Below are 144,179 nucleotides of genomic sequence, written 5' to 3' on the forward strand. Positions count from 1 at the left end.
TGTAGCAAAGGGAATTGTCCAAAGTATTGATCCATCCTCATAGGTTAATGGATCACGACTAGGACCTAATTGGTGTGAGGTACATATTCAAGTGGCAATGGAGTGAGATTAATAATTGATAAGAAGATATGGAATGTTTGAAACCATTGGAGACGCCATTGGAGCACATGTTGCTTAGTCGTTATCCTTGGTACAATTATACTTTGTTGATTTCATCTTTCTTTGGCAAAACTTTCTTTCTATTTTAATAAGGTATTTTTACTTTCTTTGTGTAGGTTGAATGTGATGAAAGTGATTAGAGTTCAATAGACCATGGAGATTAGTTATTTTTTTGTTATAATGAATGGCAAATAATGGTAATTGTTACATTTATGGACTTTTGGAGTAATTCTTTTTTCTAACAAATCAATCATGGATACATTATTGCATGTTTAATAGCAATTGACTTTAACTGGATTATGTACCAACTCATACTTTATGGTTGGTTTTTGATTATGTATATGTAACGTCCTATTTTTCGAGTACGTTATAAATTGGAACAATTCTGGGATAATAATTTTTTTCTTTCAAACTTAAAGCTAAATCATATCATATCTCATATCTATTCCAAAATTTTCATACTTTTTCTCGAAAGAGAATCATCATACACATCTATTACGGAAGCTAGAATCGAACCTGATATCTTAACATTGATCATAAATCAATTCTTACTTCTTTATTAACCATAAATAAGGATATACATCATCACTCCTCAAAATATTTAGAATTCAAAGTAGCAGAACTTAAATACATGAGCTACATAACATACATTCCATTTATCATGCACTCTGCTAAGTGCCATTTCCTGCCTCATTTATCCTCGTTTCTACTACAATCTCCATCTGAAACGTTTGAATATTTCGGGGGCAAAGCCCAAGTTAGATGATGAATCATCTAAGTAAGGGAACAATAAACATATTTCGTGCATGAATTCAAAATGCAAAATGTCATTTCCATATCATTTCGGTTTGAGTCGACCGCATCCAACTGTTACTCCCTATTTTTATAGCCTCTTTACCAGTTCGAGGTGTATAGGTGCACCCTTGGCAGAGCAGCGGTGCCAGTCCATAATTTCAAACCCTTATGCGATGCATGATCAATAATATCATCGTGAACATATGCATATTTCATCATCAATACATGTAAATGCAATCTATATGATATATTCACATTAATGCATGACAATATGATAAAATCATTTACTTAAAATCTGGTTTTGGGTTGAATCACTTACAAACCAAGTATTTCCCATAAACTAAATCCAGTTGGAAAATATGGCTTACCTCATCAAGTTTATCGGGCTACCTCGATATTCGCGTATTATCTCAAAATTCGTGCATCATCTCGATTTGCGTGCCAACCTCAAAATTCGCACAAGTCACTTCAACTTTAAGTCTCAAAGTATCCTAATCACCATATTTATTTAAATAAGTATTAAAACCTATTTTTCATAATTTCTTGCATTTTCTTTATTTTTTTTTCTCTATTTTCTCATATTTTTCCTTAATAAATCCAAACTAAATATTTCTCAAATATTTCACTATGACAATTCATAAAATAATATTCCTAGATTTCTAAAATTTTTTAGAGAATTTTACTTACCTTAACTTAGCCTCCCAGTCTTTCTCGGTATGCGTGTCATATCCTCGAAACGCATACCCAAACCATTTTCTCGCCCAAAATTTTTGAAATATTCATAAATCTCTTTTACCTATTTTCCTAGAATTTTTTAGGATTTTTCTTCACCTTTTTCTTTCTATTTCTTTCATTTTCTTTCCTTTCTTTTCTTTTATTTCTTTTTCTTTTCTTTTATGTTTTTCTTTCTTCATCTTCAATCTTTGCTCGTAATTCCTTCTTCTTCGCAAATCAGCGCCTACAATCCGCTCATGCGCCTTGCGCACTAGTCGTCCCACGCCACCCATCGCCTGGCTATTCTCTACCGGCTGCCCCAACAGCTACTTTCGATTGCCTAGCTCCGCCATGACCTGCTGCTCGTGGCTCCTGCTCCGCTGGTTATGTTCATCGGCCATGGTAGCCGCAATTGTGGGGCTAACTTTGGCTGCCTTCAGCCTCGCCTTGCCGGCCTCCTCTGTGCCACTCACCTCGCGGGCCATCGCACGACAACCACCAGCCACCGTAACCAGACTTCCCGCTGCTGCTCTGCTCGTTGCGCGTCGACCATGGCCGCTTGGAGCTTGCGGCTATGGCCGCTTGCTACTGCAACGGGCACCGGCCCATTCGCTAACCGCTCCAAGCTCTCTCTCTCTCTTGCGCACGATCTCTCTCTTTCCCTCGGTTACTCTCTGCATCAGCTTTCTCTTTTCTACTTTTGGCCACTACTTCCATTTCTCTTTCGCTTCCATTTGCTCACAACCTTCCCCTTTTATAGCCATCTCCTACCCTCTTGCCCATCCCTATTAGCATGAAGAACCCTCTTGGCGTGAGAATTAGTTCATAACTTTTGTAGAGGTATGGTTTCGGGTTGCAGAGAATGGGCAATCACACACACACAACCTATATATATATATATATCATATATTACATTAATATTTATAAGAATTACGCATTAACCCCAATTTTCTCATAATATCACTTGAGAAATTTCCTAATAGCAATTACATCATTAAACACCAAATTAAGTTGCGTTATAATACCGAAAAAGAAAAATTAATAACTTCAAAGTTACTCAATAATGATGATTTCGCCATAGTATCCTCACTGGGCTATCGTTTCATCCCAAAACCACTGAAGGGTTGCTTATTATGAAAAACTGGAGCCCTCTCAGGCTTCCGTTAACTTCCCGAAAATCCCCTACGACAATTCAGTTTTGCAGCCTAAATGACAGCTGCATTTTAGCTGTATCGAAAATCGTTCTCGATCAAATTTCTTTCGATACTATAAATCCTATCTCGGGATGTTCATCAATGTTGTATCATTTTTCTTGGGCATCTCAGCTCCAGGGCATTCCCTACAGTCGATTCGGTACTGATAACTATTATCAAACTAATTTTCAGTATTCTAAACTTGCTTAAATTACGTGGTAACCTCACAAAAATATGGGTTCTTACATTCTCCCCTTCTTACAAAAATTTTGTCCTCGAAATTTGCCATATGTTCTAAATCTCGAAATTCCATCCTCGAAATTAGCACATGACTGATCAAATAGCTAGGGAAGAACATACCTTAATACCTTATTTCAAATAATCCTGTTGTAACTCTTCACAGGAAATCACATATCCTAAGAAAAATTTATACCGATTATAATTCTCTCTTAACCACAAGATCTTTGGCACATATATCCTATTCGAAACTTAAGAATTCCACCACGCATCTTAAGTTAAAACCCTTGGGTTGGCCATGCTCACCAATTCCTAAACAAATACACTTGGCATGCCTTCTGTATCTCGTTCACCAGATCCAGCTAAATAACTAGGCTAGCGCTAAAATAGATGATCCATTCGGCACTATACTCATAGTTAGTAGGCTAACAACCCTCCAATATCTAGCACTCATAGTTATCCACTAGGTCCTGCGACGGCACCTCACTACCACGCCCGGGATACGAAGTAGTGCAGTTGTAGTCTTCTAAGAACTCCATCCACCATCGCTACCTCTCGTTCAGCTCCTTCCGCGAGAACCTATACCTCGGGCTCATCGTAGTTCGTGAGCACATCAAAATATCCCACTGTTTTGGTAGTGTCTCAATAACCTTGAGAGCACATACCACATTTTCCAGCTCCAAGTCATATATCGAGTAGTTCACTTTTTTCCTTGGCGTGATCCACACGCAATCATTCAGTCATGTTGCACTAACATGCAACCCGATCCTTTGAGCTATCACATACCCTTATTACATCCAGCAGATCATTCTCATTTGACTCCATTCACGAGTCCTATCATGGGAACAACTATTTCAGAGAGTTCCTTCACAAACCCCTAACAACAGTTTGCCAACCTCAAAAACTATCAGTCATTTCATAGACAGTTAGGGATCCTATCACAGTGCTCCGGTCCCTTGGAACTTGGATTCTAGTCAAAACATAACAGTCATAGTGTTACCTAAACTTTGGCATCTGACCGTCTCCTTGGCAGTTCACTAAGCAAATCAAACCCTAGGTCCCAAACCCATATCGCGAGATAGCCTACAAGCTTCTCCAGCATATTAACCACAAGCTCATTACTAGCCTTCTGCCTTGGTCCCTAGGCTCAAATCCGTTGTTAATAGGCCACCCATGGTGTTATCATCATTTTAGAGCCTCATTATCCCGTCTCTGAGAGTTGTAATTGACCCAACTCCTGCCATTTCTGATACTTTTCTAAATACCAGCCTAAATCTCCAAATCTCACGGATCCTCGATCCTTTTCGGAGTTACACTTACTCAGGTTACCAACCTTTATTCGAACCAATCTCTATTCAAAACATTTGGCTTGTCTCCCGAAACCTATTGGGATTTCTGACTTTTCGGAACTTTCGATCCTCATGGTACTTATGACAATCAATCTTGATTTCACGTTCACTGATATGGAGCCTTATGCTCTTATCATTTCTTTCTTGATTTTCTTATGACCTAGCAAGCCAATCTCATTCACAACATCTATCGTGATGTTCCCTAACATTATCCTTAATGTTCCTTATGCGTCTCCCTATCCAAAGAGTACACCAATAAATCCTCGATAAACACAATCGCCAACGCAACTTTTGATGCAGTTGGTGCATTGGTCAAATCATCAAATCATGACTCCATTGTCGTATCGCACATTGATCATAGAAATATCCCAGCCTCTTGTAGCTATTTTATAATTCATCAAATTCTAGGTAAAGATATCGACTCTTAATTATTACCTTTTACGTCCTCAATCAAGTCACTTATAGCTAAGCATCTAATAACCTCAAGCTATTATTGGCAATTTCATTATTAAGAAATAATCTCGATAAATCTTCCAAGAATACCTCATAGTATTTTCTATTTTTTTACAACTTTTCACTGATCGCAAGTGCCTATACCATAGATCAACATGCTCCATATAATCATAACTTGCTGACATCACTCAGCTATACATCTCTCAATTTGCCTACCAAGGCTACCTAGACTAACAGTCTAGCCATACGAGAGTTTCATTCTCCAAAATAAAAAATCTCGGGTTTCTAATCAATATAGGTTTGTAGCTTTTTCCTACTGCGACCCGTTATCCTAGCACATCTGCCATTATTTGATTCTCTCAATCACCTTATAGGTAGCGCCTAAACGGCTCACGAGCATGCATCTTCCATATCCATTTCATACATCGGGTAGCTTTTTCTTTGCAACCCAAGTCTTTCTTTAAGACAATTGCAAACATGACCATCTCATGATCCCATTGCCATACTAGATACCAAGCTATTCTACTCCTCGAGCCTCGAATTATTCGTCATGTCACCTTTTCCAAAGATGACCGCGAACTTCGATGCAATTCTTTAAATAGGACACTCAGTCCATATTCAATCCATTTCATTTCGGGTTGAATCCCTAGGCTTCCGGCCTCGATCAATCATAGTTAGTGGCACACCTCGCATCCTAGACCACTGGGACTTAGACTCATATAAGGTACTTACCCTACTGGGCTGTTCTAGATCTTCAGCATCTGATCGTCTCCCAGGTTGTCCACTATGATGCTTTGGTCAACGGGTCTCCCGTACCTTACCACAAGCCATCCATCAGCCCTTTGCACGTGGGTTTCTAGATCCAGATCTGTCACTACGAACACCAAACCAGTAGTACTATCACGCTGCTAGGGTTCCTTATCCCGTCTTTGCGAGTTATATTGGTTATACCACCGCCAACTCATCATTTGACGTAACTCATACGTCATCACTTGGCCATCTTCGGTCCCTCGTTTGATCGAATTCGTTGGATCCTTGATCTACTCATCTTATTTTTGAGCACTAAATGATCCTCGAAAATACTTATCATTTGATCCTAACTCTTTAACTAGGCCATGTCACATCAAACTAATCATCCATGATTCGATCATCCTTGCTAACCACAGTTATCCTATCTTTCATCGTAGAGATTTCAACTAATGACCTCAAATCAACAGTCTCTGAATCTCTTGGATCCATAATCATGGTTACCGAGTCAACCTTACACCCGAATCATATCATCAGATCCTAGCTCCAATAGCTAGATCATTCTGCTTGCTAGCTTTCATTAGACTTCTGTTATTCACTGAGAATAGTAATTGTATACTAGAATAGTGTTTGTACGTAAATAGTATACCAAGTAAGTTTTCAGGAAAGAGAGGTGGGTCACAAATGGACACACTTAAATACCAAGTCTTTCCTTAGCCAGAACTTTCCTAGACATGCACTTTTACTATACAACACTTAAATTAATAACCTTTAAGTCTTCAACCGATAATCCCCAAATCTCCAAATAGGGATTTCATCTTACAAACCATTAGCCTCTTTCCCCTAAGCCTCCACTTGGGGTTCCTACTAACTGGTTCTATCAATATCGGATCCTCTTAAGTCTCCAATTTGCTATTCCCTAATTTCCAAATAGGGTTTAACTCTGATATCAACTATATCCGAGTCACTTTGGGCTTTCAATAAACTTAAGCTCTGATACCAACTGTATCAGAGCCATTTAAGGCTTCTAAATAAACTTAAGCTCTGATACCAACTGTAATGCCCCATTTTTTGAGCGCGTTATAAATTGAAACAATTCTGGGATAATAATTTTTTCCTTTCAAACTTAAAGCTAAACCATACCATACCTCATATCTATCCTAAAATTTTCGTACTTTTTCTCGAAAGAGAATTATCATCTATATAATAAAATACAACAGTCTTTGAAAATATCTACATTTTAATGGCTTAGATTAATTTTTCTCAGATCAATGGCTCAGATCAATTTTCTTTTGTTTTTTCCAGCCCAGTCCCCCCCTCTCTCTCCCTCTCTCTCTCCCTGTCCCTCTCTCCGGCTTGTCACTTCCCCTCTGCTTCTCTCTTTCTATCCCACTCTCCCTCTTTCTCTTTCTCTTTCTCCTTCTCCCACCCACCCGCCTCTCTCACTCACTGCCTCACTCTCTCTCTCTCCCTCACTCTCCCTCCCACCCACCTCGCGGGCAGCTCTCCATCGCGGCCGGCTGCCTGAAGCTCTCCATCGCCGTCTCCTCGCTGCCCCGCCGCCTCCAGCTCCATCGCCTTCGCGTGTACGCCTCCAGCTCCATCGTTGTGTGCGTGTGTATGTATTTACATTCTGCTGTGTGTGTATTTAGATTATGCCGTGTGTATATATCTATATGTATATTATGTCTATGAGTAAGCCGTGGCGAAAGCTTCTTTAACAGAGCTTTATGAAATTTTGTGTAAAGGTTTGATTTTAACAGAGCTTCTTTAACAAATGTTGTGTGTATATATCTATATGTATATTATGTCCATTGGCTCAGATCAATGGAAGAGCGAGCCGTGGCGGAAGCTCTGTTAAGAAAAACAGTCAAAGAAATCCCTAAGTTAAGAAAAACTCACAATTCATTCTCGATTACATTGGAGGAATCTTCCGTGCTTGCATATGTATATATATGTATATGTATGTATATAATAATCTATATATTATAAAGATTAAAGAAGCAAGGCAGCACTCTACCGTGCTTGCATATATATATATGTAAGATGTATGTATATTATAATAAGAAGCACAGTGTGCTTCTTCTTCCTCCAATTTCAGAAGTGTGCTGTAGTAAATTTATATATTTGAGAAGTGCGCTGTAGGGCTCTCTCTCCAGTTTCTCTGTGTGTGTATTTACATTTTGTTTGCGCTGTAGTCAATTTGTGTACATTCTGTTGTGTGTGCGTGTGTATTTTGTGTGTATGTATTTAGTGTGTGTGCGTGTAACTGTTATATAAAATGTGTAACTATTATAAAATGTGTATACGCGCTGTAGCAAAATGCTGTAACTGCTTTATAGATGTGTATATTATACACATTATAATTTTAACAAAAGAAATTTTATATGTGCTGTAGCAAAATTTTTTGGATATGTATACGCGCTGTGTGTGTATTTAATGCAAAATTTTATACCCATTTTGTGTGTATACATGCTGTAGCAACATTACTTGCATTAGATATTTATTTGTGTGTATGTATACACGGTGTATATTTTTAGTCATTCAACTGCAGCCATTATAAAAAAAAAGCCCTCATTGAGGGCAATTAAATCTTACTGGAAACAAAGATTAATTTGTAGTCACTGGAAATAAAGCATAACGGTCCATTATTAAGCATAGGGAATTATGTTTCATGTATATGTGTGTATTTTGTAGTCATTTTGTGTGTTATAGTTATTTTATATGTATTTTGTATATTTTATATGTATGTTGTGCTTTACTCTAAAGACATTTTGTATGTGTTTTTATATTTTTTAATATAATTATACAGATATTCAAACAAAATGATTTTTGAAAATATCTAAGAAATATTTTGATCTCACGACTGAAATAAATTTTAAATATTAATTAATAATTGAGATCAAATACCAACATACCTCGCACCCTCTCCCCTCCCCCCCTCTCATCCCATCCTCTCTTTTTTCTCTTGCAAACTCACCCCCCTCCCCCTTTTTTTCTAGCAAACTCACCCACCCATTCCCTCACTCACCCTCTCTCTTTCTCTCAGAGAGACCCACCCACGCACACATACGCATACATATATATATACACACATATGCACATACTTATATATATACACACAGATGCGCATATATACATAGAGAAAAAATAAATGAGAACTAGGAGGAAAAAGAAAAAAATAAAATTAAATCTGAAATATAGAAAAAAAAAGGTTTCAACCTTAGCATGAAAGAGAAGCGAGAGAAAAAAGATGATGGGAAGTAAAAAAATAAAATAAAGAAAGAAAATAAAAAATAAAAAATATGAATAAAAAATAAGAAAAAAATAAAGGAAAATGACATTGTTGATGGGCGAGTGGCGCAAGAGAGACAGTCAAAGAGGTAATGTGGGTGTGAGCGTTTGTTGGATTTCTCCTCATTGATTGATGTAAAAATAATTATTTTTGAATTATTTAAATCTTTGGTTGGCATTGTTTTGAAATTGTTGATGGGTGAGTTTTGCGGGTCGGTCTTTTTTTGTTGTTTTTTTTTTTTTGTAAAATTTTTTTTAGATAAAATATTTTAAGTTAAAAACATTAATCGATATTTAAAATTTAAAATAAAATTAAAAACATTACACTTATAATATTTTTAGATAAAATATTTAAAGTTAGAAACATTAATAGAAAGTTAAAAAAAAAAAAGAGATAAAATTACTTAATCAATATTTAAGAATATAAATAGACACTTATAATTTGTGTTTATTTACGTATGCATGTTAATAAGATAAAATTATAATTATAATTTGTGTCTATTGACCATTCTAAAATAAAGAGTATCATAGATTATAAATTTTTTTTTAATTTTTCTAGAAAAGTATCATTCTAAATATTATAATTTTAAAAGCATTTAATACTTAATTTTTAAGTATTTTAAATATTAACAGCGTAAGTTTTAAATAAAAAAACACCAACAATATAAGTTTTAATTTATAAGAATTTGATATTTAGAATTTGACATGAATGATCTAAAAGAAATAAAAATATCTTTTTTAAATAATTGATAATCAAATGTTGTTTTTAATATAAAATTTTATTCAAAGTAAGAAGTTTAATTCAAAATTTAATATTTTATTTTCAAGTATTGAATCTTTGATATTTAAAGAAATATAAAATTGGTTAATCTATTCTGTTGAGTTACTCACAAAGAATTTTTTTATTAATTTTTTTTTAATTTTTTAAAATAAAAATAATACAAAAATCAAATATTTCCTAATTACGGATGGTCGAAGAACACAAGGTTTGGGAACACAAGGGTTCTCGACCACTCACGGTTAGGAACCCAAGGTTCTCCAACCTCGAACTGGGGTCCCCCCGTTGATGGCTGCAATCATGGCGATCGGAGACGGTTGATATGTATTATTTGATATTTAATTTTTAATTTAATTTATTCAAATTGTAGAACATTGATATACTTTATTATACAGATTTAGTATTTTTTTTATGATAAAACATTAACAAGTATACAATAACTTAATTTTTATTTTTTGTTTAATGTTTATAATTTTTTTTTATTTGCTCTTATATTTTAATTTTTAATATTAGTGAACATTATAAATCTTATATATTTAACTTTTGTAGAGCGTTTAATACAAATAAAATTATTACAATATAAAACGTATAAATTATAATTATATTTTAATCTTAATATTATTTATACCGTGTTTTTAGACACGGGTATACACTAGTACACATCTATTGCGGAAGCTAGAATTGAACTTGATATCTTAACATTGATCATAAATCAATTCTTACATCTTCATTAACCATAAATAAGGATATACATCATCACTCCTCAAAAAGTTCAGAATTCAAAGTAGCAGAACTTAAATACATGGGCTACATAACATACATTCCATTTATCATGCACTCTTCTAAGTGCAATTTCCTGCCTCATTCATCCTTGTTTATGCTACATTCTCCATCTGGAACGTTTGAATATTCCAGAGGTAAAGCCCAAGTTAGATGATGAATCATCTAAGTAAGGGAACAATAAATATATTTCGTGCATGAATGCAAAATGCAAAATGTCCTTTCCATATCATTTCAGTTTGAATCGACCGCACCCAACTGTTGCTCCCCATTTTTACAGCCTCCTTACCAGGCCGAGATGTATGGGTGCACCCTTGGTAGAGGAACGGTGCCAGTCTATAATCCCAAACCCTTATGCGATGCATAATCAATAATATCATCGTGAACATATGCCCATTTCATCATCAATACATGTAAATGCAATCTACATGATATATTCACATCAATGCATGACAACATGATAAAATCATTTATGTAAAATTGGGTTTTGGGTTGAACCACTTACAAATCAAATATTTTCCATAAACTAAATCTAGTTGGGAAGTATCACTTACCTTCTCAAGTTTATCGGGCTACCTCGATATTCGCGTATTACCTCAAAATTTGTGCATCGCCTTGATTTACGTGTCAACCTCAAAATTCGCACAAGTTACTTCAACTTTATGCCTTAAAGCATCCTAATCACTATATTTATTTAAACAAGTATCAAAACCTATTTTTTCATAATTTCTTGCATTTTCTTTATTTTTCTCTCTATTTCCTCATATTTTTTGTTAATAAATCCAAACTAAATATTTCTCAAATATTTTTTTAAATATTTTACTATGACAATTCAGAAAATAATATTCTTGAATTTCTAAAATTTTCTAGAGAATTTTACTTACCTTAACTTAGCTTTTCAGGCTTTCTCGGTATGCAAGTTATATCCTTGAAACGCGTGCCCAAACAATTTTGTCTCCCAAAATCTCTGAAATATCAATAAATCTCCTTTACCCATTTTCCTAGAATTCTTTAGGATTTTTCTTCACCTCTTTCTTTCTATTTTCTTTCATTTCCTTTCCTTTCCTTTCTTTTCTTTTCTTTCTTTTTTATTTTCTTTTTCTTTTCTATTTTTCTTTCTTCATCTTCAACCTCTGCTCTTCCTTCTTCTTCCCAAATCAGCGCCTACAACCATCTCATGCACCTTGCGCATAAGCCGCCACACGCCGCCCATCGCCGTAGCTGTTTGTCACTGGTCGCCTCCAACGGCCACCTCTGACTATCAAGTTTCACCGCGACCTGTTGCTCGTGGTTCCCGCTTCGCTACCTCTATTAGTTGGCCATTGCAATCGCGATTGTGTGGCCAACCTCAGCTGTCTTCAGCCTCGCCTTGCTGGCCATTGCACGACCACCGCCAGCCACCGCAACCGGCCTTCCCGTTGCTGCCCTGCTCGCTGCGCGTCGGCCATGGCCACTTGCTACTGCAACGGGCACTAGCCCATTCGCCAACCACTCCAAGCTCTCTCTATCTCTAGCGATCTTTCTCTTTTCCTCGGCTACTCTCTACATCAGCTTTTGACTGCACTCTCACCCTGCAATTAAAACACAAAACAAAACACAATAAAAATTTTATATTTTTTTCTTTATTTAAGTGAGAGGTTTATACTCGTCAGTGTACGAGTGCAGTTGTAGTCCAAATTTATATTTATATTTTCTGAATGAGTCCAGGTTGTCCACTGAGAGATTTATTTATGGCAAAATAAAAAGAATGTCACACACAAGCACACACGCATTTGGACAAATTGGCAACAAGGTTTTTTATGGTTTTTTAAACAACAGATACTAGGAAATAAATTAAGGCAGTAATTGAAATAAATACTTAAAGTGAGAATATAAAATTGGATAGTACTTGAGTTAAGACAATTTCAGTGCCAACCCGTTGATTCCCAAATTTTAATAGATAAGGTTAGTAACATTAATTTAATTTCAGATATGAGGGTTTGTTATTAAATGCAATTAGAGATTATGATAGTTCTAGTTTAAGCAATCCCCATACATGATATGTGAGATTCTAATTTAAGCAACTACCATAAATCCAATTACAATTAATATACAAGACAACTAAATTAATCATCCGGGTTTGGGTATGATAGCGTTTCCAGTTCTAGTAACTCTCATGCGTGACATGAAAGCTCTAAGTTAGACTTACGCTCCAATCCAAACTTAGTGATTTCTCAATAATTAAGATACACTCATACTGAAATTTAAATTAATGTTACTCATTTAAAACGCAGCTTTCTTCGGAAATCATTGGCGTTGGACACTGTCCTTGCCTTAACCCAAGATTAGATTTAGCTACTCATTTCCATTTAAAAGTTAATTGATATGAATTTAAACGACGTAATTTAAATAACAGAATTTAAATGACAAGAATTAAAATAGCATAAACTAACCGGCCATTTAGGCGGTGGATAATTAAATGACAAGAATTAAAATTGTAGAAATTTAAAGGCACAAATTAACCGGCCATTTAGGTGGTGAATAATAAAGTAATAATAAATGACATAAGAATTTAAAAGAAGAAAGGAAGGAAGTAAGATCACAAGAGAGAATACTAAAGAAAAGGGGAAAGAACAAGAATAATTCTCAAAGAGAGAATTATAAGGAAACAACTAAACTTTTATTCAAGAATAATAATCACACTTACAAATGAAATCAAGTGAGCTATTTATAGGCTACAAGATGCAATACAAACCACACAATTTCAATTATTCAATTAGACATAATTATATCTAATGGGCACTCACACACTTAAAGTTAAATGTATTTTAGCTATAATACACACCTAATATTAAATGGATTTTAGCTAAAATACATACCTAATAAAGCACTCATAAAGTTAAATGGATTTTAGCTACAATATCTACCTGATAGTTAAATGGATTTTAGCTAAAAAACACACCTAATAAAGCTCTCACATAAAAAATAAAAATATATTTCTATAAATTGATTTTTTTAATCTTCATTAGGATTAAAAATAATCCTTGGTCTTTCTCCAAATAATATCTTCCATGGGTTGCTCAAATTGGGCCTTAATTCTTCATGGGCTTGAATTCTTCATGGACTTTAATTTTTCATGGGCTTGATTTTTTCATGGGTTTGATTTCTTCATGGGCTTGATTTTTTCATGGACTTGAATTCTTCATGGACTTGATTTCTTCATGGACTTGAATTTTTCATGGACTTTAAGTCTTCATGGGCTTGAATTCTTCATGCCTAAAAAAAAATTTAATGTTATTAATAAATTATATATTATATATATGTATTACACATGGCACATATATATATATATTAGATTATATTATATATATATATTACATGCATGCATATAATGATGTATATGTATTATATATAATTTTATATATTATTATTATTATTTACTTTAGAACTTCATTTCATTCATCTTTCAATTTAAAGTTGCATATAACCATAAAATATATATTAATATCTAATTTAAGCCATTTTTAAGATCAAAAGAAGGGTATAATTATAACAAAATTTTTACAAAATTAACCACTAATCATACCCCCAACTTAAACATTGCTAGTCCCTTAGCAATCAGATTATACACCTGCCAAACTTTATTCACAATAACTGTATGAATGTAAAAATTTCAAATTTGAAACCGAAATGCATAAAATTGAATAAATAATTTAGCATTCTAAATCATATTTTTAGTTAAAGGTTATACAATCTCAGGAATGGAAATTAGGATAACCAACACACAGACTTATTCCCTCGAAGTTTTGACTTCAAATCTTACTATAGATTTTCTCTCCAATAAAAAGGATTCCTCAGGTGTACACACAAGGGGATGCACCGTTATAAGAGTAAATGCAGAACAAGTTCAAAACTCGGTGCCATCCCAAATACAAGGAACGTATTTTCATGAAAGAACAAGGAAATTGACATAGCTTCATGATTGGAATAATGCTTTAGATGAGTAACTTCTGAATTTAAACATGATTCCCTACTCCAAACTCGAATTCTGAGATCACATGATTTATAGCATCAAAATGGACCAGACTGGGTTGTAATGGGGCTATAAGGTTAATACGGGTTGTCAAAGAAAAGATAGAGTGTGTAAAGGGTGTGTTGGGATTTTTTTTTTTAGCATTTATTTTGAGACAGTTATGCTGAATAGCTAAGAGAATTTGCCCCTTTTTTTTCACTTTTTTTTTCTTTTTTTTTTCTTTTTTCTTTTTTTTCTTTTTTTTCTCTTTAAATATGAAAATAGAAAGACAGATTAATTCCCAAAATCACACCAGGTTGGATAAAATTCATATGGTTATGGGTTAAACGAGGGTAACGAAAGAAATTGTACTATAAATGACTCAAATGGGATAGCAAGTGAGGTTAATGTAAAAAAAAAAAAAAAAAAAAGGTAGTAGGCCCAAAATGAAAGAAATTGATCCCTCTATCATGCTTCTACAAAACGATGTTACTCAGTCATCTAATTCAGAGTTTGAAACCAGTCAAACTTATCCGCTATCATACTAGACATTCAAAGTAAATTGATGTTTTGAAACCATTGAAAAGATAAGATAAACAATAAAGCATATTTAGAGTAAGTGTTATTTCACTCAGAATTAACGGTTATTAGGCTCAAACACTCACTTGGGTAATAGTCTCCACTTCTGTTGAGAGATCATACAGTGTACTAATCAGCTAATTACTGTTACCTTTGACTTTATGATCGATAACCAATTTCTAAATTTTGAATCCTTGATGAATGCAAATTACTTATTCTAATGCATATATGTTTTCAAATAAGAAATCAATACATTCATGTTTCATATTGCAAACTTAACAGGCTATCAGTGCACAACTTCAAAACTTTAGGAATAGCGTTATTTAAAACACAATTTTTTTTTTAATAAGAGCAGAAAAAGATAATCAATTCACACAAGACTATAAACTAGTAATAGCAAACTCACAGTTAAATATGAACTAGATAATTCATAACTAGACCTTACAACCCCCAACTTGAATTGAAGTAATAAATTAGGGTTGTTAGGAATACCTGTAACTCCACAAGTCCATTTTGCTGTGAACTGCTAAAACTTAAACAACAAATGAGCATACCATATAGATATATATTTATATTTTCACACCAAAATAAAAATTTCATGCAAGTCATAAGATAAGCAAAATGCGTCTCAAGAGTACAAAAAGTACTCCTTACTCAGCCATCTTATCGAAGACTTTGCTAACAACATTCCACAGTTTTTTTTTTTTTTTTAAGAACACAACCAAGAAAAATCTTGCAAGTTGTACAATAACTAGATGCGTCTCAAGAGTACAAAAAGTACTCCTTACTCAGCCATCTTAATAAAGAGCATTTCTCACAGTGATAAATCTAAATTAATCGGACCCCTTTGGCGCTTGTTACTAATTGCCTTAGACCAGTTTATCCGAGGCTCATGAGGATCGTACTGTGGAACATAAGCGTGTAATTTCTCTAGCAGCTTATCAATGGTGGATGCAGAAATGAGAATCTTTCTTGCTGAACGAGAAATGAACTGTTGGTCCACAGCCTGATCAAGAAAAGAGAGTAACACATCGAAAAAATGGTTAACATTTAAAAGTCCAATGGGTTTGGTATGGAGATTACTCTTGGCCCAGGAGATTATACAAAAGATTTCTTCAAGTGTTCCAAAACCTCCTAGTAAAGCAGTGAAGGCATCTAACTGATAAATCTTACAAGCCATGCGCTCAGACATAAAAGTCGTTTCTATAAGTTGACCGCGTGTAATCCCGGAAATATGTGGTTCAGCTAAAGGGATTGGCATTACACCTACCACAGATGAATTTCCAAGATGTACAGCTTGTGAAACATAACCATTCAATCCACGACTTCCCCCTCCATATACCAAATTAATATTTTTCTCTCCTAGTTTTTTACCAAGTTCGCTCGCTGCAAGTGCGTAACAAATATCGCTCTCAAGTTGAGAGCCACAAAGCATGCATATGGTATTGATTCGACGAACTAACTGGCCTTCCATGTTTGTTCCTTTTGTATGTCTTGAAAAGAAGTTTGGCGATCAAAAGTAGCTATATAACAATTTAACAAGAAATAAATACAAACAAAAATCATGCGTATGTATAAGTAGTTGTGATTGTGGCTCACATCTTCCTCTGGTTTTACGTCCAGAAACGGCTTAAACACTTTCTATGAAGTGGGGATAAGCTTCCCATCCAATTTTCTTATAGATTGGCAAACAGGGTCATTTTTAGTCAGATTCCCAAGACTATAGCGTTGGTGGTCACTTTTGAACTGGGTCCATAAAGTAAGAAGTTCTCTTTGCACTATTCCACATGGATGCGTCTCAAGAGTCAATCGGATATCATCCAAAGACTCCTTACTCAGTCCATCCTTTATGAAACTAATTTTATCTTCTCGATTTATGGACGTAAACCCCACAGATTTGCATCGTGTGTTACAGGTCCATCGAGCACATTTGTAACAACCATTCACTCTTTTCGCTCTTCTTTTCTTCACAAAACTACTCTTCTCTAAGCTTGGAAAATGCTTAAAACTAGGTAAACTTTCACCAGCTAATCGAACTTTTTCTTCGATCAGCCAACAAATATCTTCAGGGATGTTATTACGCATCAACAGCCTAAGTCTTTCACACCTAGCCGCATAAATTTTTTTCAAATCATTCTGCGGGAGAGATGGATAGTACTTGTGAATTTTTGAGAGATAAAGATCCATTTTTTTTTTTTAAAAAAAATTATACTAAGAAGAAAGTAAAGAACTATAAACTTTACAAAAGGGATGAGAGTACCTGATCGGAGAATAACACAAAGGAGAGAAGATTGAGCTCAAGAGGGGTGACTTGCCTCATACAGATATGGAGTCTCTTATAGAGCAATGGTCATCACTATTCTACACTCGAGTCGAGGCATGCCATAATTGCACCATCAGGCTTGGCGTCTCTTTTTTTTCAACACTTGGTGCCTCATTTTTCAACATTTGGCAGTGTGCCTTATCCTTTATAGGGCAGTGTGATTGCACTGCCCAAGAAAAGATGGCTACCACCAGCGTCAATTCTGTCTCTCTCAATTCAAATTTTTTATTATTATTATTATTTTTATTTTATTATTATTATTATTATTTATTGTTTATTTTTTTAATTTTTTTATTCTTATTCTTATTATTATTAGTTTTTTTTTTTTTGATTTTTTTGTTTTTAATAAATGTTTTGTTTTAGGAGCCCAATAAAATCATACATACCACACAAGACAATATTATTGAGTCTAACAAAATTATTTGCACAATGGATACAATGGATCAATTTCAAACACCAATAAATTAAGTACACCTTACCCCCCAACTTAAATTGCGCATTGTCCTCAATCGGCAATAAAAGGATAGAAGATAGGCATACCTGGTGGTCTTCAATGCATGAACTCGTATGCAAAAAATTTTATTTAGACTACACACAGAGAAACACTATTTGAATCAAAGTTAATTAAGTAATGCAGAAAATGAACAACTTATATATATACTTCTTTATTATTATTATTATTTTATTTATTTTTATTTATTTATTTATTTATTTTTTCAGATCTATAAACATCCATTTAACCTAAATGGAAATGTGGTCTTTTAACGTTAGATTCCCAGACGACATGAAACTTCCTTTATTCATCAGATGATGGTGGATCATCCAAATCCACAACTCCTTCATTCTCCTCAACACTACCCTGGTATGGTTTCAACCTATGACCATTGACTGTTAGAAGCTGTCCTGACTCCGGATTTTCTATCTCAAATGCCCCATATCCTGAGATGGACTTGATTACAAAAGGGCCGACCCATCGAGACTTCAATTTTTCTGGGAATAGATGCAATCGAGAATCATACAAGAGTACTCGTTGCCCTACCTGAAAGCTTTTTCGAATGGTGTGCCGATCATGTAACTCTTTCATGCGAACCTTGGCCAATCGTGCATTTTCAAATGCTTCATTCCGAATTTCCTCAAGTTCATTCAATTGGAGCTTCCTGGATAAGCCTGCTTCAGTTAGACTCTTATTGATCTTATGAATTGCCCAATATGCTTTATGCTCAATTTCCACCGGTAGATGACAAGATTTACCGTATACTAGCCTATAGGGAGACATTCCCAAAATTGTTTTGTAAGCTGTCCTGTATGCCCAAAGAGCGTTTACTAGTCTTAAGGACCAATCCTTACGATTAGCAGCAACAGTCTTTTCCAATATGCGCTTAATCTCCCTATTGGCTAGCTCGGCTTGACCATTGGTTTGGGGATGGTATGGTGTTGCAACCTTATGCAGTACACCATATTTCTTCATTAATCCTGCCACAACTTTATTACAAAAATGGGAACCCCCATCACTGATGATTGCTCGTGGCATCCCAAATCGACTGAATATGTTTTCTTTCAAAAATTTCACTACCGTCCTATGGTCATTTGTTCTGGCCGGGATTGCTTCTACCCATTTGGACACATAGTCAACAGCAAGTAAGATGTATTCATAACCAAATGAATTGACAAATGGGCCCATAAAATCCATACCCCAACAGTCAAAAACTTCTAACACTTGGATCGGATGTAATGACATCATGTTTCTCCTTGACAGACTTCCTAACCTTTGACATCGATCGCAATTTGAACAGAACTTGTACACATCCTTGAACAGTGTCGGCCAATAAAATCCACTCTGAAAAATTTTTGCAACTGTTTTCTTTACAGAAAAATGGCCTCCACATGCAAGAGTATGACAGAAATTAATGACACTTTGTTGCTCATGATCGGGTATGCATCTACGGATGATTTGGTCAGGACAATACTTGAAGAGGTAGGGCTCATCCCAAAAGAAGGTTCTGACTTTTCTGAAGAATTTATGTCTATCTTGCTTACTCCAATGGTCTGGGATCAGACCAGTTGCCAGGTAGTTCGCAATGTCGGCATACCAAGGGACAACAGATGATGCACGGATAACATTCACTTCAAACAGTTGCTCATCAGGAAAATTATCATAAATTGGTTCATCAAATTGTGTGAGATCTTGACTTGGAATCCTTGACAAATGGTCAACCACCACATTTTCTACTCCCTTCTTGTCTCTGATTTCAATGTTGAATTCTTGCAAGAGTAAGATCCATCGGAGGAGACGGGGTTTTTCATCTTGCTTTGTGAACAAATACTTCAGAGCAGCGTGATCAGTAAAAATGATTACTAGTGACCCTACGAGGTAAGAACGGAACTTGTCTAGGGCAAAGACAACTGCTAGTAACTCTTTCTCTGTAGTGGTGTATTTCTTTTGTGCCTCATTAAGAGTTTTGATAGCATAGTATATCACATGAGGTTTCTTATCTTTCCTTTGCCCTAACATATCTCCTACTGCGTAATCACTAGCATCGCACATAAGTTCAAACGGGAGGGACCAATCAGGGGACTGAATGATAGGTGCTGAAATGAGTGTATCTTTCAATTTATCAAAAGCATTTTGACAGGCAGGACTCCATTCAAACAGAACATCTTGAGACAACAAATGGCATAAGGGTCTTGTTATGGTGCTAAAGGAAGCAATGAATCTCCTATAAAACCCTGCATGTCCCAAAAAACTTCTGATGTCTTTCACATTCCTAGGGGTGGGGAGTTTTTGAATTGTTTCAATTTTTGACCTGTCTACCTCCATCCCCCTAGATGAAACGATGTGCCCTAAGACTATGCCCTGTTTCACCATGAAGTGACATTTTTCCCAATTGAGTATCAAATTTGTTTCCTCACATCTTGCTAAAACCTTTTTCAGATTCTCCAAACAGGCCTCAAAGTTATTTCCATAAATAGAAAAGTCATCCATAAATACTTCAACAATCTGCTCAACCATTTCACTGAAAATGCTCATCATACATCTTTGAAAGGTGGCTGGAGCATTGCATAACCCAAATGGCATGCGCCTGTATGAAAATGTCCCAAATGGACATGTGAAAGTTGTCTTCTCTTGATCTTCTAGTGCAATTTCTATCTGATTGTACCCTGAGTACCCATCTAAGAAACAATAGTAGGCTTGGCCTGCTATTCTCTCCAGAACTTGATCCAAGAAAGGCAAAGGAAAATGATCTTTCCTTGTCACAGAATTGAGCTTTCTATAATCAATGCACATACGCCATCCTGTCTGGATGCGCGTGGGAATCAGTTCATTGTTCTCATTTTTTACAACAGTGACTCCAGACTTTTTGGGTACTACCTGTGTTGGACTTACCCACTTAGAATCAGAGATTGGGTAAATTATTCCAGCATCCAATAGCTTAAGCACTTCTTTTCTGACAACTTCTTTCATGTTGGGATTTAATCTCCTTTGCATTTGCCAAACTGGTTTTGCTCCTTCTTCCAAGAATATCTTATGAGTACAGATCAAAGGGCTAATACTTTGCAAATCTGAAATGGTCTATCCTAATGACTTCCTGTGTGCTTTTAGAACTTCTATCAGTTGTTGCTCTTGTTGAGGTGTCAAACTTGAAGAGATCACCACTGGGAATGCTTCCCCTTCTCCTAGAAAAACATACTTTAAATCACTGGGCAATGGCTTTCTCTCAGGCGTGGACTGATGGCTATCAAGAGCCATGAGCTTACTGTCCAAGTTCCTTAATGGCTCTAAACCAGGCATCCATGTAGGCTTCTCACTTTCTTTACCTATGACTTCCACTTCTTTTATTTCTTTAAGATCTTGATTTCCTTCTTTGGGTCTTCTCATGAACTCTTCAAAATAGTCATTGGTCAGTGTTTGGATCAAGTCTACCTCCTCCACTTCACTCTCAGTGTCCTGATGTTTGACTACCCTGAAGATATTCATTTCTACAGTCATGTTCCCAAAAGATAGCTTTAACACACCATTCTTACAGTTGATGATGGCATTTGATGTGGCAAGGAATGGTCGACCTAAGATGACTGGCATAGGAGGTTGAGGCCCCTGATGCGGCTGGGTGTCCAAAACGATGAAGTCCACTGGAAAGTAGAACTTATCGATTTATACCAGAACATCCTCCACAATTCCTCGTGGAACTTTGACTGATCGATCAGCCAGCTGAAGGGTCACTCTAGTGGGTTTAAGCTCACCTAATCCCAACTGTTGATACACACTGTATGGCAACAAATTGACACTAGCTCCTAAATCCAAGAGTGCCCGATCAACCTTTTGACTTCCTATGATGCATGTAATGGTTGGACAGCCTGGTTGGACAGCCTGGGTCTTTGTATTTGGGAGGAGTTTTCAATTGGAGAATGGCGCTGACTTGTTCAGTCAAGAATGCCTTTTCATGCACATTTGTTTTTCTTTTGACAGTGCACAGATCTTTCAAAAATTTTGCATATGAAGGTGTTTGTTTGATTGCATCCAACAGCGGGATGTTGATTCTCACTTACTTAAACACTTCATATATATCTGCATTTTGTTGCTCTTTTTTCAAATGATTCAACCTTTGTGGAAAAGGTGGTTTGGGCCTGTATTGAATTTCTTTCTCATCTTCTTTTTGTTTTTCATTTTTCTCATTTTTTTCATTTTTCTCCACGGTAGATTCATGATCTTTTGGTTCTTTTTCTTCATCAACATGTTGGTTTATCCTAGGATCAGTTGGTTTCTCAATTATTCTTCCACTTCTTAGGGCAGTCACTGCTTGCACTTGTTCATGAGTGTTGGTTTCACTATTTGAAGCTTCTACCTGGTTGGTTTGCCTAATTGGGTTAGGATTAGTTTGGGATGGAAACCTTCCGGGTTCTCTCACACTCAATGTTTGTGTTATCTTGGTCAACTGGCTCCTAATGTCTTTTATGGCTCTGTTTGTTTGGTCTTGATTTTTGACAAGCTGAGCAACCAGATTGTTGATACCTGTTTGACTTTGGATGAACTGGTGCAAGGTATCTTCCAAAGATCTTCTATGAGAAGGTTGATAAGTATTGGATGAAGAACCTTGATTTTGTTGGAAGGTGTGTTGTTGTGTAGGGAAGGGAGGTTGAGAATGATTTCCAGATTCATTTCTCCAAGAAAAATTGGGGTGATTTCTATTATTGGGATGGTATGAATTGTAGTTCTAATTATTCCCATAATAGGCTCCACTCTGATTTTGATTTTGTCTCCCCTCAAAGTTGTGTGAATGATTGTTATTAGTCTGCCCATACAATACCTCCTTGAAAGCAGGTAGGGTAGGACATTCTTCAGTTGAATGATTTGTTGCATCACACACAGCACACTTTACTTCCACTTGATTAATAGATTGCACCTTTTTGGGTTGCATGTTTTCAACTTTCTTTGTTAAAGCAGTTAGTCTTGCATTTAAATCGTCACTCTCACTCAGTTGGTGTCTCCCTCTAGGTTGTGGATTTTCTCTTGAATCAAGAGCAGATGTTGGACCAACTTCCCAGTTCCTTGTTTTCTCAGCCAATGTGTCAAAGAAGTGGAAAGTTTCTTCTGGAGTCTTCTCATAGAATTCTCCATTGCACATTGTAGAAACTAGCATTTTCAATTGGGGAGTGAGTGAATCATGAAAGAAACTGACCACTCTCCATTGCTCAAAGGCATGGTGCGGACAAGTGTGAAGAAGGTCTTTAAACCTTTCCCACGCTTGAGCAAAATTCTCATTTGATTTACAGACAAAGTTCATAATTTGTCTTTGAAGAGTAGCAGTTCTGTTGGCAGGGAAGTATTTTTTTCAGAAAGTTGTTTGCATTTCTCTCCAAGTTCCTATAGATCTAGGTGGGAGAGTGTTTAACCATATTTTTGCCTTATCTTTCAGTGAGAATGGAAAGAGTTTTAATCTTATGACATCCTCATTTGCTGTATGGTCCATGCAAGTGCTACATACTTCATCAAATTCTTTCATATGAGTATATGGATTTTCAGAATCCATGCCATGAAAAGTTGGCAACAATTGGATTGTGCCAGGTTTGAAGTTAAACCTATGATGGTTGATGGGAAGAATAATGCATGAGGGGGTTGTCTGCCTAGGAGGATGAAGATACTCCCTAAGGGGTCTGATCATACCCTGATCAATGGGATCAGGGTCACCGTGGTCACTACCATGTGCAGACATGTTGTGTGTAAGTGGCATGTTCTCATTGTGTTGAGACATGAGTGATTGATATTCTATAGTTTTACCTGACCTAAGTATCATACACTATGCACAAATAAAGTAAAAAGAAACAGAGTTACCGAATTTATCAGGAGATGCCTCTTCTTATATATTTTTTTCTTTTTGTTTTTGCCTCAATCTCCCCGGCAACGGCGCCAAAATTTGACTGCACTCTCACCCTGCAATTAAAACATAAAACAAAACACAATAAAAATTTTATATTTTTTTTCTTTATTTAAGTGAGAGGTTTATACTCGTCAGTGTACGAGTGCAGTTGTAGTCCAAATTTATATTTATATTTTCTGAATAAGTCCAGGTCGTCCACTGAGAGATTTATTTATAGCAAAATAAAAAGAATCACACACACAAGCATACACGCATTTGGACAAATTGGCAACAAGGTTTTTTTATGATTTTTTAAACAATAGATACTAGGAAATAAATTAAGGCAGTAATTGAAATAAATACTTAAAGTGAGAATATAAAATTGGATAGTACTTGAGTTAAGACAATTTCAGTGCCAACCCGTTGATTCCCAAATTTTAACAGATAAGGTTAGTAACATTAATTTAATTTCAGATATGAGGGTTTGTTATTAAATGCAATTAAAGATTATGATAGTTCTAGTTTAAGAAATCCCCATACATGATATGTGAGATTCTAATTTAAGCAACTACCATAAATCCAATTACAATTAATATACAAGACAACTAAATTAATCATCCGGGTTTGGGTATGATAGCGTTTCCAGTTCTAGTAACTCTCATGCGTGACATGAAAGCTCTAAGTTAGGCTTACGCTCCAATCCAAACTTAGTGATTTCTCAATAATTAAGATACACTCATACTGAAATTTAAATTAATGTTACTCATTTAAAGCGCAGCTTTCTTCAGGAATCATTGGCGTTGGACATTGTCCTTGCCTTAACCCAAGATTATGACAAGAATTAAAATAGCATAAACTAACCGGCCATTTAGGCGGTGGATAATTAAATGACAAGAATTAAAATTGGAAAAATTTAAAGGCACAAATTAACTGGTCATTTAGGCGGTGAATAATAAAGTAATAATAAATGACATAAGAATTTAAAAGAAGAAAGGAAGGAAGTAAGATCACAAGAGAGAATACTAAAGAAAAGGGGAAAGAACAAGAACAATTCTCAAAGAGAGAATTATAAGGAAACAACTAAATTTTTATTCAAGAATAATAATCACACTTACAAATGCAATCAAGTGAGCTATTTATAGGCTACAAGATGCAATACAAACCACACAATTTCAATTATTCAATTAGACATAATTATATCTAATGGGCACTCACACACTTAAAGTTAAATGGATTTTAGCTATAATACACACCTAATATTAAATAGATTTTAGCTAAAATACATACCTAATAAAGCACTCATAAAGTTAAATGGATTTTAGCTATAATATCCACCTAATAGTTAAATGGATTTTAGCTAAAAAACACACCTGATAAAGCTCTCACATAAAAAATAAAAATAGATTTCTATAAATTGGTTTTTTTAATCTTCATTAGGATTAAAAATAATCCTTGGGCTTTCTCCAAATAATATCTTCCATGGGTTGCTCAAATTGGGCCTTAATTCTTCATGGGCTTGAATTCTTCATGTACTTTAATTTTTCATGGGCTTGATTTCTTCATGGGTTTGATTTCTTCATGGGCTTGATTTCTTCATGGACTTGATTTCTTCATGGACTTGAATTTTTCATAGACTTGAATTCTTCATGGACTTTAAGTTTTCATGGGCTTGAATTCTTCATGCCTAAAAAAATAATTTAATGTTATTAATAAATTATATATTATATATATGTATTACACATGACACACATATATATATATTAGATTATATATTATATATATATATTATATGCATGCATATAATGATGTATATGTATTATATATAATTTTATATATTATTATTATTATTTACTTTAGAACTTCATTTCATTCATCTTTCAATTTAAAGTTGCATATAACCATAAAATATATATTAATATCTAATTTAAGCCATTTTTAAGATCAAAAGAAGGGTATAATTATAACAAAATTTTTACAAAATTAACCACTAATCAGCTTTCTCTTTTCCATTTTCGGCCACTGCTTCCATTTCTCTTTCACTTCCATTTGCTCACAACCTTCCCCTTTTATAGCCATCTCCAACCTTCTTGCCCATCCTTCTTAGTGTGAAGAACCCTCTTGGCTTGAGAATCAGTCCATAACTCTTGTAGAGGTATAGCTTCGGGTTACAGAGCATGGGCGATGTAACACCCCGCCTTTCAGGGCATTAAATTATGCTAGGATTTTTTTTTCTTTTTATCAAACATAAACCGGTAATAAATCCTCAACATGACTTTTATTTAATAACACTCCCAAATATAGTAAGGGAATGATACACTTTAAGCATAGCAGAAGCAAGATCAGAACCTGTAAAGAACTTCGAAAACATAGCATATGTGGGTACATACATATCGTTCACCTAACATAACATTACAGACGAAATTAAAATCTAAACAATACATCTGAATAAAATAGATAGTTCTAGTCCCACATGGGACCCACAAAATTTCCACCACGATCGTGCCTCAATCACTTCCTTGCCCTTCTGGCTACTTGGCTCGCCTGGAACGTGGAATATTCCAGGGACATAATCCAATATCAGAAGATGAAATCTTCTAAGTGAGGGTTAGATAAATATGAATGAATGATGCATGATGCATGGACAATTATAAACATATACCCACAATGTAACTTCCCAGGCCCGCTAGCCCGACACGGAACCTTAGGCAGAATCCCGAACCTCTTGTAGGATAAGCTTAACGTTGTTCCATTAATTGCCCTAGGGGAATTTCGGCTACACTCTTAGGGTAACATCCCAACCCCATGCACGAGTTTCAATATGACAAAATATCGTGTCGTGCATATATCACGTTTTCCCATGCAACAATATATGAACGAAAATGATCATAACATGTGAAAATATTATGCATAGCAAGGAAATCATATCATATATGAGTTATAGGGATAAAACCACTCACTTTTCACAGTTATCGGGACACCTCAAAAAATGTGTAAACTGTCTCGATTTGCGTGCCAATCTTGAACTTCGCACCAAATGTTTCACCTCACTTCCCAAAGCACCCTAGGCAAGATATTTATTTAATTAATCAATAAAACCTATTTTTCCTCAATTTCCTTGCCTTTTTCTTTATTTTTCCTCAATTTTTCCTCACTAATATTCCAAAATAAATACCTATACCTATTTTTCTCCAAATATTTTTACATAAGAAATTATAAAATATTTTTCCAAGTTATTTAAAAAAAATTTCACAGAAAACCAAGCTCGCACGCGCCCACACGCGCTGGCGCGTGCTAGGGCGAGTGAGACTGGCGCGTGGGGCCCACGCGCTGGTCATCTTCTCTGGCCATGGCCATGCCGGAAAAATGAAAAACTTATACCAAAAGAAAGCCCATGAAGAATCAATCCTAGGGGTACCTGAATGGGCTCCAAAGGAGGTCCGAAAGCCGGCCAACGGAGGCCACGAACTCTCGGCCAGGCGGTCCGCCTAGGGTTCTGACGAAGCTTCAATTTGCCTTCGATTTTGCTCCGTTGCTCCCCAAATGTTCCAGATATGATCTTCAAGCTATGGGCAACAAAAGCCCCTTATCCTTGCCTCTCAATTCGTCCAAAATAGCCCTCGATTTGAAGCTTCTTTTCTTGAAAATTTCGACCATATTCGAGCTCTATTTATAGGCGATTTCGAAGCTTCAAATGGCCTTTGATGCCTTGCCTATTGCCTTAGGAGTCTCCACCGCCCCTAGATCGACCCAAAAGCACTGATATTCGCCTACAAAAGTGAGTTACAGGCATCCTATCTTCGGCCAGCTTTCTTGGCTGATTTTCTCGAAATTTCGACCACTTCGATGGTCGTTGTTGGCTCATGATGACTCTAACGAGATCCCCGACCATCCATCATGCTAGCCCATTGCCTAAAACGGCCGGCCAGAGCTTATGCGCCATTGTCAGAAACCATGGCTATGGAGTTTCCAAAATTACAGATTCGCTCCCCTCAAATTCGATTTTTCCATTTTGGCCCCCTTTCCTCACAACCCCTACACTTTCCTCAATTTCCATTGATCCCCTTAAGTTCCAATCTTTCAATTTCATCTGTGCCACTTTTGCAAAAAATGACATTTTGACCCCCCTGGGGAAACTTTGGAAAATTGCACTTAGGCCCGTTTCTTCGTTTTGGCTTTAAACCTACTTGTTTCTTCCAAAAACCTCTAAAGGGTTGTTCTACTCGACAAACCGAAGCTTCCCACAGCTTCTGTTACCATTTTGGAAGTCTCCTACGAGAATTCGATTTTGCAATTTAAATGACGGCTGTATTTTTGCTGTATCGAAAATCGTTCCTGATTGCATTTCTTTTGGTCCTAAAAATCATGCCCTGAGATGATCATTAGAGGCGTTCATTTTTCCTTAGACATTTAGGCTCTAGGGTGCTCCCTTCGGCTGATTCAGTAAATTTTTCAGGCTTTTCAGATACCTAATTTCTTCGAATTTCTATTTTTCCTTTAAAATAATAACCCAAAGTTCTTGGGTATTACAGGCGATCACATGCACACACAACACACAACCTATACATATATATATATATATATTTATATATACTATATATATCATATATTACATTAATATATATAAAAATTATGCATTAACCCTAATTTTCTCATAATATCACTTGAGAAATTCCCTAATAGCAATTACATCATTAAACACCAAATTAAGTTGCATTATAATACTGAAAATGTAAAATTAATAACTTCAAAGTTACTCGATAATGACGATTTTTCCCTAGTATCCTCATTGGACTATCGTTTCATCTCGAAACCACTAAAAGGTTACTTATTATGAAAAATCGAGCCCCCTTAGGCTTCCGTTGACTTCCTCAAAATTCCCTACGACAATTCAGTTTTGCAGCCTAAATGACAGTTGCATTTTAGCCGTACCGAAAATTGTTCTCGATCCGATTTCTTTCGATATTATAAATCCTATCTCGGGATGTTCATCAATGTTGTATCATTTTCTTTTGGCATCTCGGCTCCAGGGCATTCCTTGCAGTCAATTCGATATTGATAACTATTATCAAGCCAATTTTCGGTATTCTAAACTTAAATTACGTGGCAACCTCACGAAAATTTGGGTTCTTACAATATATATTAGGATTAACTTTATTGTTTTAATGTAAATTTATTTTGGACGATGTTTGAACTCATGTAGTGTCTTGGGTTTGTAGTTCGAGTAACTAGAAAATGTGGAGAATCTTGTGATTATGGATTGTTTGATTTGTCATTAAGATGTGTGGGATACAATTACAAAATTACATGTTTTATCATATTTTCAAAATGCATTTTGATTCATGAAGTGTATTAGTTTTGTATATTTATATGTGAAGTGATTTTATTATGTTGTTTGGATTACTAAATTAGCTAAAGAAATTTGTGACTATGTTGGTTGATATCAAGTAAATTTGTTCACCACCTTTACCCCTCTTAGAAAAAATAAAAGTTGAAACTTTGGGGCATTTTTAAATGTCTTAAAATTATGTGATTTTTAGTCCTTAAATTATATTTTCTTCTGAGGCATTTTTAAATGTCATTACATGCTTAAATGACAGTTGTTTTGGGATATCTCAGTGGATTTACACGCACACTTTTGTTAGTGCCCTAATAGCTGAAATGCTCTAATAAACTACATATTGGGGTATTTTTAAATGCCTCTTAATTGCAAAATTATTGTAGATTATGGACTAGTACATGGGCTACTACCTTTGATTTTTATGAGATATTAATGATAAAGGATGATGAGTCACATGCCATATTGTATGAGATGTAAATAGTATACATGTAGGTAGGTGTTGGCTGAACATCTACTAAATGTAATGCTTGTAACAGATCACTTAGTTGAGAGAATTAGTGATCTGTTAGTAGTTATTCATTATGTATTTGGTCCTTAGACGGAAGGCAACATAACTGTGTTATGCACTAGTGTTGGAGATTTTTTGTTGAGCAGAACCATCCAATGTGAAAGGCGGGAATGCTCTCTGTGTGGTTTATGTGCAAAGGTGTATGAAGGCATGTGATCGCTAATGGGATCCATTGAGCTCCAGCATGAAGTGAACATTTTATATGATCTCAATTGGTTGTGGTTGTAAAACCCCTAGCTAGGGAGCGTATGATCGGAAAAGAGTTTTCGATGTCGCAAGGAGTTTCGTTGTGTCATCTCGATCACACCATACTAGATCTTGGCATAGTCACCAAGTCATGTGAGTTTAATCAATCCATGACTCTCACTCGGTTGGAATGTTAGTTAGTGAAATGATTATAGTGTACAGTAATCAAAAATCGTAATAGGTTTACTTGAAGTATTGACTTCATTGCCATTAAGATCGTTTTGACATTATGCGAGAGGTCACTCAAGACCCCTCAAAGTGCTATGAGGAAATTGAGAGTTTCTCATAGTAGATTACAGTGTTTGATCGGCATCAAAGAGTTTAACATGTCTTGATTGCTATAAGGTGGTGAACCTAAAAGGTCACACACAAATTAGGTAATACATTGGATTAGTGATTCTTAGTTGTCATGTGTTCTCAATCATTATTAAGAGTTAATAATGATGATGGATGTCTTGTTAAGAGTTAATAAATAGATTAACAATATGTTAAGAGTTAATAGAGGGAGATTGTTAAGAGTTAACAGGAGGTCTTGATTCCATTAAGAGTTAATAGAAGGGCTATTAAGAGTTAATAACGGGGCCTTGATGCATTTTGTGGAAACTTGAAATGAAAGGCGTGAAACAGTTGATAGGTTTTCTTGAATGGTCAACTGTTTAGCTGAAATGGTAGAGCGGTTGTCTTGAATGGACAACAATCTAAGAGCGAGATTTGATTTCATGAGCCATTCTTTTGTCATTTCAACGACAGAGTATTTAATGCTTTATCAGGATTTTAATAATCATCCTCAAACGCATTAATGAAAGAGAAAGAAAAGAGAGATAAAAGTAGCTTCCTCTTCACATTCACCATTCTCTCTTCTGTGTCTTTCTAAGAAGTAGAAGCTTTCGACTCCTCTCTATTCTTCTTTTTCTTGCTCCACCGTTGCTTCTCTTCTCCTTGCTTTCTTCATCTTCTTGTTGGTCCATCAATTATGAGATGATCGCTTACATCTAAGGAAAACGAAGCACAACTTGGCATCACCTTTGATCACACTTGTTTAGCACGTGGGTGTGGAGAAGGGTTCTATTGCGACCTAGGTGTGGAATGCCTTGGTCCCTTACAGTTGTAGAGGTTGATGTGGTCGACCAAAGTGCAAGTACTGGAGAAGATGAGGCTTGAAGGAGAGTTGGTTCATGGAAGCTCGCAAGAGACCAGAAGGGTTCGAGTCTTGGTGCATCAATAAAGCAACTGGAGGCATCCTAACGCGAGTGAGGTAATAGTTACTTTCATGTTTTGTTTTGATGTTTTTGTATTGCATATGGCTGCCTGTACCAAGACTTGCAAGTGTGTTTCTTTCCTTTCCGCTACTTTTATCTTAAGTTTTTGAAAAAGTTTTGAAAACCACCTTAACCCCTTATATGATACACTAAGCGTTGGTGCATTCTAATAGCTTCAGTCTTTAAAACATTTATAAGTACATGTGTTTTAAAACATTGGGAAATATTACTAGTTAAAGGTGTGGTGAAAATACATTATTTTTAGACAAAATGCATTTATTGCACAGTGTTTTCAAGTCAATAACATTCCTATTAGTTGATAATAAACAAATGGGGTCTTATAATATTTTATTAACTTAATAAAATTATTTCAATACTAAAAATAAGGTACAAAAATGCATTTTGTTTGATAATAAGACACATTTATTACACATTAATCATTACTCTAGAAGAACTTGTTAACATTACCCATAATTTAATTATGACCAAATATATAATTTTGAACTTTGAACTACCAAATCACAAGATAAAACCCAACCAACTTAATTAAAATCAAGGGTAAATTTTATAGAACACCAAGAGGTTTACCTAAGTTACACTAATTACCTCCCATCTCCCATTGTTAATGAATGTATGTTATTTTTTTTTTAGATTCTCAAAATGTGTCCTTCCTATTATTATTGTAAAAAATAAAAAAACTAACAAAATTAAACAAAACATATGGTTGGTGATGGCATCATCAATGACCATCACGAGCACATTTTTCATTCAAACTAAGACATGTGTGGGGTTTTGAACCCAAATTCTTCTGGGTTTTTAAGTTCGAATGAGTTCTTTGAACCTAGGAAAGAGAGAGAGAGAGGGAGAGAGAGAGAGAGAGTTACTAATTTGGAACTTAGATTCCAATTAGAACCCAACTAGTGATAGAAAAGATAAAGATATTGGCAATTAGTGATGATGAAAGGAGGTCAATGATAGTTATTGAGTTCATATATTAATAATGTTTTGATAATGATGATGATGATAAAATATTAATGCAAAACTTTAATTATGTTAATGTATCAAATATTCAAGTGAGCCTTTATGTAGTATTCAAGTGAATTCATAACTACTCGAGTAGGAGATTACTAAGTATTCAAGTAAATGAAATTAGGAAGGTTGTTTTAACCATCTTTCACTCAAGTGAACTCATGTTAGGTATCAAGTAGAATGGATATGGGCTAACTCAAATAGAGTATTCAAACAAGCTTGATAAGTCTTAATCGAGTATCATCTTGTTAATCTTAAATGGCTCTGTAAAATATCTAATCGAGCATTCAAAGTACTTTTTGAGTATTTGAACGAAAAATCGAGTGAATCATATCACCAATCAAGTGGGAAAAAATGTGCTAAAATATCAAGCCTAGATGTTTATATCTCAAATCGATTTAAACTCTATCCAATTGAGTGATAGATTAGTTGTAGGATATCAAGCCCTTGAATTAAGACAAAAATCGAGTAAGCTAGGTTCTAGTCAAATACTTAGAATAAAACAAATAGTAGGTTTCTACATCTTTTTATCAAATCAATTGATAGGAATAATATACTCGAGTGATAGTGTGAAAAATTGAATACCAAAAATTGCTCAATTGAGTGTTCTTTCTAAAGCATATTTGAAAATTGATTAAAAGGTATTCGGTGTTTGAGTAGTGTTATACAACCAATCAAGTATGTAGAATAACATAGTTGAGTGAATTAGTGTGGACAAAGAATGGGTCTTTATAGTCTAAAACACAATTGATTGAGTATTCAACCAATCGAGTGGAGCTTATGCAAAATCAATTGGCTATTATAACAACTCGAGTATGTGCTAAAATCAATCGATTATTCTTATTTTTCACTCGAGTATTTGTGTAATAAATTTGAAAAATGTAGTCATTACACATAGATCATAAAAAATAGTTTTGACTATTTGATCTTTAATTATTTATTTTATGTGGTCTGAAGGTTGTCTCTTTATGTAGAAAGAAAAATATGCTTATATGTTATGCGAAATGTTTTCTTCTTCGACATATGCATATTTTGTTGATAGAAATGAAGTGCTAAGGCACAACCAAGAGGGGGGGGGGGAGGTGAATTGGTTATTTTAAAAATAATGACCTTCAAAAGTATGCTTATATGTTATGCGAAATGTTTTCTTCTTTAACATATGCATATTTTGTTGATAGAAATGAAGTGCTAAGGCACACACCAAGAGGGGGGTGAATTGGTTATTTTAAAAATAATGACTTTCAAAACTTTAAACAATAGAAAAGGGAAGATAAATAATGCAAGCACACAAGACCACAAAGATTTATAGTAGTTCGGCTTACCCAAGCCTAGTCCACAACCTTAAACCAAGTAGGTCCTCTAGTTCAAAGACTAGGAAGGTACAACCTCCTATCAAATAGATAGGCCCTCAAGCTTTACAAGCTTGGAAACAAATGAACACAATAATAAAGAGAGTTCTAAGAGTTTAACCTCTTAGTTACAGTTCTCTCAATGAAAGATATGACTTGAAAGAAATTAAATAATAAATAGATTACAAGCCTTTACAATGAATGAGTGAGATAAAAGAATGTAAGCTCAATAAATTCTCTTGAAAATTTTCTAGCTTGGTAGTTGAATCATCTAAGAGCTTTAAATGTTTTTTTGGATGAGAATTTATAGTTGTGGGAGCTAGCATCCAAAAATTTGACCATTAGGGGTTGTTAGATGCTCATTTAATGCACTTCAGAAGTAGTCATTAGGTTTCCTACGAAAACAACTGTAACATCCCATATCGAGCCATAGGAAGGACTGGAACAACTTACCCTGATGGGCCTACGCAAACTTCCCAGGGGGTCACCCATCCTTGAACTTCCCAGCTCACTCACGCTTAACCCGAGAGTGCTTTGCCTACATTCAACCCAAGAGATATCCAGCTGGTGTTGTTTCTTTTCTTACTTATTCTCGATATATACTACCCTTCTTTGGGCTCTCAGGGTATTACATTCTCCCACCCTTGACACATGACGTTCTCATCATGCAACCTTACAACTGGTCCCAGCTTTCCCCCATCTAGTACCCCCAGCCTTAGGCTAGTACACAGTCCCCAGTCTAGTACCCCTAGCCTTTGGCTAGTACATGGTCCCAATACACGGCCCGAGTCAGCTCTGATACCACTTATAACATCCCGCATCTAGTGATAGGAAGAACCGAAATAATTTATGCTGATGGGCCTACGCAAGCTTCCCAGGGGGTCACTCATCCTTGAGCTTCCTTAATCCGGGAGTTTTTTGCCTACATTCAATCCCAAAGATATCTAGCTGGTATTGTTTCCTTCTTTACTTATCCTCGATATATACTACCCTTTTTTGGGCTCTCGGGGTACTACAACAACGGTCGACAGATGCAAGGCATTGGTCGATAAATTAGTACAAATTTAAATATTGATCGACAGTTCATTTGCAACTGTCAACAGGTCCTTGTGTAAGTATTTTTTCGGTCGACAGATGCATAAGTATCGATTGACAAATGGATAAAAAATTATAAGGTCGGTTGACAGATGATGAGTAGTTTGTCGACAGATAAAGGTCATTCTTAAGAGCGAGCATACTGCTAGTTGACAGATGAAGGTCATTCCTTAAACAAGCATTATATCGGTCGACATCCCAAGGGAAATTGGTCGACAGCCAGAAGGTTTGTATACTAGAACATTTAGCAGGACATTACCAACTGTCGACAACTTAGCCAAAATTTTAAAATCGGTCGATAGGTCACTTTGACTAGTCGATAGATGATCTTATTTCCTTTGAAAAAATTGCCTTATTTTGATTCCATTTTACTAATGGTTCATACGATCTTTTTGATTATAAGTTTTCATAACTATATGTATAAAGATTGATTTGATCATGATGGCTAGTTCTACAAGAATGTTTGTTTATCTAAATGACAAATTATTTTCAATAAGAGATATAAAAACTAATAAGTTGTTTTTCATCATCAAAACTCTTTTTTGAATTTTAAACATAAAACCGATGACTTGATTTGAACATCATTGTTCCCCTTTTTTGATGATGACAAAACCTAGTGTTTAGATTTTGAAAATGATTTTTCATCCATAATATTCCCCCTTTTTTGTCATAAGTTAAAAAGCTTTAAGTGTAGGATAAGAATAGAGAAATATAGGAAAAACAGACTATTTTTCTTTGCAAGGGACATGAGATAAAAGAATTATAACATACGGTTACATCATTAAGCCAAGTCTCCTCCTTAAGCCATACCGAGAGTGTATCCCATGAAAGTTTCTTTATCCTCAAGGATAAGGCAAAAACAAAACTACTCATCTATTTAAATGGCCATATAAAAATGCATATATATAAATCTGATACCAAGCTAAGAACATCCACATATATAAATCTTACAAAAACATAAATATATCGCAAGAAAGTATGTATCTCAAGTTAAAACAAGCTCATACATATAACTCATGAAGAGCATAAACATCATCCAATACATAAACCATTGTTTAAAAACAGAACTGCCAACATTAAACCAAAATGTGTCATATATGAGAGGAAAATCTAGATGTCCTCAGAAGAGGATGAGGATGATGATGAATTGGATGCAGAAGGATGAGATGATGATGGAGCGACTGGTAATTGAGAGGAGATAAAGTCAAGGAGTTCATCATGACGATGATGAAGCTCTCTCAGCTCATGTCGAACTTCCTCCCTAAAGCTTGAGAACTCAAACTTGAGTTCAGCTAATCCATGAAGAAGATCTTCAGGAGTCGTGGAGGATGAAGTAGGGATGGAAGATAGTCCAACTAAAGCGCCGATTTTTCTTTTCTTACTTGATTTGCCTCTCACCCATGTACCTCCTTCTTGGGCAACAAACCCTATCCTCATGGTTGTATTGTTGTTGATGTGTTGTGCGGGATTTAGATAAACTTTCTTCGCACCTTCCAAACCTCCAACTTCTTTTTTTAAAAGTGCACTTAGGGCCATTCCATAAGGTAGTGATCGTTTATTTCCCCTAAATGACTCGATCATGTGATTCACAATGAGGAGAGATAAGTTGGGTCTTCTTCTAGCCATTATGCATTGCATCAACCAAAGATCTAGTCTAGTAACTTCAGAAAAAATTTCACTTCTAGGAATCAACATTTGACAACAAATGAGATGTAATATCCTAGTATTTAGACTTATTCGTGTGGTGTCATTTATGTGAGTGGTGATAGAATCATCTTCATACACCTCTCTACAAGATTGAGTAAATTTTTGTGTCCACGCAGTATAGTCTTCTCCCCCTTGAGGTATGCCAAATCTGTTTTGGACTAAAGCTAGGTTTACTTCAAAGTGGGTTTTGCCTATATTGGTCCTAAATTGCACATCAGATCTTTTTCCATTAAATAAATTATCCGCATTGGCATAAAAAGCCCTTATCACATCTTCTAAAATATCCCTATGAACCGTTAAGAATTCCCACCACCCAAATTCTTTGAAAGTAGCAATGTAAGGGAAATTAATCGCTTTAAGAAAGTTATTATCTAAATAGAGTCCAAGGAGTACCTCTCAAGTCTTGAATTTCTGAAGATACCTCTCATTTTGTTGATTACTTTCAAACAATTGAGGTTGTGGGTGAGAACGAGGAGGATGACTTGATGTTATCTTCTTTTTTCCTTTTTCCAGATTCTTTGTATGCGTCATAGAGACGTTCTAGGGTTTGTTTGATGATTGGAAGAAGAGGTTTGGGAAAATGGTCAATTGGAAGAGAAGAATCAAGAGAATAGGAGGTGGTTTTGAGAGAGGTTAGGGCGTGAAATGAGATTGAGTGGTCGTCTGATTCTTTTAAAGACCGATACGAACAGTCGACAGATCAATTGATTGGTCGATAGATGAGAAAATATGGCACAAATGATCGACAGTTTGTGTATGATTGGTCGACATTTTTGCCCGAGTATCATAATCAAATTTAAGCCTTTAAATGAACGGTTGACAGGTGTAATATCATCGGTTGACAATTTACACAAATTTGCATAAGCGATCAACAGTTAAACAGAATTTGTCGATAGATTAATGCTTTTGGCTAAAAATTAAATATGAAATTGAAAATAAAGCAATGAAAATTAAGAACACTTTAACATTGCTACATAACACAAAATTATTTTAATGAATGATCATTCCTAGTTCATTTCTAAACTATTCAAATTTTTCTTGATCAAGAGGTTTGGTAAAAATATCAGCTACTTGATGGTTTCTACCAACAAACTCTAATTTTATATCTTATTTTTGAACGTGATCCCTAATGAAATGGTGCTTGACCCCAAGATGCTTAGTTCGTGCATGAAATACAGGATTTTTGGTCAATGCAATAGCACTTGTGTTGTCACATTTTATTGGAATATTTCAAAGTTTTAAGCCATAATCTTCTAGTTGATATTTCATCCATAAGAGTTGATCACAACAACTTCCAGTTATAACATATTCTATTTCAATGGAAGAGAGTGAGATGGTATTTTACTTTCTACTAGACCAAGATACAAGACAATTTCCTAAAAATTGACATGAACCACTAGTGCTTTTCTATCGATTTTACATCCATCATAATCTACATCAGTATATTCTAAGAGCTTAAACTAACTGGATTTTGGATAGAATAGTTCTAAATTTGATGATCCTTTAAGATACCTAAATATCCTCTTGACGGCTTTGAGATAGGACTCTTTAGGATTGGATTGAAACCTAGTACAAAGGCAAACATTGAACATTATGTTCACCCTACTTACTATCAAATACAATAATGATCCAATCATACTTCTATATAACTTTTTGTTCATGGCCTTTCCTAACTCATCATTGTCTAGGCTCAATGAGCCACTCATAGATGCAAAGTGTGCCATTTTGACAAGATCTTTATCCCTAGGTGTTTAGACCTTTGAAAAATAATGGGAACCAATGCTCTGATACCAATTGCTAGAAATGAAGTGCTATGGCACACACTAAGAGGGGGGTGAATTGGTTATTTTAAAAATAATGACTTTCAAAACTTTAAACAATAGAAAGAGGAAGATGAATAATGCAAGCACACAAGAACACAAAGATTTATAGTGGTTCGGCTTACCCAAGCTTAGTTCACTACCTTAGCTCATCACTAAGGATTTTAAACTCAATTCACTAAAAACACCTACTTAAACCAAGTAGGTCCTCTAGTTCAAAGACTAGGAAGGTACAACCTCCTATTAAATAGATAGACCCTTAAGTTCTACAAGTTTGGAAACAAATGAACACAATAGTAAAAGCGGTTCTAAGAGCTTGACCTCTTAGTTACAAGTTCTCTCAATGAAAGGCTTGAAAGAAATTAAACAATAAATAGATTACAAGCCTTTACAATGAATGAGTGGGAGAAAAGAATGTAAGATCAATAATTTCTCTTGGACATTTGCTAGCTTGGTAGTTGAATCATCTAAGAGCTTTAAATGTTCTTTTGGACGAGCATTTATAGTTGTGGGAGCTAGCATCCAAAAATCCGACTGTTGGGTAATGCACTTCAGAAATAGTCGTTTTAGGTTTCTTGTGAAAATAATAGTCAACAGATGCAAGGCATCGGTTGACATATTAGTACAAATTCAAATTTGGATCGAAAGTTCATTTTCAACTATTAACAGGTCCTTGTGCAAGTATAATGTCAATTGATAGATGCATAAGCATAGGTCGACAGATGGATCAAAAATTATAAGGCTAGTTGACAGATGATGAGGAGTTTGTCGACAAATGAAAGCCATTCTTAAGAGTGAGCATACTTTCGGTCGATAGATACATAAGCATCAGTTGACAGATGAAGGTCATTCCTCAAACAAGCATTCTGTCGGTTGACAGCCTAAGGGAAATTGGTTGACAGCCAGAAGCTTTGTATACTAGAATGGTCGGCATAACATTACCAATTGTCGACAGCTTGGCCAAAATTTCAAAATTGGTCGACAGGTCACTTTGACCAGTTGTTGAAAAAATAGAGTAGCAGTAATTGAAACAACAAGGACACAAAGTGATTGGAAAAATACTAGCATACTTTTCTTTCATTGATTGCAGTCTTTATATACAAGGAAAATAACAAACTTCCCTAAAGACTTACCACTAAACATAGTGGGTAAAATTGATGAGAAAATGCTGCCATTATCTGAGCCATAAGTAGCCACTAACTTTAGAAAAATAGCAACTAAACTTTGACAAAGTCAAAAGAGAAAATGAAGGGAACAGAAATGGAAAAAACTGATAAAAAACAATAAAGCAATATGTTGAAATTAAAATGCCAACTGTCTAACACTCCTCCTTGGCATTTTGATGACAAACTCCAATTTTTTGTCTTAAAGCTTCAAACCTTTCTTTAGGCAGTGGCTTGGTAAAAATGTCCGCAAGCTGTTCTTCAGATGAACAGTGAACAAGCACCACTTCACTTGATTGTTGGGTCTCTCTGATAAAGTGAAACTTAATCTTAATATGCTTGGTTTTCCCATAAAAGACTGGATTCTTTGAAATTGAGACTGCAGAAATTTTATCACACATAATCCTGGTTGCTTCATCTTGCTCATGTTCTAAATCCTTCAACATCTTCCTCAACTAGATAGCCTGGTTGACAGCTGAGGCAGCAACAATGTACTCAGATTTTGTGGTAGATTGAGCTGTTGTCTCCTACTTCTTTGAGCTCCATGTGAAAAAACCAAAACTTATAGAAAATAAGTACCCTAATGTGCTTCTTGAATAATCAACACAGCTTCCCCAATCACTGTCAGTGTAGCCAATCAATTTCAAATCCTGGTGTTTTTGGAAAGAAAATACCCAGAGCAATGGTACCTTTGATGTACCTAAGTACACATTTTGCAGCTGCGAAGTGAGTCTCCTTTGGTGAATGCATGAATCTTGAAAGAACACTCACAGCAAATAGTATATCAGGTCTGCTTGCTGTGAGATATTGAGGGCTGCTAATTAAGCTTCTATACAAGCTTCCATCCACCTTCTCAAAGTCATGATCCTTGCTTAGCTTGATACTGGTTGTCATAGGGGTCCCCACTGGTTTATAGTCTTCCATCTTAAACTTCTTTAGGATATTAGAAGCATATTTCTATTGACCTGTGAAAATGCCATGACTGGATTGTAACACTTTCATTCTAAGAAAATAATTCATAATTCCAAGGTCAGTCATCTCAAACACTTTCTGAATTTCTTCCTTGAACTCTTGGATCAGTCCAAGTTAACTTCCTGTGATAAGCATATCATCAACATAAATAGAGACAATTAAGAGATGATTACCATAGGATTTCACATACAAGGTTGCTTCATTTTGACTTTTGTTGAATCCAAGCTACATAAGGTGGTTGTCCATTCTGTCGTACCAAGCCTAAAGGGCTTGCTTTAAACCATATAAGGCCTTCTTAAGAAGATACACATGATCCTCTTTCCCTTGAACAACATATCCATCTAGTTGCTCGATAAAAATCTCTTTAGCAAGAAAGTTGACTTGATATCGAGATGATGAATCTGCCAAGAGTTAGAAGCAACAAGAGCAATAAGAAGTCCGATTGTATCATACCTTGCTACTGGAGCAAAGGTCTCTTGGTAGTCTACTCCATATTGTTGAGCATAGCCCTTCATGAGCAATCTGGCCTTGTGTTTACAAATTAGCCCATCTAGATTGAGTTTTGTTTTAAAAACCCATTTAACTCCAATCACCTTGCGATCCTTAGGCCTTTCAACCAACTGCCAAGTTTCATTCTTGTTGATCATTTCCATTTCTACTTCCGTTGCTCTCCTCCATGCTAGAGAATCTTGAGCTTCAGCATGGCTGGTCGGTACAATGATTGTCGTATTGCACTTTTGGTAAATATCCTCCAAGGTCCTTGTACTCCTAATTGGAAGATCATCCACCAAATCATCAGCTTTAAGTTGACTCTGGACATCAAATGGAGAATCAGAACGCACATTTTCCTGATTTTTCCAATCCCATATTGCCACTTCATCAAACTTCACATTTCTACTCAGGATGACTTTTCCTGTTTGAAAACAGAGAATCCTGTATCCTTTGGTTGCTATCTCATAGCCCACAAGAATGCCCTCTGAGCTTTGTTGTCAAGTTTGCTTCTTTTTGGCTCAGATATTTGAAAATAATAGATGCTACCAAACACTCAAAGATGATCTACAGCAGGTTTGACACCACTCTAGACTTCATATGGTGTCTTGTTCTCTAATGCCTTAGTAGGCAATCTATTCAGCAAATACACAGAGGTATTTACTTCCTCTGCCTATAGTTTGTTTGGTATCTTCTTCTCAAGTAAGAGACATCTAGCCATCTCCATTATTGTTCTGTTCTTCCTCTCACACACACCGTTTTGTTGTGGTGTGTATGGTGTGGTAAACTGATGAACTATGCCTGCACTATTACAATACTCAACAAATTGATTCGAAGTATACTCAGTACCATTGTCAGATCTCAAGCATTTAATCATCAAACTACTTTGATTTTCTATTAAAGCCTTAAATTTTTGAAAAACAGTAAATAGTTCACTTTTGAGTTTAATAAAATAAACCCAACACATCCTAGTATAGTCATCAATGAAAAGAATAAAGTATTTGTTACCACAAAGTGAGGTTGTTTTCATAGGACCACACACATCAGTATGGATGAGCTGAAGCTTTTGACTGGCTCTCCATGCTTGTCATTTAGGAAATGGTAGCCTTGACTGCTTGCCAAGTTGGCAAGTTTCACATATTTGAATTTCACCACGACTGCAAGTATGTTTTCAACCATTTCCTTCTACTTCATATCTAAGAGACTCTTCTGATTAAAGTGCCCAAATATTTTGTGCCAAAGATTTGAAACCACTTGAGTGGTGCTGGAGTAGGCGTGTTCAAAAACCATTTCCCAACCAATAACAAAACTTATGTTCTTCATCTTCACACAAAATAATTGTTCTCTAGAAGGATCAAAGATAGTACATTTATGATCCTTGAAGTGGAGAGAGTAATTTTTCTCAAGCATTTGACCAATACTCAGTAGATTTTGACTGATTCTAGGTATAAGTAAAACATCAGGTATAGTTTTGATACCTAAACTTGTTTGAACATTGATGGGCCTCTGCCTTTGACTTCTAGGAATTCTCCATTGCCTACTTTCACTCTGGACTTGTAAGTCTTATCAAGATTTCTGAACATCTCAGGATCATTGCACAAATGATGTGTGCACCCATTATCAATAATCCAAGCATCAGATGAATCATTTGTTGAGAAGCAAGAAACTATGAATAGTTGCTCCTCTTGTGCTTTAGCTGCATCTGCTAAACAAGTTTGTTGAAGTTTTGAGTCTTTAGTTTTGAATTTACAGACCTTTGTAATATGCCCTAACTGCTTGCAATTCCCACAAGTTGCATTAGGCCTCCACCAGTAGTATTTCTCAGCATGCATAGTCTTCTTATAGTGTATGCAGGGAGGAAAATTTTTCTTTTTTGAACCTTCATTGTTGCTGTCACCTTTATTTTTGCCTTTGTTCTTCTGGTTGAATTGCTTTTTGCCCTTACTAACTTCTTGTTTTTGCACATGGAAAGCACCTTCAGCGAATTTTTCCTGCCTAATAATCCTTCTTTGCTCTTGTGCTTAAAGAGCACTCATTAGTTCACCTAATAAGATCTTGCTTAAGTCCTTGGATTCTTTAAGGGAGGAGATCTTTGATTCAAACCTCTCAGGAAGGGTTACAAGCACTTTCTCTACAATCTTTTTTTCTGCAAGTTCCTCACCAAGTAATATGATGTTATTAACAATGAAGGAGATTCAATCAACATACTTACCAATTGTTTTATCCTCTTGCATATTCAGAGAAACAAATTCTCTTTTCAAGTTCAACACCTGCATTTGCTTTGTTTTATCATTGCCTTGGTATTCTTCTTTCAACCTATCCCAAGCCACTTTAGCAGAATCACACCCATAATCCTATAGAAAACACAATCTTCCACTGAGTTCTGAATAAGTGACTTGGCCTTGGATTTCTTTCCCTTTTCTTCACTGTTGAATTTGATTTGAGCCATGGTGGGATTTACTGGTGGAGGAGCAATTGGTTTATCGTCAGTCATAGTTTCCCAGAGGTCATACGCTTCAAGATAAGTTTGCATCTTCACTGACCAAATGTGGTAGTTTCCACCAGTGAGGATGATATGAGGGTTTAAAGTTCGGCTGCTGGATGCCATCTGTATTTTGGGTTAAAATTGGTGTTTTGATCCTATAAGATCAATTGTAGCTCTGATACCAATGTTGAAAAAAAAAAGAGTAGCAGTAATTGAAACAAGGACACAAAGTGATTGAAAAAATACCAGCATACTTTTCTTTCATTGATTGCAATCTTTATATACAAGGAAAATAACAAACTTCCCTAAAGACTTGCCACTAAACTTAATGGGTAAAACTGATGAGAAAATGCTGCCATTATTTGAGCCATACACAACCACTAACTTTAGAAAAATAACAACTAAACTTTGACAAAGTCAAAAGAGAAAATGAAGGGAACAGAAACAGAAAATACTGATAAAAAATAATAAAGAAATATTCTAAAATTAAAATGCCAATTGTCTAACACTAGTCGATAGATGACCTTATTTCCTTTGAAAAAAATTTCTCATTTTGAATCCATTTTACTAACGGTTCATATGATCTTTTTGAATATAAGTTTTCATAACTATATGTATAAGGATTGATTTGATCATGATGGCTAGTTCTACAAGAATGTTTTTTTATCTAAATGACAAATTGTTTTCAATAGGAGATACAAAAACTAATAAGTCATTTTTCACTATCAAAACTATTTTTTGAATTTTAAACATAAAACCGATGACTTGATTTGAACATCATTTGTAACACTAATTTGACTTTTCTTAGTCAAATCAACTAAGCTGTTGAGTATGAAAATAACATGTGATTAATTTAAAGCCTCAAAAAGCTTCTATAAAAGGCCAAGTGCTACACAAGATGAAGTAGATATTATCTAACCATTTTAAGATGATGTCAATCTAACCTGAGCCAAGACACAACCAAGATGAGTTCTAATTCAGGCCAACCTATATTGCTTGAGTAACTATCTTCTCATGATCATATTCTTTAAACTCAAGCCTTTATCTAGTCAAGCTTCAACATAAATCATTTGAACTAGAACTTAACAAGAGAGTGGAGTGCTTCACCCTTCTTATTCTTTTCACTCTTCTTGTATATACTCTCGTGAGTTATAATTCTTATTATTTGAGGGTAATCTTTGTTGCGATCTTACATTCTATTTCTTCTTCCAACAATTGATTGTAAGGGTTCTACCTTAACTTGTATAAGATATGTATGGTTGTTGTTTTGTCCTTAAAAGCAGAAGTTTTTGTTGAATCTATAAAAGAAAAGGTTCCAACTTAGCCTTGAAAAGTTGAGGTTGCATCTTATCATTGAAAAATTGAGATTTTAGTTCAACTTATAAAAACTGAGGTTTCAGTTGAGCCTTGAAAAACTCCCTTAAAAACTGTTTTAGTGATGTGTTTTGAAATCCTTAGTGAGAAGCTAAGGTAGTGGAGTAGGTTTGTTGGACAAACCACTATAAATGTTGTGTCTTGTGATTGCTTCTTGTTTTCCTTGATTTTAATTGTTTCTTGATTCATATTTTTATATCATGACATGGGATTTGAACTTTCATTTTCAAGCACGCGTGTTTTCTCATGAAATAAGGATTTTTGCAATCATTAACAATCTTATACTTGGTAATTGTATTTGTTTGAAATTATGATTGTTTGAGATTGAGTTTTATGCAAAAACTTTAAAATGTTTTAATACACCCAATTCACCCCCCCTCTTAGGTGGGTAGTCTTATTCCTAATGTTCTCACAATGCTGAAATGAGGAATGGTGGAAATCAACAATGAAGGGAGTAGTGAGAGATAGAAGAGAGAGAGAGAGAACGAGATAACAAAAATGAGAGAAAGAGAGAGAGAGAGAGAGAGATTAAATATAAGGGTAAAATTGCTAATTGATATACATTTTTAACAATAAGGGAGGTTGGTGGTATTTTTAAAAATACAAGAATAGTCTAAGAAAATATAGGTAAATCTCAAGAATGATCTGTAAAATTTATCCTAAAATCAAATATGATCGAGAGATGACTATAATGGGGCCAACCAACATGCATTAATTAATTGATGTGTGTTTATTTTGTTTAGTACCTAATTATAATAACTTGTTGCTAATATCTAAGATGTTGGAATCGAGAGTTAAGGATAATTGACAGGATGTATATGAAACAAGATTGTAATTATGAATTATGGATTGATAGATGATTGATTAGAGTGATTATAGGGATTGTACAAAGTTAAAACTTTTTATTTCTTGGATTGTCTAATTCCTTGATTGTTGTACATTCTAGATGGTAAGATTATAGATCTTTTGTCTATATATTTATGTATAAAAGATTAGTCCGTTTGAATGAAATCATTCTTTTATCTAAAAGTACTTTATGTTCATGGTGTCCGAGCTAGCAACTCAATAGGTCTAATTTCCTACCATCCCATCCAATTAAGCCATCTACACTTATTGGTTAGCTTTTCTTATGGAGGATAACACTTCCTCTTTTGGTAACCCCTCTGCCAATTCTTAGATCTCTGATATTCCATCTCAACTCGTTCCTTCCATCCCCTTGAACCTTAATTTCCATTCCCTTCAAATCACCCAACACAAATTGAATGGGACTAATTTTCAAGAATGGTTTTAATCAGTATTGCTAGTTGTGAAGGGAAAAGGAAAGATAGGTTATCTCAATGGTTCACTTCCCATGCCTCCAACAACGGCACCTCACTACTCAACTTGGGATGCAGAGAATTCAATTGTGATGACATGGCTTATTATTCCATGAAGCCAAAGATAGGAAGGACATACCTATTTTACAAAATTACAAAGGATATATGGACTGTTGTGCAAGAAATTTATTGAAACCTAGAAAACACCTCACAGTGCTTTGAGATTCTATATGCCATTAGGACTACTCGACAAGGTACTATGTCACTTACTAAATACTACAATGTTTTAACAAAATTGTAATAGGAAATGAATTTGTTTTATGAAATACACTAGCACTATTCTAAGGATGGTGCCAATTATGCCAAGATGCTTGAGAAGGAACAAGTGTTTGACCTCTTACACGAACTGAACAAGGACTTCGATAAAGTACGCGGTCGACTCCTAAGCTCTAAACCCTTTCCCTCTATTAGTGAGGCATTTTCTAAAATTAGAAAAGATGGAAGCCATAAGAAAGTGATACTTACCAACTCATCTCCTCCGATCCCAAAAATAGGTATTTAAAATTCTGCCTTTGCAGTACATCAAAATGGTTCACTATACCAGAAACCTCAAAAGAATAAAGATAAATACCTTTGATATGATTATTACAATATACCTAATCACACTAAGGAGATTTGTTTGAAACTTCACGATAAACCTGCAAACTAGAAGTCAAAAAATTAAAGGGACCAACCTAAGATGACCCATGCTATTGAATCCTTATCTACTGATGAAAAGCCTAACAGTTCTCTTCAATTTACTATAGAACAAATATAGTTTTAATTTATTTTCCCAATCCAATTGCTTAATAAGGTAAATTTTACTTCTCCTTGTTATCTTACCTAAATTCTAAAAATGTGTGCATTATAGATTCAAGAGCTTCAGATCACATAACCAGTTGTTCCGCTCTATTTTCTACCTTGAGAGGTGTACTGATAATGCCAAAGTTGCAATGGCAGATGGCAGCTTCAGATCACATTCTAGCTTTGTTTACCTGAAATCCTCATACCCCAAATTATTTGAAAATAAAGACATTGGTTCTTTTAAATGTGAATAGTGTGTTATTGCCAAACAATCTCGTATCTCTCATCCTCCTGACACTTATGCACCTTACAAACCATTTCATTTTGATTATAGTAATATTTGGGGACCAGCCCAAGTTCCAACCTTAACTGGTACTCGCTGGTTTATTGCCTTTATTAATGATCACTCAAGGGTGTGTTGGGTTTATCTAATGAAAGATAACTCTAAAGCCAATTTAATTTCCATCCAATTTCTTAAACTTGTAAAAAATTTGTTCCAATCTTCTATTCATATTCTTAGATATGATAATGAGAGGGAATGCTTTGGCCCTAAATTCACCCAATACCTTTCTAATGAGGGTATTTTTCATCAAAGCACTTGTCCTTACATCTCACAGTAAAAAGGGGTAGCCGAAAGAAAAAATAGACACCTTCTTGAAGTTGCTAGATCCATGATGTTTTCTAGCAATGTTCCTAACTCTTTCTGGGGGCAAGTTATTTTGATTACTACATACCTCATCAATAGGCTTCCATCTAAACCCCTTGATTTCAAAATCCCTTTGAGTCATTTGATGACCATTTTTCCTCACATCCTCATTCTTAATTCTCACCCTAAGGGTTTTTGGCTGAACCACCTTTGTTCTTATTCCATCCTTACATCAAGGTAAATTAGATCCAAAAAGCCTCAAGTGTGTATTTGTTGTCTATTCCTCAACATAGCAAGAGTACAAATGTTATTCTCCTACAACCAAATGATTCTATATGTTTTGTGATGTTTCCTTTCTTGAACATCAACCCTACTTTCCCCTACTTCTCTTCAAGGGAAGATATCTATAGAAGATAAGTATTGGGATCTATCCATATCTCTTCCTATTGTTCTATCTATTGTTCCTTCTCAATTAGTTGAGCTTATTGTTACTTTTAAATTCGCCTCTGAAAATATCTAAGAATTGTGTGTAAAGGGAGTAGAAAATTCTAAACCTATTATTGATTTGCCTTAACATCCTTAACCTATTGATAAGCCTCTTAACGTCTATTCAAGGAAACCTAAAATTCATTCTCAAATCTAATCGTCTGAACTAAATTTAGGTTCTAATATGGAAGAAACTGCACCTATGGATGACCTCCTTGATGTGCCTATTGCTATATGAAAAAAAGTAAGGTCTTACACCAAACATCCTATCTCAAACTATCTTACTCATGCTAAGATATCTCCAAAGTATAGGGCATTCATAGCTTAGTTGATAATGTGGACATTGTGAAACTACCTAAAGATAAGAAAATAGTGGGCTACAAGTGGATATTTATAGTGAAGTATAATATTAATGATAGAATTGAGAGGTACAAGGAAAGGTTGGTTGCATAAGATTTTATGCAAATATATGGTGTAGACTATGAAGAAACTTTTACCGTGTAACTAAATTGAACTCAATTAGAGTGTTATAATCTATGGTTGCAAATTTGGATTGGGAATTTCATCAATTGGACATAAAGAATTCTTTATTGAATGGAAGTTTGGAAAAAGAAGTTTACATGTGAATCCCACTTAGGTTTAAATCAACTGAAAATCTAGGTAGAGTATGCAAATTGAAAAAAACCCTTTATGGTCTAAAGCAACCACCTAGGGCATGGTTTACAAAATTTAGTGCAACTATGAGAACTCTTGGGTATTAACAGGGGTAGGCTGATTACACCTTGTTTATCAATCAAAATGAAAATGGAAGAAAATATATTCTAATAGTATATGTGGATGATATGATTCTTACATGTGATGATGTTATGGGAATTCAACAACTAAAGGAGTGTTTACAAGCTGAGTTTAATGTTAGAGACCTTGGAACACTTAAATTCTTCTTTGGCATGGAAGTAGCAAGGAGATTTTCATAACTTAGAGGAAATATACTCTAAACCTTCTCACTGAAATTGGGAAAATAGACTATAGACATACAAGCACTCCTTTGGAACAAAATTAAAAATCAAAGAGCATAAAAATGGATCATCCCATGTATAAGGCTAGATACCAAAGACTGGTAGGTAAATTGATCTATCTTTCTCTCACAAGACTAGATATTGACTTCAGTTTGAGTATTGTAAGATAGTTTATGCATGCTCCTACACAAAGGCATCTAGATGAAGTGAATCATATACTTAGGTATCTCAAAGGTACACTGAGTAAAGGTTTATTGTTCAGAAAATGTGACAACCAAAAAATTGAATGTTATGCTGATGTAGATTAGGCAAGATCAATGGAAGATAGTAAGTCTACTATAGGATACTATATTAAGTTATGGGGTAAACTAGCCACTTGAAGGAGTAAAAAGTAGTCAGTAGTGGCTAAAAGCAGTGTCGAAGTATAGTATAGAGCAATTGCTCAAAGAATATGTAAATTAATCTGGTTGGAAAAACTATTACAAGACTTAAAGATATTGTGGTGAAAGAATTGATGGACACCCAAGTATGGGGTGAATTGGGTTTTAAAAGATTTTTCTTGATTTTAAACACTCTTTGAATAAAAGTGTTTAGACTTTTCAAATTATAAGAACTGATGCTTTAAGTGTAACCTTGATAGAAAATGATGTGATACAAATGTGCAATAAATTCAACACAAAAAGATTGATCCTTTTATAGTTTTAGAAATTGGTTGCTGAAAGTATTAATGTTGAATCAAGGATGGTGAAAAATGACTCTTGTTGAAGGATGAATGAAAGTGCTAAAATAAAATAAAGAAGTAAAGAATGCAGCGCACATAGATTTATAGTGATTTGGCCAACAAGCTTACTCCACTCCCTTGGCTCCTCACCAAGGATTTATCCATTTAATTAGGTTGCGTTCTCTTTACTGTTTTCAAGTCATTTTTAGTTTTCAATTTTCTAAAATAATGAAAACGCGTTCTCTTTACTATTTTTAAAAATACATTTTTGAAAGCAAAAAAAAAAAAATTATAAGGAAAACTCAAAACAACAAAAAGTTGTTTTGAGTGTTTTCATCCAAAACAAACTCAAAACTCAAAACACATTTATTTATTCATATTTTATTATTGTGATGGAAAAAATATTATAAAATTCATTAACTTTAAAATGTATATATTTTTTTAATAATATATTAACATTAAATATTTTTAATTTATTAAATAATCAAATTTATTGAATAAAATATAATTAAAAAATTATTTTCAAAATTTCAAAGAGAACATGTTTTCTAATTTTTTGTTTTGAGAAATAGTTTTTTAAAATGACATAGAGAACGCGTTTTCAATTTTCTAAAAACAGACTATCAAAACAGAAAACTGAAAATGAATTCAAAACTCAAAACTAAAAATTTAAAAACAAAGAGAATGCAGCCTTAGTTTTTTCAGGCTCAATTATAACCTCAGCTTTTCACAGGTGCAACTATAACCTCCATTTTCCCTAGCTCAGAAGTAACCAATACAATTAGCTTTTAAAGGCTCAATCGAAACCACTACCTTTTACAGGATCAAGCGTAACCTCTTGCTTTTTCAAAGGATCAAGAACAACCTTTTATCTTTTAGGGATCAAGTGTAACCACAACAAGATATAAGCAGAATACAACTTGAAGCACTTGAAAATCTCTTACAAAGAAAATAGAGATAAAAAGAATAAGTAGAATGTTAACTCTCATTCTTTCTTTTTCTATTTGAAGATGTAAGCTTGAAGAAATTCTTTTGTCTCAAGTTAGTTGGAAGAGTTCAAGAACAACAACTTTTATCTTCAACCTCATTTCCTTTTATAGTTGTTAAAAAAATGTGCAATTGTAAGGACAACTTTCTTTCTTCATAAAATAATCATTAGAATATTTAAATATCATGCTCAAATAATTTATGGAATATTTGGAGTCTTTTTGAACCCTAAATGGTCAATACAATGAATTAAAAATATATGCAATGACTCTATTTTTAACTTTCAACACAAAAATAATCGACTAACTCAGACACTTATTCGACTGATGAAATTTATAATAGAGTATATAAGCTTCATACTTGAGTATATTTTGACTGCACTCTATAATACTTCATATACTCGATTGAGCTCATCAGATACTTGAGTAAGCTCATCGGCTACTCGATTTATCTTGAAATACAAAGAGCTTTCATAAAATACACTCACTAATAGTCAATTATCCATCAACATACACTTGATTGCTCTAAAAAATACTCGATTAAAGCCTTATAATCATGAACATTCGACCATGGGATCATCATACTCAACTAATACTAGAATTTATTCAATTATGAAAACCTCTTCATTGATTACAAAGGCATAACACTCGGCTATCACATAGATCACTTGATTAATTTTGACATAGTCGAAACCTTGCAATAAATAGTCGATTGTAAGAAGCATACACCTAAGATATATTCAAACACACTCAATTATGCTCTATGCTTTACTCGATTATCATTCAAACAACATATATTGTTTTGAATACTATCAAAACAACATCTAAGATATCATAAACATTAAGCTTAAATATAAAACTTAATTTTCTCAACATATAAACCTTAAGCTCAAATAAACACAAGTGTTGCTTGTGAAAGTTGGATAAATCTAACTTTCCAAATACATTCATTTGGTTACATAAAAATCCTTAGATGAGCCAAGATAAAGAGATATTTTAAAGCACATGGCTTTTGATAACAAGTTGAGAACAAAACATGTTACTTAACTAAATGACATCCTATTTCTATATTCAAATGAGAGTCATTCTTCTAGACTCACATATCAACATGAAAATGCATCAATACATGGCATGGAACATAAAGATTCAGCATACATATTCATTCATGCTTTATGAAACATATCCACATAAAATATTCATGAGTCAAGCATCTCACTATTACTTGATTAACATAAAACACCTAACATTTTAAATATGTTGAGCACAATATATGTTACTCAACAATAAAGCACATCATTAACACAAGAATACTCTAGCTTGATCATTATGATAACTCATTTATATATCAAGACAAGAGCACACTAAAACAAAACATAACATATCAAGATGCTCAAAATCTAGCATCATGATTTATCAATCATTAACAAAAACACATATACACTTAACAAAGCATACATGATTTCTTATTCCATAAGCACTCAGCCACATATATTACTAATGCATACATTGAGTAATTCTCGAAAGATGGAAACCTTAGAGATCTATTACTCAAATGCATTTAACCTAAACATAAGAAGTACTTAGGAAGTACTGCTTGAAAACATACAACATTAGAAGAAAAATACTGATTGTAACTAGATGCTTTGAGATAAAGATACTTAATTGCATCTTCATTCTCATTTGAGTGATGAATCATCACTCTACTATCAGATTAAGAAGATGAACTTTCAGCAGCTTTACCAAATACTGCATGAAATCAACAATCCTATAGATACTTGAACGATTTTCTATCAAGCAACATGCACTCAAAATGAAAAGTTCTTTAAGAGATCTTTCTAATATTTTGAGAACTTTAGGAAATTATGCTCTATGAATTAGAGCTTAGAATCACTTTCCTAAGCATATATATATAACTTTACTCAGAGTAAGAAAGATAGATATTAAAGCATTATCTTAAAGAACACTACTTTTAGACTTGAGAAATACTTCCACATAATTTCAGTGCTTAAAATATGCCTCAACCTTAAGCTTAGTCTTTAGGATATATGACATTTATCCATGACACTAGTGCATTAGGATTCTTAAGATATCCCATGAAATCCTTGAGCAAGAAACTTAATAACATATTAAGCACATAAGCAAGAGCAAGATTAATCACAAATACACTTAGGTTGTTAACACAACCTTATCATGAAAAATAAGACAATATAAATTCTATGAATCAAAGCTCAAGTACCCTTACTTGAGTATATGATCTTTTACTCAAAAGACATAATGTTGACTTGATGTTTAACACTTAATCATCACACAACACATAAAGAATACATTACTCTAAAGCTTGAGTAATACTGCCACATACATCACTTAGCATATAAAATATCATGAGCCTCTACAAAGCACTCATGTATTAGAACTTAGGATAACCCTAAGGAGAAACATATCAAAAGATATATTAGTAAAGTATATGGCTAAATTAATAAGGCATATATAAGATCATGCTAAAGGATAATCCTACCAAGGTTCCTTGACTAAGGTAACCTCCATACATCTTATCAAGATAAGCTTAACATATTCTATATTCTAATGCAAAGCATATTAATACACTTATGAGAACATAACATAAAAGGAAATTAAAGTTTTTCCATAAATGTAGTCATCATCAAAACATCTAGATCATGCAACTCAACACTTGGGATGGACTAGTGGAGCTATACAGTTACAACAAATTAGCCATCAATATAGTTCACTAGCTTAAGGGGGGTGTTGGTGATAGAATGGAAGTGCTATGGCACACACCAAGAGAGGGGGTGAATTGGTTATTTTTAAAATTGTCTTTCAAAACTTGAGAAATATAAAATCCATAAAGATTGATATGTGAAACAAGTGAGGAATGGATAGGTGTTTGACAATAAAATGGAATTAAGAATACAACCACACAAGAACACGAAGATTTATAGTGGTTCAGCTTAACCAAACTTAGTCCACTATCTTAGCTCCTCACTAAGGATTTTGAAATAAATCAACTAAAAACCCCTACTTGATCCAAGTAGGTCTTCTAGTTCAAAGACTAGGTATTACCATCTCCTACACACAATGTAGACCCTCTAGCTCTTGCTAAGAAATTCAATACAAGTGTGAAAGAGAGATTCTAAGAGATTTACCTCTTAGTTACACGTTCTCTCAATGAAATAAAAGGCTTTGGAATGATATACCAATGAATACAACAAAGACTTTACCAATAAAGATGAGAGAATTCAAATTAAGCACAATAACAACTCTTGAGCACTTCATAATTGAGCAATAAATTCTTCTAAACATCTTAAATGAGCCACCGACCTCCTATTTATAGTTGATGGTGAGTAGAGACAAAAATCAAACTGTTGGTGGTAGTTGAGAGGCATTTAATACTCCAAAAACTAGTCGTTACAAGTTTCTACGAAACAAACTATCAACAAAAATATTGAGTTAGTAGATTTAAGCTAATATACAAAGAGTAGTCGACAAATTGCTGGACTTCTGTTAATAGATGCATGAAATGCATTCTGTCTGTCAACAGAACCCTTGGCTTAGTCAATAGATTGAGGCAAAAATAGAAACAAAGCAAGGAGCAAGCTTACTATTTGTCGATAGATGCTTGCTTATCTGTCGATAGATTCAAATCATATATTTTGTCTGTCAACAGAATGAATTGAGATAGTTAACATATGCTTGCTTCATGCCTCAAGCCAATATTTGGAGATTATTTTGAAATATAATTCTTTATTTTTCCAATCTCCTAAATCATGAGTAACACATATATATTAGACAATACTTTGACTAACACTCTTGAAGCTTTGAGGTCCAAAATATTTTTATCAAGATAATTTACTTTGATTTTTTATGTTTGAAATTGAACGTCAAATTTTGAAATCAAGATCCTTTCTTTATTTTGTCATTGTCAAAACTATGATCGCAAGATTAAAAAATTAGTTGGAATGCCTAAAGTTAAAAATAATTGATAGGATATATATTAAACAAGATTGCAGCTATAAATTATGGATTGATAAGTGATTGATTGGAGTAATTATAGAGATTGTACAAAGTCAAAACTTTTTATTTTCTAGAATTGTCTAATTCCTTGATTGTTGTACAGTCTAGATTATAAGATTATATTATGAACCTTTTGTCTATATATTTCTATACAGAAGATTAGTCCATGTGAACAAAATCATTCTTTCATCCAAAAATACTTTCTATTCATAAGATAATCAAATAAAACATCAACACTAACCCAATTTTGTTTGTAACTAATATGTTACTTGTCAAAAACTCATGGAAATATAGAAAGGGTAAATTTCACAAATACTTCTTGAGCTTTAAGTAAATTGCATCAATTGTTTTTATGTTTTTAAAAATAGTGCATCTCACCTAAGTTTTATGACCCTGAATCACTTTCCCCCTTGGTGTTAATAAACAACTATTAATTTTTTCTAAACCCCCAAAAAATTGCCTTATCTTTTTCCATTTAGTTATAAAAAATAAAAACAGGTAGTGGTTGGTTAGCAATGGCCATCATCGCCTTTTGGGTTCAAAACGACCCTAGATCTAATCTTTAGGTTCAATCAAGACCTAGGGATTAAATTTGCATTCAATTCAAACACAGAAAAATTATGGGATCAATTTAAGAAGCCTAAACACTATTCGTGTTCATCAAAGAGAGAACCTAGGGATTAAATTTGAGTTCAATTCAAACCTAGAAGAATAATGGGATCAATTTAAGAAACCGAAAAACTATTTGTGTTCATCAAAGAGAGAAATGGGCAGTTGGCGAGGAGGGGGTTCACTAGAAACCCAACCACACTTGTAAGGCCCGCTTCTGAATACTCGAAAGAAGGTCATTACAGAGATAATATAGAACAAAACTGAACTCAACTCATTACATTTCTAGCAGCGAAAATTTAATAAGATTTAATTACATTCCCAACATCTCATAACTCTAGGCTCGATGGCCATACAAAATAATAAGAGGCTCAAATGCCAATAACATAATAAATTCTCATCATTACAAATCTCACCAAATCACTAACTAGGATCTTTAAAGCTAGGACGCGTCTCCGTACACCACTATCCCTTGGCTGCAATCCTATTGGACTCGCCCCCAATAACCGTCTTTCCTTTACCTGGAATGGCAAAGAAGATCAAGTGAGCCACAAGGCTTAGCAAGTTCGAGAAACAAGGAACAATATATAGGATCCAAGAACACAATGACACCAAGAAGAGTAATCAATGACTCCACAATTATATACAAGATTCATAATTCTTGAATTTATCAATTCAACTTAATATATCATGTCACCATGTATCACTATGCAAATGTGCATAAAATTTCAATATCATTATCAATTCTCAAAGGCTCGCAAGCAATCATTCAATACATGCAAGAGTGCATCATTTCATTACCCATATCAATTTCTCCAGCTCTCAAGCCATAAATCAATGCATGCGAAAGTGCATAAGTTTCATAAAACCTCATAAATAAATATGGAGCCAACCTGCCGAGCTATGGCCACCTCATCCTGCGCCAGGTGCTCTAGGGTACCCTTTCTCACTCCGCGCAAAATAATCGATGCGCAAAACATATATATATATATATATGAAACTTGTACGTGTATGCATCATGTATGTATTTGCCAACCACATGTATTTAAATCATTGATTTTGCGATATTCATGTTGTTAACATCACTTACCCATACCGGGTATTTTCCCCATTATCAGATAAATTCAACATATCTTCCTTCATAATGTTTACCACATTCAAGATGTAATTTATGACACAAAAATGCTTAATGTAATTTACAACACAAGAATACTTCTTTGAGAGATGCTATTTAATATTAAATCTCGATTCACCAGCTGATTTCATTTAACCAGTGATAGTATGCATTTACTTGCATTCATGCTCATAGCTCAAATTCATTATTAATCCCCATGCAATCAAATGACCATACCACGTGAAATTGCTGACCAAACATAAACCTTAAATTTTTCTAAGGCAATGGACGTGTATATATATATAACTGGGTTTGTCAAACAGAACAAAACAGGGGCATTCGAATGACTGTTTGAGATTTACAGCTAGGCAGCGCATGCTCTAATAAGATTTACAAATCTCTGAGGGGTATCAGCTCGTTACGCATGTTGTATATATGTATTTACAAGTGGGTCTCATATATGGGTGAACAGTATATATATTCTTAGTTGAGCTTTTGTTGTTTGTGCGAGACCTCTAAATACCTCAATGAAATCATTCGAATGGACTGAGCATTTTACATTCAAACACAACACATATACATATAAGAAACATTTGGATCAACGAGCTCATTTGGATATGATATACACACACAGATATATATATATATATATATACATTTAACACTGCTTCTTTGGATGCAGAATGAGCAGAGATTCTCATCCTCACCTAGCTATATAAAATGTCATTCACGAATAAAGCTTGGGGTGAAAACAAACCCCATTTCGAGACCACAAGGAGACCCATAAAGAGATACAGAAACAAAATATTGAACACAGTGAGCTAAAAAAATAGCACAGCCAGCTAATATGAGCTAAAATAAACACAGAGAACCAACATGTACGCATCAATAGTTTCAGCAGAAGAAGATATAGGCTAGCTTGCACAAGGATATAAGAATATATATATATATATAAGTGTTGAGTTCTAACCTAGTCAAGAGGGGGGGTGAATTGACACCTTTTAAAAACTTTAATGCAAAACTTATGCACGTATATATATGAGAAAACAAATTTAATATAAACCAAAATTGTAGTTGAGAGTACAGGAGCACTTAAATACTAGATGGATAATATGATATCCGCCAGCTGTGCTAGTATGTGCTTAGATCCAATATACTCTTTAAATTACAACTTGGTGAAAAACATGTGATTTGAATGCACACAATAACAAGACTTTAAATAAACCAAATGGAATATTGAATGAGTACAATTAATGATCAATTAAAGCAAATCAGAATATAATAGCCAACAAGAATGTAGGCCTTAGGATTTGGCCACACAAAAACAAAAACAAACAAGTATAATCAAGCAAGAATAAGTAAAGAGTGAAGAGAAGAAGGACACAGCGATTTATAGTGGTTCGGCCCTTATGGCTTACATCCACTACCTAAGGATTCCCTTCCTTAGGATTTTCAATCAAATCCACTATATGAAATTTTTCTTACAACCACCAAAGCCTTCACTTGGCTTCACCACCACCAAACTATTTCTGGAGTCTCACACTCACTAGCTTGGATTTTGTACGCTCTTTACAAGATAGTAGAGATTGAAAAATAGGGTTCTCTCAAAAATAATACAATGAAGTGTAGAGAACTCTCTTAGTTTTCTCTCAAGAAGATAGAGGAAAAGAAAGACTTGGAGAGAATGAGAATCTTGGCTAATGATGTAGAGAATGATAGGGCTTCCAAAAGTTATTCCAAAGCCTTCAAGAGACCCTTTTATATAGTGCTAGAGAAGGCTTTCCTTAATCAATCTCAGCCCTCCATGTGTCAAGTCTTCAAGCCAATCTCAGCCCTTCATTTGAATTCTTGATTTACCTTCTATAATCAGCTAACTTGATTGATCATCAAGATCTTTGACTTTTGTTGATCTCCAATCAGCCTTGAATGAGCAAATCAATTCCAATAATGCATGGTTGACTTTAAGGATTAAAATATCAACAAAATCCTTCATAATTCTTGCAAAATCGACCATAAATAAGAACTAATCAATTCTGACTTCTAGTTGAATCTTCAATCAGCTTTGATTGTGCAATTGGCCCCTTAGCTTCCATAACAAGTATAGCTAATTTGAAATTTGAATTTAAACCTCCAAATGGTGTAAAATCCATCCAGATATTCTCAAATAATGAAGCAAATTTGTCCAATAATGAAGATATCAATTATAACTTCAAAGGCCCTTAATTGATCAAGTTTCCATACTAAAAAATGTTGACAACAAGAAGAGAATCAATTTGTGTAGCTGAATATATGCAAGATATCCTTAGAATATTCTCCCATAATGAAGATATCAATTAGCTATAATGAGGATATCAATTAGTCATAATGAGTAGGATAATTGATTCCATGATTTGAGTAGAGGATCCTTTTAATGAGATAGAATCAGCAATAAAGGAAAGTAATATCAATCAAGGTTTAACTTTCAAACCTTAATTTCCTCCATTAATGTTGAATAATAGGGCTGAATCTTTAACTTCTCCATTTGAATGCAATTCAAAAATTCTTCCATATTTAACTAAGTAAAGAAGCTTCTAAGAACCTTTAAATTTACTCCATGATTCTCTTACCATATTTAGACCAACGAGATGATGTAACCTTGATGAGTGTGCTCCACGTGGCTGCCATGTCACCAAGATGCCACATTAACAATGCCATGTCACCAAGTTACATATATGGCAACTCCATATAGTGGACTACTCCAATCTCCTCAAAAACTTCCATATAGATCTTTTGAACTTCCCATATATAAACAAGGATTCCATATATATATATATCTTCTAGACTTTCCATTCCAAGAAAAACTTTCCATATATAGCTCAAATACTCAAATTTCTAGAAAGCTCTCTAAAAACTTGTTTCCATATATAATGAAATCTCTATATAGGTATAAGAAGTTTCCATATATAACCTGTGTCATGAAATCACTAAAGAATAGCTTTGTAAGCCTTATGAAGGCTTCATGCTTTGTTAGAACATAAAATATAAATTCACATTCACACATGCCAATCATCAATCATCAAAATCTACACTCAACAATAAGAACTTGCACTGCAAATCAAATGGAAGTGCAAGAAGAACTTGCAGAACAATAAATGAGATAGCAGAAATCCAAGAGAGTGAAATACAGGGCATATAAGTGAGCTTGCACTGAAAATAAATAGGGAGTGCAAGAAGAACTTGCAGGAATGAAGAGAGAGTGGACGAAGGGAACTTGCCTGATGACTTCGCTTATGCAGAAAAATCTCCCTTACTGAAGCTACTATCAACCTAAACGAAAATACCAGCAACCAGGAGGGAAAATGAGAGATAAGAAGAAGAAGTCTTAGATGGGAAAGGAGAGTACGCACAAGAGAAAAGGTCTCCAATGCAGATGAAACATGAAGATGGCAATGCATAATCTGCACCTGCAACTTTATCCAAATGACCTGATTGCCCTTCACCTTTACAATGGTCAAATGGAAGACTAAGGGCACTATTGACATTTGATGGCCAATTTATTTTATTATGATTTTCTTTCAAAAATTTCAAATCTCATTTCCCAATTGGGCTCAGCCCATACCATGGGCCATTCCATGGCCCAACTCATTAACCCAAATAAATTATCATAATCCAAGCCAATTCATAATATAATTAAAATTCAAAACACATCACAATGGCCCAATCTACTTGGACCTTCCCCACATTTTTGGATCCCATTTAAATAGGCTACAAAATTCTTATTTCCACTTACTCTTTATTCTAATAAACAAAGGAGAATATTTTCAACCCTCAAGTAATTAAAGCAAAATTTTTTTAACCCAAAATAGAATACCCAAAAACGTCTAGACCCCCTGACGGGTCGTTACAACACTAGTAAAAACCCTTATTGCATGATGGGGTTTTCAATGGAGATAAAGACATGCTGCCACCTTCACCTTTGTTTCATCATGTCATTGTCACCTTAGTCTCCAAACCAATGCCTAAAGTCACTGTACCTCATATGTCCCTAAACTAGAAAGAGTGAGAGAGATAAGAAGGAAACAACAGATAATGAGAGAAAAGAAACAACAAGACCTAACCATTATGACTATTAACTCTAATAATGTAAGGTCCCCAACTTAATAACTATTTTAGGATTGATTTTTTTTTCCCCTTCCCGAGGACCTGATGCCAGCATAGTTACCAAGTACTCATGGCGACCTCTTCCTTGGAAACCCCGGCCGAAGAATTCAAGGGGAAGCGTTAGAGTGGTTGGCCCCTGCCAGAGTCTCAATGTATCATCACGTCTAGCAAACACATAACTGATGACTGAACTTTATTATTACCACATAGACTATCTCTCACATCTTTAAGCGTACATTAAGGCCAATTACATTAGACAACATTAAGGCTACATGTTAATTAATACAACATTGCAGCAAGATGGCACCATCAGAACCTTAGGGTTGGAATTGCTCTGTACACAGCTAATCCCCTACCACGAGCTCGCCTAGCCTACTATCCTTCGGTACCCAGCCTTTACCTGGAATGACGCAAGTGAATATGAGCCGCAAGGCTCAGCAAGCATAATAAAATAAAGACAATCGATTAATTATAGTGCTTTTTAGCTCAAGAAAGAAAGGCAAAAGATTAAAGATAGACTCTTCCCATACACCCCAAACACCTCATGCCAATGCAACAGCATACCACATCATGAGCAGTTCGTGTCCTAGCTTTAAATGCACAATATAAGTAAACTGCACATAGAGGGTCCTTGGGGCACACATAAAATACACGCATTGGCGCCCAATGCCCCCATACAAACCTGCTGGTAGCCTACTATAAGTTGCCACTGACTCTCGAGGTATACACCAGATCATTCTCTAGAGTTTAAAAATATACCCATGGAGTATACACCAGATCATTCTCCACCGGGCCCAAACAACCTCAATAACCATAGACCTTCGAGGTATACACCAGATCATTCCCCACCCCTATCGTGGTCCACTGCCACGACATACAATCCGTGGTGGGCGCCACCTATCACCCATACTCACCACCTACCAATGCACATTCTCACCATGCAATGCAATAGTAGGAAATGCAATGACTTTTACAGCATAAACGTGATGACATGACCCCCATAAACTAAGCATCAGGCCATGCTATGCCCACATAAGAATATATACATACGAAATGCTCTAAATGCACTAGCTCACCTAGGGAACCCAAGTTGGCTCTTAGACCAACCGGGTCATGCAAATGTTCACACGTCCCATTACACACAAAGCATGTGTTAGATCATATGTGCCCAAGAGTATATCTTTATGTGTTTTTTTATTGACATTCGAAATAAGTATTGATGTGTATTAATTTATTGTTGAGCAATTGTTCGATGATCGTAAAGATGTTATAAATCGAATACTTACACTACAACAAAAAACACTTATTGAGACATTTTTTTTTAGGACATTTTTTAAAAAATGCCCTATAAAATACTATTTTGAGGCACAATTTAAAAAAAATGCCCTAATAAAATAATTCTAATGAGGCACGGCAATAAAGTGCCCTAATAGAAAATTCTATTAGGGCATAATTTTTGAAGTGCCCCAATAAAATAACTTTAATGAGACACTCTTAATGAAATGCCCTAATAAAAAAATCTAATAAGGCAAAATTTTTAAAGTGCCTCTATAAAATAATTTTAATGAGACACTTTAATGAAATGCCCTAATAGAAAAATCTAATAGGGCAAAATTTTTAAACTGCCTCTATAAAATAATTCTAATGAGACACTTTAATAAAGTGTCCTAATAGAAAAATCTAATAGGGCAGAAATTTTAAAATGCCCCTATAAAATAATTGTAATGAGACACTTTGATGAAGTGCCCTAATAGAAAAATATAATAGGGCAGAATATTTGTAGTGCCTCAATAAAATAACTCTAACAAGACACTTTGATGAAATGCCCTAATAGAAAAATCTAATAGGACAAAATTTTTAAAGTGCCCCAATAAAATAATTCTAATGAGACACTTTTATGAAGTGCCCTAGTAAAGAAATCTAATAAAATAATTCTAATAAGACAAATTTTGAAGTGTGGAACTAGTAGTGTGTAGAGATTCAATTAGACTGAACTAATTGAACCGACCGACTAGCCGATTTGGTTTAGTTATTTAGGTGTCGATTAGTGATTCAATTATTTTTGGCAAAAATTTTGGGTTTATTTTTATTGATTCAGTCTTCGTTGGTCGGTTAATAGAACAAACCGAACCGCTAACCATTAGAATATGAACCACACTGTGGTTTGGGACACTTCGTTCGTCTTCGATTCACTCGTCCCTTCGTCTTCATCTCCATCTAACCATTAGATTATTTTTTATTTTTGGGTATATGAACCACTGTGGTTAGGGGAATCCAATGATCAATTCTGATAATTGGAATCGCCACCCTATTAGGTGCCCAACAACAACAGTAAGGCCAAACTTTAGTTCAGTTTGTTTGGTTATTATGTGGGAAAGTTCAATTCTTCGTCCGGTTCAGTTTTACAAATTTTGTTTGGTTAATTATTCGATTTTGGTTAGTTTGATTATTTGGGGTTTGTCAGTCGATTCGATTTGATTATTACATATAGTTCAATTATTTTCATTATTACTTTTCCATCGATTCGGTAACCAAACCGATCGTTTGCGCACCCTTATGTGAAACAAAGCTATACATATGGATTCAAAATTTTTAAATAAATATTAATTTAACACAATAATTTAAATTATTTTATTATCATATTTTAAATTATTATCATAAATTATTATTTAAATTATTTAATAATTGTGATAATTTAAACTATTTTAGCAGTTATCATAATCTGAAATTATTTTATTTTTATCAATCAAATAATTATTAATATTATTTTCATAATTTATTTTATTTTATTTAATAACTAAATAAAAAAAATCTATATATAACAACTAAATAAAATATATATATATATAACAACTAAATAAAAAAACAAAATATATATATATAACAACTAAATAAAAAAACAAAATATATATATAACATAAAAAACCAGTGGCAGGAGATTCCCCCGCCTCTTCCCTTTCCCCTTGCCAAATCTCTAAATCCCTATTGCCCATCTTCCTCAAGCATACTGTAGCTTTCACTGACTCCCTCAACATTGCCGTCGTTGCATGCTTGCTCCCTCAAATTCATCGCCATCACATCTTTACTGCCTCAACATCTACGATCGTAGCGTCCTTACTGTCTCAACTCCGACGTCGCCTTATCCTTGCTACCTGAACGCCGTCTCCGCCACGTCCTTGCTACCTCAACGCCATTGCAGCAGCCTTCTACTTCCTCAACGCGGCCGTTGCCTCTTCCAAGTAGTTCCGAACCTCCCTGCGCTCACAGTGAGTTTATGTTTTGAAGTTATATATGTTTATATATGTATTTTGTGTGTGTGTGTGTGTGGCTAGGCCTTTAATTTATGATCTAAATGTTTTTTTAGCCTTCATTTATGTATCTTTTTTAACGTTTCCTAAAGCATTTGTAGTAGGGTATTGTGACTCCCACTTTCAATTACTTTAGAAACTCATTCCTTGTCGTGGGGCGGTGGGAGGGGGATATCAAAGCAATATATAACTAATAATCAAGTGTTTTTTTTATAAAATAATAAAAAATTCAGTCAATTCATGCCAGACCCAAAAACAATTCTAAGAGAGAAAAAGACAACTGGAAGTAAAACAACAAACTAAAAATATATATTAGATATATATAACTTGGAGATAGAAAGAGTGTGAAAATATCATGTATTGGTTGATGTAATTTGGATGAAAAATAGTTTGACAGGAAAATGGCAAAGAAAAAGATATATTTAAAAGAGAGAGACAAATTGCCACGCTCTGCCAGTGCTCTCTCTAGCTAATATATATACATATACATATACATATATATTTATATATATAGAGAGAGAAGACTGCTAGCTAAGAGCAGCCTTTTTTTTTACTTGCAAAATTGTTGCTGATATATATACATATCTCTCTCTATATATATGTATTTTGTGTGTGGGGGGGGGGGGGGGGGGGGGGGCTTCAATTTATAATCTAAATGCTTTTCAGCCTTTTTTTTTTGGTATTTTTTTTTTTTTTTTATGTTTTGTGAAGCATTAGTATTGTGCCTATTTAATTTCTTGGTCTTTTTTGTAGATATCTTTTTTTGGAAATCCTTTTATTAGAAAAGGAAAATGATGGATAGAAATTGGATGAATGAACATAGAGTTAGTAGAAGGTACATTGATGGAGTGGAAGAATTCTTAAGTTTGGCATTTGCTAAAGCAAGTATCAATGGAAAAATAAGATGCCTATGTAAGAAGTGTGGGAATGGACTGTGGGCAACTAGGGAAGAGGCAAAAGATCATTTGATATGCTTTGGGTTTATTAAAGGATATACAAAATTGACAACCCATGGAGAAGGTTCATCATTTGTGGGATTTGAAACACATGCTCCTAATGACCTATTTATGAATGATGAGATGCATGAGTTATTATATGATGCATTTGGCATCCCAAATGAACATGTAAATGAAGATGACCCAATGAATATTGTAGAAGAACCTAATGAAAGGGCTGAGACATTTTATAAGTTGCTTCATGAAGCTAAACAAGAACTCTTCCCCGGGAGTAATTTTTAATTGTTATCATTTCTTGTTCGCCTATTTCACATTAAATGTCTTGGAAATTGGTCAAACAAGTCATTTTCAATGTTATTGAAGTTGTTAAAGGATGCATTTTCTGAGGGGGGGCAAATTACCAAAATCTTACTATGAGACAAAGAAAGTGTTTAAGGGACTTGGCCTTGAGTGTAGAAAAATTCACGCATGTCCAAATGATTGCATACTTTATCATAAGGAATATGAGACAGCCACAGAATGTTATCAATGTCACACTCCTAGATACAAAATACCTACAAATAGGTTGCAAAATGATGGAGAAACGAGTATAGATACAAGTGAGACAAAAATCCCTGCTAAGGTATTATTCTATTTCCCATTAAAACCAAGATTGCAAAGGCTATTCATGTCTTCAAAAATTACCTCATTTATGAAATGGCATAAGGAGGACCGAATTAAAGATGGATACATGCGGCACCCGGCAGATTCTCCAGCTTGGCAGACTTTTGACTTCAAGCATCCTGAGTTTGCTAAAGATCCACGTAATGTTAGACTTGGATTAGCATGTGATGGATTTAAGCCATTTAGGACAATGAATAGTACTCATAGTACTTGGCCAATTATCCTAATGCCATACAACCTCCCTCCTTGGATGTGTATGAAACAACCTTTTTTCATGTTATCGTTGCTCATCCCTGGCCCTTCACCACCTAGAAATAACCTTGATGTATACTTACAACCTTTGATAAAGGAGTTAAAGGAATTATGGGATGGGGTAAACACATATGATGTATCTACTAAGGAAAATTTTAAAATGCGTGCAGCTATTATGTGGACTATTAGTGACTTGCTTGCCTAAGCTAACTTATCTGGGTGGAGCACAAAAGGAAAGCTTGCTTACCCCTCATGTCATAAGTATACATGTTCTGAACAATTTCAAAAAAGTGGGAAATCATGTTACATGGGTCATCGAAGATTCTTGGATGTTGATCATGCCTTTTGTAAAGATAAGAAAAATTCTGATGGTGAGGAAGAACATAGAAAGGCACCTCCATGCTTAACTGGCTCTATGGTGTTAGATGAATGGAATAGATTCAACATAAAATTTGGAAAACAAGTGAGTGATAATCCAAAATTGCCTTACAATTGGAAAAAGAAAAGCATTTTCTTTGAGTTTCCCTATTGGAAGGATAATTTAGTGTGCCACAATCTTGATGTAATGCATATTGAGAAAAATGTGTGCGATAGTATTCTTGGGACCTTGTTGAATCTAGATGGGAAGACAAAGGATCACAAGAATGCACGTCTTGATTTATAGGCAAAGAATATTAGAAGTGAACTTCACTCGAGAGAAGATGGTTCTTTACCGCCTGCTTGTTTTTCAATGAATAAAAAAGAAAAAGAGATATTTGGCAAAGTGTTGAAGAAAGTGAAAGTTCCTGATAGGTATGCTGCAAATATTTCAAGGTGTGTAAACCTTATGTAAGCACCCCCGCCCGAACACCCTAACCACCCGGACTATCCGAATGGAAGGGCTTACGAAAGGGAAAAAGAATGACACATAAGAGAAAATTACCCTGGCATGCATACTTAATAAATAAAACAGCAAAAGCAAGGCTATACACATGAGCACCCACGAGTACCCCGCTGGAACAACGATCACAGAATATATAAAAATATATACAGACACATGTGCCAACAAATAGAAGGTACAAGGAACAACCCGACACAGTAAAAAATAAGAGATAAAAATCATTTCAAACATCCTAGACAACAGGGGCAAGCTAACTATACACCCTACCAACACGGCTGGCTGCTAGGTGGTGTGATCCTCGCCCTCGAACTTCGCTTTACCCTTACTTGGAATGATGGAAAGTAAGGTGAGTCGCAAGACTCAGCAAGTTATAAGAAAAGGAAGGCTATAAAGTAAATAAGAAGAGGAGATCGCCCCAAACACAGTCCCACACATACACACAAGCCATGAGACACTAACAACACAACAACATAGCATAAGGAAAACACATATCGGTTCTTGGGGCCCACACAAGACACCTGGCACCCAAGTCCCATACCAACCTGCCGCTGCCCTGCGAGGAAACATATGTCTTCAAAAAACCCGTGCGCACTCCTCGAGTCGGTACTCCCGACACCCGAGCCACTGAATAACCGAGCCCTAGGCTCCCTCGGAACAGTACTCTCATCCGAGACCACTGCACATATAGTAACCATGCGATGCACATATAAAATGCAAGGCGTAATAAGCATAAACTAGATACACTGGCGCCCATACATCCAGGCATCAGGAAAAGGTTCGCCCTCATAGTAAACCACACACGATGCATATGCCCATGCTGGATGCAATCTAACCATGCTATAATGCCCGTGGCCAAGCACAACCAGAACATGAAAACCCCAACATGTAGCCCATACCCATGTGCATACCAAACCATAAAACAGAAATAAAATATAATCAGTCATGCTATAACCACATAACGACAGAGCTAGTCAGCAGTGCCTGGCATCGGTCGATGGTCCGTGGCTAGGAGTGTCTGGCCGATGGCCTAAGAAAGACCGTACCATAGCCATTCCAATGTCACTACACAACTGACCCCTGCCCCCACTGGCCAACAGCTCTAGCCTACTAGTAGCCACGAGTCCATAATCTAAGAACCTAATCCCCGAGAGAGTACGACATCATTCCCATAGGCATGGGGGTGACACAAACTCCTGGAGGCAACCAACAAATAAATCCTCAAGGCCAGCTTAATAAATTAAATTTAAATCGAACAACTCAAAATTCCATAATTAATTAAATGGCCAAAACAAACTAAGGGAGGTTAAATAAATTGACAACAAACGAAATGTCGCAAAGGGAAAAAAGAACTTGTCTTAACGAAGATATCCTTAGGCTTGTTCTGTCCCGAAGCGATAAAAATTATACAAACTGCAACACCCTAATAATTTGCCAAAATTAATAAAATTTGGCTCTAAATGAAATTCCAACCGTATGGAATGTATTACTCGGCTCCCTGAATTACTTGGTATTGTCGGACTGCGATTAAAAGTGAGATTTTCTAAAAAAAATCCCAATTTTCTCTCTATTTTTTACTGTCACGTGCGCGCTCTGATTCTGCCCAATTTCTTTCGCTTAACTGCCGATTAATTGCTCCAATAGGCTATTTAATTGGCTGATTAGTGGCTTTAACTTAAAGGAGAAAGGCTTGGTGGAGAGGTAGCAACGTTGCTGCCCAATTTCTTCCATACGGCGCCGTTGGCACCTTCAATTGCTGAGAATTAAATAGCAAAACAACTGCAAGCCATCTCAGCCATCTTCTCCTCCAATTAAACATGCACAACACATTAATTTTACAAGCTAATCAAGGCTTCAATGGAATTGAAGAGCTCCAGGACTTCACGCCACCTCCATCCTCCAATTCCTTACTCATAAAATAATTTATTATTATGATGTTTGGTAATGAAATGTTTCTTATACTTATTGTTATTATTATTATTATTATTATTATTATTATTATTATTATTATTAACAACTTATTTTAATATTTTCTTAAATTAAATTAAGACCATAAATTAATAATTAAATTAAATTAAATTTCGATTTACGAGTCGCTACACCTTAAGCCATTCAAAATATTAGGTCTTAAGAGTCATAACAATCACATTTTGATGCAACAATTACTTCCATTAGCATTACGAAAGGTCTTACCCCAGCATGTTCGAAAGCCCTTGATTGAGTTATGCCAGTACTTCAAAAATCTTTGTTCGAAATCACTCCACTCTGTTGATTTGGTTCAAATGGAATACCAAATTGCATTAATACTTTGTCACCTAGAAAGGATTTTCCCTCCATCATTCTTTGATGTTATGGTGTATTTACCGATTCACTTAGCAACAGAAGCTAAACTTGCTGGGCCTATGCATTATCGTTGGATGTATCCTATTGAAAGGTAAGTAATACTCATTGCTTCTAATTTGTCAAATTTTATTTAGATATCATTCATTTGAAAGAAAACATAATTACTTTTTCATCATTGGGCTTTTTATAGGTACTTGTCCACATTGAAGTCATATGTAAGAAACGAATCTCGTCCAGAGGGTTCCATTACTGAAGGTTATTTAGCAGATGAATGTTTAACCTTTTGTTCTAGATATTTTGATGACATTGAAACCAAATTCAATCGGCCAAGTAGAAATTCTGATGAAGGAAATGTTAGCAATGTTGAGTTACCAATATTTGCAATGCAAGGACGATCATTTGGAAAAGAAGGGATGGTTGTTTTAAATAGAGAAACATTAGAAATGGCACATAAATATGTGTTGTTTAATTGTGACGTAGTTCAAGAATTTATTCAGTAAGTCAATAATTATTTTTCGCTAATTTTAGTAGAGTATAAATAGCTCTTTTGTATCCTTATATTCTACTATATGCACATACAACATGAGACTATAATAAACAATCAATATCCTTGTCTTTCTAAACAACAAAGGGCTATTAAACACACCAAGGAATTTACTTCATGGTTTAGTGACACAGTAAGTTTTTATTCAGTAACCTTGGTTTCAATTTTTTTAATTTATTTATTTATTTATTTTTGTTTTCATAATCTTATCCTTCATTTATTTAGGTTGGAGAAATGTTTGCTGCTGGAAATGAGGATATATCTAAAGAGCTTCGAGCTCTTTCTCAAGGTCCTAATTGTGTTACAAGAAAGTACAAGGGTTTTATTATTAATGGTTTTAGATTTCATGTGAAAGAAGTTGAGGAAAAGAGAAAAACTCAAAATAGTGGGGTTATTGTTACTGCCAAGACAGAAAGTTATGCTAGTGTGAGGGATAACAACCCCATATTAGGAGATGTCACATATTATGGAGTTCTAAATGATATTTTAGAGTTAGATTATCTTAGTGGTAAAAAAGTGACGCTATTCAATTGTGATTGGGTTTCTCAAAGAAGCGGAAAGAAAGAAGATGATGATGGTTTCACCTTAGTCAATTTCACTAGACTCATGCCCACAGATGAGCCATTTATTTTAGCTTTTCAAGCACAACAAGTGTTTTATGTGGAAGACCCTACAGAAAAAGACTAGCATGTTGTAATAAGAACCACACATAGAGACCAATTTGATCAAAAAATCAATTCATGTGAGGATGATATAGAGACTCAACTGCAAATCCATGCATGCAATCCTCAAATTCAAGATGGTGACATCAATGTTGATATTACATGGGCTAGGGAGCATGACGAATTTGATGCTTATGGTTGATATGGTTCATTATTATCTTTTTATGTTATAACTTTGTACAACTTTCAATTCTATGCTTTTCTAAATTGAGTTTGTAGTTTTTAATGCTTTCTCCTTTGGGTTTTATGCGCAATTAATTCATTTTTCGTTGTAGAAAACTATATATCAAGATTGTGTTATCTTAATTAGCTATTTAAATTATCTAAATACTACTTGTGTGTTGTTCCATTAGTTTGGTACATAGAATCATTGTTATATAACAGTGAGTATTGCTACATTCACACAAATTCAGCTTGATGGCACCAAGGACTAGAATTGGACGTATGTCTGATGGGTTGGACTCAAACCTATCAAAAAGAGATTTAAGTAACACTCAAACCAATACAGTCTCCGGTAATCTATCAACTTTTCTGATTCAGCTTTACTCATTTCACTTTATACTTCTATAATGTTTTGGAATAGACAATGGTATCAAGAAGAATGTACGAGGGCCAACATTTATGCGAAAAATTTGGGCTCGAGATAAGCAAGAGGCTATTCAAGTTGAATTTAATGACCTAGGGAAACCTATTGATGAAAAGTCATCAAGTGAATTAGCTCACTTCTTGGGGGCTATAGCACGCAATGGAAGATACGCACCATTACATTATAAGAATTGGATCAAAGTACCTCAAACTTATAAAAAAGAGATGTTGACCCAAGTTCAGGTATTGGTGTACTTCGTTCTTTATATTATAACAATATTGTATAATATCATTGTTCTTACTTATTCTTCTATCAAATTGATTTGTTTTTTTTTAGGAAAAGTTTCAACTTCCTCCTGGTCAAGAGGATTGGATATTGAAATCCATCGCCAAAAAGTGGAGAAATTGGAAATCTTCATGAAAAAAAAACTATTATGATCCAAATGTATCTCTTGTTGAACAAATGTAAAATGTTCCTGAAAGAGTTCATGAAGACCAATGGAAGGAGTTGGTAACTTTTTGGAATTCTGATGCATCAAAGGTGTGTGTAAAGTTATACTTTAACTTGTGGTATTTTTCAATTAATTATTCTTACAAACTTTTCCATGTATTCTAGAGAGTTAGTGATAAGAATAAATTGAGTCAAGGACATCAAAAAATGGTACACCGAAAGGGTAAGATGAGTTTCACTAGAGTGGTAGAGAAAAAGGTAACTTCTACTTCCTTTCAAAATGCTATGTATAATTGAATTTTAATGAAATAAATATTATTTTTGTTTCTCATTAATTATAGTTGTCATGATTGGAAGTATTCAATTTTATATCTTTGTTTAACTATTATATAATATATAAATATTTACATTGTATGCAGAAAAAGGAACTTGGTTATTACCCATCACGCTCTACCTTGTTCATTGAGTGTTACTCAAAAGGTGAAACTCCGGGAAATGAGGCAGCTAGTCAAGCAATAGTAATAGTTAAATAAAAATAATAATAATTTATTTGTCCATTTGTTTATATTTATTCTTTGAATATAATTTTTTTTTTTTGTAGGAAGCAATGCGTGAGTTAACTATTAATGCTCCAGAAGGTCCACGAAATGACCAAAATGAAAATGATATTTACTCTCAAGTTATGGGAAAGGAGAAAGCTAGGCATGTACATATGTATGGCTTAGGTGTTTGTCCTTCAGATCTTTATGGTCCAACACCTAGTCGCACAACGTCTCATAGGCTTGCTATGAGTTATAAGAATGAACTGGAGATGATGAAGGAACAATACATGAATATGAATGAGCAGCTACAAGAATTGAGAGCTATGTGCATGGAAAATAGGGAAACACCTAGTAATAGTCATCCTATGCCTTCTTTGAACCCTTCTAATCTTGTGTCATCTCCTCACAGCAATATGGGTTTTTCTTCACCAACTTCAACTCACCAACCAATTCGAGTAATTTTCTTACTATCTTTTTCATTGTAGTAGTTATGCACATTCGAGGACTACGACTTAAAATTGCTGTTTGGGACATTATAACTTTAGGTTTTGACCCATTCGATGGTATTTTCTATCTATTTAGTTTCATCTCTCTTTTTCTCTCCTTTTGTTTTCCATTATTCTATTTATGATGAGTTTTGCAAGTAGTGTGATGTTGCTTAAATTTTTGTTTTATATATGTTACTTTTTTGTTGAGGATGTTGCTAGATATTGAACTTATATTATCCATTGTTATTTTGTTGATAGGTTCAAAATAGAATTTGTTTGAAAAGTATAAATGACCCAACTCAAATTGTAGCAAAGGGAATTGTCTGGAGTATTGATCCATCCACAGAGGTTGGTGGATCACGATTAGGACCTAATTGGTGTGAGGTACGTATTCAAGTGGCAGTAGAGTGGGATGAAGAATTGATAAGAAGATATGGAATGTTTGAAACCATCGAAGATGCCCTTGGAGCACATGTTGCATGGCCATTGTTCTTGGTACAATTATACTTTTATATTGTTGATTTCATCTTTCTTTAGAAAAACTTTGTTTCTATTTTACTAAGATATTTTTACCTTCTTTGTGTAGGTTGAACGTGATGAAAGTGATTAGAGTTCAATAGATCATGGAGATTAGTTGTTTTTTTTTTTTTTTTGTGTTATAATGGATGACAAATGACGATAATTGTTAGATTTATGGATTTTTGAAGTAATTCTTTTTTGACAAATCAATCGTAGACCATGGAGGTATTGGTTTCGTATATGTATATGTGAAGTGGTTTTATTATGTGGTTTGGATTACTAAATTAGATGAAGAGATTTGTGACTATGTTGGTTGATATCAGGTTTTAGAATTTAAAAATTTGTTCACCAGATCAACCTCTTTTGAAAAAAAAGTGCTTAAATTTATAGTTGTTTTAGAGGCATTTTTAAATGTCATCAGACGCTTAAATTTACAATTATTTTTTAGGCATTTTTGAATGCTATTACATGCTTAAATTTATAATTGTTTTCGAGGCATTTTTTGAATGCCATTACATGCTTAAATTTACAGTTGTTTTCGAGGCATTTTTGAATGCCATTACATGTTTAAATTTATAGTTATTTTCGAGGCATTTTTAAATGCCATTACATGCTTAAATTTACAGTTGTTTTCAAGGCATTTTTAAATGCCATTACATGCATAAATTTACAATTATTTTCGAGACATTTTTAAATATCATCACAAGCATAAATTTTTTTGAGGCATTTTTAAATGTCATTACATGTAAAATGCAGGGAGATATCTTGGTGGATTTTCTGTAAGTGTCTTAATAAGCTTTTAGGGGATGATTACATGCAACACTTTTGTTAGCGCCCTAATAGCTAAAATGCCCCAATAAACTACATATTAGGGCATTTTTAAATGCCTCATAAACCCAAAATTGTTGTAGTGTTAAGTTGTTAAGTACAGAAAGATTCTATTTATAATACGATCTAAATTTGTTGTCCACGACTAGTGAATAAATTGCGAACATTTTATTCTGATAAGGTCGTTTTAATTTTACTGAAAGTTTATCTTTGGCTTTCGTAGTAAAATTAAGAGTATTTTTTTAGATATATTGGACTAGACCAAGTTGAATTTAATTTGCGACAATGACCATCTGAAATTAAATTCTTTTTAACATATTGTACACGAGACCTTAATCCTGAGTAAATAATGGACTTTGAAGTATCAATGAGTGCGATTAAAATTATTAATCAATACCTCGATACTTTGGGAATTAAAGTGAAGTAATAAGGAACATATATTTACAATACGGAATCCGTCACCTGTATAAGATACGATCATTAACTCAAGAGATTTTTTGATAGACAGTTAAATCTGAGCTCAGTAATTTGACGATTCTAGTCAAATTATTATTGTGATGTGATCACGGTCAATTGTCGGATCAAAAATGGGACTTGAGGAATTATAAATATTTTGAAAGAGCTCTCTAGTCATTTTAGCTCAATTTCAAATATTCCAAGTAATTGATAGGGGTCATGTGTAGGATCATTTTGTTAGAGGATAAAATTATTGATTTTATTACTTCAGTAATTTCCATTAACTTAAGAATGCAATTTTGTTCTTTTAGTGGAATAGAACAAAATTAATAAATTAATTTTGACTAGTCAATAGTTAATTGGGTCAAAATTAAATTATTGGAGCTTAAGTCAATTGAGTCTGATCAGGTCCCTTTAGTGGCTTCAAAATAAGAATTGGATTTAAATTATGAAATTATAATTTAAAAGGGATTACATTGAAATTATCAAATATTTTTGGACAAATTGATTGATCATTGGCAATACCATAAATGACTGCAATGTATCTAGACAGATATCATGACTAAATACATTCCAATCTGCTAAGATTGGAAAATACGTATTAGGTGGTTGATATGAGTGATTTTGGGGTAGGAAAAAGGAAGTCTTCATTTTTCTTCCTAAATTCATATATTTGATTTGTCCAACTTATTTTGGAAAATATGATTTTCCAAAATTAGTATTTACTACCTTCTTATATCCTGTGCCCACACACAAAATTGAGTGTAGTGATAACAAGAAAAGTGTACAGATTTCCTTGGAATTCTTAAAGAACACCGGAGAAGACTTTGAGGTCTGAAGGAGTTCTCAAAGGAAGGAATCTTGATCATGGAATCGCTAATGAAAATTAAAGCACGCTACAAGGGTAACCGCTTAATCTCCTTCGTGTTTTATTTCTAGTAAATAATTGTTTTAGTTTCTAGTTAACATAGAAAAGTGAACGAATCTTAATCGTTTTTTATAGTACGAAAAATTGATTTTCGTTACGAGGAATTACGATTCCAACAGCATGTACCCCCAATGAATGCGACCCAATCCGCATGCGGCACACACATCACGATATGCCTAACGTCATGGCTGGAATCTGACAGTACCAGCTCTGCTGGCCTGTCTAGCGTGTATCATGACAGTTGATGACTGTCTCTCATACATCCAGCCATCAGCTGCCATGACCCACGGTCGACAGTCAGTGGCTTTGTACCCCATACCCTTAAGCATCCATAGGTAACATCAACCCGTACTCTTTATACTTCACATTTCATAAACTTTCCCTTAACTCTTCATGCACATTTTCACTTTAAGACACTTAACATAACCATCCCTTCTGCAAGGAGACACGATTCCTTACGTAATCTGAACCTAACAATAACCTGTCATCCCTTAAGGATTTGAGGGCGACTCAAAACCCCCATTCAGAGTATGGACACAACTCAACCGAAAGTGACTTTACAGGCCAATAATTTAACCGGACTGAATTATTCAATACTGGAAGAAACAACACCAAGAAGACTCGCAACGAGGACTTACAAGATGATTAACGGGAAAATAATTAGAGTTGAGACAGGAGCTTGCCTGTTTAACAGCGGATTTCAATGTTTCCTACTCACCCACCGCAAATATACATACTACCTAAATACATAAATTTTATCCAAAAATTAATAAAAATAGATGTTAAGTTACATCCGAACCATAAAATATTCTTAACATATACTTTACACTTACTTGACCACTTACTCCTCAATTAAACCAAACTTTCTCTCAAATTTCTGCAAATATTTCCCTTTTTCTCCGCTGCTGGCTGCACCCTACTTCTCCCTCAAATTCCTCTCGGTCTCCTGCTTTGAAAGTGGCCAAAATTAGCCTTTAAATTAGCAGAACGAAGGAGTAGCGGCCAAGGCAAAATGGAAGGACTAGCGCACGCGGCTGGCCGCGCTGGGTGCACAGAAGGCGCCCTAAAATGGCGCCATATTGGGCGCCTTTGCTCTGGAAAAATCCAGCGCCTTTCCTTGCACGGATAGCCTCTCCCGCGTCCACCAGCCTCACCCGCGCGCGCATAACTGCCTGCTCCAGCCTCGCCTTCGATATATATACGCCCTTAATTAATTTTAAACCATCCCTCGACCTATTTTCCATAATTGCACCAATGCCCCTAAACTTCCGAAAACCTACTCTTACGCCCAGTACTATAATTATTCCTTTTTCATTTATACTCCAAACATTTGGGAAATTAATTAATTAATTTATTACTATTATTATTATTATTATTATTATTATTATTATTATTATTATTATTATTATTATTATTACTTTTAAGCAAAATGACCCAGCATTTATTATTATTTCTTATGCAAAATAACCTAGCATTTGTATTACTTATTTTTCAAGATTCGACACATAGAAATTAATTCCGAAATAACCTAGACCCGTTATTAGGTCGTTACAAATAAACCCATTGTGCTAAAAATCGTGATGATGGCTACCGAAAAATGGAAATGAAGAGAGAGAAAAAAGGCAATTCTAACTACTAGAGAGTTATGTCATGGCCGTTGGGCATTTCCAATTGTTAGGGAGGACAAGTGAGAGAGAAAAGATAGGAAAGAAGGGAAGAGAGAACAAAAGAGCCTAGAGTTCGTGTATAGGGAGCAAATGGTCAATTTATGTGTTATGTTAATAAAAAGGGAGTTGTGCTCTATTTTTGAAAACCATAGACAATCGAGTGTAATTTAAACAAACCTTAGAGATAGTCTATAGAAATTTACCCTTAGAAAAATGAATATGAAAAAAAAAAAATACACCATCACACCTATGTTGAGTGATGCTTTTTAGCTTTTCCAACTCTCGATTGCAAGTGAAAAAAAAATGGCATCTTATCACACTAGGCTATTGGAATTAATGTCTTAAACGTGCGAATTGGAAGAATCTCCTAGTTGTAAAGTGTCTTTTAATGTGGGAAAATAATCTTGCATTGAAAAACGTCTTATGGTGCACTCTAGTCACTAAAGTTGACTTCCAAGAAGCTGGAGTCGATTGTTATTGACTGGAAGTCAACTGTCCAAGAGAGGCTCTTAGTTAGATCGACTCTGCATAATTGGCTCTTGGTTAGATCGACTATACCTTTCACGATAGTCGACTATGCATGATTGGGAGTCGATTATGGATGTCGAGAGTTGACTCCTAATCTGATTTTTGGAGAAAACGCTCTAGAAATACATGGTCGAGTGGCTCGATGATGTGGCTAGCAGACTAATGGCACAGGCATCCAAGAGGTGCGTGCATGGCATGCCTCTATACACTGAGGTGTCGAGTGAACACAACTATTTCATATGGGATGCAGGTGGGTGGACACATTCATTCGAATGTGAAAAGTGCAAAAGAAGAGATATATCTTTGGGAGATGATGCAATCTGAACCACTAGATTATGCCCGAATCTAAAAGGATGCAATCTAAAGATCTAGATTAATCCTATTCAAACAACAAGACCTTTCACGATTGGACATATTCATTCGAATCTAAAAGGATGCAATCTAAAGATCCAGATTAATCCTATTCAAACAACAAGACCTTTCATGATTGGACATTTGAAAACTATAAATAGGACCCTCTTATTTCTATTTCCATTATCTAAAATCAATTTGAGTTTATTGATTTGGTATATTCCTCCTTTAATATACTTTCATAATCCTCTATTACTTCTAAGTACAAGAGATTTTAATTTCTTTCCTTGAATCAATAAGAATTCAATCAAGTTTGATTTCCCATGACAAAATTAGTATTATACTATACTAATTCTTAAAAAAAATATTGCATTTTGAAATATAGATATCCATTGATTCTTTAACACCATTGAAGGGATAAAATCCATTAATTCTTTAACACCATTGAAAGGGCAAAATCTATCTTAAGAAGATTTGATTTGGCATGCCTCACTTCAATTCGATTCTATATATTTTTTTCCAAATCTCCCTTCATTATACAATTACATTTCTGTTTTATTGTTAATGTACACATTTTGTTAGTCATTCAAATTTAATACAAGACAAGCAGCATATTTTTAGCATAAAAATGTGACTCATTATAGTTTAGGTATGACAATTTTGTCTGTAAATCTTTTCCTTCCCCCTTTTCAAGAAAAAAAAGGATTGTATGAAGCACTTATTGTCCATCCATAGGATAAACAAAATAACTGGCCTGTTATCACAAGTATCCTCTGTTCATCCACGCATCAAAATTTCTTCTATGGAAAAATAACTTGCAGTACTGAAGGATTACAGTCATATATACACCACACAGCATGAAGAACAGTTTCTTGCTTGAAAATTTAAAGGACGTTCATTCTGCTTGGAATTTGGATTCCTGCCTTCTTCAGCAGTTGGGTAGAGGCAAGCTTTGCCCTTGAAATGACTTCTCCCTGCCAATTAACAATTGCCATTCGCATGAATCCTGGTGAAATTCATAACTAACTAGAAAACAAAGCGAAATAGCAAGCAAGGGTTGACAGTACACCATGCACCTTCCCATTTTTCATTACAATGGACAAAACATGGAACTCAGCTTCTCAGACAAATTAATAATTCTCCAGCCAACGGGAGCACAAGAAGAGCAACAGGACGTTTCTCAATACAGATTGCTACCCTGAGGATGCTCACCAAAGAACTAGTATATACCCCTGCTACAGAAAATAAACTACCATTCCAACCAACCATATTATTGAGATCCAACTTTTGCAGCCCTAACCAGTGACCCAAGATGTAGAATCTTAATCTCCATCACAATATTTGAGATGAACAAAGTTACACTGGTATACACTATTTGCTATGATAACCATGTTATCAAGCATTCACATCCCATCTTCAGGACCTTATATCCTAAATGAACAAAACTTCACTAGTTCTTCCCACTAGACAAAGCGGTTAGATAGACATTATGCAGGTTAACATTTATATAGTATTGAATCATGACAGTAGTACTGAAACTTATTTTCGCACAACTGAATGTTCTATGAAGAACCTGGACTCTTCATGCACAATAAGACCAAGAAGTGAAATAAGAATTGGCATGTCTGACACTGTTAACTATTGATAGGAGGTGAATCCTGACATACAAAATGCAGTGTAAAAGAATTGGGAGGATGCAGCAGTATGGCAAAATTGAAGGCCGCTTATCCATCCACTCAAAACCAAAACATCCAATTTTTTATTCTTTTAGTTCCTTCAGTTCTAGAAAACAACCCCTTCCCCCTTCTCTTCCATTGTACGAAGTGATTTTGTCTTTTCTTTTCTTTTCTGAATATGTTGCAATTTCAAATGATCATATATCAATAGCTTGAAATTTTCTATCCCATTTAGCTAGAAGAGTTCCACTTTCTGCAAGTCTCCACTGTTCAACTTCTTCAGTAAAAGTGTAAAACTGAACCAAGAAGACACTAAAGGTGCGTTTGATAGAGTTGGAAAATGAGGGGTGGAATTCCAATTTCATGGAATTCCAATTCCTTGATTTCAAGGAAAATATTCACTTTTTGAATTAAAATGGAATTCGAATTCCATGGAATTGAAAAGTTGTTTGATAGAATTTCCTGGAATTTAGATGAAAAATGAATTTCACCCTCATTTTCCATGTCTATCAAACACATCCTAAAAGAAATTAGTTTCATACGCAGTGAATTTGTCAAGCTGTGTTTAAGATGGTCAATTTTGCAGAAAGTGTAAAAGAAGCAAAATATATTCTGAGCCCTATACATGTGAAATAACTGTCTTCCAATTTTCTTGAGAGAGAGAGAGAGAGCTGTTGAAAAAAGGAAGGTAAAAAAAAAAAACTGAATTTGGATGGCTATTTCACATTACAAGTCTCATTGGATGTCTAAAATGCTATAATCCATTCACAATGATCAAACATGTAAATGCAACTTGACCTCTTAACTACTCCAAGCATGGAAAAGAAAAGGAAAAAGAAAAAGTAAAGGAGAAAGCATTCAAACCTCATCCACACTCAATATTTTCTGATCCTTCATGATCCAACGGCCATTGCACATAACTGAGATAATATTCTCACTTCGCATGCAATATACAAGGCTGGAAATGCTGCATATCGAAAAGAAATTAACATAGGGGATTGCAAAATCTAAACATGACAGCTAGTAGAAAATAAATAAATTTTTGCAATATTCCTCTGACTGCTGTAGATATATAATGCAGGGTATATTATAAACATACATACAATTACACATGGACAAACATACGGTAGTATGAACTTGGCACAGGTTGTCTATTCCTATCCCCATAACCAGTCCACACTCAACTTGTGCTGATACTTGCAACCCAAGCCTGGTAAGTCAAATACACTGCAAGCCCCAAAAAGTTTTGCCTTGGGTCTGGGTTTGAACAGTATGCTGCAGACTGCCGTTTCTCACTGCTAGTTTCATTTCATGATTTAACCAATGCTTCTTTGATTTCCAAACAATTGCAGAAAGAGTTATTGCTAAATAGTATTGAACATAGGTGTTCAACAATCAAGAAAACAGATGCATCATTTGCATTTACTATAAAATTGTGGAGGATATACAATTTTATTGCTATAGGAATTTGCAGCTTCAGAAGATACCACAATCAGTCTACAGAAAGAACATCATGGGAGAAATCTTTATGTAGTTTGGCAAAGATATTAGGAAGATTTCTTTCCCGACAAAGTTACACTACAGTATAGCAGCAAAATCTTACATAAAAAGTTGAACAAGTCATTGATAGGTTAATACCTGTCATGCACAGGAACCATGGGCCATGAAAAAGGATTGACTATGACAATGTCAGCCTACCAATAGGAAGTGGAAACAAAATCAGCCTCAAAAGTCCAAATAGCACTTAAAGGGCTATAATTGTGAAGGTGAGAACTATAATATGGAAGCAAAGAATTAAATCTATTTAATATGTGAAGGACAAAGAATCAACATATAAGATCAACTATAGCCTGTATCCAGAAATTAAAACTTAAAAGGGAACCTTCTTTGGGCTTTCATGTTTAGATCTTTGGGGACCTCCACCACAATAATAATTTTGAAAAGAGAATCAATTGCTTAGGGGTTGTTCTCTTCGTATTTCAATTTTTAGTTTTTAATTTTGTGCTTTGAGTGTCAATTTTGTGTTTAGGGGGTGATCTTTTTGTCTGTAGCATTTTTCGCGTTTTGAATATTTTGAATGTGTTTGTGATAAAAACAAGCAAAACAACTTTTCGTTGTTTTGAGTTTTCTTTACAAAATTTTTCCTTGTTTTCAAAAATATGTTTTTGAAAATATGAAAATAAATATGTTTTCACTGTTTTAGAAAAATGAAAACTGAAAACGGCCTGAAAATAGCAAAGATAACAAGGCCTTAGTTTTTCTTTCCTCCAAGTTTCGAATAAAAATTCACAAAGGTGGAAAGTCAAACTTTTTTGAACTTTCACAATCATAGTTGTACAAGGTGCAAGCACACTGAGGCACAAAGTGCAGGCATGCACCTCATGTATGTGAGGCACAAATTTATTCAACATCTATACTTCATATAAGCAAACACCAGGTTTTGGTGTTATAAAAATCTATCAATAAAATATTCTCCTAAAATACCCTTTATGTATTTGCTTTAAAAACAAAAATTAACTACACTAACAGGATTTGAACTCATAAACTTTAAATAATAACTAATATTTTGTTAGAAATGTGAGAAGATGCCCTGCCTTCCTAATTTAGGCCTTTCCTAATCTGATCTAATTGTATCGTGCATATGCACACTGATTTGATTGAATTTGATTGATTTGTTTTGATTTGTATATGCTCAATAATTTCACAGTTGTACCTATTTTCCTTTTGTATATATTTCCTAAGGTAGTCTTGGAATCATCTAATTAGGAAAGTTCCTATTTAGACTTAGGAAATTGCCTATTGTGATGGGCGTGTATATAATGGTTGTTTGAACCTTTGAATCAATAAGATTGGATTATTTTTTCCGCCTCTTTGACATTGTATCAGAGCTCGGTTCAATTCTCAAGCGATTAAGGCCAAAACCCTTTCATTGATCCAATCTTCTTCATTCAACTTGAGATATGTCTGAAACCATAGAATCCAGGGGTACTAATGAGGTCTTTGTCATGTGCAGTGCCAGTGGGGAATTGATTTCTAGTGGTGAATTGCAAAATGTCCAAGCAGCCTACTGGTTGAATGGGAAGAACTACCTCAAGTGGTCTTATTTAATCAGGATTTTTCTGAAAGGCAAGGGAAAGCTAAGCCACTTGTTGGGGACGGGGCCAAAGAAAGGAGATCCTTCATATGCCTCTTGGGATGATGAAGACTCTCTCGTGATGTCCTAGCTCTGGAACTCAATGATTCTAGAGATCAGTGACATGCTTATGTTTCTTTCCACAACCAAGGAGATATGGGATGCTGTGAAGATGACATACTAAGGTAAATAATGCTACCCAAAGATATGAAATTAGGACTAAGGTAGTAGCCACTAAACAAGGTACTCAATCTATAACCGAGTATGCAAATATTTTGCAAACCTTGTGGCAAGAATTGGATCACTATCAGTGTATCCAAATGAAGTGTAGTGAGGATGCTGCTATCCAAAAAAAGTTTGTGGAAAATGAGAGAACCTACAATTTTCTTGTAGGCCTCAATATAGAATATGATGCGGTTAGGGTTCAAATACTTGGAAAATTTGAGTTGCAATCATTGAATGAAGCCATCTCCAGTGAAGCATGGAAACGGCTCGGCAACGCCGCTTCGGCGTTTCCGAACCGTTTCCCATTTCGGAAACGGGAAAAATGGCCCGAAACGTTTTTCGGGCCGTTTGTGTAATTTTTGAAAATGTTCGGGCCGTTTCAAAATTTTAATAACTCACCTGAAATGCGTTTCCAACCCAGAAACGCGTTTCAGCGATTGCCTAGCCAGCTTCTTCGGTGCTCCATCGTCCTTCAAGTTTTTCCAGCCGCTGATCGTTCTTTCCCGGCTCTCCTGCTGCCATTGTTGTTCTTGCCTTCTTGTATCTGTAAGTAACCCACTCCCCTTTCTCTCTCTGTATATATATATATATATATATAAGTTAACAGTTATATATATATATGAAAATATATATGTTTAACACTTAACAGTTTGCATATTTATGTATATATATGCGAAAATATATATATGTTAACAGTTAAACACTTAACAGTATGCGTATCAATATATATATATATGTAAAAATATATATAAGTTAGGAAAATGCTATTAGTACACCCATTTTGTACATTTTGGGCTACATAAGGGGGTATTATGACAAAAAAACCCCTCATAAGGCGCATAGAGGCGCGTGTGAGGCGCAGGGTATTTTGGTCATAATACCCTCTTATGTAGCCCAAGATGTACAAAATGGGTGTACACCTAGCATGATTCTATAAGTTAATAGTATATATAAGTTAACAGCTATATATATACGAAAATATATATGTTAGTTCATATTATTAGTTTATATTAGTTTATATATTGTTGATAGTATATATAATTATTTGTTTTTAATTACTATAATAGAACTTTTTAAATATTATTGATGGTTATTTGAATGTATTGTGAACTTTATATTTATATTTATTTGAATACATTATAGAATTTATATTTATTGTTTATATTTGAGTATTTTTTATTTTTTACATTAAAAATTATATTTGCAAAAAACTCCCTATATTTTTTAAATTTACAGTTTACCCCACGTTTCCGTTTCCTACTTTTTTAGGAAAATGCCGTTTTTACGTTTCTGTTTCCTATCGGAAACGTTTCCCGTTTCCGTTTCCGTGCAACCTAGGCCATCTCAATAGTCCGGGCAGAAGAAGGTAGAAGAGGAGTGATGCTGGAGACAAGCTCTATGGAAAGTTCAGCACTACTGACTTTGAAAGGACTTGGTAAGGAGAGAATGGCACATGAGAAAGGAAGACTTTGGACTTAGTGAGAACGACTATCAAGGATAACTTATGGTGCTCCTATTGCAAGAAGTCTAGACACACGGTGAACTAGTGCTAGAAGCTCCATGGCAAACCAACTAAAGGAGGACAGTCCAAAGGCCAGGTGTTTGCAACCAGTAGCTAGCAGATTGAGGAAGAAAAGGTTCCCAAACAGCTTGATTCAATAGGGCTAAATTAGGAGGAAATAGAGAAATTGAGAAACATGTTGGGATCCCTTGAAAAAGTTCCAGGGATAGATACTTCTAACCTAGCATTAATAGGTATCACTTCCAACTCATTTAACTTTCATGCTTCAGACTTATCCCTTAGAAAAACTTGGATCCTTGACTCTAGTGCTACACACCATATGACATCTGTATCCACAAAATTCTTATCCTACAAACCTTCCCCTAGTACCAAAAAATAGTGCTAGCTGATGGGTCTTTGACAATAGTGGTTGGACAAGGGGATATATTCATCAACCCCTACCTAACCTTAAGAGACGTTCTGCATGTTCCTAAGAGATGTTTACCAATTTAATCTCCATTCAAAAGTTAACCAAGGATACTAATTGTCGAGTTATCTTCTATCCCTTGTTTTGTGAATTTCAAGAAAAAGACTCAAGGAAGATGATTGGGCGTGCTAGGGTTGAGGATGGTCTCCTCTATCATCTTGAAGATTATAGTGGACAGCTTGAAAAAGGAAAGTTTTTCCCTGTATCCTTTTTAGTTAAACCTAATAAAGACCTAATTTGGCTTCATCACCTTCGGTTAGGACACCCCTCATTTAGAATTCTTCAGTTTATGTTTCCCTCTTTATTCAAGGGATTCGATGCTAGAAATTTGAGATGTGATGCATGTGAACTTGCTAAACATAAAAGGGCTTCATTCCCTCTTATTAATAAGAGAAGTTCTCTTCCTTTTGATCTTGTTCATAGTGATATATAGGGCTCATCTCCAATTCCTAATCTCTTCGGAGCTAGATGGTTTGTGTTATTTGTGGACGATTGCACAAGGGTGGTTTGGTTGTATCTTTTAAAGGCTAAATCAGAGATATGCACTATATTTCCCAATTTTTGCAAAATGATTAAAACTCAATTTGGGGCTGAAATTAAGAGAGTTAGAACTGATAATGCTAAAGAATTTTTCAATCAAACCCTATCTAATTTCTTCCATCAAAGGGGTATAATTCATGGATCTTCTTGTGTATATACCTCTCAGCAAAATGGGGTAGCTGAGAGGAAAAATTGACATATTCTTGTTGTCACAAGGGCTTTGCAATTTCATAATAATATTCCTAAACATTATTGAGGAGAAGCAGCCTTAATAGCATCTTATCTCATCAATAGGCTGTCTTCTCGAAATCTTGAATCAAATAGCCTAATTCAACTTCTTTCTAAAGTTTTTCCAGATTTCATGTCCTCTAATGGTATTTGCCCTAGAGTGTTCAGTTGTGTAAGTTTTGTTCACAATCACTCACCTAATAGAGGAAAATTGGATCCTGGAGCTCTTAAATGCATTTTTGTTGGATACTCCTCCACTCAAAAGGGCTATAAATGTTTACATCCTCCATCTAAACAATTTTTTATCTCAGCAAATGTGAACTTTATGGAAGAAAAATCCTACTTTGGTGATTCTTATCCTCAGGGGGAGACTGGTTTCTTAGAAGAAGTGAATAGGGAATTGTCTCTTCCTATTCATCCTTCTTCCTCAAATCACTCTCCAGCCTTTCCTCAGGATATCCCACAAGGGTCTCTAGAAATGATACATGGGGAACAACATCAGACTTCTCCTTGTCCACTAAAGGTTTATTCAAGGAGAAAGACTTCAAATCATCATCCTACACATGCTAAATCTTCTTAACTGAGTTCAGAACCCTGGATTTCCAATGATGAACCAATTCAATAGATGCAATCCACTAACCTAACCATGTCAAAACCTGACTCAAGTATCAATTCTCAACCTGAAATTGAGTTTGATGACCTGGACATTCCTATTGCTCATTGAAAAGGAAGTCGGACCTATACCAAGCACCCTCTCCATTTGTTCATGACTTACTCCCATTTGTCTCCTAACCATAAAGCCTTCTTAACCAACCTGAATTCCATACCTATCCCTAAGAATTTGTCTGAAGCTTTAAGTGATGAGAATTGGAAGGATGCCATGAAAATGGAGATGGTAGCTCTTGAGAAAAATCAAATTTGGGAGTTGGTTAATTTGCCAAAAGGGAAGCGGCCGGTAGGATGTAAATGGATATTCACGGTCAAGTATAGGTCTAATGGGTCCCTAGAGAGGTACAAAAGCTAGGTTGGTGGTTAAGGGATATACTCAAACTTATGGGGTGAACTACTTAGAAACTTTTGCCCCTGTAGCCAAAATGAACACTGTCAGGGTACTGTTGTCCTTGATAGCTCACTATGACTGGTCATTACATCAATTTGATGTAAAGAATGTTTTTCTACATGGGGAGTTAGAAGAAGAGATTTATAAGAAAGTTCTCCCTAGATTTGGGCTACAAACTGAAGTAAAAAATGTTGTGTACAAGTTGAAAAAGGGTCTTTATGAGCTGAAGCAGTCATCGAGGGCCTGGTTTGGGAGGTTTACCAAGGTTATGCTCGGGTTAGGTTTTAAACAAAGCCAAGGTGATCACACCTTGTTTATTCACCACTTAGTTATAGGTATGGTAACAGTACTCCTAATGTATGTTGATGATATTATTGTAATCGGAGATGATAAAGAAGGAATGGATCAATTAAGGGTATGTTTGGCAAAAGAGTTTGAGATCAAGGAGCTAGGAAAATTGAAGTACTTCTTAGGTATAGAAGTAGCAAGATCTAAGGAGGGGATTTTTATTTCTCAGCACAAATATGTACTTGACCTATTGAAAGAAACTGGCTTACTCGGAGGAAGGGCTATTGATACTCCTATTGAACAAAATCATAGGATTGGTGTTGATCTTGTCACAGGAACAGTAGGCAAGGGATCTTATCAAAGGCTAGTAGGGAGGCTTATTTACTTATCTCACACTTGGTCGGATGTAGCCTATGCCATGAGTGTGGCGAGCCAATTCATGCACGATCCTAGAGAAGGTCACCTAAAGGAAGTGCACAGGATTCTCCACTATCTAAAGGGCACACCAGGTAAAGGAATTATGTTTAAGAGGCAGGAAACTTTATCCTTGGAAATCTACACTGATGTAAACTATGCTGGGTCTCTTTTGGATGGAAGATCCACATCGAGTTATTGCATATTCTTAGGGGGAAATCTTATCACTTGGAGAAGTAAAAACAAGATGTGGTTGAAAGATCTAGTGCTGAGGCTGAGTTTAGAGTTTAGAGTTGTGTTGTGAATTGTTGTGGTTAAAAATTGTATTGAATGACTTGAAAGTCAGGTGGATAGTTCCTATGCAGCTTTATTGTGACAGTAAGTCCCATTACCCTGTTCAACATGACCGGACCAAACATGTGGACGTAGATCGACACTTCATCAAAGAGAAACTTGAGAGTGGCTTAATATGTACTCCATTTGTCCCTACAGGAGAGCAGCTGACGGATATTTTAACTATGGGGTTATTGAGTCAAATGTATCACAAGTTGTTGAGCAAGCTAGGAATGTATGACATACACTCACTACCTTGAGGGAGAGTGTTAGAAATACGAGAAGATGCCCTACTTTCCTAATTCAGGTCTTTCCTAATCTGATCTAATTGTATCGTGCATATGCACACTTATTTGATTGAATTTGATTGATTTGTTTTGATTTGTATTTGCTCTGTAATTTCACAATTGTACATACTTTCCTTTTGTATACATTTCCTAAGGTAGTCTAGGAATCATCTAATTAGGAAAGTTCCTAATTAGACTTGGGAAATTGCCTATTGTGATAGGCGTGTATATAATGGCTATTTGAGCCTTTGAATCAATAAGATTGGATTATTTTTTCTGCCTTTTTGACATATTTCAACCAACTTTTTCACTACACTCAAGCTCATTTTGTTTAAAATTTTGCCTACAAAAATTAAAAAGTAAATTGTTATTGTCAAACATCACCCAATGAACTTTCATTTATTAATTTATTTTTTTGCATGTGCATAGCACAGGCCACCCCTCTAATGTGTATAAAATAGATACCATTATTTTCAATATATACCAATAAGAGGTAAATGCAAACTCATAAAATCATAAGTAACAAATAACCAACACTATAATAACAATTAATGCTATTTCAACAAAGTACTAGAAGTCTAAAACATTAACATGAAGCATTGTTTCAAATTTTAATTTTCAACATAGGTAGGTAAATTCATAAAATGAAGACAGAGTAAAATGAAATACAACTTGCAAACATAGTGAATAATCATGATAAGAGCAGTTTGGAACATGTGATAAGGTGATAAGAAGAAGAGGTTGAAATTAAAGAAAGCTAAGGAGATGAGGAAAGGATAAGAAGTTAGAGTTGTTCCATAAAGATAGGAGAAAACTAACTTTCAAGTTTAAATCCTATCATATCTGTTGTTGTACTGTATTTTTAAATTTGTTTTTAAATTCCTCAATCTAGGAGCAAGCTAAGGGCTGCTCATGTGTGTGTATATATATATATATATATATCTAGTAGACGATCAAATACAAAGTGTGATTGAATTCATTTCTATTCACCCTCATCTTACTTAGATCATTTCTATCTAAGTATCTAAATTGTTCACATAAGAAACCACAAGTACTCTTTAAATTGAATCTAAATTCTCAATTCATATTTTAGACGTTGCATATTACACTCATTTTTCAATCCTCATCAAATTGAAGTTTCAAGTTTTCTTCATCTTTTTCATTGTACAAGATTTCAATATTTTCTTCTTCAGAATCCTGCAAATTAGTCATCTCAAAAGCCTAGTGTATGCATTACTCTTGCTAGTGTGTTTGAGTGATTCAAATTGAAATAAAAGAATTCAGAGAAGTACTTGAAAAAGAAAAACAGTATAGCATAACAATATGTATATATATACATATATGTATTTGATTGATGTTGTCAAGTGTGAATAGATTAGTAACAGAAGGGAAGTGGAAAAAGAAAAGGAAAAATCGCAGCTGTGCGCAGGACATAAGAAATTAAGGAGGTTGGAAGAAGAAGAAGAGGAAGAACAGGGAGCTGAACAAAAATTCATTGAAAAAGAAAAATAATTTGCAACGAATACAGGAAAGTTAACTGAGAGGGTGTTTGTCTTAGGCAACCATATATTTGAAAACAGGTTGCTGGAGGACAGGCCCCACAGCCACACATGCAAGTAGTTCAGCAATGAGTGAACATCACATGCCAAAGGCTCCTGGTGTGGGACAAAGATCTGGCAAACCTTTGGGTTACACTGGCAGGCTCGCCTCTCACCAAACTACAAGAATATGCATTCAAATTAACAGGAAACAGAATCTAAGATGACAAATTGAAGCTAATGCTTTTGAACCCAAAAAAAAAGAACAAAAACAGTGTCCCAACCCAGGGTTGGCCTGGGGTTTAGAAAGGAAATTGAGAAGAATTTGGGAGAGAAAGAGCAGAATTGGAGGGAGAGACTGAGCAGAAACAGAGAGAATAGAAGTAAAACAGGGGAAATCGAGAGAGAAATGTAAGGAAAGAAGCCTGAATTCAATATTTCATTTCCTAATCCATTCTTTACATACTATAGCCTATTTATTACTAAAAGTAGATTCTAAAAACAGAAATCATAACCACCTATAGCTAAGGGAAAATATCTCTAACAGAAAGAAAAAGAAAATTACAACTACTACCCTTGGAACATGACAAATTTTCCCCCCTTGAAATATTTCTTGTCCGCAAGAATCTTATTACCATTGAGTCATTCCTTTATCCAATTCTAGCTAGCTCTCCTACTTTGTTGTCTTCCTCTAAGCCTTCCATGTTCAGCAACTGTCTTCGATATTGGTGGCCCGAACTGAATTTGTCCCCACATCTAAAGCATAATCCAGGCCTTCTCCTTGGCTCTATTATAGGAGGTTTGGCTGCATTAGGGCTAGTGTGAACCCTAGGATGCTCTTTTCCCTAAGTTAGACCTGAGGCTGCAGTCCAAGCATTTTCTCCCACCTCCTGACTACTTGGAGGATAACCTTCTGATAGAGTTCCGTGCCTTTTGAAAATAGCTTCTAATGCAAGCTCCTGCAATCTCAACTTCTCAGCTGCTTGCTACACTATTTCCAGCTGCATCATCTTCACAATCGGTTTTAATTCGCCATTCAACCCACTTATGAAATTAGACACAAAATATGCTTCATTCAAGGTCGGATAAGATATGCTCACTGACGATTTCAACTCCTCAAACCTAATTTGATACTCTTCTACCGAACCTTCCTGCCTTAGCTTATTGAATTCTTCAATGACATTTGTCCTATTTCTTTCCCCGAATCACATACAAAAATCCACAAACTTCAGCCAACTCAATTCTGTCCTCCTCCTACTCCACCCTTGGAACCATACATCCCCTGTCATTGAGATAAGTAGCTGCCAAATTCACCCTTTGTCCTTCCGCCACTCTATATTGGTAAAAGAATCATTCACATCTCCGTATCCACCATCTTGGTTGTCTCCTTCGAATGCCAAAATGTCTAGCCTTGGCAATGGGGTGTGATACTAATTCACTTGTGCTCCCCTAGCTGAATTTTCCTGTAAAAATTCTGATCGTTCCTCTGTTTCCAGAGGATCAGGAGCAAGCTGCCAGGATCTTGCCTCTATTAGAATCGGAGTCGAGGTGGGCCTTGGAAGGAAGTTCACCGGCAAGCTCACGTTAGGAATTCTAGAGAACAAACTTAGGACAATGCTTAGCTGCTGTCTAAAACTAGAGAATTCTTCTCAAAGAGTAGAGAAGTCTTTTCTTAGATTTCTCTCCACCACCATTGTCTTAGCTCTACCTCGACTCACTTCCTCTTGAGTCTGACAGGGGCTAGGGGCCAAGTTCCAACATCTCCAACCTCTCCTCTATCTGCTCCTTGTCCTGTTGAAGGCCCATCTCCATCACATCCAAACACATCTCCAGTTGTTTCATCCTTGTTCCTTCCACCATCACTGGATTCACCTGTTACTTTTGATCACTTGGCTACCCAACTTGCTAAAGTCGATTGACGGTGATAACCAATCGGAATTATGAAAACTCTTATTGTCTTCACTCAGTTAGCTTCCAGCTCTATGAACCTAATCAGTGGATATTTTCGATCATGATGGCATTGAATTTCGATCGCTCGGAATTTGTTGCTAGCTGGAAGCACTCGAAACTAAATGCTTGGAGATCGCTTGGCTTTGAACATTTTCGATTGGATTTGCTACTTGTCGTCAACTTGATCGCTCAAACTCCGTTTGCGTTCGTTGTGATTCAACGACCGCCCCTAGACCTACTTCCACTTCACGCCTTTCTTTCTTGGCGAAATCGACGCCTTTGTCTCACCCAATCACCATCCAATGGTCGAAGGACCACTGGCTCTGATACCAAAATCTCACAAACTAGGGTTGGGTTAGGGTTTAGAAAGGAAATTGAGAAGAATTCAAGAGAGAAAGAGCAGGATTGGAGGGAGAGACTGAGCAAAAACAGAGATAACAGAAAGAAAATAGGGGAAATTGAGAGAGAGAAATATAAGGAAAGAAGCCTGAATTCAATATTTCATTTCCTAATCCATTCTTTACATACTATAGCCTATTTATAACTGAAAGCAGATTCTAGAAACAACACCCATGTGCTCTTCAACAGAATCATAACCACCTATAACTAAGGGCAAATAACTCTAACAGAAATCAAATGTCTCTACCATTGGAACGCAACAAACAGGAAGAAAGAAAAAAACCCTCAATATTGCAATGAAGCCTGATGAGTCGATTCAGCTTAAGAGGTTTGATGGTCGATTCACGGAAGAGTTGGTGATCAAACTGTTGATGCTGAGACTTGAGGACGAGAAAGGCTATTTTGAGTTGAAGAGTCATTTTGTTGAATGGTTTAATACTCTTTTTTAGTTGTTTTTTTAAGGGTTTAACTCTTATATATAAGGCGCATCAGGTGCACCTCAAGAGCCTAGGTGAGTGCCTCATGGATGGTGATGTCCCTCGGTGGTAAGGGGTGGACAGAGATGCACCTCTATGCACCTCGCTCACCTTTGACAACTATAATCACAATATGTAAAATTTGTAGTAAAATGGACCCCTCCCCTTGTCAAATAATCTAAGGCTGGTGTAGAAAGTTGGTTGTGGGCATTCTAGGACCTGCTGGTGGTGGAGCATTTAAAAGGAGTCACATAGGGGGATTGCTTGGAGAATTCCTGCTTAATCTGGTGGAGCCTGATGGTGTCACAGTGGAATTATGGGCAGCAGGGAACGAATTCCAGTTTGCCGTGATAACATGTGTTCAAGAAGGTGATTCCAAAAAGGAATGCTAGGCAACTAGCGTTACATATCAGAATGGCTGGAGATGGAGTGCCACACGGGTATACGAGGTATTGGATCAACTACACCTAACAACAAATGCTTTTATGATATGGGGCCATGCAGATTTTGCACAGTAGTGGGTCCTAGGGTGTCATTCATCTCCTATCGTTGTGGGCTTCATTGAAGACACTAGGATCGAGGTAGACTCTATCCAAAGTGGGCCCCTTCAAGCCCAAGGGATGTGGGAGTTAGCATGATGAGAGTATTGCATGTTCGGGTGGGGGAAAATGTATGTACCATATCTATTGAAAATGTAGTGCTACATAGGTATAAAAGGTTTAGGGTCAACCAGATTTAACAACAATTACCTTTTAGGATGTGCACTAGGGTCTTGTTGGCAGGCTAATAAAATGATCCCAATTTCATTATTAACCTCAAAGTAAAATAACTATAAAAGGAACAGTGCCATGTATTCAAACATACAATTGGCTACCCAAGTTTCAAATTCATGGTGGATCAACCTTTACCCATTAAGCTCATTCTACAGGAGGATGGAGAAAGCATTGGCGCAGGTTGACATCTGTTTAGACCCCTGTATACCAACTAAAAATTTTGTAGATTATGATAGTAATTTAAACTCAAACTTTAGCAAAATATTTGAAGGCTTCAATTTTAATTTGGCAGAAAATTAGTAGGACTTCTGTCTGCCTGATTTTAACTTAAAAACTCTGTGTTTCTGTCCTCAAGATTTCTTCTCATTGATTTACAAAGATAAGCATCCTTATTAGTAGGATCTGGAACCATATATAAACTAAAGGAAAGTCAGATATGAGATGTATTCATACTCTAGTAAGCAGCAGAATAGAAAAATGGAAAGACGGGGCAACAAAAGACAAAAGAAGAAGTAAAAAAGAAAAAAGAAACACTTGGCATAGTGTATGACAATCAGATAGGCTGAAAGTTTAGACAGTTTTATAACCTCTTCTCCTAATCAAAGTATATTATTATCAGATAGTGCAAGAGTTCAGGGGAAAAACTGACCTTTTTCCCAATCTCAAGGGATCCTATTTCATTATCCCATAATACTGATTTGGCACCATTTAGTGTCGCCATTTTGAGAACTGTCTCGGCAGGAAGAGCAGTAGGATCAGTTGTTCCCTTTGCATAAACTTCTCGACCTTTGTTAATCAGAGAAGCAAGGTACATCTCATCAACTGTACAGGAGCAATTACATGGGTAAATTTCACATCCCTAGAAATACTACTAGCAGTTCAGAAACTACTATATAAAAGTTTCATCAATAAGTTCTCTTTCCTTTCATTTTCTCTGCTAATATCTGAAGCATACCTTTCAATTACTATTAGAATTGGAATAGATCGATATGTAAAGTGTTTATGTTCTAGTGTTGGCATATTCTGGTGACAAAACATGTTACATTTGTCTAATATGTTTTTGCAACTCTTGATTTCAATTTTTTTAACCAATAATGGTCCAGGTGAGTCATACAGAATTCCTTCCCAAGATAGATCCTGAGTCCCTAGAAGCTTTCAAACCCAATAGACAGTACTGGCGTATAGACATGCTTCACCAGATATTATAAACTTGCAAGAATCTTGGCTAAGATAGCAGGAAGTGGACGGGAATATATGTTATTTTATCTGCCTAATTCTATACGCACTTCTGAAGTTCCTGCCTATCTCCAACAAATATTTTACACTTAGTGCCCTCCCTCTATGTGCACACACAAATAAAATGAGGTTAGTCATGGACATAAACAACATACCAAGTCTTTATCTCACTATGTTGGTTGGCTACATAATTCTAGATTTGCATTTATTTCTGTCCATTGCCTTATCTTCACTAAGGCACATATATTTAATATCAAACCTAAGTGTCTCCCACCAAATCTACCCCTTTTGCTAACTACTTCTACCATTCTATCAATTCTTTGAGCAGGGGCTTGACAGGCCTCTAGTGGTTTTCTTCTCACATGACCAAAGCATTTTAATTGTCTCTTGATAGAGCTTAATTGTATATATATTTTTATCTAATTTTTATCTTAACCTAGTGCTATTTTTCTTACATAAAATGTGTGTTTATATGGATTTTACATTATTTTAATCTTGTTTTGTAAGAATCTAGCAAAGGAAATAAATTCGAAGATTTAGGCGTAAAAAGAAAAAATATATATATTATAAATTTAATTTTAAAATTAATATTATAGTATAAATAAAAATAAATAAATAATTTAAATAATTAATAATATAATTAAAGTTATTATAATTAATAATATATTAAATATTAAATATTATATTATATTTTAAATTATAATATCTATATATATGTATTATATTATATAATATATTAACTTATATTATGTATATATATATAATATTTTTTTGTTGCTGGTAATGGCGTGAATGTGGAGAATAAGGCATGCCGTGTGTGTGTGTATATATATATATTATTAAATTAGAGAAGGAATGTGGCTGGAATTGGATGGCTAGGGCGTCTGCGCTTCATATATATATAATAATAATAAGGGAAGATTAGGAAGAGATTGGAGGCTGCTGGGGACGGCGCCCCAGAAGGAGAAAATTGAAGGGATGCCTCACGCACACCTCGCGCACAGGGACAGAAGTTAGTTTTTCTCACGCACACCTCGCGCACAATTCAAAGCCCTAGTGCATTTATTAATTAATTTTTTTACAAAGAATTTAATTTTTTTTACTTATTTTTATTTTTATTCATCCAATTAATTAATTAGTTCAACTTAGGCTAATTAAAATTATTTTGGTATTGTGATCTAGTTCTCGTAGAATCGATACTCTTTTTATCACTATATGCATATTTGACTAGAGTACACTTATTCGAATTAATTGTGCATAAATCACACATCATCTCTCTTACATTTCATCTTTGATAGGAGCGACTCCACCTTATTACAAATAACCCCATTTATAATATTTTCTTGGAAAAAATAACAAAAAAAACCAAAATCTTTTTGCAAATTTGCTACTTTATCCAATTGTTTCAATTTTGATAATTATATCTCAATTGGCTTAATTAAGTATAATTTTATCCAATACTTGAAATCGATTTGTGAGGCGTGTGTCATTGCTGATATGGCAGGCCACATATCATAAAAATAAAAATGAGTATGAGTGGGACCAACATGTACACAAATTATTTTTCATATTATTTTTTATTTTTTTCGTATGTGTACATGTGGGCCCCACACATTTTTATTTTTATGACACATGGCGTGCCACATCAACAATAGCACACGCCTCGCAAATCGATTTCAGGTGTTGGGTAAAACTGCACCCAATTGAGTCGATTGGGATATAATTGCCAAAATTGAAATGATTAGATAAAGGTGCAAATTCGCGAAAAGGTTTGGGTTTTTTTTTTTTTTTTTTTCTATTTGCCCTATTTTCTTATATGGTTGCATATCTATCTTTAAAATTTTCATCTTGGCTATGTTCATATTTTCACATGTTGGTACTTTATTGCCTAACATATTGTGCCATATAAAAATGTAGGTCTTACATTGTCTTATTAAATTTTCCTTTTAGCTCTAATGAAATCTCACTATCACATAAAATATCAAATGCACTTTTTCATTTTAACCATCTTAACTTAATCTATGGGTAACATCTTCATTGATCTCTCCATTTTTTTGGATGATTGATTCAAGATATCTAAATTGGTCTTTTCTTGGTATAATTTGATGTTCTAATTTTACCACAACATCATCCACACTAATATTTTTCCCAAACTTACATTCTGTATATTCAGTTTTCACTCTACTTAATTTAACACCTTCAGATTCTAAAGTGTTCCACCATATCTCGAGCTCAGTATTCATAACTTCTTTTGTCTCATCTACTAACATTATGTCATTTGTAAATAGCATATACCATAGCACCTTTGCCTAAACATATAGTAAATTCATCCATTACTAGGGCAAATAGGTAAAGACTTAATTCAAATCCTTGATATAGTTGGGAAAGTCTTTGTCACAACCCTAGGTTTCCCTAGGGTTTAGAATGGAATTTTGAAGGAAATTGAGGAAGAAAGAACAAAATGGAGGGGGAAACAAAACAAAAAAAGGGAGAAATTGAGAAGAAAGGGGAGGGTTCAGACGAATAAAGAGGGAGATAGGAATTAAGGGAGAAAACAAAATTGTATTCATTCAATCATTCCTCACCTACTCTCTATTCAACAGCCTATTTATAAGTTGTTTACATCCATGCAGTTATTACCAAACTAACAAACTCAAGTACAAACTACACAACCTAAGGTACAACTAAGGGAAAATATAAACAAGAAACAATTACAACTAATGCCCTTGGAGTCATAACAATTCCCCCCTTCTTGAGAGTTTTCTTGTCCCCAAGAAACTTACTACAACTGTGCCCTCTTCGTCACCCAATTCCCACCAATTCTTCTCCTTCCTATTCGTTCTCTACTCCTTCCATGTTCAATAACTGTCCTTGGCATTGGTGGCCAGGAATGAATTTATCTCCATATTTATAACATAATCCTATTTTCTTTCTCCGCTCCATAGCAGTTGAGTTGGCTGCATCAGGGCTTGGGTAAACTTTAAAATTCACATTTACTTGATCCCCCTCCAATGGTTGATAGAACATAGGCTAAGTTACTGTTGTGATTGTGTTCTTATTGAAAATCACTCCCAATGCAAGCTCTTGTAACTTTTCCTTCTCAGCAGCCTGTTTCACCATCACAAGCTGCATCATCTTGACCATTGGCCTCAACTCCTCCTTAAGGCCACTAATGAAGCTAGATACAAAATAATGCTCCGTTAGTGTTGGTTGTGAACTCCACATCAAGGACCTTAACTCCTCAAACCAAACTTGATAGTCAGCCACTGATCCTTCATATCTCAACTTATTAAATTCTTCAATCACATCCGCTATAGAACTCTCCCCAAAACGTTCACACAGGTCTTCAGCAAATTCAGCCCAACTAACCTCAACTGTCCTTGTTTGAAGCCAACCTTGATACCATGAATTAGTTGTATCATTAAGATAGGTTGTCGCCAAATTGATTTTGCGCCCTTTTGCTACATTGCAAAACTAGAAAAATCTCACATGGACAAATCCACCACATCCGTTTCACTCCTTCGAAAACTGATATTTCTAATCTTGGAGCGAGAGTGTAAGTAGAGGTTTGATAATTACCTATCACCGGAACTGTTGGGTCTAAGATTGGGGGCTCCTTAGTTTGCTACACTCTTGAAACTCTAGGGAGATTGTCATCACTGGGCAAGATTGGATCAGGAATAAACCTCGATAGGGATTTCGATTCTGAAGGTTGAGGAAGAATTCCATCACCAGGCAAGGCTAGATCAGAAATGATCATCGATGGGGGATCTAATGGTAAACAGAATTGAGGCAATAATGTTGATGGCATGCTGAACATGTTGACTATTCTCTGCCCAAATTGATCTATTGACTCAGGATGCCTCTCCAATTCCCTCTACATACTTTCTCGAGATGTAGTGAGATCCTCTCACATGTTCTCCCTTATGGCCGAGATGCCCTACTACAATTCAAGGCCTCCTAGTCCGCATCATCCCCAATTCCAATGCCTCCATTCTTAACTCAAGTTGTTTCATTCTTGCACCTTCTGCCATTTCACTTCCTTCAAGAGTCTTTTCTAATCTTCTTACAAGGCCGATAGTGAATAGCAATCTCATGTGATCGCCTATATCTTGAATATCACAATGCAGCAACCCTAAAACAAAGGATCGATTACCATTCTCAGCTTCAATGAAGATCGCTTCTTGAACCTGCGCCCACTTCGTGTTGTCCTCGTCAAAATTTCAGTTGCAATTGTTGTTGGGGATCCACACTAGCCTAGATCTATTATGTCGCCCGAAGTCGCACCCAGAATCGTCGGCCTTTCTCTTCTGGCCTGCTTTGCCTGTAGTTCCAAACCAAGATCATTGGAATTTGCATGAGTGTTTAGCGGCAATTAACACCCAAGACGCACTAGAAATCAGTCGCACCAAGAATTGTCGACTCTTTCTTTTGAGAGTCGATTGGCTTCGTTGAGCTTCCTGCATCTACTTCTTACGGCTCGATCAATTCTGAAACTGCTTGCTTTGTGTCAAATCTAACCTTAAATTCAACTGCTTAAGATTTTTGCCCAAATTGCTAGAATCACGGCCAAGGATTGGCTCTGATACCAAGTGTCATGGCCCTAGGTTTTCCTATGGTTTAGAATGGAATTTAGAAGGAAATTGAGAAAGAAATAACATAATGGAGAAGGGAAATAGAATAGAAAGAAGGAGAATTTGAGAAGAAAGGGAGAGGGTTCAGACGAAGAGAGAGGGAGATAAAAATTGTGGGGGAAAACAAAATTGTATTCATTCAATCATTCCTCCCCTATTCTCCATTCAACAGCCTATTTATAGGCTACTTACATCCATGCCATTATTACCAAACTAACAAACTCAAGTATACCTTACACAGCCTAAGGTACAACTAAGGGAAAATACAAACAGGAAACAATTACAACTAATGTCCTTAGGGTCATGACAGTCTTACGTATCTTCTCCACATGTTTTAACACGTGCCTTCACTCCAAGATGCATGTCTTTAATAAGTTGTATACACACAATTCAGACTCCATTGTTCTCTAAAACCCTTGATAAAACTTCTCTAAGAACTTTGCCATAAAGCTTTTTCTAGATCTATAAACACCATGTTTATATCCTTTTGTTTATCTATGTACCCTTCCACTAGATGTTTCAACAAATATATAGCTCCACTATGACTTACCAAGCATGAAACTAAATTGGTTTTCAAATACCTTGGTTTCTCTTCTTAATCTTTGCTTAATCACTCTCTCCTAAAGTTTCATAGTGTTGCCAATTAATCTTTATTCCTCTATAATTTCTACAATTTTGAACATTCCTTTCTTCTTGTAAATAGACAATAAAGTGCTTCCTCCATTAGTTCAACATCCCCTTTTATTTAAGGATCACATTCCATAATTTCGTTAACCAAAACGTGTCTTCTTCTCCCATTCATTTCCATACTTCAATCGACATATTATCTAGTCCAATCGCTTTACTATTTTTCATCTTTTTCAATGCTTGATTTACTTTATTATGACGTATGTGTCAATAAAACATTTAATTTCTATTTTCTTTAGAGTTAATAAGTGTCCAAACATAACACTTGTTTGTCTAACTTCATTGCATAATTTTGAGAATATTCCTTTCATCTCTTCTTGATTACCCCCTCAAGGACAAATTATTTGTGCAACCAAGAACATGCCATGGATTCATTAGTAAGAGAAAGATGTGGTACAACAAAAGATTGCAGAAAGTTGGAGAAGAAGAGAAAATCATGAGGCAAATGAGAGAAGAGAGATTTTCAGCAAAGGGAAGAAATCAGAATTGTATTCCAACTCAATCATCTCTCTAATTACATCACCAATGCCCATTTATAAGCTAAAGTTTAAAAAGATAAGTCAAAATTCCAAACAGATAAAACTAAAAATAAAAGCTGAAATAAAAGTTAAAAATTTAAATTCCAATATTTAAATAAAACATAAGTCCTAATATTAAAATTAAAATTTGATAAATTCAAAATTCTCATCATTCTCCTCTTGTTGGAAAAAAAAAAAAAAAAGAAAAAGTGAAAAAAATTGACCTAGATTTTTGTAATCTTGTTGCCCCATCATCCAACCATAAGAAAAGTAGTTTGATTGCCCTTTGTCATAGCACATAACTTGTGGACTAACCCAAGTATAGTCACCAACACGCTTATAATGGGAAGGACTTGCTAATATCATGTGAAGATCTTGCTAACTCCTATACAACTCCAACAGATTGAGGTTAAGTAGTTGCAAGTCTTCTTAGGAATCTAACTGCAATCTAAATTTGGGGGGGATTCACCCAACAAACAAGGAAATGTTGAATCGAATGCATCCCTAGTAAAAGAAATCTGCTTACTTGAAACACTGTCCATTTTATTTGTGTGCGCATAACAAAAGGGCAAGTGCAATGGGTCTTAGGCTTTGGATCATGGTCAACAAAAGGATCAGCAAGAGAAGTAGAATGGCTTTCATGTGTAACAATGTCCTCAACGTTAAATATAAGCTAAAACCAAAGTTAGACAGATATATCAATGTTATATAAATTGGGTTCAATTTGTTTTGAAGAAATCGTTCTAGTTTAGGCTGAATCATAACATACTCCTCAACAAGAAGTTTACAGTGATATTTATTTGAATTAGCTTGCAATTTATTATTGATGATGCCAAAAATTGCACCACCAATCCCTGAATAGACAAAGAACATGGTGATGGTCAAGATGGACGGATCTTTGCAACTAACCTGCAAACTAGTCCATAGAGGGCCCTTTAATGCTCAAGTCAAGAAAGCCATGTAAGGGCCAAGAGGATGGCCATGGAAGATGTAACACCCGAAACCATCGTTAGTGATCGTTAAACATAATTCTAGGGGCAAAAAAAAAAATAAGTTATAATAGTTTAGGGACCCAAGTGTTATTTTTTCCATAGTTTGGGGACCAAAATGAAAAGTTTAGATAGTTCAAATTTTAGCAATACCATGACATACGAATTTCTAGAATATTCTTGGGGATTCTTTGATTTTATGGATATGAATAAATTGATTTCTCTAGATATGATATGATATGATTTAAATATTTCTAACTGATAAGAGATAAGGTAATATTTGAATTTATCTTATGGAAAAGAGGAGATATGAATAAATTGATTTTTCTAAATATGATATGATATGATTTAAATCTTTTTAATTGATAGGAGATAAGATAAGATTTGAATTTATCTTATGGAAAAGAGGATATTTGATTTGATTTGATTTAAATCTTTCTAATTGATAAGAGATAAGGTAAGACTTGAATTCACCTTATGGAAAAGAGGATATTTGATTGGGATCCTTATCAAATAGGATTCTTGACTATAAATATGGCTTTCCCCCTTCACAATTCTTGACTTTCCCTCTCATTAGTTGGCCGACCCCCTCCCTCTCTTTTCTTTGTTTATTCCTTTCTTACTACAAGCAAGACAACAAGGTGTGAAGGTTTTGATTAAGAGAAAAGAGTTACAGATCTATTTTATTCCAATCAAGTTGAAGGTAAGCGCATTATAAACTATCTTCGTGTTTAAATAAATTTATAAAATCAAGTTTCATGGTCCCTCAGGTCATGATTACAAGCAAGTTTTGGGACTAAAGTTTAGCAGTTACGCACGAAGGTTCTTATGCCCACAAGTTGGTAGAATTTATCGTGTCTCCTCATGTTGCAAGTTCAAGTTATCCCGTGTTTAAATATGATTAATAGTTCATTTGTACTTATTGAGATTTATCTCACCCCCTTTATGTTCCCCCTCCCCCCCCCCCCCCCCCCCCCCGATGGCTATGAATAAGGAGGTTGGAGCATGGATGTGGCACGTGGTGGCATTTTCAAAGGGATTTCAAGAATTTAATTTCAGTTTTTTTTAGGATGTCTTTTAGTTAAACCAATCCAAGTTTTTTTTTCTTTCTATCTTTATGTTGAAATAAAGTTTTTTTTCAATAATAAACTCTAGATTTTATATGAATGCTATAAAGCATGTTTTGAAATTTTATTTAAGTTTATGAAAATTTGATTCTCGGTTTAAGTTCCGGGCATGGCAGAAGAAGAGGTAAGGAAGCTGTAACTGGAGGCTTAAAGAAGATGTAGAAGAGGAAGAAGAAGATGAAGTTAAAAAATTCAAGGTTAGAGAGTAGACCTTTAGATATTTTATGTTTGGGCCAATGTGGCCAGGGTTTGAGTTCAGTACCCATCTTGCCTTCACATCTCTCAATGGGTTGGACCTAAGCTTGACTTGGACTTTGGCCCTGTGATATTGCATCTTGGTGAAGATCAATTTGATGATTTGATATGATCTACTTCCTTGATTTGGCATGAATGATGGTGATTCCCAATTTTTTTGGGGATATCCTTAGATTAGGAAGCTTATTGACAGATTTGGATGATAAATTAGTGGTTCTATTTAGCCTTATCTATGCTTCGGGATAGATGATTCCCCATATCAATTCGCAAGTTTAAGGGAACCTTATCTAAGTTGGATGTCCAAGCAGCCAAGTGACATGAATATTGTCGTGGTCTAGGTGTGTTTTGGTGACATGATGATGTGGATGTGTCACATCAAGAGTCCTCCACTTCCTTAGTCCAATGTTAATTGGGTTAAGTATAAATGATATTCAATTATTAATATCAGGGACTCAGGGCATTAGGTAGTCATTACCATAGCTTATATACCATTAATATTATGACGTAGTAAGCCGTTGAAGTAGCTAAAGAGACACACATGGCTTGTCTTGGAATGTGTAGTCATCATATAGCAATGATGGTGTAGGTCTTAGGTCTATACAAGGGAGGTGGTGGCTCATTCCCATGTTACGAATTCTAGATAGATAGATAGATAGATATAGAGAGAGAGCCTAAGGATTCTTGAGGTGTGTTGAGAGCGAAAGAGTGCCTGAGGATGGCAACTTTAGGAGCTAATTTCCCTATTTCTCGTTTGGGTCATTAGCCATGGTCGAGAGTTACGGAAGCTTTTGTACATCCAATCATCGTCATCTTTCATTAGTCAATACCATCTTTCATGGTCTTCAACTATAGACTATGAAGACCAAATATTAGGTTCTCAGCCATTGCGTGTTGCAGTGATCACCTCCAACGATGGCCAATTGGTTCGTCCTTAGCCTTTGGTGGTGGCTGAAGGCTTCATTTGTGGTTCCTCCTTTAGTCTCAATCATGGCCTTCAAGTAATCTTCAGCCATAACACTAACTTCTTCGAACTTTGTTGTCGTTTGCTCCTTTCTTTCTAATTTTGCTACTTCCTTGTGTGATTTCACAAATGATGCGGAGATGCCAAATGAGCTTTAGGGAAGTATCCGACCATGATACATGAGGTTCAAGATATAGACAAAGCCAAACAAGAAGAATTCATGAGGAGTTACAACATTACTGAAGATTGGGTGGTGGAGTTCAACACCAAATTGAGGACATGCCATCTGATAGTTAAGTGTATGTGTGCCTATCACAATGCTTTTGAATTTTGCTTTTAGCTTTTCGAGAGACGCAAGGTGATGCTCCTATTGTAGTACAAAGGGGTCACCCTTGCTCAATTGGCCTTTTGCTTGGAGTTACTTGATCGGCTTCCTCCTTACATGTCATGAGGCCATGATGGCACCAACTAGATGGTTGTTTAGTTTTTTCTATATTACTAGCAAAGACAACTCCTAATAGGTGTCAATTAGTAATCATAGCCAACTAACTAATTTTGACTTCTCCATCTTCGAAACATTCAAAAAATTGGAAGGATAAGTTTTTTTGTTGCCCCCAATCCACACCATCACCCGGAGGTGTTTGTGACATGCAAAACCTATGGAATGTTCCTCATAGGCATAACACCACCCCCCAAGAGGACGTGAAGGACAAAGCTGCCAACCTTAGGCAGTCCTTGGCAGATTTAATGAGTGGTTCTCTTGGTTGCATTTGTTGTAAATAGTAAAAGTATGAAATAGGCACGCATAGGGATATAGAGATAGAAATAGACGTAGACATCGAATATGGTGATTCAGGTAAAATAAGGTAATTAACAAGAATATGCCTAAAAATTATGTTCTTATATACTTCTAATTAGTTATGTTTATCAAAATAACATTCACAAACTGCCATAAGTATTGAAAAGAATAGAAGTATTTCCAATCAATTCCAAAATTTAGCATTATCCATTATATAGATTTTAACACTAAGCCATGATGTTAACGGATTGAGTCCATGGGTGATTAGCTAAATCTGCAACTAACACCTTCAAAGACTTCCGTCCTTGCCAACCTATGTTTAAGTACTTCAATCTCTTGCACACAAAGTATGCAGAAAAGGAGTTTATTATTCTGATTGATTTCTCAATACTTACAAGAGAATTATTTATAAGGAAACCCTAAAAGACTCCTCCTAGGACACTGCACATTGCTAGCAACCGAATTTGAAGATGTCTCCTGCCATACAAAGACTCCTAGTAGTAATGAAAAACTATCAATTGATAAAATAGGAATAAGAAGAATAATCTAATCCTTAACCCCTCGGAATAGGCTATTCAGTTTTGAGCTTATTGTTCCTACGCTTATAAGTTTTATGAATTGGAGGTCTAGGGTTCTTAGTTATAACATCGGAATTGTAAAAATTCTTCCACAAAAGTAGATGGCATTTAAATTTCAACAATCAATTAATAGCGTGTCTAGAATATAAGTAATTTCCATACTCTAGCATATGTTGAGACAAAAATGGACTAGGTGCTTATTAGGAGAAAATTATGGCAGTACTTTTTATGGTTATTTTACAGCATTCTAATTGTTGTTGTCAAAATACAACAATCTATTTTTAATCATGGGGAAATACAATGTGTGTGGTTGATTACGAGAATTTCGAGAGTGTAGAGTCTTATGAGTCTCGGGGATCCTGAGAGTCTCGTCACCAAGTGTCTTGAGAGTCTTGTCACCAAGTGTTTTAAAAGTCTCATCACCAAGTGTCTTGAGAGCTGAGAGTCTCGTCACCAAGTGCCCTGAGAGTATTAGGTATGTGATGCGGTCACCAATCAAGACTCGGCCCAAGGCCGACCCAACTAAACCGGAACAATATCACCAAAATAGTAGTGCCATAATGTTATTTTAATACTTCTTAAGTTTTAGAATTCTACTTGATTTAGGATTCTATTTTATATTTCTACTTGATTTAGGATTCTATTTCATGTTTCTACTTGATTTAGGATTCTACCTCATGTTTGGTTAGAGTTTTATTTTTATTAGGATTCTAGTTGACTTTTATTTAGGATTTATTTCTATTAGGATTCTAGTTGGATTTTGTTTTCCAAATATTAGATGGATTTGGATTAGCCAAACACTATAAATATACCTAGGATCTAGAGTTTGTAATCAAGTTTTAATCAATCAAATTTCAGCAACCTATTTGGGTTTTCTTAGCAAAACAGTCTTGTTTTTGCGTCTTCTTGAAAGCCAAGCTTCGGCCATTGAAGTTTGCTCTTTCAAGGGTTTATTTTGGTATGTTTTCTTCATACTCGCGCTACACGCTGCGTCAGTATGTTAAGTGATAGGAGACTCTCGTGACCTTTTGAACGGGAGACCTGATGAGCGAGAGACTTCTTTGGATCTGACGAGAGGCTTTCTAATGACCGAGTGACCTTTGATAACCGAGAGAGTCTTAATGACCGACGAACGCACGATTAGAGGCGCAGGTGGGTGTCCCCATGTAAATCCTCCAATGCTTAAGTCAGTTCTCAAGAGTGGGAGCGCAAGAAAATACTTAAGAGTGCCCAAGAGAGCGTACTTGAGGTTGGAGGCATGGCCTCCTATTTATAAAGGAGAGAGATGGGGGACACGTGGTAACTATCTCAAGAGTCTCGCGGCCCATCCTGAGAGTTTCGCGACTGTGTTGGTGTATCCGAGGGATGAGATGTGAGTGAGCGACACTCACTCGATCATTTGACCAAGTGACCTAGTTTCTACATGGTTTGGAGGGTAAAAGAGATAGAAGGGGATGAGACCCTCCACTCTGTTAAGTGCTTGTAGGGGGGGAAGACCCCCTACCCACATGGTCAAATGACCATGTGGCCGAGGAGCTCCCACCCACTCGGTCAAATGACCGAGTGGGTGGGTGTTTGTTCCATGCCTTCTTCATGACTTCCTCTCTAGCACTTGGATACTTATTTACAATCTTGCCACTCAGTATTCTATGAACCTTTCCTCATTTGCAAGACATATCAATTGCTCCCTACTCTTTCGGCCGAGAATCTCGAGCGGAAGAGTACCTTTTCCTGCAAACTTTTGGATATTTGTTCTCCTGAGCTATTTCATCTTTTGCACGTTCTTTCGAATCTATTCGCACATTGTGCATTTGAATTTCTAGGCTCTCATGCTTTCCAATTCCCTTACGGAGGTACACGGAAAGTTTGCTTTCCATAGATGTCGAGCTATGTACCGGACAATGCATTTGATTCTACTCCCAGTTATCGCGTTATGCGCAAGGCAATAGGCTTACATTTATTTTTCCCTTGTTGCCAGGCTATGAGTAGGACAGTAGGCTTGAGTTCATTTTTCCTTCGTTGCTAGCCCTTGAGCAGAACAATGGATTTTGGATTTACCCTTCATTGTCAGGCCATGTACAGGATAATGAGTTTGGATTTTTTTCCCAGTTGTCAGGCTGTGAGCAAGACAATGGATTAGGATTTATCCCTCATTGCCGGGTCATGCGTGGGGCAATGAGTTTGGATTTTTCCCCCAATTGTTGGGCTATGAGCGGGACAATAGGCCCAAATTTGTTTTTCCCTCGTTGTCGGGCTATAAGCAGGGCAACGGACTTGAATTGGTTTTCCCCTCATTGCCGGACTATAAGTGGGGCAACGAGCTTGAATTTATTTTTCCCTCATTGTCGGGTTGTTAGCGGGGTAACGGGTTTGAATTTGTTTTTCCCTTGTTGCCAAGCTGTAAGCGAGGCAACGGACTTGAATTTATTTTTCCCTCGTTGCCGGGCTACAAGCGGGGCAATGGACTTGAATTTGTTTTTTCCTTTTTGTCAGGCTGTAAGCGGGGCAATGAACTTGAATTTGTTTTTCCCTTGTTGTCAGGCTATAAACGAGGCAACGGCTTGAATTTGTTTTCCCTTGTTGCCGAGCTATAAGCAGGGCAACGGGTTTGAATTTGTTTTCCCTCGTTGCCAGGCTGTAAACGGGGCAACGAGCTTGAATTTGTTTTTATTTCCTGGAAGCAAAACATAACAAACACACTTTCATAAAGCAATGCGCAAGTAATGAAAATGCCAACATTTTTTGCATGGTTTAGCAAATAAGCGAGTACATCCACTGTTTCATTTTGGGGTCTTATTGCTGCCACTAATCGCGAGATACACAAGTCACGCACAATTTCAAACAGTTTAGTTTCTTGATCTTTCACATAGTCCCTCTTGAATGTGTCTGAAGTTTGCTCCTAGTTGTCTCTCTGAAGGCGTTAATGATAGCTAACCGCCTTTTCCTAAGGGTCTGATCCTTCGTGACTTGTCTTGGCAATGGATAAAGTCTCTTCGCTCCTTTTCCCTTTTGTGGATGCCACATAACAAGTGCGTGCCTTTCGCTGATCCCCTCAAACTTGTCCCACTCCCCCAAGCATAGGAAATTTCATTAACAGATAACAAGAAGAAACCACTGCTCCCACATCGTTGAGCAAAGGACAGCCCAAAATTACATTGTATGTCGGTGATGAGGTCTTAATTACCATTAAATTGGCTTGTCGTGTTGTGGTTTGAGGTTTTGAGCCTAGTGTGACTGGCAATTGAATAGCTCCCATCACGAGGATAGCTTCTCCAGTGAAGCTGTATAAGGGGGAAGAAACCTTTTTCAATTGATCACAAGAGAAATTCATTTGTTCAAAACAATTCCCGTAAATAAGATTGACTGAACTGCCACTGTCAACCAGTATTCTGCTAATGGGATGCTTTGTAATAACAACTGAAATTACTAATGGGTTGTTGTGTAGAATGATTATGTCTCCTTTATCAGCTGGTGTGAACGTAATAAGCTTTTCATTTTCCCTAACTTCCATTATTGAGTTAATTTGATATGCTTGACGGCGTAAGCTTTTCGGGAAGAGGAGGAGTCCCCTGCCATAGTTTCGCCACCCGAGATGACATGTATGGGCTGATGAATTGGTTCATTGTCCAAATGAGGATTCTCTCCATAATCCCTTCCTCTCTCGTGTTGTCTCTAATTTGATCTCTCCCGCTCTTCTTGTCTCTCTTCTCCTCTATGAAGCTCCTTGTCTCTCCTTTGTACATACCTTTGAAGATGTCTTTGGCGAACTAACATCTCAATCTAATCTCTCAACTCCTGGCACTGATCAGTGGGATGACCACGAGTCTTGTGATAACTGCAATATTCTTCCTTATTCTTCCCCACGGGATAGTCAACCTTTTTCGAGAGTCTAATGAGACTTAACCCCTCGATGGCTGCAAGTATGGCCGATCGAGGTTGGAGGAGTTTGGTGTAATGGTGGAATTGGGGTCGAGGTACATCTGATCCCCTAACCCGACCGAAATCTTCTTCAACATCGCGTTCTTTCCTTTTTTGCTATCTATCCTCATTCTTTCCTATAGCTCTTATAACTTTTGTATGGAGCACATATTTGTTTGCCCTAGCAAACAAATCTATCAGGGATATTGGTGGGTCCAAAGATAATGATTCTTGTAAAGAAGTTAGTTGTGTTCCTTGTAACATGGAAGACACTGCCATTTCAACTCGTAAATCACGAATCTCAAGAGTAGCATTACGGAATCTGTCCATATGCTGACGCAAAGTTTCTTTATTCCCCTGTCGAATACTGAGTAAGTATGTAACGTCCTTTTTTCTCCGACTGTTAATTACAAAGGCCTTAATGAATTCTGTTCTAAGTTGCCCAAATGAAGAGATAGAGACCTCAAGTAAACTGTTAAACCATGTTCAGGCATGCCCCAACAGAGTTAAGGAGAAGGCGCAACACATTATGTCATCGTCCCATCCGTGCAATAGCATCAACGACTCATAGTTTTGAATGTGATCGTAAGGATCATCCTTGTCAGAATAGGGGGAGACTTGGGGCATCTTGAATTTCTTGGACAGTGGCTTCTCCAATATATCCGCAGTAAAGGGAAATTTTCTTCCCTGTTGCTACTCTGCAATCGAGATTAGTTTCCTTCGTTCAAGTACCTCTTCAACTACCCTTTTCATGTCACCTTGTATACTTGTTGTTGTTTGGTTATCTTGTCTTCCCCTCGTTGGCGTATTGGCCACGATTTCATGGTAACTCCCCTCTTATGGGCTCTTCACCCTATCATTCATTCGCGGATTATCATTTCTTTTGGGTGCAACGTGGGGATTCTTCCTTGGTGCTGGTGATCTTGGCCTATTCTCCTAGCAAGGCAAAGACCGAGATTGAGAGTCGGGAGTGGCTTCCCAATAAGAATCGGCTCCCAAATCAAGCCGAGACTCATGTGGCTGCATAGGTTCCGGCATAAACCTTCTCAAGATATCGAGCAATGTCGCTCCAGGCATCATGCTTTGGAGTATCCCAGCCATGTCCCGAAGTGCTTGCATACCTTCAACATGTTGTTGTCTTAAAGCCTTATACTCATCCCACGGGACCATAAGTGGTGGTTGTCGCAAAGTCCCAGCTTATTCAGTGGGGTGTGCCTATGGGCTGATGTTAAGCCATAGTTGTTAAAGGCACGCCTAGGCTTGCACCTTAAGGCTCTAGTTCGGCGTCTCGCCTGGGCCGAGGCAAGGCGATTTCAGCAAGGCCCTCGCCTTGCACGGTGAGGTGCGGAGGCGAGAGGCGCGCCTCATGAAACTTAGGTTTTAATGAAAACCTGGGCAGCCTAATTCCTCCCCTCTGCTCGTTTCCAGCATGTAAATGTCCACATTTTCTTTTATTTATATTTTACCTTCCATTTACTTTAATATATAAATGTAAATAAGAAAATACCCCCCATTTGGATTCAATAAAAATATCTAAAAAATTAAAATCCATAACAATAAGAAAATAGAATTTTGGTTTTAGTATAAACTCGAGATTTAACGATTAAAAATCATTTTAAAACAATGAATATTAGTTATCAAAATATTGAGAGATAGTTTTTCAAAATGAAAACATTTTTTTATATGTCTTCTTATAATGCGCTAATCTTCTAGACTTAGAAAAATAGCATTTTTCGAAAAGAAAACATTTTCTTGATTGTGGACTTGTAGTGTTTATATGTTTGTTTAAAACTTTGCATGATGATTGGTACTTGTTTGAGTTTGAGACTTTAAGTTTGAACTTTGATGATGTTTCTAGTTTAGAATTTGCATCATGAATGAATCAACTTTGATGATGTTAGTTTAGAATTTGAAGATAATGAATCATTAATGATATGCATGTGTTATTATTGATAATTTGATAGTTTTTTATGATTTTACAAGATTTTGAGTTTTTTTTCTAAAAAGTGCTCCTTGCTTCACAAAGGCGCCCCTCGCCTCGTGCGCCTCACGCCTTTCAGAACTATGTGTTAAGCGGAGGCGGGGCTGGCTGGTATCCCACCTGTGTATTTAAGGGAGTAGAGCGAGCACCTCCCTATGGCTAAGAGTCTGGAGGAGGTGGGTGCGCTCCCTATTGCTGGGAGTCCCATGGAGGTGGGCGTGTTTCTACGCCTTGAGAAAGAGTCCGTCAATGTCCACGGGTGTTTGCCATATTTTGAGTTGACTTTTTGTTCTTCTTCCCACAGACGACGCCAATTGTTGTTGCCAAAATACAACAATCTATTTTTAATCATGGGAAAATACAATGTATGTGATTGATTACGAGAATTTCAAGAGTGTAGAGTCTTATGAGTCTCAGGGGTTCTTGAGAGTCTCGGGGGTCTTGAGAGTCTTGTCACCAAGTGTCTTGATAGTCTTGAGAGTCTCATCACCAAGTGTCTTGAGAGCTGAGAATCTCGTCACCAAGTGTCCTGAGAGTCTTAGGTATGTTAAGTGATAAGAGACTCTCGTGATCTTTTGAACGGGAGACCTGATGAGGAGGAGACTTATTTGGATCTGACGGGAGGCTTTCTGATGACCGAGTGACCCTTGATGACCAAGAGAGTCTTGATAACCGAGAGACCTGTAAGACGAATGCACAGTTAGGGGCGCAGGTGGGTGTCCTCGCGTAAACCCTCCAATGCTTAAGTCAGTTCTCGAGAGTGGGAGCGCAAGAAAATACTTAGAGTGCCCAAGAGAGCGTACCTAAGGTCGGAGGCGTGGCCTCCTATTTATAGAGGAGAGAGGGGGGGGACAAGTGGTGACTACCCCGAGAGGTCTCACAACCCATCCTAAGGGTCTCACGGCCCATCCCGAGAGTTTCGCAGCCGTACTGGTGTATCCAAGGAATGAGATGTGAGTGAGTGACACTCACTCGGTCATTTGACCGAGTGACCTGGTTTCTGCATGGTTTGGAGGGTAGAAGAGAGAGAGAGGGATGAGACCCTCTACTCACTCGATCATATGACTGAGTGAGTCAAGTGCTTGTAGGGGGAGAAGACCCCCTACCCACTTGGTCAAATGACCATGTGGCCGAGGAGCTCCCACCCACTTGGTCTAATGACGGAGTGAGTACCCACTCGGTCATTTGACCGAGTGGGTGGGTGGGTGGGTGGGTGCTTGTTCCATGCCTTCTTCATTGCTTTCTTTCTACCACTTGGATATTTATTTACGATCCTACCACTCAGTATTCTATGAACCTTTCCTTGTTTGCAAGGCATATCACTAATATATTGAGTTCACAATCCCCACTTGGTATCTCAAATCCAAGGATAAGGAAATTTTAATGCAAGTAAGAAGATGTGGATGTTTATATGCAATCTATGCCAGGTAATAATAAAAGATACTCTCTGAAAATTAGTTTACCGAGGGAAAGCAATTAAACCAAGTTTCTGACAGAATTAAACAAACCAATGCTCATTCTGTTATTGGATGGTGCCCCATCAGTTCCCAAGGAGACACAAATTCCAGCATCAAGCATTTCCTTTATGGGCGCAAATCCAAGCATTCTCATTGCAGCAGCAGGACAATGAGATACTTTAACACCAGCTCTTGAAAGAAAACCAACCTGAAACAAATACACAGCTAACTTATAATTCCTCAATAATATTTATTAGCACAAAAAGGACACAAAGAGGAAATCAAGTTGAGTTACTATGACTCATTCACCCCAAAATATAGAAAATTTAGAATGTGAAACCAAACATGTCTATATATCATTTAATTTGAATTGGACAATATGTCAAACTTCAGAAAATGGTTGCAGTAGCGAATGGAGTTCCAAGAATGTACAGCCATCATCCAAGTGCAACCCAAGAAAAGGGAGTAGGAGGGGAGCAGATGTAGTGTTCTTGTTTACAGTATCAGTTCCAACATGGAAAGGCAGGACCAACACATACAAATAGCTGGTTGAAGACAAAAATGATTTGTCAGAAAATCTTGTACTATCATCAAAGCTACAGCATTTTAGGAATAATCACCACTCACTCCATTGGCTAAGAACATGCAATCAAGCACCATAGGGGTAAAAAACCTACAAGCGCTCTGGTCATTTACAGTGACAGATATGACTACTTACATCAAATTATAAAGAAAATCAAACTGAGAATGAAGAATGTGTGGATTATTCCAGTTCAGTATCCCTTTTGCACTCTTGAAATCATTCTGAAGCTGTATTCAATATCTGGCTGGTCGTACAAGCAGGTAAACTTAAGCAACTTTAACTTGATTTAGTAAAATGGAATGGAGAGTTACTAGAAACTTCTTCATTTCTTATTCTGGACATGTGAACAGCAACCAAAGCAGGTATAATTACCTCAGTTTCATTGACCCAGACACTGTGAGCTGCCAACAAATTGCTCTGCAGGAGTTCCATTTTCTCCAGGTATGTAACTGTCCCGTGTTCAACCTCTCGAGTATCAACCACAAACTGATTCTCATAAGGTATCTCCGCAACATGCTAGATATTGAAACAGAAATTAGTGACAATTAAGTGCTTCCACCCATTTGGAAGATACAAATCTACTCACTGGCATCAAATGCAGACCCTGGGTTTGACTTTCTTCTAAATGACAGATTAGGTAGAAATAAACCAAAAAAGGAAAGAAATAATTATGCCAGATTCCCAGGATGCTGCTTGAAGATTAAAAGCAAATGAATTCAGAAAAGCTCTCATAAGGATAAGAGAATCCGGAATCTAGTTTCTTATTCCAAAATAATTTCAACTCAATCAACCAAGTCCTTTTTCCAAATTCCAATGAAGCGCCTGAGGAAAAATTAATTTTGAACTAAACATATTATTCAAGTCAAGTTTGACACTCCTTGTGATTATATGTAGCTACTCAAATACTCAAATTATTATGGCAAATGCTATAAGATCAAATAGAAATAGGATGAAGAATGAGTTAATAAGTAAATAATACAGCATTCGAAAGATTTTAGAATTCCATAGCTTAAACAAGGAGCCATATATCAATGATGCCAAAAGGAACAGTTGAAGGAAATCAGCAAACTAGAAATCAATCGTTAAAAAAGTAATATATCACTCTCCAAATGCAATCTCTGCAGACTTGTAGCATCCATTCTTCCTGAAAGAAGTCTTTCAACTCCAAGGAGATATATATGTCCACGCAAACACAAACTAGCCTCCACATATAAACAGCAAAACTAGCAATTTGATCATAGAACTCATTGTTAGTTTTTTACTTGAATCAAATTGATTTTTGGAAATGAAAAGTTCCATTTTTTATTTACTGTTCTGCCAGACTATCATAAATATTGAACATATAGTAGTTTTATATTCAGGAAAGCTTCAATATGTATAAATCCAGGACATGGAAATCAGAATCCTTGAATTCATCTAAATGCGAAAAAGAGTTCTATACCATATGGATTCCAGTTTTCAGTTCCTTTGCCATGTCCCTAGTTTCAGTTAGTAGACGATCACTTGAATTCATGATTTGCCTTATCCCAAGCCATATTCTAATGCGTCCATCTGCTGTGTTATGGTGCTTCTCATGAAGTTTCTTTTGAGTCTGTACCATTAAAGTAACACATTACTTTCAGTCATACATAAGTTTGAAATGATAAACTCAATGAGGCTATAAACAAAAGAAACACAATTCAGAAGGATCAAAATTAGTAAATGGCATCCTAAGTGCACAAGGCTCCTTGCTTTATGAGGGTTGGCAGAGAGTTGTCTCTATACACAGCCTTACCCTTTTGCTTCGCAAAGGGTGATATATTGAAGAAAAAATCGAACATGTCAGGGTAAGTAAAATAGGAGGCACAAAGTTTCACATACAAGAGGCACGTAGATACTGTATAGACTACAAACAGTGGCAGAAGGGGGCAGCTCCACCCCCCCCCCCCCCCCCCTCAATTTTTGACACTTAAAACTGGTTTATTCATAATTGTATAGAGATAGTAAAATTATTTGATATAGGCCCTCCTGAAATTTCCTAAAAAAATAATAATATGCCTAGAAATATTTTAGGAGTCAGTGTCCAATGGATGAATGATAACTTGGTCCCATATATTGAGAAAGATGTGTTCAAGAGTGTTGACTTTGCTTTAAAACTTTGGTTTCATATAATATAGTTAGAAATTTTTATGAAGTACTTTAATTAACAAACTTGTGAATTATGATATTCACATAGCATATAGGTTGCCCCTTCACCCCCCCCCCCCCCCCCACCTTCCCAACCGAGAAAATCTTGCCTCCTTGACCCAAAGTTCTGGCTCTGCCACTAACTACAAATTTATCATTCCGATCCATCAAAAAAGTACCATGCTGATAATAATTAAATATTTTGAACAAGTTAGTTGCATGAACAAATTAGTTGCTTGAACAGAGCAAACATTTAACATTTTGAACAAGTTAGTTGAACATGCTTGCCTTGATTTGACTACAAATTTAACATTTTGAACAAGTTCGAAGCAAGGCAAACCTTTTGAACATGCTTGCCTTGCTTTGAACAAATGGTTTTGTAATGAAAGTAACTTCAGAGTTATTCACCACCAGAATAACACTTTGAACAAGTTAGTTGCATAAACAAAGCAAGGCAAGCATCCAAGTCTTACTAGTAGCATGAAATAAATCCAGCACACTCGCTTGACTAGAACGGAGGCCTTGTAATTGGCAGAGTAAAATGAAGAGTGTGCATTACCAAATAACAGAATCATGAATCAACATGTACATACATATAGACAAAATAGATATATTGTTAACCTGAATACAATCATCTGTAGTACGGTTGCCCCAATATTCTGGCAAGCCCTTGCCAGAGTCCATAATTGACTGTGTTAAACATGCACGCAAGCCCAACAACTCCACTGCCCTAGCCATTCCAGACACGTGCTGTCCTCCTGCTTCCGCAAAGCATGTTACCTGCGTCAAGAGGTTACATAAATGAATATACAATTAAATAATTGAGTGCGTGAATTATTTGCTACTTTTAGAAGTAAAATTTGTCAAACTTGAGGAAGAGGTGGAAGCAATGAAAAAATAAAGTTTCTCCTCTCCCGTTACTATCTCTTACACTCCCAAAACAAGTTCATACTCTATCCATTATAAAACCAAACAAGGGAAGCCAATTTCTTCTCATTTTGATTACAAAAGAAAGCAATAAAAATAGTTCTCTATATTGCTATCCATTTCACTTTCTCCTCCTCTCGAACTCCAAGGTTCCATTTAACAGCCTAAGGAAAAAACGAAGTCATTCATATGAAGGCATTTATATACGTAATCAAACCAGAAAATTATCCCTTAACCATTCCTTTTTCTTCATTTTTCTAACCAAACAAACAAATAAATTTATCTCCAGCGCCCTTGCTTTCCTAACATAGCAGGTAAAGTATTTGAATAATACCAGGGAAAGAAAAACAACAGGAACAAAGTGATACTAACACCAGAGTGAATGAGTTCGATTCCGCAAAGTAATGTGGAGATGTATGAATCTTCCTCGGTCATGTTGGACTCGTAAGGCCAAATGCGATGGTGTAACCAAGTCATCAAGTCAACGTCGTCGGCTATGCCTCGGGCGAGTTGCTGTGATGTGTGAACGTGCGTATTGATGAACCCTAAATTACAAACACCACCATAAATTCACATAATAAGTTTATAATCAATGGGGTAAATCGACTCGAGCTACTGATGTGTGTGTGTGCGGGTGTGTGCGTGTAGAGAGAGAGAGAGAGAGAGACCGGGGAGTACATATTGTCCGTGAAGATCGATGATTTGGTGAGAGAAGGGAGAGAATTGACGGAGAATGTCGGAGGATTGGCCGATGGCTGTGATTTTGTCGCCGTTGACGACGATAGCCCCGTCGCGGAACACGCGGCTTTGGGGATCCATGGTCACAATGAAGGCATTGTGGAGTAAGAGTAATTCTGCTCCGCTGCTTGTCATTGCCTCCATTCGCAAACTGCAAAGTGCATACCACTACCAGTGAGACCGCCAGAGTTCACTCAGCGTCACACCGCCACTGTGATCGGCAACTTCTCGACACCTCCTCCGTTTAATGCAAGAATTATAATTTGCTTCTGGGTGAAAAGATAGAATGGTAATTTTGACCTCACAATAATTAATTATTAAAAAATTAAAAATTCTATTTACAACCATTATTCTAAATTTTCTATTTTCAACCACATTTATTACTTTGTACAACCATTTATATTCCAAATATACCCTCCAAATACTCATCCCTCAAAAAGGACACCTCGCATCAAACTCTCTTCTTTTTCTCCTTTTTCTTCTTCAGACCATTGACCTCTCGCCGCCGTTCTTTTCTTTAGAGTCACTTGCCTCTAGAGCTGGCCCAACAGAATTGGGGGTCTTAGGCGAAAAAATTTGTTGAGACCTTTCAGTATTAATTTTTTTATAAAAAAAATAAATAATATATTTTTTACATAAATATTTCATCATTTTATTAAATAAAAAAAATTAAAATTCAATCAACTACAAAATATAATAATCTCTTAACAATAATAAATTTTCAACTAAAATATAATGTCTCAAAAAAAAAAAAAGCCAAACAACTTACAATAATAAACAAAAAACAAAACAAAACTAATTTTTTTTAAAGTCTACAAAGATCAGTGAGAGCAAAAAATTATATATTCATGATTTTCTTATAGAGAGAAACAAAACATAACATTAAACTGATAGTATTAAAGGATAAAATTCACCAACAATAACTTTTCATTCTACAAATATGTGTTGGACTATGTTCCATCTTTATATAAAATCAAATTTTCTTGTCTTTTGAAATGCAAAATTGTTGATTAAATCTTCGTAATTAAGTTTATCTAATAAATCATGAATTTTATGGGGAACACCAGAGCAATGGTTAAAAAATGAAAAATGGTGAAGGAAGTTAAAAAAAATTAAAATGTTTTATATTTAATTTTTAATAAAATATTAATTATTAAAAAAATAAAAAATATATATAAAATATTAAAAATTTTCTAAAATATGGGACCTTCTAATTTGGGGGGCCTAATGCCATGGCATAAATGGCTTCAAGGTAGGGCCAGCCCTACTTGCCTCGCCCACTCTTTTTGTTGGAGTCCCCCGGAATCGTAGAACCAAGTAAGTAATTTCATTTACGTTTAAGTTATTATTGAATATAATTTATTTAAATTGAGAAAAAAATGATATAATTTTTTTTTCAACGTAATCGACTCGCATTATATACTCTCGATCATATCATGTCAAGTGCACAGCTCGTATCTCTCGATGCATGGAGAGAGACGTGTATCATCGTAAATGTTATTATATCTTTTTCTACGGGCTTCAATCCATCGCCACCGTGTGATACTGTCGGAGCCTCCACATATGGTACATCTCAACCTTCGAATCAAGTTTAAGATGAGTAAGGCTAATTCAACCATGAGGAGCATGGAGCATCGAATGAATTACTTATTCTTATTATTAGGTTTTATCTGTTATATTTCCAAGGTGGATTAAGTTATTTAAGTTATTTGTAATAATATTTTATTGTTAGTTTTAATTTAATTTAACTTTATTTAATTTATGTACAATTTACATTTAACTAAAAAAAACTAAAATTAAAGCAACTGAAGAAAAATTAAAACAAAAGAAATATAAATTTTGATGTAACTTTAAAAAAACTAAAATTAAAGAAACTAAAAAAAAATTAAAACTAAAAAAATATGAATTTTGATGTAACTTTAAAAAAAACTAAAATTAAAGCAACTGGAAAAAATTAAAAATAGAGAAATATAAATTTAATATAAATTTTGATGTAATTTAAAAAAAAAACTCTCGTTACATTAGTATTTTTTAAAAATAAAAAGATATTGGGCACCTACCCCCAAACCCCCCGAACCCTAGAGTTCGAGACTCCCTCAAATCCTCGAATCTCTGGGTTCGAGAGTTGGGATGCCCTGAACCCCAAGATTCAAGGGATTCAAGGGATTCAAGGGTTCCCGAATCCCAAGATTTAGGGCATCCCCCAAGCCCCGAACTGTAGGGATCAAGGGATTCTGGACATCCCCAAATCTTGGGGTTCGAGGAAGTCCCAAACTCGGGGGTTCAAGAGGTTTGGGGGCATCCCAAGTCCCGAATACTTCTATGCAAGACATCACATTTATAAAAATATCACACATTCTATACACAATAACAACTATAATTTTATAAAAGAAAACTTGATAAAAAAAATTAAATTATTTAAATAAATAACATTGCCACATAGTTTTTTCATCATTCACTTAAATCAATAACATCACATTCACATTTTTGTCATTCTAATGAATATGGGACTAATTAATCACCAAACTAAATAATCATTTATTTCAAAGTTGAATTCTTATTCTCAGAATGCCAACAATGGGCAAAAGCAATCTACACAATTCATAGCAAGTCCTTCAACTTGTACTGATTCTCAGATGAAGGCCAACCCAGTCACAATTGATGCCAATAGTGCCAGCAAGCTGCTGGTTAATACAAACTCAAGAACAAAAACACACAAGTGATGTTGCACATTTTTGTATATTAGTTCTGATGATGAAAAACATCTATTAACTTAATCCCTAAGTCATGAGTCAATGTTGTGGTTTTCAACATATATCAATTTCAATATCAAGTATTACTTTGCGAAAATGAAAACCAAATGAATTCCAAGTATCGAAGTTTGCAAAATCTTATTTTTTTCTAAGTCTGAAAGATTAGCACCTTATAAGGAGACCTATAAGAAAATGTTTTCTTTTTAGAAAACTATCTTCCGATATTTCAATAGCTAATATCCATTGGTGTTAAAATGATTTTTAACGAATTTTTCAAAAAATAGAAAGTATATATTTTGGAGGTAGTAAAATTGCAAAATCCTAAGTTTATACTAAAACCAAAATTTTACTTTCTTATTGTTATGGATTTTAATTTTTTGAATATTTTTATTGAATCCAAATAGGGGGTACTTACTTATTTACATTTATATATTAAAGTAAATGGATATTTATGTATTAAAATAAATGAAAAGTAAAATATAAATAAAAGAAAATGTGGACATTTACTTAAACTAAAGAAATGTAAATATGTTGTAATGTATACATGCTATGGATTGTATTGTCCAACAAATCCTTTTGAAACTCTAACATGTTTCTGTGCATGTTTCGAAACCCATTTGAAAAGGTTTTCATGTTTTCTAAAGTGTATATTATTTCGAAACATCTATGTAATGCATTTGTTTTAGGTTTTGGACTATGTTTCGAAACCTATATGTCATGTTTCAAAACCTCTGACAGTAGATCATTCAAAATCGAGATGCATGTGTGCTGCACTTTTATTTTTATCAAAATGCTTTTCATTCATTTGATTAATGCAATCTCCATGCTATGAGATTCAAATTTGAATTTGAATGTGAGTGCTTTTAATTAATAATAATGGGCATAAGACCTTGTCTCCCACTCATTGTTGTCTCTGAGTGCAAGTCCAACTAGAAAGGCTGTATGTTTCGAACAGGAGAAGTATGTTTCTAAACCTAAGTATAAAATTGTGATGTTTCGAAACTAATATGCTATGTTTCGAAACCTACTTTTCTGTCTTATCTCTAACGACTATAAATGGCTAGATTTCTATCTCTTGATATAAATAACAGGTGTTTGAAGATAAGAACAAATAACAATAAGTGAGCACACACTAGAGACACACACACAAGCACAAGTGGTTATCTAAATCCTTTTGACAAGCTTTCAAAAAATATCCGTACATACAATCCTTGATGTGCATTGTGGTGTAAAAAGGAGAAGCAAGCTTAAATCAGAAGTATCATCTTTTTAGCTCTCCCAACCTCAAACCAAGAGGTTTGTACAGCCATTTGGTAAGACATTTTATTGATATACATTCTATTGGGTTGTAAAGATAAGTTTCATTTATCTTATTAATGTTGTAAGGTTTAAGTTTAGCCTAAAACTCATTGTGGTGTAAAGGTTTGAGTTGAGTCTAAAACTCATAGTGTCAAAGGTTCGAGTTTAGCCTAAAACTCATTGTGTCAAAGGTTTGAGTTTAGCCTAAAACTCACTTGGTGTAAAGTTTGAGTTGAGCCCGTAAAAACTCATTGTACAAGGTTTTTGGGTGAACCGTGGTAAAACCCTTGTTGTGGTTGATCACTAGTAAAAGTGATTGGGATTGAAAAATCCTTCAAGTGGGTAAACTTGAAAGTAGTGGATTAGGTAGGGTGCCAAACCACTATATATCTTGTGTGCAATTGTTCTTTCGCTTTTGCTTATCATTATTGCCTATTGCCCATGCTTTTAAAAGAATTATTTTCAAAGACTAAAACAAAATTTCCTTGAGCATAAGTTTTTACATATTCATAAGTATCTATCTTTAATTCCAAACTCCTTTGGTATACTCTTACTTATGTAAATCATCTTTACCAAAGATCATTATTTTGAAATACAAGCCAAAAGATTTTGAATCAAGCAAAATAAAAAAGTATATTTCGAAACATACAATCTATATTTCGAAACTAGCAAATAGTGATGTATATTTCGAAACATATATAGTAAGTTTCGAAACTTACTTAACAAAAAGTCTTATTTCAAAACATAACCCCTATATTTCGAAACATAGTATTCTGTCATCAACTATTGTTTTAATTATCAAAAAATTTATACGAATCCCAATTCACCCCCTCTCTTGGGATATATTTGCCATCATTAGGACCAACAATAATTAGGAGAGAAGGAAACTATTCAAATGTTGCCATCCTACAAAGAGCCTGCCTTGATAACTATGGGTAAACCTCCATGCTTGGCATGTGGCAATAAACTGTTACATCAATGTAACAAGTCTGACTTGACTTATTAAGGCTCGTCCTCCTCAAATTCATCTAGGGTTGGCTTAATCATTGCCTGGCTCAAGTGGAGGGCTCCACTAGAGAGAACCTCCACTTGAGACAACACTCCTACCTTGGGACAAATAGCTTGAGCATTGCACAATTTGAAGTAGCCCCGAATCTTTAGATTCAAGGACTCACGCACTCCCTGTATCCAAGGATTTGGGAACTACTTGAGTCCCCCGAATCAAAGGATTCAGGAGATCTTCGAGTTCTCAAATCTTTTGGTTCGAAGACTCAAAGAGTTCCTGAATCATTGGATTCAAGACATATTAACTTCCCTGAATTCAAGGATTCAAAACACGACGATTCCCTCAAACCTGAAGATTGAGGGATCCTTGAGCTCCCGAATCCTTCAGTTTGGGGCCCATCAACTCCCCTGAATCTTCGGTTAGGGGACTCAAAAGTGTCCCGACACTCAACTTGCCTCACTGATTAATTTAGTGTGATTAGATAAAAAAAAAAATTAGAGATACAAAAAATTTTCAAATACCTTAGAGACTTCATCTTCAATTGATTTGTGTTGTTTCTCGCCAGATCAGGAATACTTGTTATCTCTTTTATGTAAATATTTGCGTATAATAATCTTCCATGCCTGATAGTACTGGTAATTGTCTATGGCGAGGAGAATTGGGTTGAGTAATGTTCGATGTTGAATAATAGTGGTTGCACAATGCTTGGTGTTGAATAATAGTGGCTACGCGATGTTCAGTTGTGGGTGAGTAAAGTAGCTCTGGCGATGATGGGTAAGAAAGTGGGTGCACGCGCTTAAGAAGTAATGGTGGATAGTTGAGCATCAAAAATTTAAATGAACAGCAAATATGAGTTTTCATCTCAGGGTATTTTAGGAATATTAAAAGTGGGTTATGGAGAGCAAAAAGTATGGTTGCAAATAGAACGAAAATTCAATTCGCAACCATGTTTTTTGCTCTTCACAATCACTTTCTAATATACCTAAAATAGCCTCGAACAAAAATTCAATTTTACCCTTCATTTTCTTCAATGCTCAACCACCCACATTACATAATCACCTACCATTGTACTTTATTCTTACCGGCCAAACTCTGTAATTCATTTTGTATTATTTTATGTTCGCCATCGCAAAACTATTTTCTCCTCACCATAGTAGAGAGGTCACTCATTCCTATTGTTTCATGCCCATCATTACTCAATTATTTTCTCTTAGCCAGTCGAAGTTAGCCATGGATTACTACAGTCAAATGTTAACAACGACGTGGACAGAGTTTGACAAGAAAGATAACAACTACTTAAAAAAATAACCCCACAAATCATTCGAAGGACAAGTAAGTAAACGAGTTTTGAGTGTTATAATAATATTTGTATGTATGTATTAGTGTCTGTTGTACGAGGTCGGGAAGTTGGATTCGGGAAATAGGTCTTTCCTAAACTTTAGGATTCGGGAAACATGGTGTTTTTCAAATCCCAAGATTCAGGGAAAGCCATGTTTCTTGAACCCTATGGTTTAGGGAAGTTGGGCTTCCTCGAATCTTAGGGTTCGTGAAATCCATGTTCACAAGCTGCTTGGTTCCATTCTTTATGGAAACAGTTTGATTTCAGAATTGCTCTGTAGCTGTTATCAGAAGAGTGTAAGAAAAATTCACTAGTTGAAACCAAAGTGTTCCTATATTCTTCTTAAAATCAATAGAAAAGGTCAAAGAAGCATATTCTTATATTGTTCATTTCATAAAACATATATATATATATATATATTTGTAAATTGCAGTGCACATGCCTTGCAGTTTTGTAATGAATTGCATTGGTATGCTATGCTGCATGTACAGCCCATACTTTGATTCGGGATTTAAAGAAGAATAAGGATGAAGGAAGGTTGAGTGTAACATCCCGAAATTTGAAAATAAATAATAATTATTAAAATCGGTGTTTGAGGACATTGTTGAATATATATAAATTTAATGAAAAATATTTATTTATGTGGTTTTGAGGAAATAGGAAATCTGGATAATTAATTATTCTATTTGGGAATATTTATGAAAATAGTGGAATAAATTAATTTATTGGATTTCTGAAATTTTGGGTATAAGTGGGATTCCTAGAAGTTTCGGGGTGTTTGTGTAATTAAATATGGGGTGCAAGTGAGGTTTTCAGAAGTTCAGGGGTGTTGGTACAAAATCCGGAAAGTGGTTGGAAGTCACCTTAAAATTAAATTGAGGCATATTATGGTTGAAGGTGAGCACGGGCACGAGCAGTCGCATGCGAGGGCAGTGTGCGGCTGGACGCGGGATCGAATCTGCGTGGGTGCGCGTGAGGCTGGGGGATTTTTCCATTTTATTCAGCCATGGGGGTGGGGCCGAAACAGTGTCGTTTCGGCCCTAATGCGGTGCTGGCGTGCGCAGTTGCTGGCTGCACCCCAGCCCTACTTTTTGCCAAATTAAAGGCCAAATTCGGCCTTCTTCGAGCCAACGAGTAGAGGAAGGAATGGAAAGAAATTAAAGAAAAGAAGATGGCATGCAGATGTGAAGAAAATTGGGAATTTGGGGAAAACCTCTAGATTAAATTCAGTTTAATTACGGTTTAAATAGCCAAGTAAGTAGAGAATTATGTATTAATCATTTTGTATGGTTGGAATTTAATTTTGGGTCCAATTTTATTAATTTTGGGAGTTTATGCAAATTTGCAACGTGTATTAATTTGGTGGCGTTCAAGCATAAAAACGCTGTAAATAGCTAAATAGAGGCAAACTTCTTCTACTCTTGCGATCTCTTTTCATTTTGTGAACCCCTCGTCTTCCCTCAATTCGTTTCGGTTTCGCGTATTAATTATACGAAATGAGGATTTTATTAGTATGATTTAATTTAAATTAAATATGAGACTCATTGGAGTTTTATTTGTGGTGTGCCTACGTGGGTAAAAACTATTAGAAGCGGTATATGTTTAGGAATTTTATACAATTAAATTATTTATATTACACGGTTAGATTTACTTAATGTATGATTTTATTAATTGCTAGGAAACGTTTTACTTCGCAGCGGGAGTGCAAGAAAGGTAAGAAATAGTCGTGTAAAGGCAAGCTCCTAACCCTCTCCTCATGTTCTTTAATTCCCGTGAGAGACTCCGTGGTTTCTCGTATTTTATCCCCTTCCTTATGTTAATTTGGCGCCTAGCATTACTTATTGGGTTGTTATTTACTGAGTTTAATTTAAATTAAATCCGGGACTTTTAGAATTTTATTTGTTGTAAACTTATAGGGGTTTGTACCGCCCCTACTCCTTTCGGAATGATGCCGGACCCAGCTTGGGGACTAGGTTCTTAGAGGTACGAGTTTATTTATGGATTTCTCGGGTTTATTTATGGTTCGGCTAGGGCTATCGAGTAGTGGGGTAGTGGTCGGCTGTTTGGTGACATTGGAGTAGACTATCGTACGGCCCTGATGTGGACTATCAAGCAGACACTCCTAATCACTAACTGTTGACTGGTGCCGGACACTGCTGATTAGCTCTGTCAGTATATGATTTATTGCATGATTTGATATGTTGTATTACCATTCATGGTTTGATATGCACATGGATACGAGATGCATGTTAGGGTATTCATTTACTGAGTATGCTTGGACATGGACATTCTAGCATGGTTAGATTGCATTTGACACAAGCACATGCATTGCGTGTGGTTTACTATATGGGCGGAGCATGGCCTGATGCCTGGATGTATGGGCATCAGTGTATCACGTTGATGCTCACTACGTCATTGCATTTTATGTGCATTGCATGGTTACTGGTTGTACTCAAGTCTCGGACGGGGGGACCGTTCCGAGGGAACCTATGGCTCGATTATTCTATAGCTCGGGTGTTGCGGGTGTCGGGAGGACCAACACAAGCATTTGGGAGATGGGAGCACCGACCCGGGACAACGCGCACAGGTTTGTTGGAGATATATGTTGCCTTTTAGGGTAGCGATAGGTTGGTATGGGACTTGGGTGCCATGTGTCTTGTGTGGGCCCCAAGGACCGATATGTGCTTTATTTATGCTTTTATACTGTGTTATGCATCTCATGGCTTGTGTGTACTTGGGGGTTGGCGTTCAGGGGAGATTTTATTGGATATGTTCAGCCTTCAGCCTTTCTTTCTTTATATTTACTGAGTCTCTCGACTCACTTTGCTTTCCATCATTCCAGGTAGTGGCAGCGTGGGTTAAGGGCGAGGGATTCAGCTTTTAGCGATAGTGTCGGTATGGTGTAAAGGCAGTCCCATCAGTCTCCGTCAACTTTGATGGTTGAGTAGGATTTATTTTATTTTTTTCTGTGCCAAGTCATTTATCATGTCTTGTGTATGTCGGCATAGGAGTCTGTATTCATTTATTTATCTTGTGACTGTTGTGCTAGCGGGGTACCCGTAGTGCATGCATGTATAGAGCGTAGCTTCCGCTGTTTTCATTCTTGTGTATGCATGCCAGGGTAGTTTATGTTCTGTGTTTCATTCTTTTTCCCTTCCGTAAGCGCTCCCGTTTTGGTAGTCCGAGTGGTTGGGATATCCGGGCGGGGGTGCTTACATTAAGGGTCAAGCTACAATCAATTGGATGGTTGATTGTATAGAGGGTTCATATGAAGGGTTGTTTCCTGAACCCCAGGGTTCAAGAAACATGGTATTTCCAGAACCTTAGGATTCGAGAAACATGGTGTTTCCTGAATCCTAGGATTCAGGGAAAGCCATGTTTCCCGAATGATTTATGCATGAAAGGTTTATAATAGCATAATGGCATGATTTCATGTGCATTGCACATGCGTATGAATTATATGTAATCTTAATGATGGAGCCATGGTTATGGCAACAGGTTGTACATATGATGAATACAGTGTAGTGGGTGAGCTGGACTCTCCTTGCGGTATGGGTTCATTCCCAAGTGCAAGGTATGACCGTTATAGGTTTGGGAGACGTGTTGAAGGTCAAAGGTGATCCTTCAGTTACTCATCGCATTACAAAATTTGGAAGTTCCAATATTTCTTGTATTTATTTTATCGCAAGCTATTGCATTTAGATGAGGCCGCGTTGTAACCTACAAACCTCACATTAAAGCCCGTTGTAAAATCGAAAAATCCAAATTCATTACCTAGAAGAAAACTCCGGTGAGACGAGGAAACTCTGACAACAACAGATGACAAAGTAGAGAGGTCTATGACGAGTGCACAAGGTTTGTGGTTGTGCGCTAGGTATGGAATATGTGGGAGAGGGTAATTTGGGAATATAAGTAGCTGTGAAGATTAATAAAAGTGATTGTGAAAAATAATTATAAAATTTTTCTTATTTATAACTACGAAGAGTAAAAATTGACTGCGAATAGAATTTCCCTTAATCATTCAAGGACTGGTCGAATGATTAAAAAGTAAAATATTCTAAAATAAAAATTTATTTAGTAAGTTTGATAATTATATATTGTTAGAGTAATTTATTAAGTTGTTGAAGTTATAATTTGATGAGAAAATAAGAATTTTTTTGGTTAAGTGATAATGATCAAAAGAGTGTATTAGACTTAATAAATGATTATAAAAATAATTGACTAATATATAAAAATCAATCAAGTAAGTCAAATTTCTTAATCAAGTACAAATTTTTGTTACTCAAGTAACAAAGTAGTATCTTATATTAGGTTAGAAAGTTGGTTCTCTTAATCAAGTAAAAGACCTCGTGTAATCAAATAACTCTGTGATCTAATTCTTGTATTCGAGTAAAATCCTTTTATAATCAAGTAATTCTCTTGTTAAGAAAAGTTTTAAATCTAATTCAAAGTAGGCATAATATATTGATCGACTATATCTTGTTTGCAATTGAGTAGACATAAGTTATATAATAGATAATCGATTACAAATCTTTCTTAGTGTATTCGAGTAAAAATCAAATATACTTGACTAAATAGGTCTTTGTATTCGAGTAGATAATACAAATTTCTACTAATAAAAAATTAATTGGCTATTTAGTTTTTGAAATCGAGTATATATCCTCCAGAAATTTATCAAGTTTCTAAATCATTTTTGTAATCGAGTACTCAATATGTTAATCGAGTAATGATTCATGTGTACTCAAAAATTTATCTTTTTAATCGAGTAAATATCTATTAGAAATATGCCAAGTCCTTCGACTATTAATTTAATCAAGTACTAAAATTGTTAATCGAGTAAAGTTCTTAGTGTACTTGAGTAAACATAACTTTATAATCAAGTATGTATTGAATTCTTTTGTGTCAAAAATTTAATCAAGTGAAAGACAGCTTGTAATCGAGTAAGTCATAAAAATAGTCGACTACAAAACATTTGTACTTGAGTAAAGATTAAATTTAGTCAATTAAACCCCACTTTGTACTCGAGTAATACTTAGCAGAATTTGAAAAATGTAATAGTAATAGAGTATTAAATGCGATCTATCTTAAATTTTCAGAACATTAAATGCTTTTCAGACAAATTGTACATGAATTTTGATGTTTCTAACTAAATTTTAAGATGTTATATAGATAAAAAGTGAATTAAAACACAAAGCACATTCTCTTACCTTGATGGACAACTCAACAAAAGCATTAAGTGATAGAACACTATATAAAGAGTTGAAGTCTAAAGAACTAATGAATGTTGAGAACTTGAAAAAGTCATATTCTCTCGAGATTTCAAAGTTTCAAAGAAGTGCTTTACTTCTTGCTTCCTTGAAAAGGAATAATGTTGTTGTCAAACTACAACAATTAAATTTATTTATCTTGAGATTAGCCAAAACAAAGTCTTTCACAGAAGCTGAGGGTCTGAGATGTCACATGCGAGGTCAATCGGGTCTAGACTGGATCCACAGTACTAGAAGATAGAGGCTTCAAGAGCCCGGATAGGGTCCTCGAGGCTTTCGAGGTCGCTAGTATAGAAAGGTCTTTAGGGATAAGAGATTAAGAGTGTCCCAAAGGGTCTCCGGGGAAGGCTTGGAATGAGTCTTCGAAGATTAGAGGCTTAGCTGAATCTATAACCACAAAGGATGTTAGAAATGCATGTAAGAGACTCCCCTACGTGGCCCTCCAATGTCTAAGTCAGACAAAAGTCCGAGATATATGTGCAAAAGTATGTAGATGTATGGTCAATGTATGTCTTAGAGTGTATTCTAGTGTCCCAAAGAGTAGGGCAAAGGTCTTCAGGATGAGTATTAGAGAAAGAAAGATTAGGGTCTGAATGATCTCAAAAAAAAGTCTGTTTGCCTTGGAAGAGGCACCTATTTATAAACACTAAGTGGGGCTCGAGGTTGATAAGAATGTAAAATGTCATATTTTACTCCCTTAATGTTTAGTCTTTTATATTTATTTGGTACCTAAATGTACTCATTATTCTTATATTTTGATTTAGGAAGCAAAAAGAGGCATTAAATGAAAAATGGAGCTAATTAGGTGATTCTGGACAGTTTCAACATCGCTTCGTAATTTGGGAATAACTCTTTCATCTGAGCTCTGATTGAGATGATTCAAGATGTAATGGTACGAAAAGAAAAAGGTCTACAACTTTCATGTTTTTAGGTTTAAGAGATACTGGTTGAATTAAGGTTAAAATCAGGCTTTAAGTTGTTGCTCCTGCTCTATTGACGTTATGGAATGTCCCTTAGCCTGTAAGCGGATTTGAAGCGATTTATTTTCTAAAGTTCTCAAATTTGGAAAGACAGAAAAATTGGAGTTGAAGTGATGAAGAAATTGCAATTAGCATTGGAATTGAAAGGCCCCACATATAGTATTATATTCAAATTAAAATAAGAGGAATTAAGGCCTAGCCTATAGAGAAGCTAGGACCATGCGCATGCTATATATATATATATATATATATTAAATATGAAGCAAATGGGGAAGGTAGCCATGCGTGAGAACTTGGAAGTCCAAATTGCAATTAGAGATGTCATGGAGAAATTGGGGACCCACTTATATATTATATTATAAAGTGGAAAGGCTAATTAGAAGCAACAAATTGAAGGCCAGGAAGCTATCGCATGACATTTGACTTGGAATTGAAGTGGGCCCATGGAAAGACTTGAGATAGGCTAGGGTGTTGCATATGTAATATTTTAAGGGGGCTTTTCAAGGGAGGAATGAAGAAGAATGAAGTAGCAGGCAGAAAAAGGAAAGGAACGATGCACAGGAAGGCCGCAAGTGGTGGACTTCTCTCCCATTTTCTCTAATTTTCTTTGAGTTTTCACCATGGCCCTGCATGGCTAATTTTTTATACTTGGTTTAAGGAAACGGAAGCCTCAAAAAAAAAAAAATTTGTGAGATCTAATTTATTTTTATTATTTAATTTATGCTTTGAGTATCGGATGTTTTTCTGTACCTATCTTCATAACTGTCTCATTTAATTATTATGAGGCCTACTAGTTTATTATTTGTTGCAATCTACTGCTAAGTTAGAGATCAAATCCATAATTGTTTAATCCTTCTAATTTGTGAAACAACTAAGATTTAAGATTTGCTGCATCAGAAATTATTAGATTTTAGGAAGAACACTCAACTAAATTAAATGCAATCGCTTGTGCTTGTGTTGTTTAGTTTCATCAGTCTTTCTAACTCTTAAGGCTGCTACTAGATTAAAACTTTAGTGCTTGTCTTGGGTTATTTAGTAGTTAGGGTTGATTAGATTGCTTGTTTTCTATTTACCTATGACTAAGCTGCAAAGATAAAAAAATAATTCTAATGGTGAATATTCATGTGAATTGATATATATATATATATATATATTTTAAGGGGGCTTTTTAGGAGTATAGGTTTTATTTTTTGTTGCCTATGACAGCACACCAAATTTTGGCGTCGTTATTGAGGAGTGATTCTAGTTGATTTTTGTGCTTATTGTGATCCTTATTTTGTTCTTGAAATTTTTTCAAAATAATAATAATAAAAATAAATAAATAAAATATAAAAAATCACCTTGATTGTTTGTGTTATAGCGTAGAATTCTTACTTATTTTCATCACTTTAGATTTTTCTTGATTTGTTTTTCATGGTTCATTAGAGTTTACTTGATTGTTCATGCTTGCAACTCGATTTTCTATTCAAAGTGATTTTCAGTACAATCCAAAAATAGAGAGAACGTTGTGCAGGTTAAGAAGAGAAGCTTGGAGAAATTCTGAAGAGATGGAAGTCATGGCTGGAAATCGAACTTTGAAAAAGCTTGCCTCCCTCGACTTGAATTAACAACCCTTATACATAACATTCCTTACTTTAGATGCTGTTACTACTTTTGAATTAAAATCTGGACTAATACATCTCTTACCCACTTTTCATGGCCTTGTAGGTAAAAATCCTCATAAGCATCTAAAGGAGCTTCATGTGGTATGTTCGAGTATGAAACCCATAGGGGTGATAGAAGAGCAAATTAAATTAAGAGCTTTTCTATTTTCTTGGAAGGATTCGGCTAAGGATTGGCTCTATTATCTACCCTCCATGAGTGTTACCACATGGAATGAGATGAAGAGATTGTTTTTGGAAAAATATTTTCCAGCTTTAAGGGCGACTAACATTCGAAAAGAAATTTGTAGTGTAAGGCAACACAATGGAGAGTCACTACACGAATATTGGGAATGTTTCAAGAAATTATGTGCAAGTTGCCCCCATCATCAAATCAGTGAGCAACTGCTTATCCAGTATTTCTATGAGGGCCTTCTAACTATTGATAGGAGCATGATTGATGTCGCTAGCGGAGGAGCTTTGGTGGATAAAACTCCCAATGCCGCGAGAAACTTGATTGCAAATATGGCGGTCAATTCTCAACAATTTGGCATTAGGCTTAACCCCCCATGAAAGCATGTTAATGAGGTAAATATCTCCTCCCTTGAATAACAAATTGTGAGTCTAACTTCACTTGTTCGTCAAATGGTTGTAGGTAATATCCAAACGACGAAGACTTGTGGAATTTGTTTGGTAATAGGGCATCCAACCGATATGTACCCAACTCCTCAAGAGGAGCCCATTGAGCAAGTAAATGCAATAAGTGGTTTTCCTGGACAATCGCAAAGGAAGTATGATCCCTATTTGAGCAAGTATAACCTGGGATGGAGGGATCACCCTAATCTTAGTTATTGGAATCCACAAGTAAATCATTTTGCTACTCAAAATTTCCCAAGTTTCCAGCAACATAAGCAGCCATATCCCCGTAGACAACAACCGGGCCAAACTTCTAATTTTGGTATGTCTTTAGAAGATATTATTAAATCTATTGCTACTAATACTTTACAATTTCAACAAGAGACGAGGGTCAGTATTCAAAGTTTGGACAATCAAATGGGCCAGATGGCAACCACAGTTAGTCGAATAGAGGCGCAGAGTTTGGCGAAATTTCCCTCTCAAACGGTGGTAAATTCAAGACAAAATGCAAGTGTAATCATTCTGAGAAATGGTAAGGAGGTTGAGATTCTAGTAAAGGCAACCCCTACATCGTCGAAGCAAGAAAATGAGAAAAACATCGTTACAGACAAGAACATTCCCAATGACAATGACGTACCTAAGTGTATGTTTTCGCCTCTTTCTGATTATAAACCAGTACCTCATTTTCCTCAAGTTTTAGTAGAATCTAGAAAGATGAGCAAAATAAATATTTGTATGAGACTTTTTGTAGATGCAAGGTAAATATTCCACTTTTAGATGCCATTAAACAAGTATCTCGTTATGCTAAATTCCTGAAAGAATTGTGTACAATTAAGAGGAAACAAAAACTTAAAGGATGCGAGAAGGTGAGAGTATGGGAGAATGTTTATGCAATTATTCAAAGAAAACTCCCCGCGAAATGAAAAGATCCAAGTATGTTTACTATCCCTTGTATGATAGGTAACACTAGCTTTGAGAAGGCCATGTTAGATTCAGGAGCTTCTATTAATGTCATGCCATATTCTATATATGTTTTTTTTTTAAACTTGTACCTTTGAATAAAACTGGTGTTGTGATTCAATTAGCTGATAGATCTAATGCCTATCCTAAAGTGGTAGTTGAGGATGTTTTAGTGCAAGTTTATGGTTTGGTTTTCCCTGTTGATTTCTATGTGCTTGATATGGAGAATGGTGATCAAACTACTCCTATTTTGTTAGAAAGACCATTCCTAAAGACATCTAAGACTAAGATAGATGTTCATAGTGGCACACTTACCATGGAATTTGATGGTGAAATTGTTAAGTTTAATATTTATGATGTCATGAAATATCCTTATGATGAGAATTTTGTTTATTATATTGATGTGATTGATTCTTTAGCACAAGAGGTCTTTGAACTTGATGTAAAAGATGGATTGGAAGTTGCCATTAGTAAGCATCTTGAGAAAAAAAAAATGAGGAGTTCACCTTGAGTATTGGCTTATAGGAAAATGTTGTAGTGTTGAATGATTTTCTGAAGTTACAGCAGTCAAGTAACGATTCTTATATTACGTTGGCAATTTCTAATGAGAGAACTTTACTTTCTATTTTGTAGGCCAATATTCTAGATTTGAAGCCTCTCCCTAATCACCTCAAGTATGTGTACCTTAGAGAAGAAGGAACGTTACTAGTGATCATTTCCAGTAAACTCAATGCACCGTAAGAAGAAAAACTTGTGCAGGTCCTTAAGGAGCATAAGACGTGTAACGACTTGTTAGGGGGTCTAGGCGTTTTCGAGTATTTTATTATGGGCTCAAAATTTTTGCTTTAATTAATTGAGAATTGAAAATATATTTTTTTAATGGAATAAAGTGTAAGTGGAAATAAGAATTTGGTAGCCCATCCAAATGGGATTAAAAAATGTGGGAAAAGTCCAAATGAATTGGGCTATTGAGATGTGTTTAGAATTTTAATTATATTATGAATGGGCTTAGATGATGAGAATTATTTGGGTCAATGAGTTGGGCCATGGAATGGCCCACGGCATGGGCTGAGCCCAATTGAGAAATGAGATTTAAAATTTTTAAGAGAAAATCATAATAAATTAAATTGACTAACAAATGTCGATTTTACCCTTGGTCTCCCTTTGTTCGTCGTTGGAAGAGAAGGGCAGTCAGGCCTTCCTACCAATTCATAGTTACAGACTACTGCATTTCCCTCTTCATGCTTCATTTGAATCGGTGACCTTTATCTATTGCGTGCTTGCCTTTCCCCTTCTACAACTTCTTCTTTCTATTTCTTCTTCTTTCCCTCCTGCCTTCTCATCTCATTTTCGTTTTGGCTGAGAGGAGCTTCAAGAGGAGTTTGTATAGCGAAATCATCAGGCAAGTTCTTCTTGCACTTTCCTTGTAATTATAGTGCAAGTTATCTTATACATTACTAGTTGATTCCTTCTCTCTACTGATGTTATTTCTGTATTCATTTTGGCTTACTGTGATGACTGTAAATATATATATATATCTATTTCTGCGTGTAACTTCTTCTTCCTCCTGTTATAGCATCATTTTCTTTTGAATTTCCTTGCTAAGCATCTCGTGGTTCTTTGATGTTTCGAATAGGGTTTGTTTTACCCCCAAACTTATTTCTGGAATGGCACTTCTTATTTTAGAAACAGGAGTTTTGTTCACTTTCATGAGGTAAGCGATGTTATATGTATATATAAGTAACTAATAATAAGGCCCATTCGAATAGGAGCTCTATCTTGCGCTGTATAAGTAAAGCTCCATTTAAATAGGATAGGAGCCATTCGAATTGGAGCTTCTTCTCCCTCCTGTTTCATTCGAATGAGAGCTTCCTCTCTCCTATTTTAGTTCGAACAACCCACATATATATATTTATACTTATGTCTCTTTGTGTAGTGGAGCCCATTCGAATGAGAGCTCTCTCTCTTGCTTCTGTGTAAATAAGGCCATTCGAATAGGCTAGGAACCTATTTGAATGGTGCTCTTTCTCTCCATCATTTTTCATGCAAATAGCCCTTTGATTCGAATAACCCTCTCCTAATTCAAATGGCCCTTATGCAGACCCTGTTTCATTCGAATAACATTCCTATATCATAATACCATGATTTGAATAACCCCTTGTATATAACCCTCTTATTTCGAATAGCCATTGTTTGATTCAAATAGCTCATATATATATATGCCAGCTATATCCAAAAAGAAAAAGAAAAAAAAATCCATTTAAGCAAACTTCAAGCTCAATTTCGACCTTTATTCATCCCGAATCTCTGAAAACTCAAAACACAAAAGTTGTATATCTTTTTCTTGGATTTCCATATAATCTTGAATCACCTAAATCGGAGCTCGGACGAGAGAGTAATTCCCAGAATACCAAATGCTATCAAAACTATATAGTCACATTCGAATGTATCACAATAGCAACAACTTCAAACCCAATTTCGACCTTGATGAACCCTGAATCTATTAAAACTAAAAACACTAAAATTTTATATATTTTTCTTGGATTTCCATAGAATCTTGAATCACCTCAATCGGAGCTCAAACGAGAGAGTTATGCCCAGATTACCAAATAATGTCAAACCTGCCCAGAATAGCCTATCCGGATAGATACACCCCAATTCGAATCACTCTCACCAAAATTCAAAGAAATGATTCAAATAAGCTACTATAGAATCCAAATGGCCTTTGAAAAAGTTGCAAATTCAACCAAGTTACTCCAATTAATTCGAATGCCTTTTGATCCATCTGAATAACACCCATATAAATACATATGCCCCTTGCGAATTTGACCATGCTTCATTCTTTTAGGTATATCTCCTTGTGATGATATCCGATTTAAGATCTGTTTAATGTGTTGGAAACTAGAATTCATATTATTCGATTTGATGTATTATTTGAATGATTTGGTTACTTTTTGAGCCTGTAACAACCCGATTAATTTCTGTTAAGAAATTCATAGCTTCTATTTTCGTGTAGTATTACCATATGGTGTTCTTTGGCCTATAACTTTTTGTTCCCATATCCGAATTGAGATCCGTTTGTTGAGATGTAATCTAGACATCCAAATATTCATTTTGATATATTACCCACATTATTTGGATTCATATTGAGTCCATAATGGACTCGTCAATCCTGGCCAAAAATCTAGAATTTTACTATTTTGAATTCCGCATTGTGGTAGTTTTTGTGGGATAACTTTTGGTGGATAATTCCAATTGTGAATCTGTTTGATGTTTCTGAAACTATAGTTCTTGAACTTAAATTTCAAAATTTGTTTTGGGGTAATTGATCAAATATCAAACCCGAATCAAATCTAAAATTTAAGGAATTGTTGATATGAAATTCTTTTTGGTTGCCATTCTTTCTTATGATTAAGATATGAGCATGAATGCAAGTGATTGTATACTGGAACCAGTTAAATGAATTCAAGGAAATTATAGGATGGAAAAAATAACATATTAAATCTACAATACTCCTCAAATGATGAATCAAGTTTTAACCTTAAATAACATCTCCCAAAATTATCTCTATGTTATAATTTACATCTTGAACGTGGTAAATGTTATGAAATAAGATATGTTGAATTATTTGATGATGGTAAAATACCTGGTATGGGTAAATGGTGTTGAAAGTATGAATATTGAGGAACAAAAATTTAAATGCATGTGGTTGGCAAATGCATACATGTACATGTTACATATATATATATATATATGTATATATATATCTTGCGCACCTATTATTTTACGTGGACGGAAAGGGTACCTTAGAGCACCTGGTGCGGGACGAGGTGGCCATAGCCTGACAGGTTAACTCCATATTTATTTGTGAGATTCTATTTACATGATGCACTTTTGCATATATTAATTGATGGCTTGAGAGCTTGTGAGATTTGATACTGATATTGAAATGATACGCTTTTGCATGTGTTGATTGATGGCTTATGAGCTTGCGAGATTTGATATTGACATTAAAATTTTATGCACATTTGCATAGTGGTACATGGTGGCATGATATATTTAAATTTGAATTGATAAATTCATAAATTATGAATCTTATACGTAACTGTGGAGTCCTCGATTACTCTTTTTGGTGTCACCATATTCTTGGATCCTATTAATTGGTTATTGTTCCTCAAACTTGTTGAGCCTTGTGGCTCACTTGATCTTCTTTGCCATTCCAGGTAAAGGAAAAGTTGTTATTGGGGGTGAGTTCAGTGGGACTAAGGCCCATGGGTAGTGGTGTACGGAGACACATCTTAGCTTGAAGGTCCTTAATAGCATTCTAGTGAGGCTGGAAATGAAATGATTTTATTTTATTAAGTCACACTAGAGCCTCTTATCAATTTTGTATAGCCTTCGAGCCTAGTCTAATGAGATATTGGAAATGTAACTGAATATTACTTAAGTTTCAGCTGCTAGTAATGAATGAATTGTTTGTTTTAAAATGGTCTTGTTCTATATCATCACTGTGATGACCTCCTTTTGAATATCCTATGCTAGCGGGAATATTCGAGAGTGGGCCCTTACAAGACGGCTATTGGTTAGACAATTGAGGAGTGAGCAAGACCTTCCCGTCAAATGCATGCATGGTTAATCCGTCTAAATGCATGCATCGTATTCTACTTGAGGAGTGAGCAAAACCTTCCCATCAACGGCAAAAAATATTGAATCTTCCCATGATGGATGTAGTGAAGAAAGAGATCCTCAAACTTCTCGAAGTTGCAGTGATTTATCCTATTTAGGATAGCAATTGGGTTAGCCCGGTTCAAATGGTTCCTAAAATGACTGGAATAACCGTTGTAAAAAATTAGAATGATGAGTTAGTTCCTACCCGTGTTCAAAATGGGTGGCAGGTTTGTATAGATTATAGAAAATTGAATGTTGTAACCCGCAAGAATCACTTTCCTTTACCTTTTATTGATTAAATGCTTGAAAGATTAGCTGGTCATTCTTACTATTATTTTCTTGATGGTTACTTAGGTTATTTCCATATTGCAATTACTTCGAAGGATCAAGAAAATACGACTTTTACATACCCATTCGGGACTTTTACATATCATTGCATGCCCTTTGGCCTTTGCACCGCCCTAGCCATTTCCCAAAGGTGTATGGTTAGCATATTTTTAGATTACATTGAGAATATCATAGAAGTCTTTATGGATGATTTTACAGTTTATGGAGACTCCTTTGATAATTGTTTGCTTAACCTTACACTTATTCTTCAAAGGTGCATAGAAACTAACCTTGTGTTAAATTTTGAAAAATGTCATTTTATGGTTGAACAAGTTATAGTTTTGGGTCATGTTGTTTCATCTAAGGGAATTGAGGTAGATAAAGCTAAAGTTGATATTATTCAATCCTTACATTATCCCACTAGTGTGTGGGAAGTTTGTTCAATCCTTACATTATCCCACTAGTGTGTGGGAAGTTCATTTTTTCCTTGGATATGCAGGTTTTTCCCGAAGATTCTTCAAGGACTTTTCAAAAATAACATTACCCCTATGCAAGTTGCTATAAAATGACGTGGCTTTTAAGTTCAATGAGGCATGTAAAAAGGCGTTTGATAAGCCGAAAGAACTGTTGACTTCTACCCCAGTTATCTAGCCCCCTGATTGGAATGTCCTTTTCGAGATAATGTGTGATGCAAGTGATTATGTAGTAGGCGCTATTTTGGGTCAAAGAATTGGAAAAGTGTCTCATTCCATTTATTATGCTTCAAGGACTTTGAATGATGTCCAAGGAAATTATTTTACTACTAAAAAGAACTTTTAGCTATTGTTTTTTCTTTAGAAAAATTTTGATCTTATTTGCTTGGTACTAAAGTCATTCTTTACTCTGATTATGCAACTCTTCGTTATTTAATGACCAAGAAATAAACAAAACCAAAATTAATAAGATGGATACTTCTCTTGAGTGAATTTGATTTGGAGATCAAAGACAAAAGAGGGACATAAAATCGCGTCTCAAATCATATCATCTGAGTCATTTAGTTCATGTGGAGGATGAACTTCATCTGCAGGAAAAGTTCCCTGACAAGCAATTGTTCTCTACAAGTCTGACATTACCTTGGTATGCGACTATTGTAAATTATTTGGTTACTAATATGTTACCTCCTGGTTTGTCTAAGGCTCAAAGAGATATGATCAAGAGTGATGTGAAATACTATGTGTGGAATGACCCATACTTATGGAAGTATTGTGCTGATCAAGTGATAAGAAGGTGCATTCTTGAAAATGAAATTATTTATGTTCTCACTTTTTGTCATTCTTATGCATGTGGAGATCAATTTGGAGCTAAGAGGATGACGAGAAAAGTGTTAGACTATGGATTCTATTGGCTATCTTTATTCCAAGATTCATATTCTTTTTGTAAGTCATGCAAATATTGTCAAAAGATAGATAATATATCCCAAAGGAATGAGATGACACAAACCCCATTCTATTTTGTGAAATTTTGTATGTTTGGGGCATCAATTTTATGGGACCATTCCCTATATCTTTTAGTTATGTTTATATTTTGCTTATTGTTGATTATGTCTTGAAATGGGTGGAAGCTAAAGCTACTAAGATTGATGATTTTAAAGTTGTTACAGATTTTATCAAGTCTAAAATATTCTCCAAGTTTGGAATTCCAAGAGCTTTAATAAGTGATCAAGGCACTCATTTTTGCAATCACACTCTGGAAACTTTGCTAAGAAAGTACCATGTGACCCACTTAACTGCCTATCATCTGCAAACTAGCGGACAAGTTGAAGTTTCAAATCGAGAGATCAAATCCATCCTTAAAAAGACAATCAATCAAAGTAGGAAAGATTGGAGTTTGCACTTGGATGATCACTACAAGAATTTGAGGGTTTTACCCACACACGTAAATGTGGGAAAAAATTACCTTATGTGTCAACTATAATTTTTCCTTTCACATAATACAAATGTCAAGATGTGTGAGTAAAGGGGGTTAGAAAATAACTTTTACCCACACATATATTTATGTGTGGGTAAAGCTTAATATATTACTGATATTTTACTCTTAGTAATAAAATGGTTTTGATAATGACTATATGAAAATCAATCTCTACAATATGGATTACATAAATGAGAAAATAACTTTTATAATATGAAGCAAGGCATGGATTATATAAATCAAACTTTTAATATGTGAATTGTGAAGTAAGGTATGGATCATATGAATAAACAAATTTGTAATACATGAATTTTGAAGCAAGATATGAAATCCTATAGAAGAAATATTGAGTTTGGTTGAGTGATATTTATTTTAAAAATATACTTTTGATAATCTCAACTTGCTTTCAAAAAGATCAAAATGAGGATTTGTTAAAGTTTTCTATATTTTCAAAAGGATAGTCGACTATGTGTTTCATTCTGTTGACTATGCTTTAGAATAGTCGACTATGCTGTTAAGGATAGTCGACTATGCTGGTTTGATCTGTCGACTATTTCTTAATCTGTCGACTATCAAGTAAGGATAGTCGACTATGGCTTTTCATCTGTCGACTATTTTTGTTCTGTAAATTCAAAATTTTCTTCATATTTTCACATCTGCCGACTATGCACTTGTATCTGTCGACTATGGGATTTTTGTATTAAAAGATAGTCGACTATCACTTTCTGTCTGTCGACTATGCTTAGCTTTATTTGATAAAATAGTCGACTAACCTATTTTCTCTGTTGACTATGTGTTTCACAGAAACTTATAACGGCTAGTTTTTGGCGCATTAAATGCTCGCCCAACCACCCACAACGGTCTAAAAATTCAACTTGCCCACCATCAACCATAAATAGGTGGTTGAAGACACATTGAAGGCTGCTGAAAACACATTGAATATCTTGAACGATCATGCCTTCACTGTTACATCGAGCTTTTAACTTTTCTCTCTGTATTTTCATTTAAGAGGCTTTGATATCTTACCGTTCTATTACTTTTAAGCCTCGATATTTCATTTAAAGAGAGAGAGCTTCCAACTAAGAGTTGTACTCTTAGAATCTCTATTTCATTCTCTGTATTTTTTCCTAGCGATAGCTAGAGGGCCCATTAAGTTGGGAGGTTGTAAGTTCCCTAGTCAAGGACTAGAAGACCTGCTCGTATTGAGTAGGGGGTTTGAGAGTAAAAGATTGGTTTTAAAATCCTTAGCCGATAGCTAAGGTAGTGGACTAAGCTTGGAAAGTTGAACCACTATAAATTCGTGTCTTCACTGCTTTCCATACTTTTCTTACTTACCTTTGCATTTCTGTTTCTACTGACTTTGATTGTTCATTGATAAGATTCCATATTTACTCTTCACCATTTGAAAGTATCTTTGCTTCTCAAAAGAATATTTTTTTTAATTATACCAATTCACCCCCCCTCTTGGTGTGTGTCATATCAGTTCAATTCTATCAATTACCCACACATATATGTGTAGGTAAATATTTCTGTATGTGTAGGTATTTTTATGTCAAGAAGTTGTAATTGTAACGTGGCTTTAATTGGATGATGATGTGGCATAACGCCCATTGGTATGTCAATGCCTTGTGGGCATATAGAACTGTATACAAGATGCCCATTGGTATGTCACCTTATCGATTGGTTTTTAGGAAACATCTATACCATTCATGGCTTCTTCTGTTTTCAAGTAAGTTGTGTTCTAGTTTGATTGGTCCTTTTGTTGTTACTAATATTTTTTCTCATGGTGTAGTTGAAATTCAAAGTTTGGCAACTACCAAAGTGTTCAAGGTGAATGACCATAAACTTAAGCCTTTCTATGAAGGTTTCTAAGAAGAGGATGTGGCAAAATTGGACCTTGAAGATCCGATTTATACTGATTAAAGATGGAAGCATTGAGTCGAGCTAACGATAATAAACAAAGGCGCTGCTTGGGAGGCAACCCAATGGGGGTTCGTTTTTCCCTTTCTTCTTATTTTTGCATTTATATTTTGGATATCTTTGCCTTTTCCTTGCATTACACCTTACATTGGGGACAATGTAAGTTTTAAGTGTGGGGGAGTGAATTTAGGTTGTGTTTTAATTTGGGTAAAACAAGAAGAAGAGAGTTTTGCTTTGTCTTTGTGGTTTTCAATGATTTTTGGTTGCGTATGTTGTGAATAAGATTCAATTAATCTTGAAAAATCCATAACATGATTGAATAAGTAATCTTTCAACTTAGAATTAATTAGTCTAGTTATTTTCCTTGAGGATGGTAGTGACTAAATTTAGTAGATAAAAGATTGTGAGATTTTGAGCCTTTAAACTGACACATTCATATCAGTCTCACTATTTTCTTTCGTGTGAGATATTTTTCCATGGATTTGTTTCACTAAAACTTGCCTTGATTCTCTTTGAGGTCACATTGCCACATGCATGCACGAACATGATTGAGGCCCTCTTTGTTATAAGTTACATTAGCCAAATAACCTACCTTGTAATTAATTTTTTCCTCTTTGAGCTTTATAGGCCCTTATCTTATTGTGAACCCACGTTACAAGCCTAAAACCCATAAAACAATGCCTTTACCCAAGCCATAGAGCTAGTGGAGCATTGTTCATCATTATGATATGTATGGGTGTGTAAGAAATAAGTGTGGGGGAATCTAGATTTGTGGTATGGCTATGGATGGTGAAATGGAACATGTTTTCAGTCTCAATTCGTGAGTTCCATTGTTAATGTTTTTATTACCCAAAAAGAAAAAAAATAAAGAAGGAGAAGTAGAAAATTAAGAAGAAAGGAAGTGATAGAGGAAATTGCTTTTAATGTTACAAATTGTCCATGTTCATAATTCCTCCTAAAATTCTAAGAAAGGGGTCTATTTATACCTGATATATAAAAAAATAAAAGTCATTGCGAAGAATTGTTTCCTGTTGCAAATGAAAAATGTTCCTTTCCCTCTTCCAACACAGGAGTGTTACACGGTTTAAATGCTTTAAAGTCAAATTGAAGAAGGTGTTGAATGGAGTGTATGGTTTTGCATGTTTTATATATTTGAGCTTGAGTAGATTAATTTTTGCTCCACTAGTTTCGATGGATTTTGAGCTACATTCCCAAATATTTTCCACCTTGATCCTAGACCTCATTACAACCCTTGAAAAGTCCTTATGATTCGTGTTATGCATGTGATCCCAATGGTGGAGAATGAGAAGATATGCAAGCCTATGGTAGATCATTTCCATTGGAATGAATTTGAGCGAAACACATATCCCTTCAAACACACGAGAGTCTGAGTGTTTATTTCCATGAGGGTCTGAGTATTTAGTTTATTCCATTTTCTAGTGAACATGCTTACTAAGTAATTGTAAGTTGTTTAAGAATGTTTTTTTTATGATGTGTTATGAGTTTTGAAGAGCTTGGTTGTTCTTTTTTGATGGCCTTGCAACATTGGTGTTTTTTGGGGGGAGAGTGAATTTGAGTTTTGCTCAAGGATGAGCAAAAGTTAAGTGTGAGGGAATTTGATGAGAATGTAAAATGTCATATTTTACTCCCTTAATGTTTAGTCTTTTATATTTATTTGGTTTCTAAATGTACTCATTATTCTTATATTTTGATTTAGGAAGCAAAAGAAGGCATTAAATGAAAAACGAAGCTAATTAGGCAATTCTGAACAGTTTCAACATCACTTCGTAATCTGGGTATAACTCTCTCATATGAGCTCCGATTGAGATGATTCAAGATGTTATGGAATGAAAAGAAAAAAATCTACAACTTTCATGTTTTGAGGTTTCAGAGATACTAGCTGAATTAAGGTCAAAATCGAGCTTTAATTTGTTGCTCCTGCTCTGTTGACGTTATGGAATGTCCCTTAGCTTGCAAGCGGATTTGAAGCGATTTATTTTCTGAAGTTTCCAAATTTGGAAAGACAAAGAAAAATTGGAGCTAAAGCCATGAAGAAATTGCAATTGGCATTAGAATTGAAAGGCCCCACATATAATATTATATTCTAATTAAAATGAGAGGAATTAAGGCCCAGCCCATGGAGAAGCTAGGGCCATGCACATGTTATATATATATATTAATTATAAAGCAAATGGGAAGGCATCCATGCGTGAGAACTTGATATCCAAATTGCAATTGGAGATGTTGTGGAGAAATTGGGGGCTCACTTATATATTATATTATAAAGGGGAAAGGCTAATTGGAAGCAACAAATTGAAAGCCAAGAAGCTGTCGCATGACATTTGACTTGGAATTGAAGTGGGCTCATGGAAAGACTTGGAGATGGACTAGGGTGTTGCATATATAATATTTTAAGAGGGCTTTTCAATGGAGGAATGAAGAAGAATGAAGCAACAAGCAGAAAAGGGGAAGGAACGGCGCACAGGAGGACCAAGTGGCAGACTTTTCTCCATTTTCTCTAATTTCTTTTGAGTTTTCATCATGGCCCCGCATGGCTAATTTTTTATACTTAGTTTAAGGAAATGGAAGCCTTAGAATGAATAAAACTGTGAGATTTAATTTGTTTTTATTATTCAATTTATGCTTTGAGTATTGGATGTTCTTTTGTACCTATTTTCATGATTGTCTCGTTTAATTACTAGGAGACCTATTAGTTTATTATTTGTTGCAATCTACTGCTAAGTTAGATATCAGATCCATAATTGTTTGATCCCTCTAATTTGTGAAGCAAATAAGATTTAATGATTTGTTGTGTAAAAAATTATTAGATCTTAGGAATAATGCTTGACTAAATTAAATGCAACCACTTGTGCTTGTGTTGTTTAGTTTCATCAATCTCTCTAACTCTTAAGGCTGCTACTAAATTAAACCTTTAGCACTTGTCTTGGGTTATTTAGTAGTTAGGGTTGATTAGATTGCTTGTTTTCTAATTAACTATAACTAAGGAGAGATAGGAAAATAA

At 35.4% G+C, this 144,179-nt stretch overlaps 2 protein-coding genes across 2 annotated transcripts; one reads left to right on the forward strand and one right to left on the reverse strand.

Annotated features, from left to right (window-relative positions):
• The first annotated feature begins 68,755 nt into the window (after positions 1 to 68,755).
• LOC127797996 (uncharacterized) lies at positions 68,756 to 72,995 on the forward strand. Its single transcript, XM_052331261.1, has 4 exons — positions 68,756 to 71,038; positions 71,133 to 72,243; positions 72,535 to 72,771; positions 72,863 to 72,995. The coding sequence occupies exons 2-4, from the start codon at positions 71,854 to 71,856 to the stop codon at positions 72,884 to 72,886; spliced, it is 651 nt and encodes a 216-aa protein (XP_052187221.1). The 5' UTR covers positions 68,756 to 71,038; positions 71,133 to 71,853; the 3' UTR covers positions 72,887 to 72,995.
• Positions 72,996 to 78,167: 5,172 nt separating this feature from the next.
• Positions 78,168 to 116,666, reverse strand: LOC127797573 (uncharacterized). The gene is made up of 10 exons (XM_052330591.1): positions 116,346 to 116,666; positions 116,050 to 116,222; positions 115,372 to 115,530; positions 114,026 to 114,175; positions 112,957 to 113,100; positions 112,053 to 112,209; positions 93,511 to 93,683; positions 80,868 to 80,923; positions 80,094 to 80,196; positions 78,168 to 78,527 (listed from the first exon to the last, which is right to left on the reverse strand). Exons 1-10 carry the CDS (start codon positions 116,557 to 116,559, stop codon positions 78,438 to 78,440), a joined length of 1,419 nt encoding a protein of 472 aa, XP_052186551.1. The 5' UTR covers positions 116,560 to 116,666; the 3' UTR covers positions 78,168 to 78,437.
• Between the last annotated feature and the right edge of the window lie 27,513 nt (positions 116,667 to 144,179).

The sequence above is a fragment of the Diospyros lotus genome, chromosome 3, assembly GCF_014633365.1.
Source record: "Diospyros lotus cultivar Yz01 chromosome 3, ASM1463336v1, whole genome shotgun sequence".
NCBI classification, from domain to species: Eukaryota; Viridiplantae; Streptophyta; class Magnoliopsida; order Ericales; family Ebenaceae; genus Diospyros; species Diospyros lotus.

Bases quoted from the DNA above. Each gene is read 5' to 3' on its own strand.
- LOC127797573 (XM_052330591.1), bottom strand. From the start codon at position 116,559: ATGGAGGCAATGACAAGCAGCGGAGCAGAATTACTCTTACTCCACAAT. The intron at 115,531-116,049 runs GTTAGTATCACT...CTCTTGACGCAG, and splicing joins TCGAACTCATTCACTCTGGT to GTAACATGCTTTGCGGAAGC. The intron at 93,684-112,052 runs GTTTGTTTAATT...GCTCCTGTACAG, and splicing joins CAATAACAGAATGAGCATTG to TTGATGAGATGTACCTTGCT.
- LOC127797996 (XM_052331261.1), top strand. From the start codon at position 71,854: ATGCGTGAGTTAACTATTAATGCTCCAGAAGGTCCACGAAATGACCAA. The intron at 72,244-72,534 runs GTAATTTTCTTA...TTTTGTTGATAG, and splicing joins CAACTCACCAACCAATTCGA to GTTCAAAATAGAATTTGTTT. The intron at 72,772-72,862 runs GTACAATTATAC...TTCTTTGTGTAG, and splicing joins TTGCATGGCCATTGTTCTTG to GTTGAACGTGATGAAAGTGA.